This window comes from Anoplopoma fimbria, chromosome 9 (assembly GCF_027596085.1).
Source record: "Anoplopoma fimbria isolate UVic2021 breed Golden Eagle Sablefish chromosome 9, Afim_UVic_2022, whole genome shotgun sequence".
In the NCBI taxonomy this organism is placed as follows: Eukaryota; Metazoa; Chordata; class Actinopteri; order Perciformes; family Anoplopomatidae; genus Anoplopoma; species Anoplopoma fimbria.
Window position 1 is genome coordinate 5,138,180 of NC_072457.1, and position 125,248 is coordinate 5,263,427.

At 38.9% G+C, this 125,248-nt stretch overlaps 7 protein-coding genes and 2 pseudogenes across 8 annotated transcripts; 7 read left to right on the plus strand and 2 right to left on the minus strand.

The window, feature by feature from the left end:
* The first annotated feature begins 2,215 nt into the window (after positions 1-2,215).
* Positions 2,216-9,780, plus strand: LOC129095589 (G protein-coupled receptor 137Ba-like). The gene is made up of 7 exons (XM_054604093.1): positions 2,216-2,617; positions 5,861-5,910; positions 6,024-6,246; positions 6,464-6,613; positions 7,320-7,448; positions 8,739-8,860; positions 9,666-9,780. Exons 1-7 carry the CDS (start codon positions 2,216-2,218, stop codon positions 9,778-9,780), a joined length of 1,191 nt encoding a protein of 396 aa, XP_054460068.1.
* A 6,007-nt stretch (positions 9,781-15,787) lies between these two features.
* ero1b (endoplasmic reticulum oxidoreductase 1 beta) lies at positions 15,788-38,402 on the minus strand. Of its 2 annotated transcripts, none has more exons than XM_054604084.1 (16): positions 37,932-38,402; positions 33,728-33,847; positions 28,841-28,924; positions 28,262-28,303; positions 24,897-24,979; positions 23,619-23,692; positions 23,201-23,321; positions 22,498-22,544; positions 21,966-21,977; positions 21,834-21,860; positions 21,136-21,228; positions 19,726-19,972; positions 18,580-18,649; positions 18,349-18,435; positions 17,571-17,704; positions 15,788-16,759 (listed from the first exon to the last, which is right to left on the minus strand). In XM_054604084.1, exons 1-16 carry the CDS (start codon positions 38,103-38,105, stop codon positions 16,699-16,701), a joined length of 1,476 nt encoding a protein of 491 aa, XP_054460059.1. In that variant the 5' UTR covers positions 38,106-38,402; the 3' UTR covers positions 15,788-16,698. The 2 variants fall into 2 exon arrangements, with proteins under 2 accessions (XP_054460059.1, XP_054460060.1); XM_054604085.1 differs by lacking the exon at positions 37,932-38,402 and adding an exon at positions 36,669-36,786.
* Positions 38,403-40,433: 2,031 nt separating this feature from the next.
* LOC129095580 (E3 ubiquitin-protein ligase TRIM21-like) lies at positions 40,434-43,257 on the plus strand. The gene is made up of 2 exons (XM_054604082.1): positions 40,434-40,535; positions 40,762-43,257. Exon 2 carries the CDS (start codon positions 40,771-40,773, stop codon positions 42,409-42,411), a length of 1,641 nt encoding a protein of 546 aa, XP_054460057.1. The 5' UTR covers positions 40,434-40,535; positions 40,762-40,770; the 3' UTR covers positions 42,412-43,257.
* A 298-nt stretch (positions 43,258-43,555) lies between these two features.
* Positions 43,556-46,241, plus strand: LOC129095577 (E3 ubiquitin-protein ligase TRIM21-like). Its single transcript, XM_054604076.1, has 2 exons — positions 43,556-43,803; positions 44,034-46,241. The coding sequence occupies exons 1-2, from the start codon at positions 43,737-43,739 to the stop codon at positions 45,677-45,679; spliced, it is 1,713 nt and encodes a 570-aa protein (XP_054460051.1). The 5' UTR covers positions 43,556-43,736; the 3' UTR covers positions 45,680-46,241.
* A 1,540-nt stretch (positions 46,242-47,781) lies between these two features.
* LOC129095579 (E3 ubiquitin-protein ligase TRIM21-like) lies at positions 47,782-50,637 on the plus strand. The gene is made up of 2 exons (XM_054604081.1): positions 47,782-47,911; positions 48,142-50,637. The coding sequence occupies exon 2, from the start codon at positions 48,144-48,146 to the stop codon at positions 49,788-49,790; it is 1,647 nt and encodes a 548-aa protein (XP_054460056.1). The 5' UTR covers positions 47,782-47,911; positions 48,142-48,143; the 3' UTR covers positions 49,791-50,637.
* A 187-nt stretch (positions 50,638-50,824) lies between these two features.
* LOC129095581 (E3 ubiquitin-protein ligase TRIM21-like) lies at positions 50,825-53,711 on the plus strand (annotated as a pseudogene).
* Positions 53,712-54,512: 801 nt separating this feature from the next.
* On the plus strand, positions 54,513-69,785 carry LOC129095596 (GTP-binding protein 2-like). The gene is given in 14 exon segments (XM_054604101.1): positions 54,513-54,824; positions 54,826-54,850; positions 56,489-56,515; positions 57,633-57,817; positions 59,260-59,371; positions 59,842-60,039; positions 60,792-60,966; positions 62,693-62,945; positions 64,411-64,546; positions 64,815-64,873; positions 65,055-65,071; positions 65,074-65,225; positions 65,982-66,146; positions 67,080-69,785. Coding segments are annotated over 14 exon segments (1,857 nt in total). The 5' UTR covers positions 54,513-54,666; the 3' UTR covers positions 67,275-69,785.
* Positions 69,786-71,569: 1,784 nt separating this feature from the next.
* On the minus strand, positions 71,570-98,073 carry LOC129095570 (apoptosis-stimulating of p53 protein 2-like; annotated as a pseudogene).
* A 3,401-nt stretch (positions 98,074-101,474) lies between these two features.
* Positions 101,475-107,735, plus strand: rrp36 (ribosomal RNA processing 36). The gene is made up of 8 exons (XM_054604094.1): positions 101,475-101,559; positions 103,178-103,605; positions 104,759-104,891; positions 104,985-105,051; positions 105,158-105,262; positions 105,429-105,506; positions 105,634-105,751; positions 106,631-107,735. The coding sequence occupies exons 2-8, from the start codon at positions 103,194-103,196 to the stop codon at positions 106,780-106,782; spliced, it is 1,065 nt and encodes a 354-aa protein (XP_054460069.1). The 5' UTR covers positions 101,475-101,559; positions 103,178-103,193; the 3' UTR covers positions 106,783-107,735.
* The last annotated feature ends 17,513 nt before the right edge of the window (positions 107,736-125,248 follow it).

A 125,248-nucleotide genomic window follows, 5' to 3' on the forward strand; every position in this document is an offset into this window, starting at 1 on the left:
AGGTACCAATATATCAACTTAAAGAATACGGTCCTAAAATAAAAGTATTATCAGCTTCAATCAGCTAGACATGGCAACTAGACATGGTTTTTATATATAAGTACCAAAAGGTTGGAATTTAATCTTTAACAATATCTTGTATTTTATAAACTTATATATATATATATATAGAGAGAGAGAGAGAGAGAGAGAGAGTATTGTATATTATTTTACAAATATTCTGTATGAGTATGAATTGAGACAAGTGAAATCTATGAAAACGATTTTTACTATTTAGTTTAAATGGATGTCATTTCTAAGCATTAAAGTAAAAAAAAAAATAGAAGCAGAGCGTTAGATAATAATGGAAAGTGTATCTCTGTCGTCAGCACGTTGACACGAGCGGCACAGCATCCTCTATTATCTAACAACCTGTTATGTAACAGCAGAGAAGAAGAACTGCAGAGAGGAGAGGAGGAGGAGGAGGAGGAGGAGGAGCAGCTCTATATTTGGGTTGGACTGATATCAGGGTTGATACAGTCCGTTCATTCATACTCCAGTCTGACCGGATGTAAAATGATGGTACATCCATATTTACTACAGAACTGGTTTATATTGCACTGGTTGTCTGTATGAATGAAAATGAAATGCTAAGATCAAAAACTTGTTTTAGATGCAAATCTTTAGAAAAACACATATTACATATATATTTTTACTATTAGGAGATTGTGGGGCTAATTTTTAAATGTACAGACATCTCTGAAGCTCTAATAAATAAATTGTACTGGTTATTCCGCTCACACAAGGTGGAAGTGTTTAATAATATAATACTGATCATTTCTGCAATTCATGGGGCTGAGCAGCAATTCAGCATTTTTGACAGGGACAATATACATTTTTGACTTGATATTTCAGCATTTTTGACAGGTTTATTTAGTATTTTGACAGGAACATTTCAGCATTTTGACAAGTATATTTAGGATTTATTATTTGATATTTCAGCATTTTTGACAGGGACATTTGGCATTTTGACAGAAATATTTCTGCATTTTTAGCAAGTATATTTGGGATTTTTTTATTTGATATTTCAGCATTTTTGACAGGGACAATATGCATTTTTGACTTGATATTTCAGCATTTTTGACAGGTTTATTTAGTATTTTGACAGGAACATTTCAGCATTTTTGACAAGTATATTTGGGATTTTCTATTTGACATTTCAGCATTTTTAACAGGGATTTTTTTGTTGAGGATAATTTTGCATTTTTATCAAGGATATTTTAAATTTTTTTGCAGAAACATTTTCCATTTTAAAGATAAGAGATAAAATAAGATAATCCTTTATTAGTCCCGCAGCGGGGACATTTTGCAGGATTGCAGCAGCAGAGAGGATAGTGCAAACAAGAGACACAGTAAAAAAAAAACAAGACTATTATAAATAAGTAAATAAGTAATAACACAGTAAAGGATAAAGTTAAAAAAGTTAAAAATCCACAATAACTAAAATATTATATATACAGACATAATTGTAGTATTGTACAGAGTATTGCACATCTTTTTATATTGCCCAGATTTATATAGTCGTTTTTTAACAGGGACATTTTTAGCATTTTGACAGGGACATTTAGCATACATTTAGGTAATTTGAATGGTATTGTGATCAGAGGATTCAATTATGACAATTATTATAATTATGTTTCTTTTCTGCCACAAAACACATTCATCCACATCCACCAGTATCTGTCTGATATTGGCCACGAGGAGCCAGTATCAGTCGGAGCCGGCTGTGTGATGCTGCTGTGACACAGTGTGTGTGCGTGTGTGGTGGGCGGGACCACGGATCACACTTCACCTCTCTCTCCTTCCAGATCCATCTCTCCACCTTCCTCTCCTCTCTGCAGCATCCCTCCTCCTGCTCAGCCAATCCCCTGCTGGGGAGTGTGATCACGTGACCCACAGCCACCAATAGCTCTCCACCAGGCACCGGCAAAAAGAGGGGCGGTGTCCCCTCTCCTCCTCCTCCTCCTTCTCCTCCTCCTCCTCCTCTTCGCTGTGAATCAGACGGTGAGTCTGGAGGAAAGTGGATGGATGTGAAGGATCCGTCTAACGAGCCGAGACACGTTTCTTCTTCTTCTTCTTCTTCTCCTCCTCCTCCTCCTCCTCCCGGAGCTCTTAGGCTGCTGCTCACTCTTTAACCTCCTCTCCCTCCCTCCCACTCCTGGGGAACACAGGGGGGATGAATGGGGAGGCGATGGAGGGGAACCCGGCACCGGAGCAGCAGCATGCCGGTAACACCACCCACCTCCCTCCTCCTCCCACCATCACGCCGGCCATCCCTCCCTACGTGAAGCTGGGTCTGACCATCGCCTACACCATCTTCTACTCGCTGCTCTTCGCCTTCGTCTACGCCCAGCTCTGGCTGGTGCTGCGGTACCGGCACAAGCGCTTCAGCTACCAGACGGCCTTCCTGTTCCTGTGTCTGCTGTGGGCCGCCCTGCGAGCCCTCCTCTTCTCCTTCTACTTCAGGGACTGTGTGACCGCCAACGCACTCGGCCCGTTCGCCTTCTGGCTGCTCTACTGCTTCCCCGTCTGCCTGCAGTTCTTCACGCTCAGCCTCATGAACCTCTACTGTGCACAGGTGATGGGGGGAGGGGGCACTGGTAACTGGTTCTGGTTCTGGTGGAGGAGACACTGGTGAAACTCTCCCTGCTGCAGTGATGTAGAAGTGTACCTTCAGGGTGTGTCGGTACGCTGTGACATCACGGCTGGGTGTGGTTACACCTCTGACCACACCCATGAGTGATGCAGCGGCCGAGACACTTTCAACCAGCAGGGGGCAGTGAAACACAGTCTTTCTATCTGGCGATAACTCGTACAGTTACAGCCGCTTGTAGTGATCACGTCTGTCCGAGTGGAATTGATCACTAGTGATTATTTGAATTCTTCCAATTCTTGGGCCTTTTTACTCACCAAAGGCCTTGCTTTGGGTGAAGCTTAGCCAGTTTTTAGCCGGATTTGTTTAATTGCAGCACAGGTGGTGCTTGCAGACGAACGACCCCTTTGACCCTCTTTGTCAAAGGAGTGTTCCTTTCTGTGACCGGACGTTTTCAATCCATTTGACGAGGGCGGCCTCAACGACAGATGATTTCCCTGTGTGCATTCGTTTTTCATTGAGATAAATTATCTAACAATTTCAAGGTGCAAGCAGCACCAGCCTCAGGTAGCCGGCAGGGTGGCAAACGGATGACAGCGAGGCAATGTATTGAGCTAGTAAAGTAAAAAGACAAAGAAAAATGAAGTAACATTAGCCTATGGTAGTTTAAAAAAAATATTGTTCCATAGGTTGTCATTTTTAAAAAGACCCAAAATGAACACTTTAAGCCGTCTACAAATGAATTCCACTGTAATCCTAGTTTAGATCCTAAAGTCTCCAGTGGTACCAAATAAATCAGGTTGAGATTTGGGGAAATGTTTCTACAATAATTCACAAGACCAGCACCAGTCGTCCCAGCCTGGTTCCAAACCTTTGATTTGTTCATCTATTTAAACGTGCTGTTGAGCTCATTTCTATATCAACCAGTCAGAGTTTGGTAGGTGGGATTAAGAATGGAGACAGCTAAGTAGCTACATCCAAAAGGCAACAGAAAAAAAGGCCACAAAAAAGAGACAAGCTCGAATGAGATGGAAGCAGTTTTGAGTTTGAACATAGAAATGTTTATTGCTAGCGTAAATGCTACTGTGACGAAGGATGACCTCTAAATACAGGTTGGGAAGATTTAAAAGAAGATTTAAAAGAAGATTTAAAAGAAGAGTTCACAGAATTTGTGAAACAGGAAATGAAAAACTTGTACTCTCAGGATTTATACAGTGAGAACTTCAGATCAACTTGTTGGTTACAATCATTCTTTGTTCTTACGTCTTCAAAAAGTTCTTTGTTTGGGTCGCTGATGGTGGTCTCGTAAGAAGCTTGTTACAAAGAAATACACACTCACATTTCTAAGTGTGGAGATACTCAAGATTTACTTGACGGATGCTTGTGCATGTTTTTTTTCTTTGTGCAGACGTCCCAAAAATGTTGACTCACTTGAAGATTGTCTGGACAAACAAATTTTTCTTAAGTGATCTTCATTTAGCAGACGATTTTCACATACACACATCAAGAGTCATTTGGAGATCAGTGCTCGGCTCAAGGACACTTCTACTAGTGGACAAGAGGAGCTGGAAATCAAAACCACCAACCCGAAAACTGAGCTTCCTTGAGTCTTTGAGCCAATTTGAGGGGTTTTGGTTGAATGGCAACTAACATAAGAAGCTGCAACGTCAACCATCCAGAATCCTCTAACATTGGTCTGAGTGCAGTTTTGTCGTGGTGATCCGTTTAACATCTTCCTCTCTCCTCTTCATCCATTCATCCAACAGCAGCTGGCGGTTTCAGAAATAGACCAGAAAATAAAGACATAATAGAAATGAGCCACTTTAGCAGCAGCTTAACAACACTCGTTCCTGAAGAGCTGAGATGACGCAGGTTATTCTTTTCAACCAAACACGACGGTGTCTCGTTTCTTAAATGAGGGCAGAGAGGAGGGACTAATCGATGAAATGAGCTGCAGACTGATGGCTCTTAAACAAAGTGGTGGAGGAAGTATTCAGATATTTTTACTACGGTACAAGTACTAATATAACACTTAGGAAATACTCCAATACAAGTTAAAGTCCTGCATTGAAAATGTTACTTGAGTAAAAGTATCTAAGTTTAATCAGGAAAATGTACTTGTATAACATTAAATCATTAGATTATTATTAATCATACATAAATGTAAAAGCAGGATTTTAGTGTTGTAGTCGAGGTTATGCTCATTTAAACTATTAACTAATGATTATTTATATTATGGATTCATCTGCTGATTATTTTCTCCATTAATCAATTGATGGTTTGGTTACTAAAAATAGTGAAAATAGTAATAAATGTTTAGTCCAACCAACAGTCCAAATATCCACATTATTACTTATATATTAACATTATTAGCTATATACAATAAAGAAAAGCAGCAAATCTTGACATTTGTGAAGCTGGAACCATGAAAAGTTTTTACATGAAAAACGACTTTAGGAACATTATTGGCAGAAATTAGAAAATAAATATTCATCATTTTGTTTTCATTTGTATATAATCACATGAAACTAAGAATTGTTGAGTTTTGGTTAACTTAGAATAAGTCCTACCTTTCTACACAGGAAGCAATCCGCAATGTTTCTACAGTAGCCCAGGACGGACAAACTAAACAATGGCTCCAGAGAGGCCCATTCTCATTTTTACGTTACTTGAAGACCACCGTAGTTCTCTGATGAGCTTGAAAATGGAGAGGTCTATCTCAGCCAGCCAGAAATAGATCAAAAGAACAAAATAAAAGCCCTCTTCAGCAGATATGTCATGGTTAATGTGTGGGACAGTCCTGGCCTGTTATCATCCTAATGGTTGATTAAAAAAAAAAAAAGCTACAATTACATTTCTTTCCCCTTCATTGATCCAGTCTGCCAAGCAATGACTTACGTTTTCACCTCATCAGCGTTATCATAAGTCGACACAGAAACAGCATTGTGTCATAAAATATGTCGATTTAATAGTTGTTACGTCTGTAAACCGATTTAAAACTGACTACTTCTACTTTGCATGGACGTGGCTTGGTAGGTATGTAGGAAGGTGGTGTCCTCATTGTAAGCCCCGCCTTCAGAGCTGTAATTGGCTGATTGTTTCTCAAACCAAAAGTGCCGTCAAGTGGCCAAACGCCAGATCTGAATTACTGAACAAACCATGTGGGTGAAGATTCAGACGTCTGCAGCTCTAAGTGTCTAATCAGTGTTTTATTTGTCCCCCGTACAGGTTTACTTTAAGGCCAAGTCCAAGTACACACCTTCACTGCTCAAGTACAGGTAAGCAACTCTTTCTGACTGAATAAATCAAGTCTCTTTAAATAAACTTCCAACATGCATTCATAAATGAGATGGAACATGTTTAAGCTCCGCCTCCATGTCCCCCCCCCCAGACTTCCTCTGTACCTGGTCTTCTTGGGCGTCAGTCTCCTCTTCCTGGTGGTGAATCTGGTCTGTGCCCTGCTGGTGAAAATGACCGCCGCCGACGTGAAGACCATCGTCCTGGTGAGGGTCACCATCAACGACAGCCTGTTCGTCCTCTGCGCCGTCTCGCTGTCCGTCTGCCTCTACAAGGTCGCCAAGATGTCGCTGGCCAACATCTACCTGGAGTCAAAGGTACAAAGTCGCAGGTTTCCTTGGAGGCGAAACATCCCTTACTTAAGGTCCACCTACTAACTTCCCTGAACTTTCAACCCCATCTCATGGTCTTTATCAGCACCACATGGAATCCATTAGAGATTGTCCCTGATCCAGGATATTCCAGGTTTTCGAGGAGGGAATTAAATAATATAATTAAAGGGAATAATAATGAGTGATACCTGTGTGTGTTCAGGGGACGTCGGTGTGTCAGGTGACTCTGATTGGCATCATGGTGGTGTTGCTGTACGCATCGCGCGCCTGTTACAACCTGGTGGTGCTCGCCCTCACCAACATCGAGACCATCAACTCCTTCGACTACGACTGGTACAACGTCTCAGACCAGGTGAGGGTCTCTCTCCGACGGCCCACAGGTGGTTTGACAGAATTTTAATCAGCGTCCTGGTTTAATACAGAAGTCTGGAGTTTAAAGAGCTTTTTGCACATGACCTGTGAAGAAGTATTCAGATAATTTACTGCAGTAAGAGTACTGATACCACACTGTAAAAAAAAGTCCTGCATCAGAAATTTACTTAAAAGTATCTAAGTTTTATCAGTAAAATGAAATCAAAATATCAAAGTAGAAGTACACATTGTGCAGTAAAATTTCAGCGTATTACTATTATATATGATGTCTCTGGATTAATATTACTGCTGCATTAATGTGTATGTTGTATTTTACTGCTGTAGATATGTTTAACTCCTTTATATCCTGTTGGCGAGTTTAATCTACATCAATGCATATAATATCCTATGAAAGTTTATTTAACTTAAGAAGTAGGGGAGTTTTCCCAACACATAAAGGAACATTTGATTTATCACAAACATTCAACATCAACACATCTGGAGATACGAGTTTCACTGGACAGGAAGGGAATAAAAACTGTAATATATAAAGTAACCAAAGCTGTCAGACAAATGTAGTGAAGTAAAAAGGACAACATTTACCTCTGAGATGTAGTAGAGTAGAAGTATAAAGTAGCATAAAATGGAAATACTCAAGGGAAGTACAAATACCTCAATTCACAGTACTGTACTTGGTGTCTCTCCAGGCGGACTTGCGGTCGTCGATGGGAGACGCCGGTTACATCGTGTTCGGGGTGATTCTGTTCGTCTGGGAGCTGCTGCCCACCTCGCTGGTCGTCTTCTTCTTCAGGGTCCGCCGGCCGCCTCAGGAAAGGGTCAGTCCTCCTGGTTGGGTCAGGTGACCTCTGCAACTTACACCTGGTTGTTTTTTTAAGTTGTAGCTAACTCTAGGGATGAAAAAATTGTCAGTGTGGTCCAGAGTGAAATATCTCAGCAAATATTGGATGGATTGTACTTAAATTTTTCAGACATGTTGATTCACAGACTTTTCCAATTTTTATCTAGCGCCATCATCAGGTCAACAACTGAATTTGTCAAATACTTTGGTTTATGACCAAATACCTGCAGAACTTGACATTCCAATAAGCCTCAGTTAATACCAAATACAACATATTAGCATGCTAGCACGCTACATTTAGATAGTGAACATGTTAAACACAATAGGCTACGTGCTAAATGTTAGCATGTTGACATTATCAGTACAGCCTTTAGAGCTGCTAGCATGACTCTAGACTCTAAAAAAAATTAGAGGAGAGCTTTTCACCACTTTTCAGTAGAGAGCTGCAGGGACAACGTACTTTTTTAGGCTAACCCCGTAAGTTAGCAACGCACTGGTTCCTTGGACAAAAAAGCCAATTGGATTTTTCCATAGATGTTGCATTATTGCAGAAAATAAATTCTGTGGCAAACAAACGTTTTTTGATACTTAGACATTTTGTTCAACAATGTAATCTTCACAAATGATTTGATTTTTTAAGCGTTCAGTAGAAGTAAGAAGCTAACCCAAGACTATTATCATGGTTGAATAAGCACGAGTTTACACAATGAGGCTTGAAAGGCGGACTAGTCTGCAGGATAATGTTTCGTAGCCCGATTTAGCCACTTGCTAGCAACATACAGCCTTTTTTAAGACAAGTTCAAATTCAAAGTTCGCGAGAGGGGTATCTACTGACGTTTTTTATAAAATACCATAAGCTTGTGTTAACCACAGACCTTATTTCAAGCATCTAACCAAAAACACATTCATTAACCCATTGACTTTGAGACGAAGAAACAGGAAGTGCAAAATTGTTAACTCATTTCTGGGTTTTAGGATTCATTACTGCAGCATATATAAAGTTATGTCCTTTAAACAGATTCACCAGCTATGAAATAAAATGAGATTTTAGTTACTTCAACAATCACATTTTCAACATGTCAGTAATGACTGACTTTGCCCATATTGTCTACATGCACAATGAGTTATCTGGCCACCTAAAAGGTCACTTACATCTGATTAAATCCTTCAATCTGAGATTTTTGAGGTTTTCACTGCTGATGTCAGATGATGGATTTGATCAGAAGATCCTCCTGTGTGTGTTAACTTTGAGTCTTTGTTTCCACAGAGCACTGTTGGGATACCGAACCACGTTCTCTCCTCCAGAGGATACTTCTTTGACAACCCTCGACGGTACGACAGCGACGACGACCTGGCGTGGAGCATTCCTCCCCAGAATGCATCAGCGAGGTACGAACTCCATCACTGGTGTCACCAATGACCCTTTTGCATTTGGTATTTCCGGATAAATATAGATAAAGCAGCTATAATAATTTCCCATTCCACTGTGGGACTTTTGATTATAATCTCTTACTAACCAACAGGAAGCAATTTCATAATATCTTGATATATAAGAAAATCATTAAGTATTAATACCATAGTGTAGAAATACTGTGTTACAAGTAAAAGCCCTGCATTCAAAAGTCTAGGCATCGGAATAAACAAAAAGTACCAAAATTAAAAGTACTCATTATGCATACTGGCCCATTTCAGAATAAAATATGAATGGATTATTGATTATTATTTATTATTAGCTCAATTTAATTATGTTACATACTGCTGGGTAGTTTAATATATATTATAATTCATCAGAATTTATTAGATGATTATATTAATATTAATCTGAATCTGCAGAGTATCTTTAAGCTTTAAAAAAATTGCAGTAAAGTAAAAAGTCCTTATTTAGGTAGAAGTATAAAGTAGCAAAAAATAGAAATACTCAAGTAATGCGACAGTAATTACAAATTGTATATGTACTTACTTTCAAACGTTGCAGATAATATTTTAAAGGTTGGTTTCAGGCAACACATATTAAAACATACATTATAATGCTGATAATAATAACTATACTACTATTACTGTTAATAATAATAATAATAAAATTAATAATAATATTAATACTACTACTACTACTAATAATAATAATACTAACAATAATATTATTAATAATGCATTAATAAACCAGCTGACTGACAGTGTTTCATCTCTCTGACAGTCTTTCCTCCGACTGCTACGACTGGAGCAGCCGTCACAGCAGCTTTACGGTTCACACCAACAGCGACGAGCAGCGCCTGACCGCCACCGCCGGAGAGCTCCACCCTTACCCATAATCCCCCTCTTCACTGTACAGCATCACTCTGCACTTTGACACCGATCAGTTATTGTGTTTCTTATCACTCACTGATGTAGAAGTTTGTAGACTCACGTGTAGAAACTTTAGATGAAATACCAGAATGTTCTGCAGGGTTCCCACATGGAGTCGTGTTCAGGTCATTCACTAGATATTAATTCACTTTAGTCTTTAGGTTTATCCTCTGGGGACCTTGAATGCACACCGTTTTTTTGCCAATCCATCAGGTAGATGCATAAATCTTTAACTGGATAAACCTGCGCCACCAGCAGGTCAGTGGATCATCAAAAGTCTGTGAAATGTATCCTCTGGGGAACATGAATAAATTAAACACATAGATTGTGCCAATCTATCAGGTAGATGTAGGAATCTTTAATTGGATAAGTGAAAATTTTGGCCTGCTGGTGTCAGAAGATCTTCAAAGTATTTAGGTTTATCCTCTGGGGAACATGAATGCACACCGTTTTTCTGCCAAGCCATCAGGGAGATGCATAAATCTTTAACTGGATAAACATGCGCCACCAGCAGGTCAGAGGGTCATCAAAAGTCTTGAGGAATTATCCTCTGGCGAACATGAATAAATTAAACACATAGATTGTGCCAATCCATCGTGTAGATGTAATTGGATAAGTGGAAATTTTGACCTGCTGGTGTCAGAAGATCATCAAAGTCCTTAGGTCTATCCTGTGGCGACAAATGAAAGCACACCATTTTGAGACAATCCATCAGGTAGATGTAGGAATCTTTAATTGGATAAGTCAAAACTTTGACCCGCGGTAGTCAGAAGATCATCAAAGTCTTTAGGGTCTATCCTCTGGGGAAAATGAATGTCTAGACAGAATTTAATCACAATCAAACCAAAGCTGTGAAAACCATTTAATGAATTGATATGTTGAAAACCAGAGAGGGACACCATGTTTGATCACGAGTGACCCAGACTTGTTTAACTCTGTGTAGGAGCCCTGTTTCAGAGAGAATCCATGTTTTATAGACCCACAGTATGTAGACGATGTTGTGATGAATGTTTTAGAGAATGTTTCTTGATTATTTTGGGGAGTTTTTCAAGGATTATTTAAATAGTAGAATAAATCTGCTAAAATTCTTCATTTTGCTGGAAATAATTATCCTCACTCAAACAAAGACTCCAGATGTTAAAGTGATTGTTAAGATTTCTCACAGCTGTTTGATCAGTTATACGAGACAAGAAAGCAGAGACTGGAGAGATTATCTGACAGGTTAATAAAGGTTAATTTAGTCTATTTTTTTAATAGTAAACTCTAGTTTGGTAACAGCTTGTATGTTATGAGTTTTATCAAACATGGAGGCCGATAGACAAATAGTTTAATTTCCTGTCCTGAATAATCCTTGAAAAACTCCTTGAGTCATTTTGAGAGGTTCTTGACTGTAAAGTAACACTAAATACATCATAACACACACAGACACATTCACTGTGTGTTGATTCAACATAATCAATATCCTGTAAATATCAATAACCAGACAACTGAACACCTCTGTGTTGTTTTGATGTTCACCTCAAAAGATCCGCGTATTAACAAATTATTTAACGGTGGGTTTGAAACCAACACAACTGTCAAATCATTCAAATCTGAGGAAATAATGAGGAAAAAACTGATTTTAAAACGTTAATATGTGCTTTCTTTTGCAGTGTTCACATTTCTGTTACAATGTTCAGGAAAAAAAAAGGTCTATATTTCTAAGAGACGCAGGTTTTGTAAGTTATTTGTACAGAGTCGCACTGAGATAAAGTGTTTTGTTGTTGAGCTTTTTTGTGTTTGTGGTTTGTGTGTTTGTGACGTGACGACACGAAAACACTTAATTAAAGTTTGTCATTACAACAAACAGGCGTTCATTTCATTATTTCTTGATTTTTTGTTTTTTCAATGAGTTCAATACGTTTGCTTATGACCAAATACCTGCAGGACTGACGACACTCCCATCAGCCTCACCTGTATTATGCGTTTACTGCTGAATTCAAAACGTTAGCATGCTTACATGCTAAATTAAAATGGTGATTATGGTAAACATTATACGTGCTAAGCTTTAGCATGTTAGCATTGTCATTGTGAGTGCATTAGCATTTATTAAAGCCTCACAGAGAGGCTAGCATAGCTGTCTAAATTCTTTGGACACATGAAGAGGAAATCTGTTATTTTTCAACCTGTAGTTTTCCATGTATCGTATCTAACTGACTAGCAGGGACAACAATTTTTTGAAATCGGTCCAGTATTGAGGGAGAGCGCAGGACAAAGCTGGCACTGTCATTTACGTCCACTAAAAGTTTCTTCTCATTAAAAATATTTTTCAACATCATGGCTGAATATTTAGATGATTACAACAATGTGGAGGAGGGTCTTTGAATTTGATGGCTGCCCATATTTATTTGAGCTAGATTATACAGATATTTATATTCCCATTAATATTTATGCGTGATCTGGGACAAAATAACAAACAGATTATTTCTCTCTAGAGTCTTTTCCTTAATGTTTTCAGAAAACAATTAAAAAGAAGCCATTTTAGTCAATTATTTTAGCCTCAATACTGGACAATTTCTAAAATTGTTCTCCCCATTAGTCACTCAGACCCAAAAACATGTTAAAAATAGCGTTGAAAAATACTGAAGGTACCCTTTAAAAAAGTGCCCTTTGGAGTTTTCTTGAGAAAAAAGTTTATGTTTACATTCAGAAGATTTTCATTCTCATTAAACATTTGTAAAAATGATTTTTCTTGCTTTATTTACTAGTGTTTACTAGCGTGCATTCTCCTTTTTTTGGCTCGTTATAACCAACTATCCATCAGTGGACGAGTCAAACCAATGAATGGCAACTTAAAGATACAAAAACTATTCTAAATGAAGTGAAAGAATAAAAAGCGTAAAGAAAATACTGTTACAGTATATTTTGAGTAATTTACTGGATTAGTCGGAAACCTGCTCAAGATTATAAAACAAATTCCAAACAAGAGTTCAGTGATGTCCAGAAATATTTTATTCTTCTTCTTGTCAAATAAATATACTCAACAGGTACACACATAAACATGGTGCAACTATATATATATATATATGTTCATAGAGATCTGAAAGCAATAGAAAGAAAACACTTTAACCTGTGCTGCCTCTTACAAACTGTACAGATATAAACTAAATTCGGATTCAAACATGACGAGTGTGAAGATTGGAAGCAGGTTTCTTATATATTTTTCTTTTTTTGTGTTTTTCCAAAAATCGCGACTTAGTTTTAAGGCTGACGAGTGGACTGTACAGGACGTCCAGCTGCTGGAGGGCATGCAAGGCTCAGAGGAAAGCATGCACACATCTCACTCACTCACTCACTCAAAACACACTTTATGCATCATTTCTGTCTCACATTCACATAAACAAACCAAAAAAAATAGACTTAATTAACTTATTATAACTGATAACAAATGGAAGCAAAAAAAAAAAGAGGCTGTTATCATTTAAATATTTATAAGCAACTGAATACCTAGTTGTGAAATATTATAATAATAATAATAACTTTTAAAACTAAATCTGACTTAATATGTTTTAAATTAAGTCGTTTGAATTTCCAGTGTATTTTCTGAAATTTTGAAAAGAAAAGAGGTTGCTTCCATCCAGGCATTTAATTTAAACAGCATTAATTCCTCCTATCAACAAAAAAAAAAAAAAAAAAGCCTGCAAAGTTTGGCATTAAAGCATCGGGGGAAGGCCAAGAAGATTTCATTTTACTTTTAAATTTAAATAATATATTTATTTGAATAATATTTTTCTTATCCTTTTACATGTTCTAAACTATTAAATTACAAGTGATGCATCAGCCACACTCTCATTTATACTGACCAAAAAAAAAAAAAAAAAAAAAAAAAAAACTTCCAACATATCTTATCATAACATCACGTCTCCAAACTATGGAGGAGATTTAAAGAATCAATAAAAGGAAAAGATAAACACTCTCTGGTCATCACAAATAAACAAAGATACATACAAAAAAATGGAGGCAACTTAAAACTCTTTGGTCCACTTCTCACTTTTACTGCTGAGCAAAACAAAACTATTCAGACTGGAATCATGAATAAATCTGTAAAATCGCCTCATAAACCAGTTTGTCCACCTTCTGAAACCAAAACGACAGACGCGCTCTGTTTCCTTTGCTTGTTTGACGTTGCTCATTGATTGCAATCGTTTCAAATCCTGTGGGTTTTTTTAAGGTATTACTCTCTCAGGATGAAACGCCTTGCTAAAGTGTATGTCTGGTGATATTCTACATTTTTCTTGTTGTCAACAATTCCCAATTAAAGATCAAAAACATCAATGAATGTATCTACTAGCAAGTATTGTGTGTGTGCGTGTGTGTGTGTGTGTGTGATTCAATCCCATAAATACACCGTCCTGCTGCCACAAATACTCACTAGAGCACCAAATGTGGATTAATCCGCCGCTGAAAATAGTCCCTAACAAATGCACCACTTCCTCCTACAGTGACCAGCTGTTTTAGGAAAAATGAAACTATATATTTGGGTTTTTTTAAGATTTACTTCTTCCGTAGGAACCAATGGGCTCAGAGCAGAGAGCCACAGACAGGAAGTGAGAAAGTACGGAGAGACGCACATCAGCACTTTGTTGGTTTGAGTCTGTAAATAATCGGGTCAGTTAACAGCATGAAAATCTGTAACAACACCAGAGAATGTTTCTAGTAGTTCTGATCGCAGTCAGCCCTGGACATAGAAGTCCTAAACGCTCCTGAAACATTTGTGATCAGCCGGCATGATCCATTAAAAAAAACCAATCCTCTCGTCCCTGTGCCTTCATTTCCCTTATGAGGAGATGTTAAATTAAACACTCAAGCAATAATTCATCTCAAGAGAATCTTATAACTCCTACTTCTCCTACTTAAATAAATCTGTCTCGACTATAGGTGTGCTTTAAGACAACACGGCTGAAGCAACAAAGTAAAAAAGCGTAAAGAAAACTAGGCAGCAACTAAACAAAAAAGTTAAAAGTAAGCAAAAGAGCAAAAACCTGCTACTGTATCAAGGTTAACTATGGGATCAAGTCATAGTCCATTATCTAATAGCTGCAACTGTTGATGATCTACACACACACACAAACACACTCACACTGTGAACTGTTTGTCTGAAAATGGATATTGTCTTCATGCTTCATCTCTTTCTATGAGACAAGAACAATCAGAAGTATCGCATAGCTTCTTATACGTTTTATTAAATCTGTTACAGAAACTCTTCACAGGTGAGCTACTTTATTTAAAGTCTCGGTGTTTGAACCAGTTATAACTTATTATAGCAGAAAGCTGACGTCACATTTCGGCGCTCTTTGCACTCACACAGACTTGTTATCGTCCACTAGCCACGGAGGCAGATGGATCTGCAACTGATCGGCCATTTTTTGGTGTATTAACAGTCGGCTAGATGCATTAAACCAGAGGAGAAACTCCAGAGGATCACATGACACCACGTGGATTCAGTCCATATGCACATCTTTGTCATATTTCCTTAAGAATGTGGAAAATCAAAAGGTGAAAAAAGAATATCATCATATTTTAAATTAAAAAAGTATTGATTGATTTTGTCATTTGCCCAAAAAATCCAGTATCTGAGCAGCATTGGTTTTATATTTTTTGACATTTTTAACAAGTTGGGAAAACTCTAGACAAACGCATACTAAGCTGAAGTTAGTTTGATAATCACACGCGTTTTAACCGTCTTCATTGAGTTGAAGTTAGTTTAAGGTTGGATGTTGCTGCTGGACTGAATCTACTTAAATCAACTCGTCACTGAAATCCACAAAAGAAATCCTGTGTCAAAAATCCACCAACAAGTGGCTATTGGACTCACACACACACACACACACACACACACACACACACACACACACACACACACACACACACACACACACACACACACACACACACACACACACACACACACACACACACACACACACACTTCTAGCGAGCTGACATAATTTAGGCCTGAGATGGTTAACATGAGCAGATTGGTCCATTTCCTCAGGCTTTGAGCAACAAACGTATCTATAAACAACAACAGGAGGCGGTGAGAGAGGAGAGGAAAAGGAAAAAAAAACAAAACAAATAAATACAAAAAAAAAAAAAAAAAAACAGGATAGGCAGCAGCGTCCAGACGGTTCAGACGCACGTTTATCTAGAAGAACCGTCCCGACTGAGTCCTTCCTCAGGTCAACGTCCTCACGCAAGAGCCGTAAAGGTCTGACTCAGGTTCACGTGACTGTAAAATCCAACAGGATGTGATGTCAGCAGAGGGCGGCGGGGTCAGCCAGACAGAGAAACGCCTGCTTCAAATCAAACTCAGACACTTCCTGTTGGACACAGTTTACTTTTCGTCCCGGAGGTCGGCTGGTCACCGTTTGGTCTGTGACATCACTTTTCATTCAGGTTTTGTCGAAGGTCACAAAAAAAAAAAAAAAAAAAAACACCTGCTGATTTTAAAAAGGTCAACCTCTCAAAATAGAACCAAAAATATCGAAATGAAAAAAGGTTTTGTACACTGGCCGACAAGTTTTACAGCAGAGAAGAGAGAGAGAAAAAAAAGACGTCGGGTTTAGTTTTCAGAACCTGGAGACTTCTCCGACGTAGGCAAGAGGAGGCAGAGGAGTTAACATTCATAATCTACCGGAGGAGGAAGAGGAGGAGGAGGAAGTACAGAGAGAGATTAATGGGAGAAGAGAGTGTGTTTGTGGGAGGGGAGGGGGGGATTGTTGGGTTCACTGCTGATCCTGCTGTCCGTGAAAAAGGCCTTTCTTTTGGGAGACGATTAGACTATTGCAGTTCTCTGTGGGGGGGGGGGCGCCGCCTACTGGTCAGGTGAGACGTGTCACCTGCTGTTACCTGTTGTCCTTCAGCAGCAGGCGGAAATGGTGGAGCTGATGTATACTGGTGGACAACCTGAGAGAGGGAGACGGAGGGAGAAAGTGGTAAGAACGGTGGCTGGACAGTAGGGGGCGCCACCGGCCAAAGAGCTGAACTCAGAATCAGCAGAGTTTTATTATTTTCCCTTAGAAGAGATAGTTCAGAAGTTTGGAGAAAGACAGGAGTACCGTGACGGGGAAGGCAACAAAGCGTATTTTTGAATTGCTTTTTTTTTTTTTTTGTGCCGTCAGACATCCCTTTCTGATGCAAACTGAAGCCGTTATCTTATGCTCTCTTCAAAGCCACAAAGACAAAAACAGGTATTCTACCTCGCTGAACACCAGGAGTTGCTTATCCACTGCTGCTTCGATTGCTTAGTTAGTTTGAGTTATTGTGCGGCTTTGGTGGAACTGAACTAACCCTTTAAAACACCACACAAGTCACACAATAACACAAACTAACAGATAGAAGTACCTATAGACCTGCAAATTCTGTGTTCTCCGAGCTAAAATGACTGTTCTTGTCAATGGAGTCTTGTGTCTTGTGTCTTTGAAGAGAGAAAAGATAACCGCTGCAGGACCCCGTCTGAAAGAGCTGTATGACCGCAACGTAAAGTGCTGAAAATATTCCATATTAGATATTCTAAATATAGCGTACACTTGAAGTGATATTGATTTTTTTTAGGTGTCTAGAATTCGTCCAGAGCAGTACAATGCTTTGCTCGTACGCCTGTCTGTTTCTCCAAACTTGGGCTGTGCCAACCGTCATCTGCAGTATGGGTAAGTCCACTTCTACACATCCAGACTGTCCCTTTAAATGTCTGACTCATATATAAAGACTCCTGTACCTGCAGAAGCCGTTCAGTAAGGCCACGATCTCCTGTCGGGTCAGCTGGAAACCTTTAGAGGGGCTGTGCTCGGGAAGATTCTGGATCTCCTTCTCGGAGAAGAGGATCTTCAGAGCTGTACCGAGACCCTGAGTCTGCACACAACACGGGGGAAGGAAAGCTGTAAGAAAGCTCCGCTGGTTCTTTACTATTTTTACTGCGTACAGCAAGAAAACACGATTATGAGGTCACAACTATACAATATAAAGATAATTTCACAGTTTTAGAGCATTAAACAATCTAAATGTGTCCCAGTTTATTTCAGGTTGTAGTGCATGTGAATGACATCAGCTGACAGGTAGTAGACATGGACCCAAGCTGTTGCCTAGCAACGCAATTCCACTGAAACACTCTAAAAAAGGAGCGTTTCAGGTATATTTTGTTTTTGTAAACATGTTCTAGTAGAAACTCTGAATACAAGTAACCTATAAATGAGCATGGTTTGTCTCCTTTGTCTTTTGTCACAAAAAAAACTCATTTTTAAGAGTCTTAGTTCAAAACTGATCATAGTTTGAGATGTGAGAGTTGATTCAGAGATCTGGAACCGGTTCTCTCTCTCTCTCCGTTTTCTCTGTCTGACCCAGATGTAGTTGCTGTTTTGTTCACATCCGTTTCGTAAAAGTGATTCATATTCGATTGATGTTTTTAGAAATAATTCAACGTATTTCAGCTGTGAAAAGCAAAACACACATCAGTGAGCGTAAACACACAGAGCAGAGACACAGTGACGTGCGCTCACCTGCAGTTTCCCCCACAGACGACATTTACTGCAGCCGACGCAGTCCATGATCCTGGAGATGTTTTTGAAATGGAGGCGGAATTCCTCCTGAAGGATGAAAGAGAGCAGACAAGCATGTTAACGGTAACCGGCTCTGTTGGAAACCACAGAGACGAACCATGTTGGGTATCAAATACAGAAAAAAAGCACTTTGTCTCTCTCCGTGTTGGATGGTGAGATTTTTGGATTCACCTTTAATATTTTGGCTTCGATTTTTTGCCCGGCGAACATGGACTTCTCATCAAAGTGCATTGGGAAAGTTCTGGAAGACAAAAGGAGCCGTTAGTCTCATTATAACTACTGAACTTACAAATGACCAGAGGTTGAAGAAGTATCTAGATCTTTTACCAAAGTAAAAGTAGAAATACCACAGTGTAGAAATACTCTGTTACAAGTTACAGACTTGCAATCAGAATCTCACTAAAGAACACTCGTATTCGCATAAAATGACACTTAAAGTTCCAAAAGTAAAAGCACTTTTAATGCAGAATGGTTTCAGAACAATATATATAATTTTTTTGGATTGTAATTATTGCTGTATTAATGTGGTCATCACTTTAATAATGTAGCTGGTGAAGGTGGAGCTCATTCTATTACTTAATATTACTACAGTTAGCATGTTATGCTCATATTTAGCATGTTAGCATGCTAACTGTAGGCATTTTAAAAAGAGCTACAATCGTTCTCATTATCAATTAATCTGACATTTATTTTCAATATCAAGTGATTGATTGTTTGATCTATAACAGAGTCATAAAGAAGTGAAAATGTCCTTCAAATGTTCTTGAATATTTGTTTGCCAAATTTACAATAATTGCATCTGACTAACAGTCCTATGATTATGAAAGGCTGAGAAATATTTGCTTCTGAGGAGATGGAGCCAGTGAAACAATTACTTTAATTATAACAATTTTATAAATTGGTGGGGTTGTGCTGCTTCAGGTAAATCTGCAGGTTAACAATAGAATGAGTAATCAACCAGGAATGTACACTTGTGTGCTTGCATCTGATTGGACAGCGCAGCAAAAGTAAAACCAGTTTCTACTTCCTGTTGGACAAAACTATGTCCTTTTCGGTGCAAATAAAAAAGCAATAAAGTGCTAATAAATAACTGTCTGAACACAGCTTTAAAGATTTTTAACGTGATGGTGGCACCTTGCATGGTAGCCTGTCATCAGTGTGTGAATGGGTGAATGATATGTAATATACTACTGATTGTAAGTCGCTTTGGATAAAAGCGTCTGCTAAATGACTGTGTGTGAGATGTTGTTGAGATCTTGATTTGTCTGCAGATGTTGTTAAATACCAACCGGACTAAATTGTACTTCCCCCTCTTACCTGATCTCATTGAAGACCTGCAGAAGCAGTTCCTTGGTGGCTGAGTCTTCCTTCCTGTTTCCGGTGTACAGGTTAATGAACGCTCGTTCGAAGTACGGAGCCACCTTGTAGAGCGCCCGCAGCTCGATGAGGTACAGGAAGTAGAGGTTCTTCAGCCGCCGCGTGCCCTCGCCCTTCGTCACTGCAGTGTCGAATCTCTGCCGGAACTCCTGAGCGTTTGGACCCCAAACCGACCGGCCCCAACCCTCTGAGGGATCAAACAACAATAAAAACAGTTCAAATCATTTTGTTTTGGTGATTTCTTCATTTTTTTTTTACCAACTCTGCAACCCAGAGACAAAAGTATAAAACATGTTAAACTGTAAACAATATAATTTCAATGTAAATGTTGGTCATTTTCTACTTTAAAATCAAAACTCTTCAGCAGTTCCTTTCTGACAACATCATCTTTATCTCAGCACTCTGGAACTTTTGAGTTGCGTGAATCACTTTGTCAGATTTGCTATTTAAAGTAGCAAGAGACAAGCTTATTTTTTGCTTTAACTTATCATTAAGAAGTAAATATTGATCGCACAATGCAAGGGTTTTAGAATTATGTCACCATTGGCATTTAATTGGTGTGATCTTCCGGGAAAATGAAGGCTCAATCGACGGCAAAAAGCCCTGGAAAACACAATGCAGAGTGTCCTGTGCGGTGTTGCCAACTCTATTCCAAAGATTATAGCCAGCACCAGCTCCAAAAGTCACCAGATGACAGCATACACTATTTTGCATATTGTTGACAACATTTTGCATTATTTTGTATAAGGTTTAATGGTTGTGTCTCTGAGCAGCATTGGGAAAGAATAACATCATGATATATTTGACTATATTTCTTGCTTTTCCCCTGATGGTCTGAATAAGTCGCTATCATTGTCGCTGGTAGAAAGCTCTGAGGTAAACGAAAACAGCGGGTCAAACAACAATAAAACCACTTGGAAACACTATTGAAAGTCTTTTAATAAATATATTATATAATCATTATTTGCTGCTTCTTGAAGGTTACCAGGTGTTGTTTAGCCCTTTTGACAAAGTTAAAGCATCCTGAAAATGAGTGATGCCGACGCGTTTGGCTTCTTTTGTTCAATGAAAAAAGAATAAAGTAGAAAAGTTTATATTTTTCTCAAAGTAAGGTATTGATTTGGTGTCTGTGCTGAAAGTGAGGTATCGTATCAACAAGAGAATCAAACAATAACGGTAAAAAAAACCAGGTAATCGATATATATAGTCTGGTGCAGCCTGTAGTTGTAATGAAACCTCAGTGTAACCTTGTCCTATGTTTGATAGACTTGAAGCTGAATGAGCTTTTTGAAGTCAATGGTAAACAAATCAACAAAAAAAAAAAACTGTTCCGAGATCAGACTGACGTACCGTCCAGCAGGTACTCGGCACACAGGTGGATGTTGATGCTGCTGTGGAGTCCGGAGATGAGCCGGTAGAAAACTCTCTTCTCCAAACACAAACCTGAAGACGCAGAGAGAAAGAAGTAAAGAGGACATGTTTTACAAATGAACAAAAAAAAAACACATTTAATCATTTGCTCCAGTGATCATTTACTCATGCATATGGTTTATTTTTTGTCCATATGTTGAGAAAACAAAAGTGAAATTTCATTTTAAATTCATTTGCACACGATGATTGCGTGAGTGAAAGCTCTCCGTGTGCAAGCTTTTTGACCTCTTTGTACCCGACAAACTCTGATAATCTTTCAGCGGAAATCAGAGAGGAGATAAGAGAAGCTTGAGGTGGAGACGACAGGAAACGCGACTGAGATCTTTCATCAGACGCGTTTGAGCTCAAGATGTCGTTTCAGTTACACGAGAGGAAACGATGATGGCGAGAGAATGAAATGCACGGAGACGAACGAAATCCAGAAAATGAAAACGTAAAAAATGGCCTCGACCTGTCACAATCTTACGTCACAACAAAAGATGCGACGTTTTGCTTTTCTAGGTCAAGAGCTGCCAGGAAGTATAAAGTTGTTTGTGAACTTGAAGGTAACGGATATGTCAAAGAATGTTTCCTTTGAGAAGAAAAAAAAAAAGATAGAAACATGAGGAGGCACTCACCTTCAAGCCATGTGTAGAAACCCTCGCCTGCAACATGAGCGACATAAAGAGAGAATCATCAATCGTTCTTTTTTTTTTTTTACACTTCAACTAAAAATACATTCAAGTGAAGACAGTGAAGTTTTTACTCACCATCGTCGTCTCCTGAACACAGAAAGAGAAACACAGAGAGAACAAATCCGTGTTAGATCTGTTCTATTAACGAACACAAACGCCTCTTTAATGTTGCAAACACAAACACGTATACACACATTCAGTAAAATATGCAAAGAAATACATAAATACATAAACAGAAAAGAGTGTTAATGAGAAGTCTTAGCTGCAGTTGTCGTTAGTGATTCTACAGAAAATAAATCTAAATCTACTTTTAGCAGTCAGCAATAAAACGGGTGATAGAAGGATATTTAAAAATTCATAGCCATCAGGGAAACAACATATACTTTTTGAATACCTTCCTTTGTTGTTTCAATAAAATATAGTTTAAAATTACAATTAAAAAAGGAACACAGATTATGAATTTAACCAGACATTAAATATCAGTTCTAAGAGCTTTAATTTGAAGTATTGTCTTGATTATAAAATAGATTTTTGACTGCTTTTCAAATCACATTAGGTTTGTAGAAACTTCAGCTGATGAAACAGTTATTGATTATTTATGACTCACCTCTGCTCGGAGCCAGAGGGTTCAGAGGTCGGTACACTGATCTGGGCCTGTCGACAAAAATAAATAAATAAATATTTTCTTTTTTAGTAATGATCAATGATCATCTCAGGTTCTTAGAAAATAAAAAGCAGACGGAGTAGAAGTCACTGTTCCTACATTTCCGAGACGTCAGTAATCTCTTAACACAAAGAGTAAAAATCTGTATTGCATCAGACTCTAAAAACACAATAACAAAAGACTTTTCTCAGTAACCAACATTCAGAATTTTCCAAAACTTTATTGTCCTTCCAGGGAAATCTGTTTTGCAGTCAGGATTCACTTACAGACATCAAAAACACATCAACACAATAAAATAAAGAGCTAAAGCAGGGAAATGGAAATTCATACCAACAAAGAATAGATTTAGATTCCCAAAACAACCAATATTACAAAAGGTAAAAAATGATTTTAGACGGCAGGAACTTTTGATAAGGACTGATAACATTTTAAGGAATCTTAAAGAGTCTAAATGATTCTGAAAATTACAAATCTTAGAAGAAAGAAAATCGGAAACGGCAGGTCAGAGTTTTAAAATATCGGAAATGGCCAAGAAAATTGCAATCGGTGTTTTTGGTGTGTGTGTGTGTGTCTCTGTGAGTGTGTGTGTGTGTGTGTGTGTGTGTGTGTGTGTGTGTGTGTGTGTGTGTGTGTGTGTGTCACTCACTTGAAGCAGTTTTCCTCGTAGATGCTATTCCAGACCCTCCAGGCTGAAGGACCCTTGTATCCAGTGAATCTCTCCGGATTCAGCAGCAGATCCACGTACTCAGAATCTGGAGAGGTTTCATCTAAAACACACACACACACACACACACACACACACGCAAAAAACAGACTTTAAATGGGCCGAAGGCTTGTTGTGGTGTGTAAACTTTTCTCAGTGTCTCTAGTTCCACCAACAAACATCCTGGTAATTTAAAATGTGACGCTTGAGGTAAGGTCAAGAGGTCATTATCATGTAATAGTACGCGATAAGGAAATTTCATGGCTATCTGCCCGTTAGTTTTTGATATTTCAGTGTATGTGTTGCAATGGTGGTTAGTTAGGTCAAAGGTCAGTGAGAGACGGACGGAGTGAATCCTCACCGTCCAGCTCACAGAAGTGGTCCTGAGCATCGTCGTGTCTCGCCCAGTCAGCGAACGCCTGTTTACTCTGGTTACTGAAACAGGAAGTAATATGAACTTTATTGAACACAGAGGGAAAAAACAGTGGCAAAGCAGCAGGAAATTAATAGATATAGATAAGATAACGATAAATAAACAAACGTGTTGAAATCAAAATCAAAAATCTTTAAACACGTGTTAGAAAATGTAAGTTTAAAACTGCCACTTTGGGCTTTCTTTGCGTGATATCTTCTGGCTGTTTATGTTTCCATGTACTTGTCTACACTTGTTTTGTAATCACATTACTGCAAAAATAAAACTGGAAAAAAGGATTTCTAATAACTTGATTTCAGACTTCGATCTATTTCAAGGTTAGGTTAAATTAAACTTCAGGGATCCGCAGCCTGATCCAATAACATTTCTTTTTATAATCAACACTTGTTTTTATTTTATTGGTTTATTTGGTAGGGAAAGTGCACATTAATAAAACATTTCTGTAAATGCTCCAGAGTTAGTCAAGAGGCTATTTTTCATCTGTAGTCCCTCGACAGATGTTTCAAAGTCACCCTAAAAACAATATATATAATATATAAAAAATTATGCATTATTTACCCTTTACAAAAGGTTACAAATATAATCAAAACTTGAAATTATGAAGCCACTTGCAAATGACAAGATAGTACAAAATGTAAAACATACTTTTATTTTTACCTCTTTACTTAAGATTTCATTAAACTTATTTTTGTTTCTCTTTTACAAAATGTACCAAAACACTGGCAGCGAGGAAGATCTTGGGTAAATAATAATGAGAGAATAAATATGAAACATAATTTACATAATACCCTTAAACTAAAGGGAAATATGCTTTGAACTGACATCAAACTCTGTCAAAGATTCACAGATTGGTGAAATACTCTTCCTGGTTTGTTCACCCGGAGGTTATTTTTAGACTTTCGAGTCGAGCAGCTTTTTTTTAATATGAAGAATGTTATCTTTTGTGGTGTCAGCACAAACTTCAGATTCTCAAACTCATTTTGTTTCAACTTATGATAACCTCCTCCGTGTTTCCCGCGACAGTGGAGCGGTGAAGGTCGGTCTGCTGGGAAACTACCAGACGCTGGTGAATGTTTGACCTGCTCACTATCAGCTGCTGAAGCTACTTTGCATCTTTCAGTAAACGAGCTGCTGCTGCAGCTGACACAGTGAAATGAGACTTCAGCCTGCGAGATAAAGCAGACAGGATGAGGTCTGTGGTGTCACCTTAAGGTGTTGTTGATGGCGCCCAGCTCTTGGGCCTGTTCACACTCGGTCACGTCCGACTCCGTGTTGGCTTCATGGGAGTACTGGAGACGGGAAGAAGAGAGTCTGTTAGTGAGAGGAACATTATCTAATGCTAATAATGCTAATAATAATAATCAGGTTCAGAGATAGACTTGTTTTTTCTGTATATTTAGGTTCCTGAAATAAATAATAGGCTGATAGTAAAGCACTTTTTAAACGCATGTATTAAAGCTGCAACTAATAAATTATTTTCATTATCGCTTAAACGTTGGATTTTTAAAATGAAAAACAACAGTGAAAAATGGTAAAAAGCTGTTTAAATGTTTTGTTTTGTCAGTCCAAAACCCAAAAGACATTTAGTTAAACATGGTTTTTAACTAATTTGAGAGCTATTTTTGCATTTTTCACGATTATTAGATTATAAAAATAGTTAGTGATTCGTTATTTTATTTTTTTTGTCTGATGATTAGTGTCTAATAAACACAACCCTGTCTTTTCCTGCTATGGACATCCATGCATGTTGTAGCACTCAACGCACGTCGTCGACTGTTTGATGGAGTGTTTGCATAACGACGTATTTTATTGTGCAGCCAGCGTTCGGCGTTCGGTTTATGGCAGCTGTTGGAAAAGTTATCGTGCTGTGATTTTCCTTAAGACCAACATTAAAGGCTGTGGGTTCATAATCATTATGGGCTGAAGCCTCGTTCTGGTCTGATTAACACGGTAATGCAAACACTTGCCTGTACATCTTATATTGTTTCGGAGAACAATAAAAACTTAATGTCACAGGTTTAATGAACTGAAATGTATTGACGGTATATTTTTGCATTCGTGTATGCACGTGCATGTTTTCTGCACATCCGTGTAATTGTTTTACTGTAATGACTAGCTGTTTTCTCGAAACAAAGAAAAACAAACAAGACGTCCCCTTTGCAAAAATAGTTCAAGAAACAGTTTATCATTTTAGGAAATACGGTTATTTGCTTTCTTGCAGAAAGTGAGAAGAGAGGATCGAAACCACTCTCATATCCGTCTGTTCCACATGAAGCTACCGCTAACTGCTACTTAAAGTATGCTAACATTAGCCACCAGTCATACCAGACCAAGTAAAGCACACAATAGGTTTGTTTCTCTGCTTTATGAACTCAACCTTCCATCTGTGAGGACAGATTGTTTTGTTTCTTCCTGCGTGTCGGAGCAAAAGCGGTCATACCAGAATTTTTGAAAATGAGGAAATATCTGATAAGCTGACAGGTGTAATCTCTGCCTGTCATCACCGATTGGTCGCACATGCATGTGAGCCTCGACACAAATGTTTATTCAGTGTGTGTTGAGAAAAGGTGAAGCACAGAGGGAGCAGGAGAAGGAGAAGTAGTTTGTGTGAGGTTAAAACTAAAAGATATGTTACGGTTATTAACAGTAAAAACAGAAAAACATACATAGAGTATACGTGGCCTGTTGTGAATACAAGAGGTTAAACTGGCCTGCCATTAGAGTCCCACCCTGAACTATGTTCCCATTCCGGCCACAGACTCATTTCAGTCTGTACCAAAAAAAAAGGAAAAATCACTGTGGGTCAACACTCAGCCCTATGCTTAACCTCACTTTAAGAAAGTCTTTGTTCTTAGAGTCATAATCTGGAAAAAGACTTGTGAGTGAAGAAGTGGATTATGCTGCAGTACTAGTTTAACATGTTCCTATGTGCCATTTGATATTTTTCCAATCTTAAAATACTTTGAAATCCACTAAAAAAAACAAAAAAACACTGTGAATCAAAGCTGACTGAAGCTTCTGTCAGTAAAAGCACACAGGCCAAGTGTTAAATATAGATTTCAGGTGACGTATCACCGAAAGCCTCACGCTTTAGTACGTGATTAACGAGTTCCAGATGGGTCGGTCAGAACTCCCGTAGACGTTCCCTTACAAACTGCTGAGGTGGCACATAGTCGTGTTTCCTTTAATCCTTCCCACTGACTCTCTTTAACAGTTCCCCCCCCCTGACGGTCAGTGGAACACATTCGACCTTGAGTGAGACGTGTGCATATGTCCAAACACACCTCTGGGTCATCACAAGACAAACACCAGGCTGAGAGCCAAGAGCTGGCAAACACTCCAGTCCTCAGTCGCTACGTGGAAACTATCCAAGCAGATAAGTTGAGTGCGAAAGGGGAGTAAAGTGTGTGTGTGTGTGTGTGTGTGTGTGTGTGTGTGTGTGTGTGTGTGTGTGTGTGTGTGTGTGTGTGTGTTGTTTTTTGCCGAATCAGCTAATGAGACAGAAAGTGCTAAAGGCCATTAAACAGGTTAGAAGGATTTTGTTTTCCAGAGATGAACAGGTATGAAGTCTGTTTTGTTAAAGGCAAAGGATACATATGGTTTTGTTCTACACTGTATTTTAAAACCATCAATGAGTGTATCAACTAACAAGTATTGTGTGTGTATCAAAGCCTGATATATATATATATCTTCTTCCTCTGAGGGATAAAGCTCCATTGTTTTCAAAAAACTATTAAAAAACACAACAATGAGCCTCACTGGGTAACAGTTCCTTCTTCTTCATCATGAACACACTGTGGTTTATTTTGACTCAGTCACACACACACTCACACTCACACTCACTCACACTCACTCACACTCACACTCACACTCACTCACACACTCACACTCACTCACACTCACACAATGTCCTGCTGCCACAAATACTCACTAGAGCACCAAATGTGGATTAATCCGCCGCTGAAAATAGTCCCCCAACAAATGCCCCACTTCCTCCTGTTTGTTTGATAAAAACTACAGTGACCAGCTGCTTTCAGGGAACGATTTAACCGTATTTTTCTTTGAATGAAACGATAGATTTGTTTTGTTTTTTTAAAGATGACACGTCTTCAGTAGGAACCAATGGGCTTGGAGCTGAGAGCCACAGACAGGAAGTGAAAGTATTGAGGGACGACCTTGAGGGACGATTCTTTTGATAGAATGGGTTGACTAAAATAAAATACATAGAATAACCGCAGAAAGAGAGCTGCTATGAACATTTTATGGTATGATATTGAGTATCAAGCAATAATACTTTGTTGGTACAGAGTATCAAAGACTGCACTGAAAGTAATCCAGAATATCGGGTCACATTCATTATCCCGTTGACTTTATGATAACCAGTTGTGTATTAAGATTTATATTTACATTGATTATCATCTAAAGGTCAATCAAACTGTGGCAGTATTAAATAACTGCCTAGAAATAAAGAAGGGGGAACCAAACACAAGGGATTGTGGGTATTTGGTGATGCCTGGATTGATAGTCAGTATTCATCAGTATTCAGTAACATTCATCTTCTGCGTTCTCACCTTGTTGTAGTTCCCAGACTTGATGCCCACCGGGATCTTACTCTGTGAAACACAACAGAGACCAACGAACAAACAACATGAGACTGTTTGATCTATATAGCTAAATAAATAAAGCTTAAATAATCCATATGAAGATGGTATAAAAGATCATTTTAAAAGCTTTTTTAAAAGTCATACATTTTGTTTAGCGAAAGAAATTCACTATTAATAAACAAATATAAAAGTACAGTCTAAGGGTAAACTTGCTTTTACGTAACGTGTCTGGTCATTGTCTTCATCCATTCATACTCTAGCTTCTTGCTTAAAAATATTGCTCTATAAATAAACTATTATTATTAATAAAAAACACCACTGAAGTATTTTAATCAGCATACAGATGTTAAAGCTATACTCTTACCATATATAGCTTTCTTACGGGTTATTTGTCATATGAGGCATCTTTGGAGTATCCAGAAAAGTGCCATGTAAATAACATGCACTATATCATTGATGTGTGTGTGTGTGTGTGTGTGTGTGTGTGTGTGTGTGTGTGTGTGTGTGTGTGTGTGTGTGTGTGTGTGTGTGTGTGTGACCTCTGACCTCTGGACAGGGCTCCACATGGCAGTCTTTGATGGCACAATGTCCGTCGTCGGGCCAAAAGGGACACGGTCGCTTCAAGTTCACCTTCGAGAAGAGAAGATTATGTTATTACGTTTCATCTTTGTTGGGGCCACCTCATTATTAATAAAAGTAGTATTGGCGGCTGTGGCACGTGAGGTAGAGCGCTTGTCCCGTAACCACAAGGTTGGTGGTTCAAACCCCTCTACCGGCAACATTTCAGCAAGACACCTAACCCCAAGTTTCCCCGTGCTTCATTGCAGACCACTGCTCCTCCGGGATTTAAATGCAGAGAAATAATTTCCCCATTGTGGGACTAATAAAGGCTTAATTATTATTATTATTATTATTTTAAGCTTTCTCTAGTGGGATTGCAAAACTCATTTATTTCCTGTACTTAAGTACAAATTTCAGGTACTTGTAGTTTACTGGAGTATTTCCATTTGATGCTACTTTAGACTTCTACTTCACTATCTTTATTGGACAGCTTCAATTTATTTAGAAATTAAGATTTTTGATAACAAAACTTACGAGTTGATGAAACATGATGTTTTGTTGTTAATTTAAAATACCCAACTGTTCATAAAAGAACAGCTGAAACAATAAGTCGATGACAGATAATAATTTTGATTACTGTTTAGTTATCTTTCATGTAAAAACATTTAATGGTTCCAGCTTCACAAATGCACAGATTTGCTGCATTTCCTTTTTAATTATTGCAATAATTTTTATGTATTTTGAATAATTTGGTGTTTGGACTGTTGTTTGACAAATTTCACTATTTAAAAATTGTTTACAAACCAACAAAACAATCAATCAAATAATCGATTAAATGATCAGCAGATCAATCCTGATGAAAAAAATCATTATAATACATACTGATGTGAAATTTTCAATGCAGAACTTGTAACAGAGTATTTTTAAAGTACTTTTATTTCGCAAAGTTCTTAATACTTCCTCCACCATTGCACGGGAGACAGTGCCATAAACATCACACAAAAACAAAATGAAAGTAATGGCTCAGCATGAAGAACAATAATAATAATAATAATAATAATAATAATAATAATAATAACTGAAACGTGTTGTTTCTGCTGCCTATCGCTGTCGTTTCGTCACATTATGAGGGTTATAAATCATAAAATTAACAAATCAGACGTGGTGAGGATGAAGTTACTTCTGATCCACCGCCTGGTCTCTAAACTGGGAGACAGTTATGAAGATTCATCTTCACACTCATCTAAACACAACTTGCATAATAAACTCGGTGTAAACAAACTAAAACAATTAATTGAAAGTTAATCCAGCCACTGCTGATTTCAACTGTCTCTACAAATTTACACAAATTTAATTAAAACAACAACAACAACAACAAAATAGAACAGACATCCTGGCTGCAGCCTGTTTAACATGCAGGTGTTTGTACTGTTGTACTGTTCTCATGGAAGATGAAACACCACTCAGCCTCATAGCTCACGTTTGAAAGAGTCTTTTTTTTCTTCTTGTTGTATATAAACATCTGCATCGCCTCACTTTTTTCTGACAGGTCGGTCAGCTGTTTTGTCCTGCAGAGATCAAGAACTATTGATTTATTTTGATGTCGTTTTACATTCTATCCTGAAAAAATAATTGTGACAACAGCGGATTTTGTCTTTGCATTTCTTTTTTTTTTAACCAATAATCTGCTTGAGATGCATTTTTGTAAGCAGTTAGATGCAAATACATTTGAAAGCCGGTGAATGGTAAACTATTGAACTTTAAAATGTCAATCACTATTGCAATTGTGGTAAAAACTTTTTTGCAACTTATAGGCATTAAAGGAACCGCACTTAGCTGGTTTAAGTCGTATTTATCAGACCGATCTCAGTTTGTATATGTAAACAATGAAAGCTCGATGAAAACCAGGGTTAGTCACGGAGTTCCACAGGGGTCTGTTCTTGGACCTATTTTATTTACCTTATATATGCTTCCCTTGGGGAATATTATCAGAAAACACTCAGTAAACTTTCATTGTTATGCAGATGATACCCAGTTATATCTATCAATTAAGCCAGACGAAACTAACCAGTTCTCTAAACTTCAAGCATGTCTTACGGACATAAAAACCTGGATGACCTGCAACTTCCTGATATTAAACTCAAAAACTGAAGTTATTCTACTAGGCCCAGATCACCTTCGAATTCAATTATCTAACGATATAGTTTCTCTAGATGGCATTGCTCTGGCATCCAGCACTACCGTTAAGAACCTTGGAGTTATCTTTGATCAGGATCTGTCTTTTAACTCTTATATAAAACAGATCTCAAGGACAGCCTTTTTTCATTTACGTAACATTGCGAAAATCAGGCAAATCCTGTCTCAAAGCGATGCAGAAAAACTAGTTCATGCATTTGTTACCTCTAGACTAGATTACTGTAACTCCTTATTATCAGGCTGCTCTAATAGGTCTATTAGATCTTTACAGTTGATCCAGAATGCTGCAGCACGTGTTCTAACAAAAACTAAGAAAAGAGATCATATTACTCCAGTATTAGCTTCTCTGCACTGGCTCCCTGTTAAATCAAGAATAGAATTTAAAATTATTTTACTTACCTACAAAGCTCTAACTGGTCAGGCACCGTCTTATCTTAAGGAACTTATAGTTCCATATTACCCAACTAGAGAGCTGCGTTCAATCAATGCAGGGTTACTTGTGGTTCCTAGAGTATATAAAAGTAGGATGGGAGCCAGAGCCTTCAGTTATCAGGCTCCTCTTCTGTGGAACCAGGTTCCAGTTTCAGTCCGGGGGCAGACACACTCACCACTTTTAAGAGCAGGCTTAAGACCTTCCTTTTTGATAGCGCTTATAGTTAGGGCTGGTTCAGGTTCGCCTTGGTCCAGCCCCTAGATATGCTGCTATATGCCTAGACAGCCGGAGGACTACCTAGGATACACTGAGCTCCTCTCTCCTCTTCTCTCACTCCCTCTTTATGTATTAATCTCCTATTTATGCACATTACTGATTTTGCTTCTTCCCCGGAGTTCTTGTGCTTTCTCGCCTCGCAGGTTCCCAGGAATCAGGGTTATATTTGGACTGTCATCGTGCCACCTACTGAGGCCCTGCTGACACCCACTACTACTACCACTATCATTATTAGTCACATTACTATTATTATTGCCTGTACTATTACGCTTATTGACTTGCTTGTACCCTGGAGTCTTTGTGCTTTCTCGCTTCGCAGGCTTCTATAAATCGTGGCTGTACCTGGACCGTGGACGTGCATCCTGCTACGGCCCTGCTGACACCGACTGCTACCACCATTATTATTATTATTAGTCACATTACTATTACTATTACCTGTACCATTAAGCATTTTAGCTTTACTTCCACCCTGAAGCCCTTTTGCTTTCTCGCTCTGCAGGTTTCCATGAATCGTTGTGGTACCTGGACCGTAGTCGTGCCTCCTGCTGTGAGCCGACTGACACCCACTGCTACTTCGATTATTATTATTAGTCACATTACTATCCCTATTTTCATGGCTATAATTCTACTGTAATAATTGCTGCTGTTATTATAAGTAGTCTTATTATATGAATCATTTATGTCATATACATTGAATGTGTTATGCTGCTCATTCTGTACACATGACATCTATTGCATTCTGTCCATCCTGGGAGAAGGATCCCTCCTCTGTCGTTCTCCCATAGGTTTCTTCCTTTTTTCTCCCTGTTAAAGGGTTTTTTTAGGGGAGTTTTTCCTGTGCCGATGTGAGGGAAGGACAGAGGATGTCGCATGTGTACAGATTGTAAAGCCCTCTGAGGCTAATTTGTGATTCTGGGCTATACAAAATACATTTTTATTTTTAACCAATAATCTGCTTGAGATGCATTTTTGTAAGCAGTTAGACGCAAATACATTTGAAAGCCGGTGAATGGTAAACTATTGAACTTTAAAATGTCAATCACTATTGCAATTGTGGTAAAAACTTTTTTGCAACTTTAAGGAAAACATTTTGAAACATTTTCTGAACTTCCCGACTTCTACCTAACTAAATGTTTTATCAGCACAACAAAAAACTTTCTCTTGCAGTATCTGTTCATGAACTACTGTTGAAAGTATTTCACAATATTTCATAAACACATTGGTCATCCTTCCTGTTTTGTAACAGCCTCGTAAAAAGAAGCTAAATGTGACTAAAAAGTAAAAAACGCTTGTGATTTCTCCAGGTGTTCATACACACAGAGCACAAAGCATTTAGACATACAGGTTTTTTTGGTTTGTTTCAGAATGGCATGAACCTGAACATCAGGGAACGGCCTCTACTTGTCATTCTTCCTACCTGACTAATCACGCTGTGTCAGTCAAACTGAAGGAGAGAAGAATGTTCAACCAAGAGGTCATGTTACTGTAAATGAAATGTTTTTGAAGAAAAACTGACAGAGAAATACAATAATATAACAGATTTTCTCAAGTTTGTATGTCATCCAGAAGTTATTTTTCTTCTTCTTGCGACGAAAAGTTGACTGCAGTTTAGAGGAAACAACAAGCGTGGCTCAGTAAACACTTCTGCTCAGAGATATCAAATAAAAAAGGAACAGAATGCAAATGAGTTGCTTGTAGGGAGCCAAAGTCCCTTACAGCAAACAAAAACAAACAATAAATAACTACAATATTAAGTGTTCGCTTTGGAAATGGTGTTGTAAAAAACATATTTCCCCGAGAATTTGATCATTTCTGACATTGTAAAATCAGATTTTCTGCCCCTTTCATCGTATAAAGTGCTGTACAGTTTTTCTATACTCGTAAAACACTGCACTTTGACGGTTTTTTTGTATTCGTGAGTGCAACAGTGGGTTGTATGGTATTTACAGTGAAGCTGCAGCTCTCACCCTGTAGTATCTGAAGTAGTCTTTCTCTGTGAGCTTCTTGATTCGAGGGTAAAGCTTGAAGTTGTTGAAGACGTCGATGCTTTCCACGTCACAGAAGCAGTCGTCCAGGACCCCCGTCAGCTGAAAGCAGAGCGGAGACAAACTGGGGTTTTACATACTGCAATAACCCAATCTACATGTATATGCTTAGCCAGTAACAGTTTTAATAAGTGGTAACATTTTCCCAGAACATTGTCATCTGCCTCACGAGTATTTTCTGCAACTGTTTCACTGTCTAACTCACTAATTTATCTCAATGAATCAACTCCAAATAGAAATCTGAAATCCACTGACAGTTCAAATTAAATACATGAAGCAGGTACATATACTGTAACAGTCATTTAATAAATATTATTTTTTTTGGAAGCATAGCAGTCAATTTAATTTATTTTTTGTGTATTTAATTACATATAATAATAATAATAATAATAATAATAATAATAATAATAATAATAATAATAATAGCTATTAGATATAAAGTAGCGAAACCAGAGACGGTGTAGCTTGAACTCTAAATCACACATGTATAATGATAAAGTTTTATCATTATACATTAAGAAGAAATCATCTGTTTTATTGATACTCAATGTGCAGAGTTAGGATTAAGTTGAAGAAGTCAATACTGTGCATCTTTTATAATGTTGGATTTTTTAACTCTCATCTCTAAACGGCAAAAAACATTCGCTTCAATGTTGAATTGTGTTCCGCTTCTCTCTGTTTCTTAATGTTCTGAACTGAATATCTTTGGGTTTTGGACTGTTGCTCGGGACAAGACAAGATGTGGAGACGACACATCTGCAAAATTGTGACATTTTCTATGTAAAGCAACAGTTTGATTGATTGAAAAAAGATTCAGCAGATTAATCAATAATGAAAACATTAGTTATTTGAAGCCCTAATTAGGATACCATTATTATTATTTAATTCCTCACCACTTTTATGGTGCAGAACATCATTTTCTACATTACATTGTTGCGGCAATGATCTGAAGTACTCAATAAATATAAAAACAAAAATGAGTCATATCTGTCGTAGAAATATGACTTTTGGCATTGATATAAGAAAAGCAAGAAAATAAAATATTGAAACAGGTTTTCAAAATTGCTTCCAACTAGAAACGTATACAGTATTTTAAGCTCACCTACAATATGTATTGTCATTTTATTTACAATTAATTGTATTTATTTTTTCTATCTGTTTTTAAAGTTCATATTTGCTGCATCTGCCTTTGGGATGTTGTTTTTTTAGTGTATTCTATATTTTGATTGGTTTTGTTTTAGGAAGCGATGGATTGTGCTATTTAAATAAAGTTTGATTAATATCATCATCACTTCTCCTTCTACATGTTGATTGGCAACACACTAACAGCTCCACCTGCTTCACCGCTGAGGCACCACTTCCACCTTTCCACAGCAGGAGGCCGGCACGCAGACAATAAAACGGCTGCCGACCTGCACCTCCATACATAATACATCCACCACGGCTGTTACCTGAACCCACACATACAAAATGCATGCCTCCATCCGACAAACACGGACGGTGCACCTTCAGCTGCAGTCGATTTTAAACCCGAGACAAATGTGTTTGACCTGAGGAGCAACCGCACAACCAGAGGGAGAGCCCTAATGAGTTCAGTAAACAGAGGACGGCATTAAAAGGCGGGGGGTGTTAACACCACCCGGTTGTGGTGAGGAGGCTTTGGATTGGCTTATAAATGAACTGTGTTTCTACATGTTGTCTTATTCCTCTGTACACACCTGAGGCTTACTTATTGTATAATCTACAATAAGTGTTGTGCATCACACTGTACTCAGGTAAATCAGGATGTAAATTATGATTATTTTCTTGGAAAAACAGATTTTTTTGGTCTTTAAAATGTCAGAAAATAAACAATGTATATAATAAGTTGCAAATTTGTTTTTTAAGGACTCATTTTACTCTTTTTTATTATTTTTTTTCTGTGCTGTCTGAGCAACAGTCCAAAACACAAAGATATTCAGCTTACCGTCAAAGACGACCACCTAATATTCACTTTTGAGAAACTTGAATTTAAGAATTTGGGCTTTTGCAAAAAAAAAAAAAAAAAAAAAAAAAAAAAGAGACTTGTCTGATTAACCGACTAATTGTTTTAGCTCTAAAGTAAATACGTTAAAACAAAATACAACACAGTACTTCATGTGCTACTGAGTAGTAATTCAAAGTCCATTCATTATGTTACGTGTCTCTTTTGGCTTGTTTTATGAAGCAACAGATGCGCTGTGTAAAATTACCAACGACGATGTCAGAGTTTCATCATGTGCTCACCCAGTTGCTAAGGTGAGTAAACGTCATATTACTGATCATTTTTAATGGAAATCCATGTTCACCAATTAATTGCTAACAGCTGGTCAACTTGAAAGGCAAAAATTAGAAATTGGTGAACAGGCAAATATTCAAATAAATTATGAAGTTTCCAATAACCATCAAAAAAGGAATGATTGTTGAGTTGGGTTTAAATTGAGCGTTTCAGTCAAAGACTTTCATCAACAGCTGGTGCCAACCTCCGTCTGTTCAAACAACAACCAAGGAAATTCTCAGAAAAAGTCTAGACCTGTCGCATAAAGCACTTCCTTTTTTTACGCCTTAAATAAGCTTCTTTTTTCAATAAACAAACCCAAAGTTAAATTATCGGACAGCATTTAATATTAGACTAACATATGACTGAGCATATGGAGCCAGATTTTGGTACTTTGCTAAAACATGAAAAATACTGATACGATCTCATCTTTTACTTACTTACTTACTTAAACTTATGTTACTTTTTTTCTGGTATTGAGTCAGAACCGTGTTACCTTCTGCCCTCCGACATTCAGAAACAGCTGGAAAGTACAGTAAAGTACAAAACACATCACATGAACCGAACCTCTGAGTGCAGCTGTCCACCGAGAACCACAAAGGGCAGGAAGAGGCAAATCCCTCTCAGCATCTCTACTTCTGTTTTCTGTCTTTTAACTTCACATTTAAACTTCCCCCTCAGTGAACTTGGTGTCCAGATGTCACAGCAGCAGCAGCAGCTCTGTGTGCTCTGAGCTGTCATTTCAGACCTCCAGCCCCTCAACGCCCAGTCCTGGGGGCCACGCCTCCAAACAACCAGCTGTTAAACATTAACCCCGCCCCTTCTCCGCCAGCGCCTCCAAGTTTGTAGTCCTCTTCCCGGGCTGAGGCCGTTGGGCGCGATTGTTTGGTGTAGCGCAAAAAACTACAACTCCCACAGTAGAGCGAGAGGCGGGAGCTCTGGCACAGCCAATCACGTTACACCACGCTGTTCTACTCGGTAATGGGAATAACAGCAAAAATAATAATCTGTGTCTCACTTAAAGACGTTTAATTTACAATATTTAAACTTATTTTTATTTTTAATCGGCGTCACCATTTTTTAATTTTTTACCGAAAAGCTTCGATTTGGCAAAATATTCATACGAAGAACCGGAAGTTAGTTATCGACCGTAAAAAAAAAAAAAAATAAAAAAATAATAATAAAAAAATACATTTCGTTTCCTTCATAAATATGAAAGGCTAAACGTATATCTTATTACCGACAGATTATTTAAATATAGCATTAACGCGACTTTCAAAACAGACACACACACACTGTGACGTCATTTTAAGGCGACAGTAGAAAATGCGGAAGTTAGTTATCGACATTAAAAAAAAAAAAAAAAAATACATTTCGTTTCCTTCATAAATATGAAAGGCTAAACGTATATCTTATTACCGACAGATTATTAAAATATAGTATTAATGTGACTTTCAAAACAGACACTGACGTCACGCCCACCCTGTGACGTCACTTTAAGGCGACAGCAGAAAATGCGGAAGTTAGTTATCGACATTAAAAAAATTAAAAAAATAATACATGTAGTTTCCTTCATAAATATGAAAGGCTAAACGTAAATCTCATAACTGACAGATTATTTAAATATAGCATTAACGCGACTTTCAAAACAGACACTGACGTCACGCCCACACTGTGACGTCATTTTAAGGCGACAGTAGAAAATGCTAGAAGATTTCCTAGAATGGCAGCAGTTGTTGTTTAAAAGCTTTAACATGCAATTATAAACCCACGTAACGACATATTTATGACTGTTAAGGGTTCCACAAGCACTCGGTCGGTGATACTGACATGGCAGAAGCAGCTCTGGTCCTGGTCCTGGTCCCGGTCCTGGTCCCGGGTCGGATCCTCGCTGTGCTGCGTTTCGGGTTTCGCGTTGTTTTGCTGAAACCAACCGAGGACAAAGTTCCCGAAGAACCAGGCCAACAGCAGAACACCGAGCGCTCGTAAAGCCACTTTCCACATCACTCACTGTGCTGGCGATGGATGCAAATAATAATAAAAAATAATAACAAGTAAAAAAGAATCAGTGCGGACTTCCTGTTGTGTGGCGGAGTTAGCTTCAGGCTAGCCGGAGTTAGCATCCGCGTTGACCGTAAAAACTACAACCGGAGTGTGTCGGTGATCTGAGCGGCCCCGGTGTCTGAAGGCCCCTCACACGGACACGTAGACCTCTATCTGCCCCTCTCAGAACCAGGTCGTTGATTCAGGACGGCACATAACTGGATAAGTTTGTGTTCAGCAGCGTCTCCGCCGTTAGCATCAAGTTAGCCACCAAAACAAAAGCACGTCCTGCTTCCGGGGTTGGTTTTCAAAATAAAATATTATTATATTCCTTTATTGATCCCCATGGAGGAAATTCAAGTGTTGCAGCAGCTCAACTACACAGACACAGACAATAAATACACATACTATACAACTACACAGACAATAAATACACATACTATACAACTACACAGACAATAAATACACATACTATACAACTACACAGACACAGACAATAAATACACATACTATACAACTACACAGACAATAAATACACATACTATACAACTACACAGACACAGACAATAAATACACATACTATACAACTACACAGACAATAAATACACATACTATACAACTACACAGACAATAAATACACATACTATACAACTACACAGACAATAAATACACATACTATACAACTACACAGACACAGACAATAAATACACATACTATACAACAAAATAAAGATAGAACAGGAATAAAAATGTACAGTATATCCACATGGTGGGGGGGGATAAATGTGTGCTGGTTAAGAAACTTCAGTTCAAATACAGCTTAAGGTCTACCAAAAACATTCCACGTTCATGACATTCTTTTCTTACTGTTTACAAATTAAATTAAATATTTTTATATAGGTTATGTATATACTGCCTAATTTCTTTATATTTATTAATATTAATAATGTTTATTAATGTACAAATATTAATACATATAAAAAAATAAGGCAGTATATACATAATATACATAGCCTATATAAAATATGAAAAAAGGTATGACTTTTCCGCTTAACAATTTACGTGCAAAACATTTAAACCTTTACCTGCTTTCTTATAAAACTACCCGGTAGTGTATAAAGTACCTGAAATGGGCTAAACATGAAATTTATGTTTTTTTTATATTTTATTTTATTTTATATATACATTTTTTATATATGTATTAATATTTGTACATACAATAAAATAAAAAATAAAATAGAACTATAAGACAGCAATGTACAGTATATCTACATGTGTGCAATGTGTGCAGTGTGCAATATTCCACATGAGTGTGTGATGCTAGCTAGCATATTACATTACATTACATTACAGTCATTTAGCAGACGCTTTTATCCAAAGCGACTTACAATAAGTGTAAGAAACATATGACATTATAGAAACGTATTATTTTTCCGCTTAACAATTTACGTGCAAAACATTTAAACCTTTACCTGCTTTATTATAAAACTACCCGGTAGTGTATAAAGTACCTTAAATGGGCTAAACATTAAATTGAAATTGATGGATTTTTTATATTTTATATAGGCTATGTATATAATGCCTCATTTTTTATATATGTATTAATATTTGTACATACAATAAAATTAAAAATAAAATAGAACTATAAGACAGCAATGTACAGTATATCTACATGTGTGCAATGTGTGCAATATTCCACACGAGTGTGTGATGCTAGCTAGCATATTATGGAAACATATGACTTTTCCGCTTAACAATTTACGTGCAAAACATTTAAACCTTTACCTGCTTTATTATAAAACTACCCGGTAGTGTATAAAGTACCTTAAATGGGCTAAACATGAAATTGAAATTTATGTTTTAAAAATATTTCTTAGCCTGGGAACACATACTTGGCTAAGAAAGCTGATTCTTATTATCAGATAATAATCTTTGGATACAGCACTAACTGTTATTATAAAGCTCATTAATGTACTGCTGAAGCGTTTTATTTTGAAACTGGAATGTTCTTCTCTGAGATGAGTCAGATGTGATTCCCTCCTGTAACAGCTCCATTCAGAGGGAGTCCAGTTTAAGCTTCCTATTCTGATTTAGCAACAACTATATGTGAGAAGAAAAATAATAATAAAGCAAGTAAAACGTATCCCTAGAGGTTAAACTCTTCTTGTGAAAAATGTCAGTAACTATAATGTTGTCTAACCCTGAAGGAGGAAACACAACCTCCCAAACAGAGCTGCTGTAAGAGGCGGTGCTTCAACGTCACACTCCATAAATGAAACTTAATGTTTGTCAGAGCAACAGCAGAGCTTCAGTCGAGACTAGTGTCTGTGTGTCTGTCTAAAGAAATAAACTGAGTTTGTCAGGTCTTTCTCAACAACTGACCCAAATACTGGTGAGTGCAGCTGATAGTATTTACTGTGTTCAATAACTAGTTTTAACACAAAACTTGCAGTTCTAATCAAACAGGAAGCTTCACTCTTTTAATGTCATACAGACACTGGTCAAATGAACATACCTTTTTATATATTGCAGTTATTGTTTTTTAAAATCTTTTTATACAAATAAAAAATGACATGTGTAACAAAACCTTTTAATCATACTTTGACTTTTGTTCTCAGTCTGTCGATATGTCTGCTGTCAGCTGTTTGCTATCTGAAGATCAGTTTCGATGCTCCATTTGTCTGGATGTGTTCACCGATCCAGTCAGCACACCATGTGGACACAACTTCTGCAAAAAATGCATCACTGAACACTGGAATACTTGTCACAAGTGCCAGTGTCCCTTGTGTAATGAGGCTTTTACCACAAGACCCTATTTGAAGGTCAACACTTTGTTCTCTGAGATGGTTTTTCAGTTCAGACAGTCAGCTCAACAGAAAGCCAGCGGCTCAGGCCAACAGGTTGCAAAACCAGGAGAAGTTCCCTGTGACGTCTGCACTGGAACCAAACTGAAGGCCCTGAAGTCCTGCCTGGTGTGTCTGGTCTCCTACTGTGAGACTCACCTGGAGCCTCATCTGACAGCTTCAGGTCTGAAGAAACATCAGCTGATCGACCCACAGGGGAATCTGGAAGACAGGATGTGTACGAAGCACGATAAACCTCTGGAGCTGTTCTGCAAGACCGACCAGACATGTGTCTGCACACACTGTCCTGCTTTGGACCACAAAATGCATGAGTTTGTTCCTCTGAAAGAAGAATTTGAAGAAAAGAAGGCAGAGTTGGGGAAGACAGAGGCTGAAATTCAGCAGATGATCCAGAGGAGACAACTGAAGATTCAGGTGTTTAAACAGACAGTGAAGCGTATTAAGGAAAATGCCCACATGGAGGTAGCAGAAAGTGTCCGGGCCTTCACTTCTCTGAAGAAGTCCGTCGATAAAGGCCTGAACGAGCTCATCAAAACGATAGAAGAGGAGCAGAAAACGACACAGAAACAGGCCGAAGCTTTCATCAGAGAGCTGGAACACGAAATCTCTGAGCTGAAGAGGAGGAGCGCTGAGGTGGAGCTGGTCTCACTCTCCAAAGACCACGTTCACCTCCTTCAAAGCTTCCCGTACCTGAATGCTGCTCCACCCACCAAGGACTGGACAGACGTCGTGGTCCATCCACCGTCATATGAGGGGACCGTGGTGAAGGCTTTGCATCAGCTGGAGAAGAAACTCAGTGAAGAGATGAAGAAGCTGTTCGCTGAGGCTGAGCTGAAGAGGGTCCAGAAGTATGCGGTGGATGTGACTCTTGATCCTGATACAGCTAATCCTAAACTCATCCTGTCTGATGATGGGAAACACGTGAAACATGGTGATGTGAAGAAGAATCTCCCAGACAACCCAGAGAGATTTTCTCATTATAATTTTGTTTTAGGAAAGCAGAGTGTCTCCTCAGGCAGATTTTACTTTGAGGTTCAGGTTAAAGGGAAGCCTAAATGGAATTTAGGTGTAGCCAGTAAGTCGGTCCACAGGAAGGGCTTAATCACAATGACACCTGAATACGGTTACTGGTCCATATGGTTGAGAAATGGAAATGAGTACAAAGCTTTTGCTTGCCCATCACTCCGTCTCTTTCTGAAGTCTCGGCCTCAGAAGGTGGGGGTGTTTGTGGATTACGAGGAGGGTCTGGTCTCCTTTTTTGACGTAGATACTGCAGCTCTTATCTACTCCTTCACTGGCTGCGCCTTCACTGAGAAACTCTTCCCATTTCTCAGTCCCTGTAGGAACGACGACGGTCAGAACACCGCCCCTCTGATCATCTGTCCTGTCAATCAAACTGTCTGATCCTTTTTAAAGATCGGCAATTTATTGAACAATGAAGCGTTGCCAGTGAAACATGCACATATTGAATCAATCTTTCCATTTTATCCCCACAAAGTAAATATATACCAGACAAAGTTTTCATACTAAAATACGGACACTACAATCAATACTAGGATGTTGTTAAATTAGAGACATAAGAACTGAACAAGCAATGACAGTTGGACGAAAATGTATTGTCATATATGGTATTAAATCTACATATTCAGAGGTAAACTTGTTTTAATTTGGATGTGATTGGACATTACTTGCGACTTTCGTGTTTTTCTGTAACTCAGTTTGTCATAAGAAGTGAGAACATGAATTAAAATGTTCAATTTTCTTTATTGTAATGCTTTTTAAATAGAAATGTATATATTTGTTTACTGGTATCTGTTAAACTCAACAATGTACTGATGAATAATATTGCTTTTAGAATGTAAATTAATGGGCGTTTGAATATAATTGTACTGATTTACATTTATTTTATTTTGCATTTCTTTAGCTTTTTTTTCTTTCATTATTTTATTTTAAATGTTTTAAATAAAGCACTTTGGGTGGCTGCTCAGCCTGTGTTTGAAGACTATAATTACCAGATTACGTTGGTTTTTAAAGGTTTCCTAACAAGTCAATGACAGATTGTTTTATACAAGTTACTAAGTTAATAAGTCCAGCACTGAGTCCTCAACCTCATTCCTTAAAGACAGAAAAGGTTGATATATGTCAATGAATAAAACAGATGCTGTAAAGTAAATGATGAAATGTTTTGTAATGATTGAAATTACTCTGCTGTAAAGTATCACTTCATTAAAATCCTGTGCAGAAGAAGAATCTGTTGAAGTTTTTTTTTACAACTGGATCTTGTCAATAAAATCTCCAGTTTTACAGGTTTGGTGTGTTTCCCTCCTGTGATCAGTAGATATCAGCACAGCACAAATCAGAGGGAGGAGGGTTTGTAAAGGCTTGGACAGAATGCACACTATTCAACTTCCTTGTCTGATTTAGCAACTCATATAAACAGGAGAGAAGTAAGTATTACATGAGAAGATTAGAAAATGACAGGACAAACACTGAGCTGAACTATGGACGGACAGTAAGATGGTTGAGGAGCTGCAGAGGACTGAGAAGTGACTGTTGTTTCCTGCTGGCTCAAAAATATGTTTATACATGTAGGACTGACTTCTGACGGAGGAAACACCACCTCCCAAACAGAGCTGCTGTAAGAGGCGGTGCTTCAACGTCACATTACTGAAGTGAAACTTAATGTTTGTCAGAGCGACAGCAGAGCTGCAGTGGAGACGAGTCTCTGTATGTTTGTCTACAGAAATATTACACTTTATTCTTCAGGACTTTTCTCAACAACTGACCCAAATACTGGTGAGTGAAACTGATAATATTTACTGTGTTTCAATAACTAGCATTAACACAAAACTCACAGCTCTACTTAAACATGAAGTTAAACGCTTTTCATTTCATCATGACTCTGGTCAGATGGACTAAAGTGAAAATGAAGTCAATAAGTTAAGTCAAATGAAACTAAAAATGATATAGTTAATGATGTACTTAAATCGTTTTTAGTCACATTTTCACTTTTGTTCTGTGTGTAGATATGTCTGCTGCCAGCAATCTGTTGTCTGAAGATCAGTTTCTGTGCTCCATCTGTCTGGATGTGTTCACTGATCCAGTCACCATACCATGTGGACACAACTTCTGCAAAAACTGCATCACTGAACACTGGAAAACTAGTGACAGATGCCTGTGTCCCTTGTGTAAAGAGGTTTTCAACACAAGACCGGTTTTGAGGGTCAACACTTTCATCTCTGAGATGGTTGTTCAGTTCAGACAGTCAGCTCAACAGAAAACCAGCAGCTCAGAGCAACAGGTTGCAAAACCAGGAGAAGTTCCCTGTGACGTCTGCACTGGAACCAAACTGAAGGCCCTGAAGTCCTGCCTGGTGTGTCTGGTCTCCTACTGTGAGACTCACCTGGAGCCTCATCTGACAATGACAGGCCTGAAGAGACATCAGCTGATCGACCCTGTGGAGAACCTTGAAGCCAGGATGTGTACGAAGCACGATAAACCTCTGGAGCTGTTCTGTAAGACCGACCAGACATGTGTCTGCATGCTCTGCAGTGTTTTAGACCACAAGATGCACGAGTTTGTTCCTCTGAAAGAAGAATATGAAGGAAAGAAGGTCGAGCTGGAGAAGACAGAGGCTGAAATTCAGCAGATGATAATGAAGAGACGACTGAAGATTCAGGAGATCAAACACTCAGTCGACCTCAGTGAGGAAGATGCAGACAGAGAGAAAGCAGAAGGTGTTCAGGTCTTCACTGCTCTGAAGGAGTCTGTTGAGAGAAGACTGAATGAACTCATCAAAACGATAGAAGAGAAGCAGAAAACGACAAAGAAACAGGCTGAAGACGTCATCAGAGAGCTGGAACAGGAAATCTCTGATCTGATGAAGAGAAGCACTGAGGTGGAGAAGCTCTCCCTCTCTGAAGACCACCTCCACCTTCTCCAAAGCTTCTCATCCTTAAACATCCACCATCCATCACCCACCAAGGACTGGACAAAGGTCAGTGTTCCTCCAGCATCATATGAGGGGAATGTGGTGAAAGCTGTGGTTCATCTGGAGGAGTCACTCAGTGAAGAGATGAAGAAGCTGGTTGAAGCTGAGCTGAAGAGGGTCCAGAAGTACGCAGTGGATGTGACTCTTGATCCTGATACAGCTCATCCTGAACTCATCCTGTCTGATGATGGGAAACAAGTGCATCATGGTGATGTGAAGAAGAAACTCCCAAACAACCCAGAGAGATTTTCTGATTGTAATTGTGTTTTAGGAAAGCAGAGTTTCTCTTCTGGCAGATTTTACTTTGAGATTGAAGTCAAAGGAAAGACTGAGTGGGATTTAGGAGTGGTCAGAGAGTCGATCAACAGGAAGGGAGACATCACACTGAGCCCTGAAGATGGTTACTGGGCTATATGGTTGAGAAATGGAAATGAGTATGAAGCTCTTGATGACCGCTCAGTTCTTCTCTCCCTGAAGTCTCGGCCTCAGAAGGTGGGGGTGTTTGTGGATTACGAGGAGGGTCTGGTCTCCTTTTATGACGTAGATGCTGCAGCTCTTATCTACTCCTTCACTGACTGCTCCTTCACTGAGAAACTCTTCCCTTACTTCTGCCCCTCTCTTTATTATGGTGGTAAAAACTCTGCACCTCTGATCATCTGTCCTGTCAGTCAAACTGCCTGATCATTTTTAATGATCGGCAATTCATTGAATAATGAATAGTGCCACCTAAAAATACATATATTGAATAAATCTTTCCATAATTTGTCCACAAAGTGAATATAATCCAGACATGAAGACTAAACAAAAAATTGACAGGTGGATGAGCATGTATTTTCATTCATGTTAACAAATGTACATCTTTAGTGGTAATGTGTAGTGTAAACTTCTTTTCATCTGGATGTGATTTGTAATTTCGTCATCTTTTGCGTCATTCTGCCACTCAGTCTGTCATATAAAGTGAGAACATTAACTGGTAGAGTTCACTGTTAAAAATGTGGATTTTTTTATGGTAATGTTTCTTAAAGAGAAATATAAATGTGTTAACTGGTATCTGTTAAACTCAACAATGTACTGATGAATAATATTGCTTTTAGAATGTAAATAACTGGGCTTTTCTATATCATTGTACTGATTTACATTGATGTTATTTAGCATTTCCTTGTTTTCTTTTAAAAAGTTAAAGGGAAGCCTAAATGGAATTTAGGTGTTGCCAGTAAGTCGGTCCACAGGAAGGGCTTAATCACAATGACACCTGAATACGGTTACTGGTCCATATGGTTGAGAAATGGAAGTGAGTACAAAGCTTTTGCTTGTCCATCACTCCGTCTCTTTCTGAAGTCTCGGCCTCAGAAGGTGGGGGTGTTTGTGGATTATGAGGAGGGTCTGGTCTCCTTTTTTGACGTAGATACTGCAGCTCTTATCTACTCCTTCACTGGCTGCGCCTTCACTGAGAAACTCTTCCCATACTTCTGCCCCTGTAGGAACGACGACGGTCAGAACACCGCCCCTCTGATCATCTGTCCTGTCAATCAAACCGTCTGATCCTTTTTAAAGATCGGCAATTTATTGAACAATGAATAGTGCCAGTGAAAATAACATATTGAATAAATCTTTCCATTTTATCCCCACAAAGTAAATATAATCCAGACAAAGTTTTCATACTAAAATAAACTAAATCAATACTAGGATGTTGTTAAATTAGAGACATAAGAACTGAACAAGCAATGACAGTTGGAACAAATGTACATATTTAAATCTAATATTCAGAGGTAAACTTGTTTTAATCTGGATGTGATTGGACATTACTTCTTCATCTTTTGCGTCATTCTGCCAACTCAGTTTGTCATATAAAGTGAGAACATGAATTAAAATGTTAAAAATGTTTTTTTATTGTAATGCTTTTTAAATAGAAATGTATAGATTTGTTTACTGGTATCTGTTAAACTCAACAATGTACTGATGAATAATATTGCTTTTAGAATGTAAATAACTGGGCTTTTCTATATCATTGTACTGATTTACATTTCTTTTATTTAGCATTTCTTTAGCTTTTTTTTCTTTCATTATTTTATTTTAAATGTTTCAAATAAAGCACTTTGGGTGGCTGTTCAGCCTGTGTTTGAATACTATAATTACCAGATTACGTTGGTTTTTAAAGGTTTCCTAACAAGTCAATGAATGATTGTTTTATACAAGCAACTTAGTCCAACACTGAGTCCTCAACCTCATTCTAAAAGACAGAAAAGGTTGATATATGTCAATGACTAAAACAGATGCTGTAAAGTAAATGAAAACCTGTTTTGTAATGATTGAAATTACTCTGCTGTAAAGTATCACTTCATTAAAATCCTGTGCAGAAGAAGAATCTGTTGAAGTTTTTTTTTTTACAACTGGATCTTGTCAATAAAATCTCCAGTTTTACAGGTTTGGTGTGTTTCCCTCCTGTGATCAGTAGATGTCAGCACAGCACAAATCAGAGGGAGGAGGGTTTGTAAAGGCTTGGACAGAATGCACACTATTCAACTTCCTTGTCTGATTTAGCAACTCATATAAACAGGAGAGAAGTAAGTATTACATGAGAAGATTAGAAAATGACAGGACAAACACTGAGCTGAACTATGGACGGACAGTAAGATGGTTGAGGAGCTGCAGAGGACTGAGAAGTGACTGTTGTTTCCTGCTGGCTCAAAAATATGTTTATACATGTAGGACTGACTTCTGACGGAGGAAACACCACCTCCCAAACAGAGCTGCTGTAAGAGGCGGTGCTTCAACGTCACATTACTGAAGTGAAACTTAATGTTTGTCAGAGCGACAGCAGAGCTGCAGTGGAGACGAATCTCTGTATGTTTGTCTAAAGAAATATTACACTTTGTTCTTCAGGACTTTTCTCAATAACTGACAAAAATACTGGTGAGTGAAACTGATAATATTTACTGTGTTTCAATAACTAGCATTAACACAAAACTCACAGCTCTACTTAAACATGAAGTTAAACGCTTTTAATTTCATCATGACTCTGGTCAGATGGACTAAAGTGAAAATGAAGTCAATAAGTTAAGTCAAATGAAACTAAAAACCTTATAGTTAATGATGTACTTAAATCGTTTTTAGTCACATTTCCACTTTTGTTCTGTGTGTAGATATGTCTGCTGCCAGCAATCTGTTGTCTGAAGATCAGTTTCTGTGCTCCATCTGTCTGGATGTGTTCACTGATCCAGTCACCATACCATGTGGACACAACTTCTGCAAAAACTGTATCACTGAACACTGGAATACTAGTGACAGATGCCTGTGTCCCTTGTGTAAAGAGGTTTTCAACACAAGACCGGTTTTGAGGGTCAACACTTTGTTCTCTGAGATGGTTGTTCAGTTCAGACAGTCAGCTCAACAGAAAGCCAGCAGCTCAGACCAACAGGTTGCAAAACCAGGAGAAGTTCCCTGTGACGTCTGCACTGGAACCAAACTGAAGGCCCTGAAGTCCTGCCTGGTGTGTCTGGTCTCCTACTGTGAGACTCACCTGGAGCCTCATCTGACAATGACAGGCCTGAAGAGACATCAGCTGATCGACCCTGTGGAGAACCTGGAAGACAGGATGTGTACGAAGCACGATAAACCTCTGGAGCTGTTCTGTAAGACCGACCAGACATGTGTCTGCATGCTCTGCAGTGTTTTAGACCACAAGATGCACGAGTTTGTTCCTCTGAAAGAAGAATATGAAGGAAAGAAGGTCGAGCTGGAGAAGACAGAGGCTGAAATTCAGCAGATGATAATGAAGAGACGACTGAAGATTCAGGAGATCAAACACTCAGTCGACCTCAGTGAGGAAGATGCAGACAGAGAGAAAGCAGAAGGTGTTCAGGTCTTCACTGCTCTGAAGGAGTCTGTTGAGAGAAGACTGAATGAACTCATCAAAACGATAGAAGAGAAGCAGAAAACGACAAAGAAACAGGCTGAAGACGTCATCAGAGAGCTGGAACAGGAAATCTCTGATCTGATGAAGAGAAGCACTGAGGTGGAGAAGCTCTCCCTCTCTGAAGACCACCTCCACCTTCTCCAAAGCTTCCCGTCCCTAAACTTCCACCATCCATCACCCACCAAGGACTGGACAAAGGTCAGTGTTCCTCCAGCATCATATGAGGGGAATGTGGTGAAAGCTGTGGTTCAGCTGGAGGAGACACTCAGTGAAGAGATGAAGAAGCTGGTTGTTGAAGCTGAGCTGAAGAGGGTCCAGAAGTATGCAGTGGATGTGACTCTTGATCCTGATACAGCTCATCCTAAACTCATCCTGTCTGATGATGGGAAACAAGTGCATCATGGTGATGTGAAGAAGAAACTCCCAAACAACCCAGAGAGATTTTCTGATTGTAATTGTGTTTTAGGAAAGCAGAGTTTCTCTTCTGGCAGATTTTACTTTGAGATTGAAGTCAAAGGAAAGACTGAGTGGGATTTAGGAGTGGCCAGAGAGTCGATCAACAGGAAGGGACAAATCACACTGAGCCCTGAAGATGGTTACTGGGCTATATGGTTGAGAAATGGAAATGAGTATGAAGCTCTTGATGACCCTTCAGTTCTTCTCTCCCTGAAGTCTCGGCCTCAGAAGGTGGGGGTGTTTGTGGATTATGAGGAGGGTCTGGTCTCCTTTTATGACGTAGATGCTGCAGCTCTTATCTACTCCTTCACTGACTGCTCCTTCACTGAGAAACTCTTCCCATACTTCTGTCCTTGTTATAATGATGGTGGTAAAAACTCTGCACCTCTGATCATCTGTCCTGTCAATCAAACTGCCTGATCCTTTTTAATGATCGGCAATTCATTGAACAATGAATAGTGCCACCTAAAAATAAATATATTGAATAAATCTTTCCATATTATGTCCACAAAGTGAATATAATCCAGACATGAAGACTAAACAAAAAATTGACAGGTGGATGAACATGTATTTTCATTCATGTTAACAAATGTACATCTTTAGTGGTAATGTGTAGTGTAAACTTCTTTTCATCTGGATGTGATTTGTAATTTCGTCATCTTTTGCGTCATTCTGCCACTCAGTCTGTCATATAAAGTGAGAACATTAACTGGTAGAGTTCACTGTTAAAAATGTGGATTTTTTATGGTAATGTTTCTTAAAGAGAAATATAAATGTGTTAACTGGTATCTGTTAAACTCAACAATGTACTGATGAATAATATTGCTTTTAGAATGTAAATAACTGGGCTTTTCTATATCATTGTACTGATTTACATTTATTTTATTTTGCATTTCTTTGGCTTTTTTTCTTTCATTATTTTATTTTAAATGTTTTAAATAAAGCACTTTGGGTGGCTGTTCAGCCTGTGTTTGAATACTATAATTACCAGATTACGTTGGTTTTTAAAGGTTTCCTTACAAGTCAATGACAGATTGTTTTATACAAGTTACTAAATTAATAAGTCCAACACTGAGTCCTCAACCTCATTCTTAAAGACAGAAAAGGTTGATATATGTCAATGACTAAAACAGATGCTGTAAAGTAAATGAAAACATGTTTTGTAATGAATGAAATTACTCTGCTGTAAAGTATCACTTCATTAAAATCCTGTGCAGAAGAAGAATCTGTTGAAGTTTTTTTTTTACAACTGGATCTTGTCAATAAAATCTCCAGTTTTACAGGTTTGGTGTGTTTCCCTCCTGTGATCAGTAGATGTCAGCACAGCACACATCAGAGGGAGGAGGGTTTGTAAAGGCTTGGACAGAATGCACACTATTCAACTTCCTTGTCTGATTTAGCAACTCATATAAACAGGAGAGAAGTAAGTATTACATGAGAAGATTAGAAAATGACAGGACAAACACTGAGCTGAACTATGGACGGACAGTAAGATGGTTGAGGAGCTGCAGAGGACTGAGAAGTGACTGTTGTTTCCTGCTGGCTCAAAAATATGTTTATACATGTAGGACTGACTTCTGACGGAGGAAACACCACCTCCCAAACAGAGCTGCTGTAAGAGGCGGTGCTTCAACGTCACATTACTGAAGTGAAACTTAATGTTTGTCAGAGCGACAGCAGAGCTGCAGTGGAGACGAATCTCTGTATGTTTGTCTAAAGAAATATTACACTTTGTTCTTCAGGACTTTTCTCAACAACTGACCTAAATACTGGTGAGTGAAGCTGATAATATTTACTGTGTTTCAATAACTAGCATTAACACAAAACTCACAGCTCTACTTAAACATGAAGTTAAACGCTTTTAATTTCATCATGACTCTGGTCAGATGGACTAAAGTGAAAATGAAGTCAATAAGTTAAGTCAAATGAAACTAAAAACCTTATAGTTAATGATGTACTTAAATCGTTTTTAGTCACATTTTCACTCTTGTTCTGTGTGTAGATATGTCTGCTGCCAGCAATCTGTTGTCTGAAGATCAGTTTCTGTGCTCCATCTGTCTGGATGTGTTCACTGATCCAGTCACCATACCATGTGGACACAACTTCTGCAAAAACTGCATCACTGAACACTGGAAAACTAGTGACAGATGCCAGTGTCCCTTGTGTAAAGAGGTTTTCAACACAAGACCGGTTTTGAGGGTCAACACTTTGTTCTCTGAGATGGTTGTTCAGTTCAGACAGTCAGCTCAACAGAAAACCAGCAGCTCAGACCAACAGGTTGCAAAACCAGGAGAAGTTCCCTGTGACGTCTGCACTGGAACCAAACTGAAGGCCCTGAAGTCCTGCCTGGTGTGTCTGGTCTCCTACTGTGAGACTCACCTGGAGCCTCATCTGACAATGACAGGCCTGAAGAGACATCAGCTGATCGACCCTGTGGAGAACCTGGAAGACAGGATGTGTACGAAGCACGATAAACCTCTGGAGCTGTTCTGTAAGACCGACCAGACATGTGTCTGCATGCTCTGCAGTGTTTTAGACCACAAGATGCACGAGTTTGTTCCTCTGAAAGAAGAATATGAAGGAAAAAAGGCCGAGCTGGAGAAGACAGAGGCTGAAATTCAGCAGATGATAATGAAGAGACGACTGAAGATTGAGGAGATCAAACACTCAGTCGACCTCAGTGAGGAAGATGCAGACAGAGAGAAAGCAGAAGGTGTTCAGGTCTTCACTGCTCTGAAGGAGTCTGTTGAGAGAAGACTGAATGAACTCATCAAAACGATAGAAGAGAAGCAGAAAACGACAAAGAAACAGGCTGAAGACGTCATCAGAGAGCTGGAACAGGAAATCTCTGATCTGATGAAGAGAAGCACTGAGGTGGAGAAGCTCTCCCTCTATGAAGACCACCTCCACCTTCTCCAAAGCTTCCATCCTTAAACATCCACCATCCATCACCCACCAAGGACTGGACAAAGGTCAGTGTTCCTCCAGCATCATATGAGGGGAATGTGGTGAAAGCTGTGGTTCATCTGGAGGAGACACTCAGTGAAGAGATGAAGAAGCTGCTTGAAGCTGAGCTGAAGAGGGTCCAGAAGTATGCAGTGGATGTGACTCTTGATCCTGATACAGCTCATCCTCAACTCATCCTGTCTGATGATGGGAAACAAGTGCATCATGGTGATGTGAAGAAGAAACTCCCAAACAACCCAGAGAGATTTTCTCATTGTGTTTGTGTTTTAGGAAAGCAGAGTTTCTCTTCTGGCAGATTTTACTTTGAGATTGAAGTCAAAGGAAAGACTGATGGTCTTTAGGAGTGGCCAGAGAGTCGATCAACAGGAAGGGAGACATCACACTGAGCCCTGAAGATGGTTACTGGACTATATGGTTGAGAAATGGAAATGAGTACAAAGCTCTTGCTGGCCCTTCAGTTCTTCTCTCCCTGAAGTCTCGGCCTCAGAAGGTGGGGGTGTTTGTGGATTATGAGGAGGGTCTGGTCTCCTTTTTTGACGTAGATGCTGCAGCTCTTATCTACTCCTTCACTGACTGCTCCTTCATGAGAAACTCTTTCCATTCTTCAGTCCCTGTAAGAATGATGATGGTAAAAACTCTGCCCCTCTGATCATCTGTCCTGTCAATCAGACTGAGTAGACTGATGACATTTAAAGGAAAATGAATCATTGTCATATACAATTTAAACCTGTTGTCTGCAGAATGTGATTATATAATTGGTTGATCTGATGGATCTGTCTACCAAATGATTTTCCCACACTCCTGATTCATTAGCTCATTTAACCATGTCAGCACACCTGTGGTTCCAACATGACAAACTCCTCTGAGAGGAAACGCTTACAAGAAACAGACTTAATTTAAATACTCTGCTTTTCTACACAGCTGATTATAGTATGATATTTAACCAAATGTGTTTGGCTTTTGGGTTTTTATAAATCATAATGGAAATTTCACTTTTTTTTCATACCAAAAGATGAATCTATTATGAAAACAATTGTTAGATGCCGGCATTAGAACTGTAATTAAGTTGAATACATATTTTTAGCTGTTGGTGGGACCAAGAATGCTTATGTCTTATATTTCAAATTTCTCTGTGTAATGTCAATTTTTACTTCTGGGTTATAGTATTTTTCCAGAGCAAACAAATCTCAGCCACTGTTATACTTTTACTTTGAAATGTAAGCCCTTTTTCTTTCTTTTTTTTGAAAAGCTGCTGCTTTTCTTGTTTGTATTTCTCAATGATAAGACATGAAAAGATTATCTTATCTTATCTTATCTTAAAAAAAGTAAATCATTGTGGCACAATAACAGAAATAAAGTCAATATTTTTTGGGACCAAGAATGCTTATGTCTTATATTTCTAATTTCTCTGTGTAATGTCACATTTTTTTTACTTCAGGGTTATAGTATTTTTCCAGAGCAAACAAATCTCAGCCACTGTTATACTTTTACTTTAAAATATAATCCCTTTTCCTTTTTTTTTGGGGGGGGGAAAGCTGCTGCTTTTATTGTTTGTATTTCTCAATGATAAGACATGAAAGGATTATCTTATTTTATCTTAAAAAAAAGAAAATTATTGTGGCACAATAACAGAAATAAGGTCAATAATTGTTGGGACCAAGAATGCTATATATATATATATATATATATGGATATATATATATATATATATATATAGCAAATATATATATATATATATATATTTACTTTAGAGAGAGAGAGAGAGAGAGAGAGAGAGAGAGATAGTTAGTAGTTCATGGTTTCTTGATGCAGTTTGAAGAAGAATTACTAGATTATTTTATATTTCTAATTTCTCTGTGTAATGTCAAATTTTTAAACTTCAGGGTTATAGTATTTTTCCAGAGGAAACAAATCTCAGCCACTGTTATACTTATTATTATTATTATTATTATTATTATTATTATTATTATTATTATTATTATTATTATTATTATTATTATTATTATTATTATTTTTACTTTGAAATATAATCCCTTTTTTTTTCTTTTCTTTTTAATCTTCCGGTGAATTTATTTTGAAACTCGCAAACAGGAAGCCGTGACGTAGTGAAGGAGCGCCGACTTGACCACGTGGGTGATGCTGAGGAGAGAGCATCCTCCGCGGCGGCTCCTCACGCAGGCAGGCCGTGCGTTCAGGTGGATGTGATGTTAGAAAGAGGAGCTGTATCTCTATTACCATCATTATTACTATTAATATTACTAATATTATTAGTACTAGAGGTGAGGTTCTCCCGGTGATCTCTACTTCCGGGTTCGTCCTGAGCTCAGCCATGGTGGATTTGCCCCGCAGTGGTGCAGCGTCGCCCGGCCACAGCAGACACGGACAGGGCTCCGGGAACAACGGGAAGAAAACGTCGAAAAAGAGCCGAACGAGGAGAGGCAAACGAGGCAGGAAGAGGCGGAACAAGAAGAACAACAGGAACAACAAAACCCCCCACCGTATTTCCCCCGGAGGTATCTACGGGTCCTACATCCGGGGGATTAACAGATAGCTCCTGGTGCTGCAGCAAAACCTAGTTAGCTCCATGCAAAAACAATGACACATTTATTCTGCACCACATCAATATGTGAATAAATACATGTGTTTTGCATGGTTTGGAAATAATGTAAATGTTAATATTATTATTATTATTATTATTATTATTATTATTATATTCCTTTATTGATCCCCATGGGGGAAATTCAAGTGTTGCAGCAGCTCAACTAACACAGACAATAAATACACAGACACAGACAATAAATACACATACTATACAACTACTATACAACTACAACTACACAGACAATAAATACACATACTATACAACTACACAGACACAGACAATAGGAGCCCCTATACACATCTGCACAGACACAGACTGCACTCACATATCTGACAATTATACATAAATGTGTCTGTATGGTTGATATGCAAAGTTATGTATATTGAGTAAATGTATTTTCAGACATAATAAAGACCAATCAATAATTCGGCAATTGTTTCAACAACAAGAGGCAGTGTTTGCTTTGCTGTTTTTTAGATTTCAACTTTCATAACAGTGTTAAAGCCTCTGCTGACTGGAATAACTCCAGAATACATTACATTACATTATAAGATATAAGATAAGATAAGAATAAAATAAGATAATCCTTTATTATGTCCCGCAGCGGGGACATTTACAGGATTACAGCAGCAAAGGTTATAGTGCAAACAAGAGACAGAGTAAAAAGAAAAACAAGATTAAAAAAAACAAGTATTATAAATAAGCAGTAAAAACAGTAAAGAATCCACAATAACTGAAATATTATATGTACAGACAGAAAAACTACTATAACTATAATTGCACAGTGTATTGTATTGTATTGAATGATAGAGGAAGCAGTTGTGATGAACAGATATTCAGGGAATTTAACTGTGTGCAAAAAAGACGAGAGCATCATTACGATATAGGTAAAGGTCCAAGTCAAGCTTTATATTTTAATACATTTTAACAAACTTTATATTGCTTGTATAGTTAATGAAATTAGGGCAAGAAGCGGGCGAAAGTGAATTTTACTGCACACACAGGGGGTGTTTGTAGAGAAATCTGTTCCTTTTTTTTAATCACTTACTATAATATAAATGCTATGGTATAATATAATAGTAATAACTGCTATTGTGTTATTACAGTTGTAAATATAGTTCGCCTAAGGGTCCTTAAAGATTTTTTCTAATACAGAGCAGGCCTCACTTTGATTTTCAGGTGTGAAAAAAAAGGGGGTAATTGTTTAACTCAGCAAAAACATACCTCTCAGTCCGCTTTCCAGTTCATCCCAGAGGTGTTGGGTGGGGTTTAAGGTCAGGTCTCTGAAACAGGAAAGACACAAACACAAGCTGTTGGCCCAAAGCTGGAGAAAACACTTTTGTCTAAAATATCATTATGTGCTGCAGCATTTAGATTTCTCTCCATTAGAACAGAGGGGCAAAAACTGGAAAGACGGAATTGGACAAAAAGTACCAAAATAGCATTTGGATATGTTGGCCATACAGTTTATACAATAGTTAGTTCAGTCGTTTTGACATGAATCTGTCGTTAAGTGTCCTAAAGTGTTTTATTTCTCCTCTGTTTGCAGGCTGAAGAAGGAAACATTGAGTACAAGGTAACTACCTCTTCATTTCCTGTTGTGTTTTAGCATAATGCAAGTTCTTCATAGCAAAATATGATCTGCAGAACATGCTGAATGTACTTTTGTATACTGTTCTAATTTCCTTTTTTTTTTCTAAATCTTGAGGTGGGTTTTTATTGGACATGATACTTAGGATTAAAGCAGGCCTGGGCTGTTAAAGCAGGGCATTTCAGTTTCCTCAAAAAAGACCTTCAAAGATATGGAAAACCACTGAATTCTATTTTCAAACGTCTTTATTTCCCCCCCGGACTGCCTTTGGAAGTAACATTTGTTATCAAATGTTTGTGCATGAGATTTGTTTTGTAATAAAAACTGTCTTGAAAATCCCCAGTGCCCCGTTCAAGACTTCTTACCTTGATTCATAGGGGGACCTTAACTTAATTAGTTATTTTTAAAATGGCTCAAATCCATTAATTTATCCATTTTCTTCTGCTTATCCGGGTCCTGATTCACTTTTGATGATACATTATACTATTCGAAATATTCTTATATTGTTATGATTGACTTCAAAATAATAATGTTAGGCCTTTTTAAGCAAAAATGCCAAACATTGATGATTTTCTTTGTCATACATGATGGTAAATTGAATATTTTGGGGTTTTGGACTGTCATATATACAATATATAATATATAAATACAAGTCATCTGAAGACGGTACTATAACAAGCCTTTTTCACTATTTTCTGACATGATAAAGACAAAAACAACAACAAAAACAATAGATTTATGTTGAAAATAATGAGCAGTAATATAAGTAGTTGTTAGTTTCTGAAGCCTTTATTGGTATATACTGCTGGGAATTACTGACAAAATATTAAATATATGTCAATAAATGAATGCACATTGTAAACAATCCCCACTGGTTTTCATTGATATCTTTTGTGCTTTGGCCAATGTGACCATAAAATATTTAATTCTGTGTGGTATTAAAATATATCTTTAAAGGTCTTGACTTTAACTCTGTGAATCCTACATCGCCACCACAAGTGGTCTAATTTGACTTTAAACACAATATTAATATTCTATTAGTTTATTGCACTTATTCTATTCGTATCATATCTCTCTCTCTCTCTCTCTGATGTCGCCGTAGTTGAAGCTGGTTAACCCCACGCAGTATCGCTTCGAGCATCTGGCCACGCAGCTGAAGTGGCGTCTGCAGGAAGGCCGCGGTGAAGCCGTCTACCAGATCGGAGTGGAGGACAACGGCCTGCTGGTCGGACTGACGGAGGCCGACATGAGGGCCTCACTGAAGACCTTAAAGAGGATGGCAGAGAAGTAGGTCACCTGGTTTGAGACGCTCTATCACCACCGTTAGATGAAAACAACACCTTTGAAATATACATTTTTAAAGTATATATAAGTTTTCGGCAAGCTCTTAACATTGGAGATTTTTATATTCTTATCCTAAACTTTTATCTTGTGGGGCTAGTTCATGTTTCGTCTCTTTTAACTGGATGAAATCATCGTTAATCACTCGTTAAAGCCTTCATGAACACCTGTTCCTGCAAAGGTGTGTGTGTTGGTGAGATTTGATCATTAGCATAATCTATGACCCCCTAAAAGTGCCATAAAAGACCGTCTCTCTCTTAGACTCTGCTTCTGGGAAGTTTCATTCACAAAAAATGTTACCAAAGAGTAATATTTATATTCCTGTTAATGATTTGTAATCAGAGCAGAGCTGCACTGTGACAGACATGAATAGGGAATGTTATCACATGAAGATAAATGCCAAAAAGCGAAGTGGACCCTGATTAATAGAGAGTTGGTCATGTGACAGTCACAGATACAGTACCAGTCAAAAGTTTGGACACACCTTCTCATTCAACTACTTTGAAGAATCTAAAATATAAAACATATTCTGGTTTGTTGAGCATTTGTTTGTTTACCACATAATTCCATATGTGTTCCTTCATAGTTTGGATGTCTTCAATATTAATCTACAATGTAGAAAGAAATAAAAATAAAGAAAAACCATTGAATGAGAAGGTGTGTCCAAACTTTTGACTGGTACTGTATGTTAGACAGGAAGTTATTCCAGTTTACAACAGCTGATGTCACACTGTCAGGTGTTACAACAGAGAGACCTGCAGAAGGAATTTAACCTCAGTTACTGTAATGTTCAAGATGCTGTGCAGAAATATGCCCCAAAAAAAATAAATATATATATACATTTTACATAAAATTTGTCTAAGTTGTATATTTCATTTAAGTTGTATCGATAAATAATACAAGACAGAGTCAAACCCTCCCCTGTGATGCATTCAATAATAATAATAATAATGGGAATAATAATTACAGTAATAATACTAATAATACTAATAATAATACATTTATGGTTCCCTCCCCACTTTTTGTAAACAAGCTTAGTAATAGTGTTAGAGTTTCCTTTTTAGTTTAGAGGGTATGAATTTAGAAAAAAACATATTCTCATTATTATCTACCCAAGATCTTCCTCGTTGCTGGTGTTTTGGAAAAAAAGAAAAAATATAAGTTTAATAAAATGTTAAGTAAAGACGTCAAAACGAAATCCCAAAGTATGGTTTACATTTTGATCTGTGGAAATATAATGTCAATTATATTTTAAAAAGGATAAAACAGCAGAAATTTCAGGTTTCAAGTCACTGCAAGTCGATTTTTCATAATGCACTGATCTAAAATTGATGGTCTGCTTTGGACAGAGCTGTTAACTGAATTTGTCTGATCGGGTTTTTCTTCAGAGTCGGTGCCGACATCACTCTCCTCCGAGAGAGGGAGGTGGACTACGACTTGGACAGGAACACACGCAAAATCGCAGAAGTCCTGGTTCGAAAAGTTCCCGATGATCAGCAGGTGAGAGTCTCCAGGTGCTGCTTGGTTTGAATCTCTGGGTGAGTTGAACTAAACGCCAGATGAGAGCGTTCTCTCCTCTCATTGGTTAGATGTGTCTGGGACCAGAGTGAGAAAGTAAACAAAGGAACTCGTCTCTGTCAACGTCAGACATCCCATCATTCTCCAGACAGCTGCTAGCAACAATTTATCATCCGCATCCCAGAATGCAAAGCTATGTACAGACTACGGGAGCCATTTAGCTCAAACGCGCCTTGTAGTTTGAAACCGTAGCAACCGAGACCACTTCCTCTTACGTGTCTTGATTCAACAGGACTAAACAATACAGTTTTAAAAAAAGGCCCTAAGACATAAAACATGACCACGACGCACCTCACCTCAAATGTACGCCGACCACAGGAAGCCGCAGAGTTTAAAGTAGAGACTATGATCCCTCTCCTCCGCCATACTTTTTTTTTTTTGGACTGGGACAGTTCCTGGACCTGCGGGTGGCGGTTCTGGGGAACGTGGACTCGGGGAAGTCGACCCTGCTGGGCGTCCTGACGCAGGGCGAGCTGGACAACGGGCGAGGCCGAGCGAGGCTCAACCTCTTCAGACATCTGCACGAGATCCAGACGGGACGAACCTCCAGCATCAGCTTCGAGATCCTCGGCTTCAACAGCAAAGGAGAGGTGAGCACACGGATGGCAGAGAGAGAGAGAGAGAGAGAGGACAGCCGTATATATATATATATATCTATATATATATATGTCAGCTTTTACATATACTGTATATATATATAGATATATAGAGAGAGAGAGAGAGAGAGAGAGAGAGGGGGATGTCAGCTTTTACACACACACACACACACACACACACACACACATATATATATATATATATATATATATATATATAGTATAGAGTTATATATAGTTAGTAATTCATGGTTTCTTGATGCAGTGTATATGTATATATATATACATACATATATATATACATATATATACATATATATATATACATATATATATATATATACAAACATACATACATACATATATATATATATATATAAAAACACACACACATATATATCCAAATATATAATTACCAGATTTATTTTAATTTTTAATATGTTTTATTTCAAAATATCTCACAACAAACAGTTAAATTATTTAATTTGTACTCAAATAATAAGATTTTTATCAAGTGCTTTAGGTCCCAAACAGGAAGCCTAACAACACTACAAAATATTATAAACACCTGTACAATTAAATACTATTCCGTCCAGTAAATACTTCCTTTGTGAATCCATTTAATATTAAGTATCTGCTGATAATCCAGTCAATAGTCCAACGGTGTCACTACATTTAAATAATTCAGATTTCCAATATTTGGGAGTTTTATAAAAGTCTAATAACAACACACGGTTCTGTTGCAGGTTGTGAACTACAGCGAGTCTCGGACAGCCGAGGAGATCTGCGAGAGCTCCTCCAAGATGATCACCTTCATCGATCTGGCCGGACACCACAAGTACCTGAAGACGACCATCTTCGGCCTCACCAGCTACTGCCCCGACTTCGCCATGCTGGTGGTGAGCGCCAACACGGGCATCGGTGAGCTGCAGCCGCACGACTCAGACAGGAAGCAACGATATCAGAAAAGTCCTATCTGTGTGTGTGATGACGTGAGATGATGGGCAATTTGTAATCTTCTGTCCCGCTATGTCAGTATAAAGTAGACTCTGTGACACGGTTCATTTTTATCTGAAAATGAAGTTGTCACATTTATGCCAAAAAATCCTGTTCAGTATCAATTAATCTAACAATAATTTCTCGATTAATTCAAGTTTTTTCTATGAAAAAAAAACAAAAAACAGATCACATTTTCTCAGAACAGAAGGGGACAATTTATCAGTTATTAAAATAGTTGCAATTCATTTTTCTGTGAATCACCTAATCAGTTATTGGACTTATTGCTTCAGCCCTAATCATTCCTGATTTGATCTGCAGCATCTCCCACAAACGTCTAAAACAGAAGAACATCAGTGTTTATTGATGTTTGACAGTTTTATATTTTTTTCTAGGTATTCTATTTCTTTTTTTTGTTGTTTTTAAACTATTTTTCTACATAATTTCTTCATGAATAATTCAAAACAACACTGTAAAGTCACCACTAGAGGGCAGAAGTGATCAATGTTAATATGACATTAGACTCAGAGAGTCAGAGCTGGTTTATTATAAGAACTCAAGGTTTTGTTTATGTAGCGACATCAGAAAGTTCCGTTGTATTCTGGATTTAAGTTTTCAATATTTTTAAAAATTTTAAAAGCTTTATTCTCATTTTGTTTTTCAAACCAAAATAACATTATGTAGTTAATTCTTATCCTACATACAAACTTCATAGGAAGTAGATAATAATATTAACACTTGAGCAATTAAGGCCACAACTCATATTGACCATTAATCACACTTTATCAGTCCAAAATGTCTTACTTTGTCAAATCAACAGTCCAAAACCCAAAGATACTCAGTTTAATATTAAATGTAACAAAGAAAAGCAGAACATCCTCACATTTGAAAAGTTAAACCTGCCTCATTGTTTGCGTAATAAAAAAAAATGTAACAGAAAAATATCGATTATCAAAATAGTTTTAAATTATTTTCCGTCGATCAAGTACCACCTGATTGTTGCAGCTTTAATCTTTAATATAGGAAAATATTGAATAAAAAAAATCTCTTAGAAGGTTTAAAAAAGTCTCAAATTAAATAAACAAAAGTTTAAATAGTTTTCTTTTGGTTGCTGAAAACAGTTATGTTAGTTGTTAAATGTTTCTGTATATGATGACACACTTATGTTAGCTACAGCAGCTAGTAAAACTTAACAATTAAATTAAGATTTTAGTAAAAACCCATTAAGTTCATGTATTATAAAAGTAGAAATTATAGTTATAAACTGCTAGGAAGTACTGATAAATATGTGGTATCATAATAAATAACTCTAGGTCATGTCATCCATACTGGTTTTCCATTATGCTCTGATACTTTTCCAGTTTGGCAACGAAACAGGTATTAAAATACATTCTAAGTGGTATTAAAAAGGTCTTAAAAGTATTAAGCTAAGTTAAGTGAGGGGAAGAAATATTTAGTTGCATTTATATTTAGATCGATGATTATTTTATATTTAGAGTGAAAAGGAGATTAGAATACAAAAACACTATTTTTTTAAGAAGTAATAAAACTGTAAACAAAACAAAATAGTAGAAAGGCTGTTACTGTGTGATTCTCTCCTGGTTCCTGCCAGATGGTTTCTGGGTAATGAAGTATTTTATTTTGATGTCAGCATGCTCACAGTGTTCCCGCTCTCCTCCGTCCAGCCGGCACGACCGGGAGCACCTGGGCCTGGCCATGGCGCTGAAAGTTCCCATCTTCATCGTGGTCAGTAAAGTGGACCTTTGCTCCCGCGGCACCGTGGAGAGAACCGTCCGTCAGCTGGAGCGACTCCTGAAGCAGCCGGGCTGCAACAAAGTACCGATGGAGGTGTCCAACCCGGACGACGCCGTGACGGCCGCTCAGCAGTTCACCCAGTCTGCATGGTGGGTACAAGTACTACCAATACTACTACTACTACTACTACTAATACTACTACTACTACTACTACTACTACTACTACTACTACTACTACTACTACTACTACTACTACTACTACTACTGCTACTACTACTACTACTACTACTACTGCTACTAATACTACTACTACTACTGCAGTTCACCCAGTCTGCATGGTGGGTACAAGTACTACCAGTACTACTACTGCTACTACTAATACTACTACTACTACTACTACTACTACTACTACTACTACTACTACTACTAATACTGCAGCAGTTCACCCAGTCTGCATGGTGGGTACAAGTACTACTAATACTACTACTAATACTACTACTAATACTACTACTACTACTACTACTACTACTACTACTACTACTACTGCAGCAGTTCACCCAGTCTGCATGGTGGGTACAAGTACTACTACTACTACTACTACTACTACTACTACTACTACTACTACAGTTACTAGTCTGCATGGTACTACTACTACTACTACTACTACTACTACTACTACTACTACTACTACTACTAATACTACTACTACTACTACTGCTACTAATACTACTACTACTACTACTGCTACTAATACTACTACTACTACTACTACTACTGCTACTGCAGCAGTTCACCAGTCTGCATACTACAAGTACTACTACTACTACTACTACTACTACTACTACTACTACTACTACTACTAATACTACTGCAGCAGTTCACTCAGTCTGCATGGTGGGTACAAATACTACTAATACTACTGCTACTGCAGTTCACAAATACAGTACAAATACTACTGATACATATATGCTTTATTTAAAAAGTAACCAGCAAATAATATTGTCAACTAAATATGGTGCAGTAAAAAGTATAATATTCCCCTCTGAGATGTAGTAGAGTTGAGGTATAAAGTAGCATAAAATGAGAATAGTCATTTAAAGATTGTCAAGTATCACAGAATTGTACTTACGTATAGTACTTAGTCTGTGTTTGACTTCTCTGTCCATGATGTGGGTCGAAAGCCTGAGGAGGAATGGAAGTTGTCGTCTGATGTTAAAGGTCTTTAGCTCTACAGAACATGACTCTGACAGAGTTCAGACTTTAGTGCACCACCTGTGATAAACGTAGAAGCAGCTGCACCGCCCTGCTGTCGTAGTCTGGTCAGCCCGCTGGAGGGTGAAGCCCTGCTGCTGCAGCGCTGAGTCAGGTGAACCGGATCAGATGGAAACACAGGTCAGCTGCTGCAGGTGGAGGCAGACGCAGCACACCGGTGTCACACATCAGCTGGTTTCCATGTTAACTGGAGACTCTGACGTTGTGAATGCAGAGACTCAGAAAGAGAGGCTTAAACCACCGTTTGTTTTTATTCTATTGTGTGTGTGTGTGTGTGTGTGTGTGTGTGTGTGTGTGTGTGTGTGTGTGTGTGTGTGTGTGTGTGTGTGTGTGTGTGTGCAGCATCACGCCCATCTTCACCCTGTCCAGTGTGTCTGGAGAGAGTCTGGACCTCCTGAAGGTTTTCTTGAACATCCTCCCTCCACTGAGCAACAGCAAGGAGCAGGAGGAGCTGATGCAGCAGCTCACCGAGTTCCAGGTACACACACACACACACACACATACACACACACACACACAACAGGCACACACGCACACACACACACACACAGTGATCTAGTGGTGTTAGAAGTAAATATACGGAGAAAAATACATGTCAAATACCAAAGCAGGTTTGTAAAAGTGTAACTTTTACAAAACATGAAAAGATATTCAAACATGAAAGATATTGATCGGTGTGTGTGTGTGTGTGTGTGTGTGTGTGTGTGTGTGTGTGTGTGTGTGTGTGTGTGTGTGTGTGTTTGCAGGTGGATGAGATCTACTCTGTTCCTGATGTTGGGACTGTGGTGGGAGGAACTCTGTACAGGTGAGAAAAAAAAAAAGTCTGAAAAGTATTTTATAGTTTTAAATTCTGTTTTTGGCCCAGACAAGTTATGTTGCAGTATTTGGACCGACCGTGTGTGTGTGTGTGTGTGTGTGTGTGTGTGTGTGTGTGTGTGTGTGTGTGTGTGTGTGTGTGTGTGTGTGTGTGTGTGTGTGTGTTTCAGCGGAGTGTGTCGGGAGGGCGGCGGCTGGTGGTCGGTCCGACAGATGAGGGTCGCTTCCTGCGTCTGAAGGTCGGCAGCATCCAGAGGAACCGCTCGGCCTGCAGGGTGCTGAGGGCCGGACAGGCCGCCACGCTGGCTCTGGGCAGCTTCGACCGCTCGCTGCTGCGCAAGGTCAGAGGTCACGTGACTTGTCCTGGTCCTGATTTAGCGCCTGTCAAAGTTATAAAGAATGAATCCGTCGTCTCGTTTTTTGGTTTGAATTTATTTTGTTATGTCACGTTTATGTTATTTATTCTGCAGGTTTTTGGTCATAAACCAAAGTGAAATGTTGACCTGATGATGGCGCTAAACGGAAACACCGAGAATCACCAAAGTTTATGACAGTCCATCCAATAGTTGTTGAGATTTTTCAGTCTGAACCAAAGTGATGAACTAACCGCGCTAGCAGTAATCGTGACGTAAAATTAGCATCACGATGTTTACATGGTAGCGTTTACATTGACTTTCCATACAATTTGCTTTCTAACAAGATCAATGTAACAACATGCTAAATTTAAACTCAAAGCAAAGCTGAGTCATAGATGTCCTTAAAGGGCCACCGTACCGAGAATAAACCGGTTTGATTTAAAGAAGAAGGTGACCTTCAGGACAAACTGGACAGTTGTTTTTTTTATCTCACTGGTTCTAAAGATCGGAGACTTTCTTTGCATTTTTCATCCATCAAACTTTTGTATTTTCTGGTGTAAATAAAAACTTTAGACTTTTAGTTTTGTTGTTGTGACAAGAAAGATACGAAACCTCTTTTCAAAAACTGCTGCGTCACTTTGTTCTGACCAAACAAACGACACTGCAGGTTTCTGAGTGAAGTGAAGCCTCAAAAAAACCAGCTGACGTCAGCGCTCCATGACAGCGATGTGTGTTTTTCAGGGAATGGTGATGGTCAGTCCCAAGATGAACCCGACCATCTGCTGTCAGTTTGAGGCCGCCATCGTCCTGCTCTTCCACGCCAAGACCTTCCGCCGGGGGTCACAGGTCACCGTGCACGTTGGCAACGTCAGGCAGACGGCCACCGCGGAGTGCCTTCACGGGAAGGTCGGTGTGAGGATGGATTTCTCTCTCTCTCCTCTCTCTCCCTGTCTCACTTTCACTGTCTCCCTCTCTCTCCCCTCTCTCTCCTTTCACTCTCTCCCTGTCTCACTTTCACTGTCTCTCTCTCTCTCTCTCTCTCCTCACTCTCTCTGTCTCTGTGTCTCACCCTTCACTGTCTCTCTCTCTCTGTCTCTCTCTCTCCTCTCCCTGTCTCACTTTCTCTGTCTCTCTCTCTCCCCTCTGTCTCACTTTCTCTCTCTCTCTGTCTCTCTCCCTCTCTGTCTCTCTCCCTCTCTCTCTCCTCTCTCTCTCTCTCCTCTCTCTGTCTCACTTTCACTGTCTCTCTCTCTCTCTGTCTCTCTCTCCCTCTCTCTCTCTCTCTCTCCCTCTCCCTGTCTCACTTTCACTGTCTCTCTCTCCTCTCCCTCTCTCTCTCTCCTCTCTCTCTCTCTGTCTCTCTCCCTGTCTCACTTTCACTGTCTCTCTCTCTCTCTCTCCCTCTCTCCCTGTCTCACTTTCTCTGTCTCTCTCTCCCCTCTCTCCCTCTCTCTCACTGTCACTGTCTCTCTCTCTCTCTCTTTCCCCCTCTCCCTGTCTCACTTTCACTGTGTCTCTCTCTCTCTCTCTCTCTTTTTCCCTCTCTCCCTGTCTCACTTTCACTGTCTCTCTCTCTCTCTCTCTCCCTCTCTCCCTGTCTCACTTTCTCTGTCTCTCTCTCTCTCTCTCTCTCTCTCCCTCTCTCTCCCCCTCTCTCTCTCTCACTCTCTCTCTCTCTCTCTGTCTCTTGTCTCCCCCTCTTCTCTCTCTCACTTCTCACTGTGTCTCTCTCTTTCCCCCTCTCCCTGTCTCACTTTCACTGTCTCTCTCTCTCTGTCTCTCTCTCACTTTCCCTCTCTCCCTGTCTAACTTTCTCTCTCTCTCTCCCCTCTGCTGCAGGACGAGCTGCGTACGGGCGAGAGAGCCGTGGTTCGCTTCCGCTTCATCAAACACCCGGAGTACCTGCGACTGGGCGCCAAGCTGCTCTTCAGGGAGGGCGTCACCAAAGGCATCGGCCACGTCACCCGCCTGCTGCCGGCCTCCCAGAACCACGACCAGAACCAGAACCAGGACCAGAACCTGCAGGAGCACTAAGGACCTCCATGTCGACAGATGTCGAGCTCCGTGAGAACTTTCCCCTGGTTAGACGTCATCGATGCATCCGCCTGGCTCTCACGCCACACGCCAGCGTTTTAATCCTCCCGTCCTGGATCTGTGCTTCTGTCCTGCTGAGCTGTCACAGAGTCCCTCATCATCCTCATCATCCTCATCTTCATCATCATTATCTTCCTCCCAGCAGACGTTCATGTCTTGAGTTAAAGCCGGCTGACCTCAGTGGACCTTAAGCCGGACGATTAATCTGATGTTGTGCCTCAGTTTGAGTTAAGAGGCTCCTTTTTTTCTCCGTCAACTGTCATGAGAAGACGGCGGGATTATTTTTTTTTTCGGGTGTGGATTTGAGGATGAATGTTTTTAAAAGAGATGTAACACTGGATCTCTGCTGCACAGGAAGGACTGAACTCTACGTTCAACCTGCAAAACACACAACCCAACATCTCCACACGCTCAGACCAAATGTGAAATCTGAAGAGGGGGATTATTTCCAGAAGTAGATTGGATTTTCTTTTCGGCAGAGTGAGGTGTCTTCTCATCAAACATCTCGCATGTTTTTCAGCCCATAAACTTCAAAACGTAAATGTATTATATCTGCGTTTTCCTCGGAGCTCGGTGGGCGTCAGGGGTCAGTTTGTTTGGACAAACACGACAAATGTGCTCTTCAAGCAGCATCAAGTTAATGTAGCAGTAGATAACACAGTTAATGTGTACAGCGATTAATCTGTTTAATACTATTTAGCTTAATTAATTAATCATTTGGTCTTCTGAATATCAGAAAATAGTGAAAAATGCCAAAGCTGACGTCTTCAAACCCCAAAATATTCACCTTACAATCGTCTAAAACAGAGCAAAGCAGCACATTGAAACATTGGACAATTTATAACAATAGACTGGATTGTAGTTTTTGAATGATAATTGATATAGGATTAGATTATCATAGTTTTTGTCAAGTGACAAATTTTGAAAGCATATTCGCTGACAGTTTTGTTTATATTTTGGATGAAAACATGCGGCTTTTGAGTCAGATTTTAGCCGACGTCCCTTAAACGTATTTTACCAGATAAAAGAACATTTGTGCGCTTAAATAAACTTAAGGGCATGCATTTAAAAATGTGTAGATTAGTTTGTGGAATCAAAATAAAGTCCCATATTTTTGTCATTTTCACTTGAATGTAAGTTGACAAATTTAAATCTGTCTTCACAGCGCTAGAAGCTGAAATCTGAGCCCAAAATGGAGGACGTCACACCCTCCAGTTTAAGATAAAGCTGCTGTGTTTGAGTATAAACCTCTCCGAAAAAACAAAAAGTTATACAAATAATACAAATACATCTCTTCAGTAAACTGTGAACTTTTTGTCTGGATAGCGAACATGCTAGCTGACTTGCTAACCGCCAGTTGGGGATTGCTCTCCTTTGGCTAGCTCACTAATTAGCCCGTTAGCTCTTCAGCTAGGTCAGCTCATGAACTAGCCTGTGGGCATTTCTGTGTGTAATTTAATCATTTAAAACGTACAGAGGACGAACAAAATGACTCCTGACATCCACACGGCTCCAAACATTCCTCAGACTGATGTGATTTGACAGGATTTAAATCCGGCAATCTGAAAAAACCTGCTCATTCTGTTATGCTCCGTTCTTTTTGCACTTTATTCACTTTCTATCATTATGACGAATCCCTTCTGTCCAGTCAACGTGGCTCTGGAGCGCCAACAGACTCCCCACAATAGAAACATGTTGACTTTTCCCTGTTTTTTTTTCCCCCTTTCTCCCAATTCAGCCTGATATATTAATAAACAGCCTACAATAAATAATAAACCACAGTTTTAGAGGTTGACGCATTGATGCAAATACTGGATGAATCTGAAGCTGAACATTGTTCCTTTACAGCCTTACGTTGCCGTCCGTTCAGCTCTTAAGCTCGAGCTGCTTCTTGAAGTGATGAAGCCTCTACATTCAATATCTGCATTTACAAATGACGGACACTGAAATATCTGCGTTTGTTTCCGATTATCCGTTCATGTTTAGAAAGGTTCGATGTTCCAGGCAGCTTGTTGCAGCTAAACATAACCTGCATGCTCTTTGACCGGCAGATAAAACAACAAAAAAAACCCAACTCTTAATATTCTCATTTAAAGTATGAAGTTATATATCAAGTGTTTATTATTTGATTTTTCTCTGAGGTTCTGTGCAATTGTAAACCTTAAATATCGAATGTACTTTCCATGGATTCCTGTGTAGCGTTTGAAACTGCTTACTGTTCAAATGGAGTTCTCTGCACTTTGTGTTCTGGTTCTGCATGCGTGTCGATGTCAGAGAGCAGCGTGTCGATCTGCGTCGGCCGGTTCTGCAGAGCGACGAGGACGAGGAACGCTGAGGTGAAAGGTCAAGGTGTGAGACGACTGACACAAACAGCTGAACGTTTAAACATTAAAGAGTGGATTTCCCCGACTGTCCCTCCAACTGAAAAAAATAAACTGTGTAACAACATGACTGAATTGTTATTGACTGTTATTTATAAATATAAAAATGGAACATTGAGGACAGAAGGTGTGAATTGATTTTTTTTATTTTTTTTTATTTTGAAAAATCGTCCTGTTCTCCGTCTTCGCCAGAGACAGACATGAAGAAATCAGTTTTCACATCAGGGTGTCCAGAACAGAGAGAGGTCCAGGATGTAGTTAGCGTAGCTTAGCTTAGCACAAAGACAGGATGCAGGTGGAAACTGTTAGCCTGGCTAAATCAAAAATGAATAAATAATAAAAGAACCAAGGGCATCCTTGATTTGAGCTGATCAAGCATTATTTTGGAAAAAGTAATAATCTACCGGTCCGGTATTTTAGAAAAAAACGCTGAGTTTACACATTTTCAGGAGTTTGTAATTTAAGTACACAAAAAAAAACGGATGAATTATTTAAAATTGTAATTTTCACTATATCATATCTGTTGATATAGATTTTTTATTTTTTTTCAGGATTAACAAACAAAGAAAAACTGCTTCTGATTTGACTTTTTCTTTTAAAAACTGACACAAACTGTGTTGTAGCAGAACTCTTGTAAATAAACTTTTATAACAACAATTAAAAAAAATAATTCATTCTCTTAAACAAGTTCTTCTCCTGAACACGTAGTGCTGTTTGTGTTCTGGGAACATTAATGACATAAATAACTAACTAACCTTAACAAACGGCAGCATGTTTACATGAGTCCAGCCCATCTGAGGCTCTGAGCTGGATTTGATCAAATCTGCAGAAGTGCACAACAAAAACTGGCTACAATTTATTAACAAAAAAGAAAATTGATTACCTGGTGAAACATAATCTGCACTACAGAGCCCTGAAGAAATAAAAGGTTGTTTTTTTCCCCCCCTGCCTGCCAAATTTATCATCCTGATTACAGAAGTCACAAACTTCTGTAATCACAAACACAATGTTGTTCGCACAACTTACTTCCTTGTTTGAAAAAGATTATATCTCGTTCCCTTAAGTCACTAACTTGTATGACCAAAACATTTTTTTTGTTCTCATGAATCACTAATTTGATCACTAACTTGTTTGCTCAAATTACAATCTTGTTCTCTCAGGTCCAAAACTCCTTGTTCTCACAAAAAAAGGAGAAAAATAAATGTTTGTTGGGTCTTTGGGCTCTGTACAACATCAATACCTAATCAAGAAAATAAAAATGACTGGTAGAACTCCATATTTGGTTAAAAAAACTTCCTCAATGTGTGTTATAATTCCAGTATTTGCTACATTTGGCGACACTAGTGGAAGCTGTAACAAAACCAAGTGACTGTACCTTTAAATATTTCAATAATGACAAAACCAACAAACCTTTGGGACAGTTGTTGCATGTCGTCAACCCTCTTTTTATCTCCATGTTTGCTGTTTTTATGTCAACTGTTGCTATTCAATAAAATAAAATAAAATCTTAAAAAAAGGAAGAAAAAAACATGAACCCAAAAGGATTTTCACATTTAGTTTTTTAGGGCTCAGGACAGCTCTGTCGGAGGCTCTCGAGGGAAAAAAACAAATCACAGAAATATGAGTCACTGGCAAAAGTCAAATATCAGTTTATGAATTTGGGTAAACTGATAATCTGTTCGTTTGCAGATGAACTTTTGTTTCTTCTTCTGTCCCTCCGGAAACGTCATTATGACATTCTTTGTGCTGAGGTTGAAAAAAACAAACAGGTCCAACAGCAGTTCAGAAAAAATATCAGTCTTTTTTTTTTTTTTTTTTTAACAACAACCTCAAGTCCAGAGGTTTAAACTCCTTCCCTCATGACATCCTGGTCTCTTGAAGGATTCGTCAGTCGGCGGTTTAAGCCAGACTCCTCTGTCGCGGTTTGATCCTCAGATAGAGCTGCGGAAATAAAAGAGAAAAGGAATTTCTCATTAAAAACACCATCAAGATAACGTTTAAATAATGAAACTTCTTACGTAAGACTGTCGAGTAAATGGATTCTCAGAACTGCTTTGAAACCTGATTAAAACAGATGAGATTTAGGGAGAAACAGACGGCAGGGTCGACGGTTCAATTCCCTGTGGAGCTCAATTTAGAGAGCAGGAAATCAAACGGCCTCTCCCTTTTTAACACAGACTGTCACAGACTAGTTTAACATTTAAGAGTACAGTCCCAAAGTTTCCGTCTCATTTCCTAGAAAGAAAGTGAACTGTTTCTAAAAGTAGAAAATGTAATATTTACAGGGAAAATGGAGAAAGGGTTCAATTGATGCACATCCAATTAGTCCCTTTTAATTGATAGTGAAACCTTTTACCAATACATACAATTCAACACATATTAAGAATAAACTTTCAAACTAATTCATATTTAAAGGGCTTGAGGTTAAGTAGATCTATCCATTTTTACCGTAATTATAATTTCTGCTGCACGTAAATTTCTATGAAAATAATAAAAATTAAACTCTACGTATCTTTCTTAGAACATTGTCTCAAATTTTCCTATAATTATCAATCAATCGATCAAGTTTTATTTATAAAAAAATTGTTCACACGAATCAAATAGAATCCATAACAAATGAGACATAAATGTAAATGAGTAGGTTAAGACGCTTATGGAAGCCAAATGAAGTTAAGTAAATAAAATAAAAAATAAAAATACAACACTGAATACATATATCGAGGTAAAACAGTAAATACGTTAAATTTGAGCAAAATAAAGAGAGAAATATGTGTGAATACTAAAACCATAGAATAAAAAAACACATAAGAAAGTGTATAAAATCAGAATTAATATTAACAAATAATATTAATAAAAAAAATAATCATATACAAAACACTACAAAAAAGTCAGACTGAATAAATAGATTTTTAGTTTCTGTTTAAAAAGATTAAATCATTTCAGCTTCTCTAAATATTTGTCTTTTGCTGGTTTAAATGCTGCTGTGAACAGACGGGCCTTTTTACTTTTTATTTGTCCCGTCTCTATCTCTTAGAGGAAAAACTGGACGTGGTCGGCTCACCCCCAGCAGGTTGCGGGGGATGTAGCCCTCGCTGTCGCCACATCTGGCCCACCACCAGTCCGTCTCCACCTCGTCCTCGCGCCGCAGCACCGTCATGCAGTCGCCCTCGCTGAAGCCGAGCTCGTCCTCGCTCTGGGGCTCGTAGTCCCACAGGGCGTAGACCACGCCGCGGTTCATCACGCCCATCTTCTCCTGAACGCCTGCCGGGAGAGAGAGAGAGAGAGAGAGAGAGAGACATTTAGAACTAACAGCTGTTATTAAGGGTAATAATTCTGTCAGACCAGAATTCTAACGGCTCATGAAACCTCCTTAATGACCCTGAAACACTATCAGGGACCCGAGGAACTTCTGAATCTACGCCCCCCTCAGGACTCCTCAATAAACCCTGAAATATTTACTTAGAAAAGCTACTTAGAACTTATGAGAGCTCCTTAAGGAACCCTTAAACCTCCTCAAAACTATCGCTGGACAATGAAACACCCTCAGAGACCCCTCAGATTCTATGTGGATCCCTGTAAAGTCAATGGGATCACTGGGACCTTGTCACTGGTCCCTGTAGGATCTTCTGTTTTTCTTCAAAATCATCCCAAAATCCACACAAAGGCCCCATGAAACCTTCTTGAACCCCACAGACCCGTAGAACTTCCTCAATGACTCTGTAACCCACTGAAATCTTCCAAAAGTCCTCTTCTTATCTCATAGAATAGAAGGAACATCATTTTTCTTCTTGAACATAGTAAAAAAAAAAAAATCTGTAACATTTAACGACATTAAAACTTCTCCAAAACCTTCTTGGAACCCCCAAAAAGCCAGTGAAACCTCTTCATAAAACTCATCTTTAAGTGACAATCCTGAAGTTTGTTATGTAAATAAATGTCTGTTAAGTCATTATCTATCACCAAATGAGGTAACACAATGGTCATGGAGCCCATGGGCCACTGATCAGAGTATTATTTTTATATTTGAAGGATTCTGACCTGTCTGTGGCGAAATTCTCAAAAAAAATGCTTCATTACAGTTTTTCTTCATTGTATACACACGAAAATATGTATTATGCTCACAATTCTGACTGCACTCCAGACTGCTAAATGCAAAGCACAATCCCATTGTTTCCCCATCAAATAGATAATTCTAAACCGCAATCAAAAAACACTAATATGGACCTTTCATCTGTCTTTGTACGTTCCTACCACATCTACTGGCATCAAAACAGGAAGTGGTTACAGTCCGCCTCTTGATGGATTTGATTGGCTGCCGGGGCAAAGAGTGACAGTGAGGAGCAGTTTATACCCCTTGAACCCCTTTAAGGTCTTCTAAAATTCACTTTAGAGCCAACATACTTCTTCTGGAGCCTCCTCGTGGTCTCCCTGAACTACAAAATCCCCTCAGAGGATCCAGACCAAAACCCCATCGGCCTCCTTGGAGACTTCTGGAGTTCTGTTTTCTGTTACCATGTTAAATAACCGTTCTGAAGACAACGTGTTGTGTTCAGGCTCACCGTAGAGGAACTGGGAGCACTGGGCGTAACCCTCCTCCATCTCCTCACACTTGTCGGCGGCCGTCTGCAGGTCGCTGTAGGTGGTGGCGAACACCGCCGCCCCCGACTCCACCAGGAACTTACACACCTGAACATTGTTGCAGGAGGCGGCGCAGTGGAGGGGAGTCCTGGAGACGAGGAGAGACGGAGGGAGAAAAGGTTCAAACCACAGACGTCTGAATCATCTCCAACATCTCAATCAAAACAAGCCGGCCAATCACAGCGTAGTATGAAGTATAAACATTGAGGATGTCATCTTCTTACAAAGCCAACTAACAATCTACATCATTGTGAAATAGTAACAGACAAATGGCCATCAAGTTCTGGTTTAAACTCACCAGCCGTCGCTGTCGGCGGCGTTGGCGTTGACCCCGAACTGAACCAGAAACTTGACGATCTCCGTGTGGCCGGCGCAGACGGCGTTGTGCAGCGCCGTGATGCCCTCGTCGTTCGGCAAGCTGGGGTCGTCCACCTGCAGGACGGACGCGTTATTATGAATTTATCATGTAATCTGGAGCAAAGATGCTGGTTTCAAACATTTCAATCCAACATTCAAAAGCTTTTAAAATGATTATTTTCAAGCTCAAAACTTTTGAAATCTTCCTTAAAGTCACATTAATCTAAATTAAAAAGTTAATACTTAAATTTCAATAAACATTATTGGAAATGTTATATTCAAACTTCCCCGAAAAAAACCAACCTGCGACTAAATTAAGAAAACATTTAAATACAGAATTATAACACACCAAACAAAAACACTTCATACCTACATCCACTGTTCATAAATATAATGATGAGTGACAAAATCTAAAATTTATCGAACAAATCACACTTTCTGTGTTTTGAGGAGATCTGCAAGATTCCCTGAGTCGTGTCAAACTGTCTCGCTGGTGGACCAGCAGATTGAGACCAGACGGCGGTGTGACTCACGTCGTAGATGACCCTCTGGACGAGGTCGTACTCGCCCTCCAGGGACGAGTCCAGCAGCAGGGCCAGAGGGTTGAACTTGACCCGCATGCTGTGGTCGATCCGCTCCGAGTCGGCTTTACGGAGGATCGACCTCTTACCCTGAGAGAGGAAATAGTTCTTTAATCATTTGGGGGAAGTGACCCTTTAATGAGCAAAGAATCAATCAGAAGCTTTGTATTCTTGTCCCCTGTTAACTCACCGGGGGCACCGTCACCTGTCCCGTGACCTCCGGCGGCTGCAGGTTGGAGGAGTCATCTCCCTGATCCGCCTCCCCAGAGGTGGGGTAAGGTGGAGGCGGGTAGGGGGGGAACTCGTCGGCAAAGTAGTCCAGGTGGACCGAGGCGGACGGACAGACCTCCTCCTCTTCCTTGTCCTCCAGAGGGGGGGCAGGGAGCGGCAGGAGGCGGGGTCAGGGATGGGTGCACGGGGGGCAGAGGGGCGGAGTCAGACTGTCCTCCGGGCTCTCAGCGAGCGGCTGGCTGTCATCGACTCTGTACAAAACATCTGCCCCGCCCATCCCGTCCTCATGAGGCTGGATGTACGTCCCCGACGGGCCCATCGTCTCCATGGGGATGGTTTCCATGGCAGCCAGAGTGGTTTTCTGGTAGAGCAGCTTCTGGATGTTGGGACCTGCCGGGCCCTCGGGCTCCGTGATGGAGCTGCGTTTCTTCAGGGGCCGCGGGGCGTGGTGCAGCCGGCGGCGCAGGGCCTCCAGGTCGGCGTCGCTGGGGTTCCTGTGAGGGTTGGACACGAAGGGGAGGAGCTTGGTGGGGCTCAGAGGTCGCGGGGGCCACGCTCGGTCGTCTCTGCCCCGACGCCTTCGGCATTACCCCGGCAACTGTTGTCAGGCTCGCTTCCGTCGGTAACACAAGACCCAGAGTTCATGACGTCTGAGGGGACAGTCTGTGGCCCCCGCTAGCTGGGAGAACTGGTTTCCCATAAACTGTGAGGAGGGAGAGACAGTCAGTCACTTCAAAATACCCAAACTATCCCTTTAAACAGGCCCTATTATGCTATTCTCCAGGTGCATATTTTTATCTCCAGTTACAGTTACAACATGTTTACATGCGTTAATGCTCATAATCCTCCTTGTTTTTCTCATCCTGGCTGTCCTGCAGCACCTCTTCTCAACCTCTCTCTGAAACGCTCCGTTGTAGCGCTTGCTCCTCCCTCCATTAAGCAAAGTCTGCTCTGATTGGTCAGCTAGCCCGCTCTGTTGTGATTGGTCACATTGGTTTCACATTTAAAAAAACTCTTCCTCCAGAGCTTCAGCTCCGTCTCTCTCTTTTGTTGTTTGAAGGCCAAACTAGCCGGAAGGAGTTTTACGTCACTTCCGTAACATTGTGACCTCATAAAGTTACAGAGGTGAAGGAGAGAATTCAATGGAGCCGTTTCAGGAGCTCAGGAGCTTCTGAGGGGGAGGGTAACTCCTTTTAGGCGTGGACTTCAGGTTTTACACTCTACAGACCTTTTACATGTACAAAAATATATATAACACACTAAAGGAGAGGGGAAAAGTGGAAAAGCATAATAGGGCCACTTTAAGAGATAAAGAAGAAACGTTATCCTGATCAAACCCTAAATCATTTTGGCAAAACTTTACACACCCCAAAAAGAAAAAATATTATTTGTAAAAAAATAAATAAATATACATTCCAATAAATACTACCAAGACTATTAATACTAGTAGTATCAGTAGCTGGCTGTGATGGAGAATCACCTCGGGGCTGGCTGCGGGGCAGCGTCCCCTGGCCCCCCGGCTGGTAGCCCTTCCCCTGCTGGGTGTACATGGAGTAGATGGATGAAGCCGCCACAGTCTGAGGCTTCTGCAGCACAGGGGGGCCTCCGAGAGCTCGGGGGTGTACGGTCGTACGGCGGCGGCCGGCGGACTCTCCTGCTTGTTGGGCAGAGGGAGGGTGTGGCTGTGGCTGGAGAGGACTCCCGGGGCCCTGAGGTGGCCCCCGACCGGGCGCACCTTACCGGGGAAGGTCCCGGTGCTGTAGGGGGACTTGGAGAAGGTCGGCGGGCCGGATGAGGAGAACGGTTTGGGTTTACTGGGAACTGGAGGAGGCGCCGCATTCATCTTGGGAAGACCTTTACCAGAAGCCTAAAGGGGCAAAATACAGAGTTAACACAGGAATAAATAAGATTTTACTATATTATATATTAATAAAAGGTAGCAATCAAATATTTTTTATTAACATGACCTGCTGAAATGGATACACAGTTGCACTGGTCATCATAGTGAGAAGTTAAAAGGGAGCTGCTGGTTTACTATACTCCAACTCAATGCTACTATTTCTTTTAATTCCTCCACATAAATAAACATGTATTAGTAAGAAATAGAAGTGAGTTACCTGATTGTCCCTGAGCAGGTTGTCAGTGATGTGATTGGTCCGTGAGGGGACAGGGGGCGGGATGTCAGACCCAGAGAGGGCCTTCTGATCTGTGAGGGTCTTTCCGTCTATAAAAGGGATAAGAAGGGACATCATCATCATCAGCACCATCGTCTTCTATTCTGTAGCATTTCTAAACAGTTTTAAATCTCCCAGACAGGAAGACAATCCTCAAATCAGGAGCGTCCTTGACAGTGAGACTTTTTAAAACAGTCGCTTTTTTGCGTTATGTTGTGTAGAAATCGTGCTCTAACCGACCTGAGTTGTGGCTGCTGAGGCTGGACATGCGAGGCAGGGTGGAGGCGTGGCTGTAACCTCCACCGGACTCAGCAAACGAGCTGCTCCAGTCAGAGAGTTTGTTCATTTTTGATGTGGCGAAACCTATAAAGAGAAGAGAACCTGGTATCCAAACACTGAAGGTACACATCTGACATCAAACATTCAGTTTAAGATCAAATAAATAACTTTTTATAGTAAATATCCTCCTTTTCACTTCAGGTTCCGTACCTGAGGCGGGTTTGACCGGTCTGGGAGGGGGCTTCAGGGACGAGTCGGGCATGGGTAGCGTGGCGGTGCCGTCCGGGTACGCCGGCTTCACCAGGACCTCCTGTCGAGCCGGCAGCGGAGGCCCCTGAGAGCTTAAAGTGGAGGACGACTGGATGTACGGCCCCACCGCCGCCACTCTGGAGCCCACGCCGTGCTGAGGGGCCGATCCGTCTGAAGCCACCTGGAGGGAAAGATTTGATGTTTGACAGCTGTTCAGTTAAAATGTCTGCAGAGTTTCTGTCAAATCAAAAGTAGTAATAAGATAAAATAAGATAATCCAAATGAAACTTGACGGTGGAGGTAGAAAGCTGTGGTGTAATGTAAATTTGAAGATTTGCTGATTTTTTTATCTTTTTTTTATTTTAAATGGTAATAATTGTAATGTAATAATCATAATGTTGAGATTTGGACTGTTGGTCGGGCAAATCAAACATTTTGAAGGGGTCACTTTGGGCTTTTGGGAATTGTGACGGCATATCTCACTATTTTCACTATTTTATGCACCAAACAATCAATTGATTAATGGAATAACTAATCAGCAGATTAATTCATAATGAAAATAATCATTAGTTATTAGTTCAAAATTAGATATAATAAGCGAATGATATAATATTAGATTACTGTAAATTCTGTTTGCACTGTTAGCTTCTATCTGTTGGCTCAGATGACGCCATGTTGAGAGCCATGAGGAGGCAATCCCTCAATCATACATATGCTCTGAATTTGGAATTTTTGGAATTTTAAGTAACAGATCTGAATACTTCTTCAACCACTAATAGAACATTTGCTCAACACAATGGTTACTTGAAGGAAGCTAATTAGCAATCAAGGCTTATCCTGATTCTTAGCTCATTACAGGTTGCTCCAGTTTAAAGGATCAATAGAACCTAGAATATTTTTGCTGATTTAATTTCTTTTGGGTTTTTTTCACTCACCGGCAGGTTCTCTTTCTGCTGCAGGGCTGCCTTCTTCTTCCAGAGTCGCTGGCGGAGCTCGGCCAGCCGCCGGTCCATCGACACCACCTCCAGGTTCCTCTTGTTCAGGCTGTCTCTCTGCTGCTGCAGCCTGCCGCTCTGATCCTGGTTCAGCTTGTTCCTCAACTGCCAAGTCAGGGATGGAGAGCAGTGGGGAAAAAAACAGATATGAAGGAAGCTAATATTGCAAAGTCTACATTAGCTGGTTAGCGTAGCCTTCCCGCTAGGTTCAAACTAGCTACAATGGCTTGTCGCTGTCTGAAATTCCAACATCATGAACAGTCAGACAGTGAAGTTATGTTTGGAAAATATCTTTGGGACTGTTGGTCGGACAAAACAAGACATTTGAAGACGTCACTGTGGCTCTGAGGAGTCTTTTTTATACTACTTTATGACATTTAATAACAAAACGATTAATCAGTTAATTGAGAAAAATCATTGGCAAATGAATCAATATTGAAAATAATCTTTAGTTTCAGCCCTAATGCAGCTCAGTGTGTTTTTTTTACTGATGCTTTAACCAGGAGAGCTTCACGTTGATCCGGGTGCCAAACAACCAGAAGCCACGATGAAGTCTCACCTGCAGCTCTTTATAAAGGCGGTCCAGCTCAGCTGTGGAGCAGGTGTTGTGGTGATGAGCGTAATGAGGAGGAGGAACAGGAGGAAGAGGAGCCTCCAGTCTGCTGCTCCTCAGCTCCTCCAGCTGGTCGCTCAGCTCCTCCACCCTCGTCACGGCGACCAGCAGCTCCCTCTGCTTCTGCTGGAACAGACCGGTCATCTGCTCGATCTCCTCCACTGAAACCACAAACACAGGAGCCTCAGATGAAAAAGTGTGTATATATATAGATATATATATATATATCTGTGGCCATAATGTACGTGTATTCAAAACCGGACTTTTCTTTTTAGATAGCTCATACGGTGCAGTTATCTGGATATTTGTTCTGATGTCGTTGAGATTTCACACCAAAACCTTCTCTGTGGCGAATGTCAATCCCATTCACGCTACAATGTGTTAACGCCATTTTCCTCACAAGTCAATCCAGTGGAATACAAAGTCAACTTCTGTTAACATGACTTCTATTTCCACGATCCTCCCTCAAAGGCATCAGCAATAAGGAAGGACTTTGCAAACACACACAAATGTCATGCAAACAAGCTCAAAAGCTTTAATAAATATGAGTCAATGTGTCCTAAATTCTTCTAACTGCTCTAAGAAAACTCTGACTGCATTGAAGTGAATGGGAAACCTCTCTACTCCCCTTTGGAAATACAAAGTTATAATAATAGACTATAGTAATTTTGTCACAGTATGCTGACGATGGGATGCTCATCTTTGAAAACTTTGCAACATAAAAAAATCATGCAAACTTTATAAAATCTGTTCACACCGACCTAGCTTGCTGTTGCTGAGGCGTTTCTCCTCCACCTGGCCCCTGAGGGCCCGGACCCGTCGCAGTTTGGCCTCCTGGTTGTGTGCGTTCTCTCTGAGCTGCTGCAGTCGCTCCTGTTCAGACGTCTCCTGCTGCTGCTGCTGCTGCTGCCGCTGATCCTGCAGCTTCAGGTAGCACAGCCGCTGCTCCTGCAACACACAGCAAACACATTCAGTTAATAAGTCTGTATGAGCTTAATGCATGACGAGGTGCGGCCAGCAGAGAGGAAGCTTTGTACAAAGTGTCTGCTGACAACGCCTAAAGATGGAAGTGTTTATAACTGTTGAGAGATGAGATGATGAATTGTACAAATGTAAATATGAGCTTTAGACAGTCTGTTCTTGAAGACATTCACAATGTTGCATTCAGTTGTTCACATGAACAGCGACAGAAGTAGTTAAAAAAAGAAGAAAAGAGGAAAACTTAAAGTTTAAAGCCCTTCTTTACAAATCTCTGTGTAAAGTGGACGTGTGTAACCATTTTTGGTGACGCTGTTTCTTTTCTGTATAAATGTTTATTTCCCTGTATATTTAGATTCCTGACACACTGACAATAAAAACACTGTGCAATAATAGTTAAAATAGTTTTTTGGTGCTGTCTGTAAAATTATATTTCAGTTGTTGTGTTTTTAAGTACTGTTTTTGTTGCAAATTATTTATAATACTTGTTTATTTTTTGGATTTTTTTATTTTTATCTTGCCTTTCTTTGCTATGTCTCTTGAGCAGCACTATCCTCTATGCTGCTGTAAAGGCCAGCAGTGTGCTGGGGTGTTTCCCCAAGCTGTCATCCCTGATGACTAATAAAGGATTATCTTATCTTATCTTATCTTATTCAGTTGTTCACATGAACAGCGACAGAAGTAGTTAAAAAAAGGAAAAAGAAAGGAGGAAAACTTAAATTTAAATTTCAGTTATTGTTTTTCTTTTTTTACAAATCACTGTGTAAAGTTTATTTTTGATTTGGAGTGTTATTTTTATCTTGTCTTCTTTACTATGTCTGTTTTTTTATGCTGTATAAATGTTTATTTCCCTGTATATTTAGATTCCTGGGATAAATAATAGGATATTTGTAAAGCAACTTTCAGCCTTCTTGTTAATGCGAGCATAGCAATTTCACATTGATTTGTGTCTAATCAACACAATGCTGTCTATTCCTGCTCTGTCTCTGTACGTATGATGTCGTATTTGCATTGCGACGTGATCTCTAAATCTTTTACTGTGGAGCATTCATTATTGCCGTAAAATTAAGCCGATGGGAAGTGACAAAAAGTTCAGTGCAGAGGCTCTAAAACATTTAAAAATAACATATGGTTTGTTGTCCAAGACCAAATATTCTCTGGATAAATTTAAATATATTGATTGTATATTTTTACAGTATAGTTCTCCAGTTATTTCTTTTATCTAAATGTGGTCATTCACATAAATAAAAACACACTCAAACAAAGCTTTATTTCAAGGGCCAGTAAGGATTTGAATATCACCAGCCAATCACCACACAGCCCTCAGATGCAGTGAAAAGAAGCAGATTTTGAAATGAAAAAGTTATGTGGAAGACAACCCCGCACTAGGAACTGTTGATGCATTTCATTGTTATTCATTATGGCAGGCAGCGATGGTTACCTACAGTTAATTGGTAATTTAGGCAATTTAATCTGGCAATTTGCTGCTGCTCATGCTATAAAACAGTAGTTAATACTTTGCTGGCAGAAACAGCAGAAATCAGTAGTAGCTGAAATTGAAGATTTTTGTGTATTTGTATGAATGTATTATTATGGGTAGTGATAGTAGCAATATTTGCAGTAATAGTGATAGCAGTATCAGTGCTAGCAGTAGAGTGTTGGGTGTTTGGTACCTTGGAGGCCAGCAGCTGCTGCTGTGCATTAATCTGCTGCTGCTGTCTGGTTGCCAGATCCTGCAGGTCGCTCAGTGTCACGTCCAGACGAGGAGCCGAGACCTGCAACACACACACACACACACACACACACACACACACACACACACACACACACACACACACACACACACACACACACACACACACACACACACACACACACACACACACACACACAGTCAGAGTTCACCTTCAAATTGACATGAACAAACTTTCAGAGATGCAAACAGTGCATCCTTCACACCAAAGCAAACAAAGACACTAAGAGGCTCTCGTGAGCCGAATGCCAACAGTAGGTCAAACGCTAACTGCTGGATTAAGTTTGTCTTCTGATGGAGCTAGGCTAACAGTTTCCCCTTGTTTCCAGTCTTTGTGCTAAGCTAGGCTAAACACGTCCCAGTACTGGACGCACAGAAGCTTGTCTTCTCATGTGACTCTGAGTGAAAGTGTCTCACCCCATTCTCCAGACTTCTCTCCACAGAAGCTTTCACCTGGTTCCTCTTCATCATCTGCTCTCCAGCTCTGGATCCACCTGGTTATGAAAACAAAATTAGCGTTGATGCTAATTTAACATTGCTCTAAGGATTGTTCAGATAGAAAGTTTGTCATAAACATTTGAAAGGCTTGCGGTGAAATTTGGCAAAGACATCAATCTTTAAATCTGGCGCCACCAACAGGTCAACATTCAAGTCCAATGTTTTTGGTTTATGACCAAATACCTGCAGAACTAATGACATTACCTTCAACTTGTGTTGAAAACAACTTTGGTTATCATAATTTGGCTGATGACATACATTTATACCTGTCCTCGTAAACCATCACAGACATCGATATCCCACAACTTTTCAAAAAGCTCAACAAGGACAAAACAAATCATTGGTTATTGGTGCGTAAAATCTGTGGCCAGATATACTTTCACATTCAGCGTTGCTTTCTGGAAAAAAAACCCACAGGTCAGAAATCTGGTCGTTGTGCTTGATTCTGACATTCATTTCCAGAGTACCAAATGTTGATAAATTCCCCGCTGAAAATAGTCCCTGTTTGTTTGATTAAAACTACAATGAACAGCTGTTTTAAAAAATGACTACTTTTAAACTCTTAATTTACATTCTTAGTAAAAACCAGTGGGCTTGGAGCTGAGAGCCACAGACAGGAAGTCAGAAATGATTCAGAGACTGACTAACATGTTGTTGGTTTTGAGGCTGCACATGGGATTTGTTAACTATGAGAAAAATATAAAAGAACATGAGCCTCATCCTCTGATGTAATGTGGGTTTTTTTTCTGCAGTGGTTTCAAAGTATTTAGAGATCAGGTCTTTGTGAACATCCAGGTTAACAATGACCTGATGGAGGAAACTGTCCGACTGGTAATCCGCCCAGGGAAACCTCAGAGGGGATTTTCTTTGTTTTTTGGGACAGAAATAAAAAATAAATCACAATCCATAGAAAGAATAAACTCAGCAGCTGCACACTCCACTCCCTCGAGTCATAAGCTGATTACAGTTTGTCATCTACTGTAGTGACACACTGAGCCTCCTCTGTTACTGTACAGACAATCCTGTTCATCTGCACCATGTACTCACAGAAGCTCCAGATGCACCAAAAAAAACCCAACTGGATTACTGTGAATACTCAACTGTAGGAAGTCGTTTGATTTAAGTATTAATACTCAGTGTTCTCAGTGATCTGCCTCTTATTTACAACGTGTGTTGCCTCTGCACTGTTTGTAAGTTTGTAAGTTTGTTCTATTTCTCCACATGATGACTCCTCTCTTGACAAGCACTTTTACTACTAATTAAGATTACTTTGCACTTTGCTACAATTTATGCTGAATAAAATGTCAAGAGAAGCTGAGCAAAGTGTTTTCTACCAAATCTCTGCAGATACAGAGTGATGAAAGTACGAGATGGAATCACATTTTAAGTGTTTTTATAGGTTGTGCCTTCAATAAATGTCCTTTTTTTGTTAGATTAGGAGCTGAGAGAGAGTACCGTCACCTATTGAACATAAGATAAGATGAATAAAGGACAGAAATAAGTACATAAACGTAAAGAAAGGTAAAATAAATAAATAATTGAAAGCTTTCAAAAATACAAAGAAGTAAAACAATAAACTATAAAACTTGCACTAATACATCTCTCTACAGCTGAGATCAAACTGCTCAACACTGAGTCAGAGGAGGGGATCACAGTCAGGAAGTGACTTGCTGTGACTCGGCAGACTCCGTGTTTGACCTCGACCAATCACAGCTGGTCGTTTATCACGTCGTCTACGTCTCGATGTGTTCTTGAAGGAGCTGCCAGGTCTCTGCTCCACCCGACAGCACCAGCAACATCATTCTTCTTTTTCTACCATTGCCTGACTCACTCTAGTTCCGGGGCAGATTGAGGTGTGAAAGGACTTCACAAGAAATGAGCGTCACTGCGAGCTGCACTGTTAATGTACATGTTTGTATGCACTGCTGTTGAAAAGTACGTAATCAGCCTTTTTTTTTTTATTGTTGTCTTTCTTCTTTCCTTCAATAATAAATATTTAACAGAGATTCAAAAAAAGCACCAAAAGACACCAAATGTATTATTTACATTTGAAGTTTTGGCCCCAAAAAGAAGAATAAATAAATGATTCAAACTTCCATTTAGTCCATGTCCCCACAGTTTTGCGATTCCTGTTGGAATTGGGATTTTTAATTTGTTTTCCAGTCCAGAAAAGAGTAAGTGATCTTAATTGTACCACAATGATGCAACTGAGCTCTAAACATTGAGTCTTTTTTCCTCTGAAGTCCATAGTTTGCTCAAATTTTGATTTTTGATTTTTGCAATGAAGTATTGCATTTGTTTCTTTCCTTAAGTTTTATTCTTCACAGTGCTTTCTCCCTGTTTCTGGACATCCCAGTGCCAGTTCACTAAGGTCTTTATCTCTGTGAACTACCCACTGTCGTCCTGTGGAGGATGTAGACAGAGATGCATCACCTCATGGACACACATGGAGTCACCAGCTGCCTCTGAGAATCACACCCCCACCCCAAATCCTCCCTCCCTCCACACAGGAGATCTGCCCAACCAGAGGGAAGCCCTCGTGCAGCGACAGGACCATGATCCCTCACTGGCTTCCCGCATAGAAACACATGGCATCCCGCTGCGCTGTGGTGAGGCAGGTGTTTTTCTTACCCGACTCTCTTCCTGGAGCTCTCTGGTGACGTAGGAGGTAACGAACCTCCCCTCTCTGCTGCCCCCATCGCTGCAACACCTCCAACATCCGCTCCCCTTCTCCAATGACATGTTCTGATTGGTTAAAAAAACGAAACATAGACTGTTTATGTTCAGGAAAATCAGATGAGAAAAAGTTTGCCTAAACATGTATGGACACTACATATATTTATGCATGTTTTTAAGAGGAAACTCACCTGAGCCTCTCCAAATCTCGGCCAGGTAGCAGTCGGCCTCTCCGGGCTCCTTGCAGAGCTCCACCACATCTCTGCACAGCGTCTCCGGCGTGATGGGAACCTCGCTGAAGTGCTGGTCGTTGTTGCTGAGGTACACGGTGAGGAACATCTACGAACACAGAGCGGACACAACAGAAAAAAATGAGGATTTCATTTTTCCCTTAAAAAGAAAATATCATGTGAAAGTCTGTTGGAGCATTTACACAACTAAGAATACTGAGATCATGATTGTATTTTATAGGTCCATTCAAATGATTATTTTTTCATTTTTATTTCTTTGTATCTTGGATTCACTTCTGTGGAAGTTCGATAATGAAAATGTAAATGTTTCACCTGTAAAAGTAGAAGTGGAGAAGTCACTTCCTGTCAACACTAATAAACAATAACTGTCATTCTCACGCCCAGAGACGCCCAGATGGAGCAGTATTTTCTATTTCTCTTTAACCAGAAAGAGCATCCGAACCAGGAAATAAAGAAAATACAATTTAGGAAACAAAATGGTGATGGCAACATATAAATAAATCACTGGTTTCCTGTGCCTTTAAAACACTGGCATGTCCTTTAACAGATTGTGTTGATAGATAAACCAGTATGAGATGTGACACACTCAACCTGCCTTCTTCACCTTTACTGCTTCCTGTGCTATTTAGGACTATAATAGATATTTGTGGACATAACTCCCATGATGCACTGGGCCATCTGTTACTCCAGCAGGGTATCTGCTGTCGGGCCCGGAGCCAGATCGCCTCCAACAGGCCGCCAACCGGCACGGAGGCAGCGTTTCAAGCTTCTATTTATGCTTGGTGGGTGGTGCTGAGAAACTGTTTGCTCAAAGGCTCGTAGGAAGACTTTAAGCCTCATGTACATGTTTCTCTGTGGAGGATTTCAACATTCAACCTGCCAGCCCTGAGCTGGATTCATCCCTCGTCTCCGTTCCACTTGGTCTGACGTGAAAAATGAGAAACCTTCTTTGACCTTTTCTGAAACTGACTGCGGCATCATTAACATGCAGATGTTGTCGGCCGTCACTGAGGTTGGAATGAAGCTCATTTATAAAAGCTCTGTTTGGGTCGGACTGGAGTAAAAACACATTATCAGGGACTCCCGATACATGGATAAATAATAATTATTATTACCTTTATAGCACATTTCATACAGACTATATAGCTCAAAGTGCTGTACATTTAAAAATAAATAAAAACAGAAAAACCTTCCTTTTAAAGATAAAATATATAAAAGTAGTAGGAAGAAAGCATGCATTTTGCCTTTACATTTTAATTGTAATTTAAATAATGTCAACAGATGAATAAAAACTGGATCACATTTTACATTTAAAGTTAAAAATAAAAATAAAAATAAAAATAAAAATAAAAATAAAAATAAAAATAAATACACGAACAAGGGGATAACAGATGAAAAGCCTTCCTGACATGATGAACCAAACACTGGTGTTCTACATGTCCTTCATTGTTTCTAAAGATGTGAAAGTGACGCTCTGTATTTATTTGTGCATTCAGCTCCTTCTGTTCTCAATCTGTCTTTGAGCTGCTTCCATCTACAAGCCTAAAAAAAAAATCAGCTTTCTTTACACCACAATGAAGGCATGATCAATACTGTCAGAAAAGCAAGTATCTATAGCTTGGGGAAAACAATCTGAGTGAGGAAAACAACCAAAATGAAAGTGCAATGAATGACATATTTCCCAGTGAAACGGATATTTGAGGAGTGAACGGTAACAAGAGGAATTTAAATCAAATATTTCACAGTTGATCGGACTGCCAAATAGTGGGCGGGCTTTGAATGCAGCACGATACAGATCTCCAGAGGACTGTGGCTTCAGACACAACTCCCTTGTATGCTAAAGCACACGTCCTATTTGGTTGTACAGGAAGAAAAGATGATTTGATTTTGATATAGAAAAATGCCAAAGAAAAAGCGTTTTTTCTGTTATTTTCATCTTGACGTTCAAAGTCAAACAAGAGTCTCTGAGCTCTGTGAGGTTTATAAGAAGTGGACGTAGTCGTCGTGGCATAACCCATCGGTTTGTGGACTGCTGTTTTGAAGCCTCGAGTTCTGCATTTTGGCCGTTGCCATCTTGTCTTTTTGCAACCAGTGAACGAAAATGACCATATTTGGACTGCATAGGAGGGACGTAGAGACGTATACGGTTCTGGTAGTCGTAGCAACCTGTCAATCACCACTTCCCTTTTCAGAACCTGAGGTTGCTGCCTGTTTGAGCTAAATGCTAACGTCAACGATTCTAACATGCTAGTGTTTAGCACGTAATATGTGTATCATGTTCACCCACTTCGTTTTGCGTGTTGGCATGCTAAAATTTGTTATTAGCAGTAAAATCAATAGTTGCAGGTATTTGGTCATTAACACATAAAGTATCAGACACATTGAAATGTTGACATGAATGAATATCATCTGGGGATCATGAATGTCTGTACAAGATTATTGGATTTCATGTCCATCCAATATGTGTTGAGATATGACCAAAGTCTCTAGAATGGCTTAAGTGGATGCATGTCGAGTGTCTGAAAGCAGGATGAATTGGAGCTGATTTGCTGTATTGAGGATGTTTTTTTCTCACTTGGAGGCAGCAGATAAAGTGTGAACCTGGCAGAGAGAAAGAGGGATTGAGTACACAGAGTCGCCATCCAAGAGCTTAAATGGCGAGCTGATTCCAGCTAAAACGCTAAATTATTGGCTTTTTAAATCCTAATTACTGTCAGAGAGGATATTTTTTAAGGTGATATTCACTTCGTCGGATCTGTCACTACTCAAACTAAAAGGTTACCAGACAGCCACAGTGGACTCTGAGCTGTTTAACTGGAGCAAATGGAAATGAAATGCCACATTAAAAGAGGGCATCATTTAACACTGTGGTCCGTTAACTGGTCTGCAGAGGTGGCTCATGGGAGATTTCTCCTGCTAAAGCATCAGCTGAAGTAACTTAACCGATGTCATCGTCAACAGAAAAACTCAGTGATCAAGAAATCTTCATTAATCTTCATTAAAAACAATAAACTCAACAGTCTCAGTGACGGAGATAAATTAGTCGTCCAGCCGGCCTGCTGTCCTACATGCAGCTCTGATTTAGAAAACTGGAGCACCGCTATTTTCCTTAAGGTTCCTGCAGATGAAGTGGGTCACTGTCAGTCAGTCACCGGAACCGAGGTCGACCAGGAAACGCAGCAGCCAATCAGAGGAGCCGTGAGAGGAGATTCTGTCTGTCCCTGAGGACGAATACAGGGACGGGGAGTGAGACCTCCTGTCGTCAGTGAGGCTCAGAACCTCAAAGCGTCCCGAGAACAGACTGAAGGTGTCTGAGCTACAAAATAAAATGTGTTTATATTGTAATTAAAAAGAAGGAACAAGGTCGTATTTGTCTATTTTGACCTTTCGAACTGATCTTTTCTCAGTGTTTAGATAAAGTTGAGATGACAGGTCACAGGTCAAACCAGACATGTTAAAAGTTTCTCAAAACATCCCGAGTGAACACTTATGATCATATTTCACCGTCCTCAATTCTGATTTAAACTAAAACCGCTGTAGTCAATGTGGCGACCGTCTTTGGAAGGTGTTCGTTGTGACTTTATTCACAAAAAAACAACAATGTGCCAACATAAAATGTCACATTGAATATCTGATCTGAGGCGTTATCATACAGGAACATTTAGCGACAGTGTGCTGCTCACAGCGTTAACGTTAGCATGCTAAACATTGGTATGTAAAGCTACTAACGGGAGCATAGCATGTTATGCTAACATTAGCATGATAACACGCAGAGGTGGAAGTAGAATTGAGATCCTTTACTTTAGTAAAAGTACTAGTTCCACACTGAAAGTACTCCACTACAAGTAAAAGCCCTGCATTCAAAATCTTACTTAAGTAAAACTATGTTAGTATTATCAGTAAAAAGTACTTAAAGTATGATAGGTATAATACTAATTGTGCAGTAATGTGTTCCCTGTCTATATATGTATATATGATGTTTCTGGATTAATATTACTGCTGCATTAATCTGTGTGTTGCATTTCACTGCTGTAGATGTTTTAAACTCGTTTATTTATTGTTAGCTAGTTTAATCTACATTGATGCATCGTATTCTATAATATAATCATATGTTTGGAGCGTCGCTGTCCTGTGAGATCCACGTATCTCTAAAAAGAAAAACAGCCTGTTTTCAGCTTTGTGACGATGCATTTTCCAGCTGATCCAAGAGGATTATTTATTTTAAGAAGTAGGAGAATTTTCTCAACACATAAAGGAACAATTCATCCTTCAGTTTATCACAAACATTAAACATCAACACATCTGGAGATACGAGGTTTTCACTGGACAGGAAGGGGGATGAAAAAATGTATCTAAAGCTGTCAGACAAATGTATTTGAGTAAAAACTACAATATTTCCCTCTGAGATGTAGTTATGTAGAAGTATAACAGTATCTGAGTAAATGTTTTGAACACCATAATCTTATAGACATAGTTGGCATATTAGGAGAGGTGGAATGTAACTAACACTTCAACAATTGATATGTTTATCAAATAAAGATGTTGATTTAAGAGTTTTTTTAATTATAAGTATTTATGACTTTCAGCTACTTGTAAATCCGTGTTAATATGCTTGTTGACATTTTTCTGACAAAACTTTTCATGGATGCAGCTACCTAGCTCTCTAATCCGGCTTACATAGTGACCCTTTAAGATTCTCTTATCTGAAATATATACAGAGTCATTTCCATAAACACCCAGAACAGGTGACACTGAAAGCTAACAAACAGGAAGCTGTGATAAAAGTCATTAAACAGCATGTCTGACGGTGGCCCAGTACACCCGTCTGTCTGTCTGTCTGTCTGTCTGTCTGTCTGTCTGTCTGTCAGTTTGAGTTCTCATTAAACTCCTGAGGCTGCAGCTCTTAATCCAGCCAGGAATTAGCGCAGCATCACGCAGCTTAATTCCACCACAACAACCCTCTGCTGTGAGGGAGGAAATTAATGAACCATCCTCTGTCTGAAACACGTCAACAGCTTCTTTAAAGCCTAAACAACGAGGAGCCTCGGTTATCTATACCAAGACATCTAACAAGGAACAGACAAACACGGGTCAGCACAAAACTGCTTTTTCAGGGTGACATTTTTAATTAACATTCATTGTATTATTATCATTTCTTTTTGGGGCATTCTCTGAAACCATTGGGCTGGTTTGAGGAGTATTTTTCTTACAGTTTGGGGTTTTAATCACACTTTTGTCAAACATTGGTTTCTTTTGTCATGGAATAAAGAATTTTGTAGAGAAATACGTTTTGTTTATTTGACATTCTTCAAAGTAGGATGTAAAAAAACAAACTGTATTGTTATTAAATACTAGTATTGAAACATGTAGATCGATATCCAGCCCTACCACCAAACTAAAATGTATATAATAAACAAAATATAGCACTAATTTAATTTTAGATTTAACCCTAACCCTAACAAAGCTACAGATTGATCAATTATTATGTCCTCTCTTATGTTCATAAGGAAAATTGACAATGTTATTAAGATCCGTAACGATGACATGAGGATTTTTTTTTATCATAACATCAGTATCAATCACATTACGTCACTTCACCTAGCAATGTTTGTCTCCAAATGCTCTTTTTTTATTTATTTTTGTTATTTAATGATCTTATATACCTCTGATTATTTATTTGGTTTACTTTTTCTATGTATCTGTACTATTTATATCCTTGTGCTGCAGCAACAACAACTGAAATTCTCCTCTAAAGGTTTATCTGATCTTAACTTAATCATTTTGTTGAACTGTATTAAAGACATATATTTACGTAATTTGATCTAAAACATTATCAGACTTAAAAGAAGATATTTTGGGGGAGTAAACAGGCAACAAATCAAACAAAGTTGCATCAGAACTGATTTGGCTGAAAATATAAACTGCCTTCTTATTAAAGTGAATGATTAAAGTTTTCATTCATTCCTGCTGAGTCTGCTTCTATTTTTTTCTCGAGGAAAATCGTGACGGCAGCTGGTGCTCCGCATAGTCACATCCCAAATGTTTTGTAGGCGGCGTGGATGGCTGGAGCCATATGGCCGACAGGGTCACGTGACGCACCAATATTGGATTAACGAGACACACACACACACGCACACACGCACCCCAAACCCCGCCTGCTGTTCATGACTCTACACCAGTCAACAACATCAAAAAAAGGACGCTTCCACTGAACTATTGCTTTATTCTCAGAAACTGTTCTCTGATTGACATTAAATATGGATATTGGCATTCCTCACACATTTTTCAGAATCACTAATTAGCCAGTAATTAATTGTCATGCTTGTCACTGCGTGTTATGGCCAAACTCTCCGAGGTTCACCAACAGTTCACTGATTAAATCAATTAACCAATCCACCGACAGTCAGCTTCCCCGCTGCCTTTTGTCTAATGAGACGCCTCTAAACCCCACCAGACAAAGTCACGTCATCATTACCAAATCACACCGACGTGCTCAATGTTGGCGTGACACAAACAGATTAAAGCTGCATTCAAAGCGTGTCGGCAGAAATGGGATAAACAGGAAAACCCCTACATCATCATTCTGACTTTGGAGCATTCACACTAATTAATCCAATTTGATGACACTCTGGCAGCCTTGCAACCACATAAATTGAAGTTTTTCCATTGTGCTCACATACCGAGTAGTTTGTTAATTAAATCCAACACAAACCCAGCCTTTTTTTAAAAAAAAATAGCCAAGCAACCGTCAACAGTTAAAGCAATTTTTTAAATTCACTCAACCCAGATTTTAGAGGCTGTCAGCCGGCAAAACTTCTACGGTACCATTGATGAAGTGCTGGTACCAGAAGTGTTGCTCCCATTAGTCCCTTGGAGAATAGGGGTCCAAAATACAGAAGTTAAACTTTAATAATATGTGTATCCTTTGAATTGTGTACAACTAACAATACATTTATGAATTATTTAGCTTGTTGAGTCTAACGCTGGGTCAAAACTACCTGTTCCTACATCGTAAAATGAACCCAGTATTACATCTGTGCTACATTGACTCACAGAGGGTACTTTTTTTAAACGCAGTAACATATTAGCATGAAGACAAAACAACAATCTGTCCCTGTTTACTTGCTTTGCTTTTCTTAAAGGTCAGCCATATTGACATGGGACAAATAGAGCAGAAGAGCGACTGTGAGGGATTTAAGGTTTTGGAAATCTATTGATCTTTGCTTTGACTGTGTTTCTCCATAGCAACACGGACCAAAGTTGCAGTTGCCCCAAGAGAGAACAAGGTGTTTTGTGAACCAACAACAACACGAGTACAAGAAAAGCAAAACTCCTGTCACGCTCATCGGAGGCCATAACGCCTTTTCATCTCATTGGGAATTCATACGAGTGAAAGATCTTGTCGTGTGAACCACGCAGCGATCTGACAATTCTGAAGGTCTTGAGCTTGGCTTTGGGGCGTGGAAGCACCTTGTGATGCCCCACCAGTGGTCAGGATAAAGGAACAGAAAACTGCTCTGTTCTAGCGAGCCACTAAAGCCTCTCGAGCACGACAAACACCCCAAAATAAAATATCAGATATTGTTGTTGGCTTCGAGTCATGAGCGTCATAATCAGGCCGATATTGATAATGATCATGAAGGTTCCCTATTATAGTTCCTTATCGTATGAGGAATACCGACAAAAAACTCTTCCCACATGACCTTGAACAGCGTGTGTGTGTGTGTGTGTGTGTGTGTGTGTGTGTGTGTGTTTCTGGTCACTGTGGCAACAGTTACCAAGCAGCAAGTCGAGCTCCGCTGAGCCCTGCCTGCAAGAAGAGGACGTAGTGTGTAAAGATGAGGGTGTGCTGCGTTGTAAAAGAAGCACGTATGAAACATTTAGGGATGATTTTACTAACGTAGTCACCCACAAAAGACAGACTGAGAGATGTGCACCAAATTCACCGTCACTTTTAGACAAATTTGAGGTGGGAAGAATTGTTTTTTTTTTCTTCTATTGTCAGAGCTACAGCAGTCTGAATGTCAGTCATTGTGTGGCTGTTACACACTACTGTCTGAATAACAATAAGGTTTCTGGAAAGAGAAGTTCTATTTCCTCAAAACAGATCTTCCTCCTCCATCGCATCATGTTCCTCATTTATCCTTTAGCATGCAACGCAAAAGATAACTGATCATACGTGCATCTGAAAACAACACGTTTAAAGTGTCCTCTGGCACTTTCATTCATATTTTTAAGATTATTAAAAGACATTTAGGCCTCATTGGACTGATCTAAGGCTGCTGCAACGAGGGGATCCCAATAATTCCGATCAAACGAACCCATTTTGGAGTAAAATTTTATGGTTTTAATATATATTTGTGTGACCAAATCTAACAGGACGTTTAAGCTGGAGTGCCGTACTTTAACATATAAATGAACGTCTGTTACATTCCCGTGCCAAACGAGTTCACACGATGCGCATTAAGCATATCGCCTCCGGGGAAAGCTCTCCCTGCATTTCTCATTATTATGCCTTGCGTACAAATACCCATACCACCAAACTATTTAGTTTGCTAGAAATAAATTGTATGTCCAAATACATAGAATGTCAAATGCAGTATGGCAAAAATACTAAGATGTCCCACTGCATCCGGTCGCATTTTGAGAGTACACAAGCCTTCCAGCATGCTTATCTGGCTAGTCTGAACCCACAATCCTCTGAGGAAGTAGTATCTCCCTGAGGAAAGAACACTGCCTGCAACAGTGCCTACTTTGTGAAGGCAGCTACAGTATGTTCTAATAGTAGAAAGAAATAGTGGATGCTCTAGATAAGAACTGTGTGTTTTTTATTCTATTGTTTTTGCGTGCAGGTTTTTTCCGACCGGTCTTATATGTTAAGTTACGCAGATGATGCCATCACATGTAGGTTGTGATGAGTTACAGCCGCAAGAACCTGCACACGCGTACTTCTAAAAACTGGATTTGACCTTCAAGGACCAACCTTCATCTTTTTAAGATCATGGAGGGCTTTGCAAAGTGTTTGTAAAGTCTTGATTCTCTTTTTTTTTAATACAAATCCCTGAATTGGACTTCTTGTTTTATTGTTGAATGAGGTCTGCTTCACCCCCCCTGGAGCGTTGATTCCCTGTGCTCTGCCCTCCGTGACCGGGGTTAGAGCTTAAAGGATAAATCGGAGGAGATTCTATATTTCTAGTCAACTAATCTCATGTTCAGACCCAAAACCAACTGTGAATATATCTGCTAACAAGTACTCCTCCGAGCCATAGAGCTCCATTGTAACACATCAGTGAGCTGTTTCTCAGGGTGATATGTTCCTTCATCACCACGAACACACACATATATTGGTGTTTATTTTGACTCAATCACACACACACACACACACACCGTCCTGCTGCCACAAAAAAACCCACCAGAGCACCAAATGTGGATTAATCCACCGCTGAAAATAGTCCCCAACAAATGTACTATTTCCTCCTGTTTGTTTGATACAAACTACATCAGCTGTTTGAGGAAATTACAGAGACTTTTATCAAAATTGAACTATATATATTTGTGTTTTTAATGAGTCTTCAGTATGAACCAATATACAATAACACCGGCCTTAACCTGTTATTCAAGTCAATGTTCAGTTATGTTCAGGAGTTGTAGAGATGACTAATCGAGGTGGAAGTTGGGCTAAAGTTATCAGAAGAAGGCACACCAGAAAAAAAACAAGGAACTGACTTTTTTAACGCAACATGAATGAATCAAAGACTTTACTTCATGACAAACATTTGACGCTTTGACTGTAGTTCTTACAGAGCAAGCAAGTTGTTTCTTGTAGGACGGTATACAGGTGAGCACCAGGCTACAATTAATTACACAACTTCTGCTCTTTAGGGGACATATTATGGTCACTTTCAGGCGGGGGGGGAGAGACGAAAAGCCAAAATGTCAAACTAATAAAAAAAGTTGAATGGAAGATAAAGCAGCACTGCAGTGTGGATGAAAAGGTCAACGTTTTTTTTTACCCGTTCTAAACCTGCGGAATACCTCCGTACAGAATGAAGACATAATGGCACTATGGCGGTGTGATATTAATAGTGAAGAGCTGATCTCAGAGCATCTGGTTGTGACATTTGTTAGTGTGACGGTGAGCTTTCAGTTAGGTCTCAAACACAAAACTAAAAACTGTTTCCCTTCTCAGATCTGCATCTGTTGTCACCTGAGATCACTCTGATGGTATTGATCCAGGAAGTCATGTTTATCCTCCGTTTAACTTCATATTGGATAAGACCATCAGACGAGTTCTACTTCATAAATGACCAGTGTGATTACATTTCAAAATGTTACACAGGTGATTTATCTTTCTGTCTGTTGACTAATCGATAAATCTTCTCATTGTTGGGGGTTTTAACTCTTTAAAGTGCCTCCATCAGACCGACTGATGTAGACACCTGAACACTGCTTCTTATAAAGGGCCATACCTGTGTTTTTATGTTTTCTCTTATTAATTAAAGCAGGTAAAGTTCGGCAACATGTTGACTGTGATGGTTCTTCCTGGAAGAAAAAAAAAAAAGTATTTTCTTTGCTTTCATTAGGTTGTATTTGTTACTTAAACAGTTAAATTAGTTTGTTGGTTGTGTCACATTGTAAATACAAAAAATATATATATTTCTATATTAACAATCAGTTTGGGACTCCGGGAAGATGAATATTCTCTTCTGTTTCCTGTTTTGGCGTCAAGAGAACTAGTCGATGTTTTGTAGGATGATTTTGTAAACTTTCTTTTCATTTTTAACCATGCTAATGCAACACATTTGGTAATTGTGGCTACCTTGTATGATATTTGAATCCCTTATAATGGCCATAAAGCTGAGTTAAGGCAACAGTATTATTATTAAGGCATGGTATCTTATCAATATGAGTAGTAAGAGCAGTAGTATTAATATGCTGGGAGACTTCTACAAGAGGGCCATCTTGTTGATTATATCAGAAGTCACAATCATTTTACATTTATGTTCCAACTAACTGAGTAAAATGTTTTTTTCAGGGTTTGTCAGAAACAAAACTCTGTGAAAATTGGTGCATAAACAATAGATATAAATATAATACTGAGGTCATGATGAAATACCCAAATGCTTAATTCGGTGTGACCATACTTTAATTTTCCATGATCTATTTCTTCAGTTAGACTGATGTCCAACAATATTTTTCTGTCAATTTTAAATAAAAAAAATGGTCTAAATGCTGTTTCAGAGACCGGTAGGAAAGAACCAATCATTAATACCTTTGTTTATTTGTCCTAAAAGTCCAGAACACAGAGTCTTAAAAAACTGGAATCAACCTATAAAATAACCACCATGTATATTATTCTACCAACATTGTAGATTGTAGACTAAATTCTTCAAATTTTTCCAAAAAAACTGAATTTTGTCACATTACAATTATGTGAAGACAATGTAAATGATTATACAAAAGTATCCCTAAAGCTCTGTTATATGAGTTCAGTTCATTCAGATATTAAACCCCTTAAATCCACATCAGAGAACCACTCTATACAGGATTATATCAACATATGTCACCCATCTAATGCACTGCTTTCCTTAACATTTCACCTTAACATTAAGGTTAAGAATAAGGGGGTTTTTAATCATGCAGAATGAGAGGATTCTGTTTTAATAAATAACCAGCAGGTTCCTGACCCTGCATGGTGGTGATGAGGGTGGAGCCAGCTTATATGGAGACAGTAACAGATGGAGACCTTATGAATAAAACAGAATGAGGTGTTTTACACTCACCGGCATCATGTTGGCAGTTATCCGCTCTGTCGCACCCAGACTGCAGCCGAAACCATTAAAGCATCCTCCTCCTTCCTCCTCCACCTCCTCCTCCACCTCCTCCTCCTCCTCTGCGGTCCGAGTGTCTCCTCTGTCTTCATTCACATCATTTTTTCATTTTTTCATTTATGCATCAGCTCCTCCTCGACCTGTTGCAGGGAACCTTTGATTCTCTGTGTCTGCAGGTCTGATCCCCCAGAATAAAGAGAATAAAAATTAATTAAGGATTTCTGCAGAAATGCATGAAATGTGAGAAAAACACCTCCTGGATAATAAAACTGTTGTTTGTGATGATGGAGGTGGAAAAAAAAAACACACAAAGGTGGAGCAGCTTTGGTAATCCTGCTCCACGTCCGGGATCCGTCTGACTGGGAGCGTGTTTGGATCAAAACCATTCAATCAGCGCAGACCGGCACCGGCCGGGGCTCCGCTGGAGAACGACGCTCCTGGGAGCAGTTTTCACAATAAAAGCCCGGTGTTTGTTAGATTACAGTAGCCTGGTTCCAGATCTTTGAATCAAAAATGAATACTGACAATTATGAAACCATAGATAATGATGTAATAAAGAAATTTAATAAATAGATATACAATATATAAATGTAAAATAGAGAAATTATAGATCTGTTAAATTAAATTAGTAATTACTTAAAGGCAGTAGTGGAGGAAGTAATCAGATCTTTGGATTTAATACATAAAATTTAAAACCATAGATATTGATGTAATACAAAAATAATAAAGAGATACTATAAAATGTAAAATAGAGAAATTATAAATCTATTAAATTAAATTAATAATTACTTAAAGGCAGTAGTGGGAGGAAGTAATCAGATCTTTGAATCAAAATGAATACATAAAATAATAAAACCATAGATAATGATGTAATAATTTTTTTAATAAAGAGATACACAATATATAAATGTAAAATAGATCAATGATTGATTTAAAATTTAAATTAATAATTACTATAAGGCAGTAGTGGAGGAAGTAATCAGATCTTTGAATCAAAATTAATACATTAAATAATAAAACAATAGATAATGATCTAATAAAAAATAATAATAAATATATACATATTACATATTAAATATATACAAAAATTTAAGAAAAATTAAGAATAGTCCTTTTCCATTATATGGACACAAAATAATTGAATGACACCCTAATTTGTGTAAAAAGGCTATTAATTCAAATATGCATCAAGTAAAATGTTTTATGTGAAAACAAGTGCATTATTTCAAGAAAAGGCAGGCATTCAGAAACATATCTTGTCTGAAAATATGTTGTTGTTTGCAACTTGAGAAATATCAAGTTTTCCCTGCTTTTATTTTGAAGGGCTTGTTGTCCATATTCCGGATCTGATGTGATACATTGACGGAACTCGTCGGGATCTCCTGGCAACGGGAATAAACTCCTCCTCCTTTCTCCTGTTTAGTGTGTGAAAAATAAAATCCTACAAATTCGCCATAATTTATTTTTTGATAATCCTAACATATAAAGTACATCCGGCCATCTTGTATTATTATTAATTAATTAAACTGAATAGTGTAAGACAGCTCAGTTCTACACCTCGTTGCTAGGCAACAGCTGGGCCGCATGTTTACTTCCTGTCAGCAGATTTCATTCATATTCCCTGCACTGTAACAAATTGGGAAACTTTGAGATTTTTACCTTTACAACTGTGGAATTGTCCATAGGGGCTGAATATTATATATTTTAAATATATTTTAAATATATTTTAAATATATGTAATATATTTTTTTTTGAGAAATAATTTAAATATTTAAATTTATTTATATATTTATATATATTTTAACAACTCCCTCCATGTGGTGGAATATAAGTACATTCAATTACTGCACTTAAGTACATATTTGGAGATACTTGTGCTTTACTTGAGCATTTCCATTTTTTTGCTACTTTATACTTTTCCACTTCATTTAATAATAATAATAATAATAATAACTTTATTTATATAGCACCTTTTAAAAACAAGGTTTACAAAGTGCAGCAAAACAGTGCAAAAGATGAAACATTAAAAACAATCGTTAGGATAAAACTAAACTAAGAAACAAAATGAAATAACAAGTGACAATCAAATAAACGAACAAAATAAATAAAATCAAGTGAAATAGGTAAACATAAAATAGTAAACGAATATCAGATAAAATAGCAAAACCAAATAAAACGAAACTTTAAAACGAAGACATCACATAAAAGCCATTCTGTAAAAATGTGTTTTAAGAAGTGATTTAAAATAGATTACTGATTCTTGTATTTTTTTTACTCCACTACATTCATTTTGCATCATTAGTTACTTTGCAGATGCAGATGCAATAATATAAATGTAAATCATCTCATGATGATGTATGACCCTGTATGACCCGCTCACTGGTCAAAAGCCTTTACATGTTGCCAATAGAGACGTGTCTTACATCTTTCAGCGTAGGTCCAACCCTTGACATTTAGCAACCAGCAAACAGAACTTTTGGATTCGCATGAATACATTTTAATCACAAATTAGTTTTACTTGCAATAAAACATTCATTGCAGTGTGTTTTTATTGAACTGTGGAAGGTTGTTTGATTACATAATAAAGACTCAGTAGTGACACAGAGTCCTTTGGGATGGACCCGAGGTGTGGACATTGGGATTGGACACTACAACAACTCATCAGTACTAACAGATGCCTCCAGGTGCATTTTTCTCACCAAAACATTGGTAATTATGTCTGCAAGACATCTTAACAGAGGTTATTATTTTTTTTATTATCTCTGTAATTCAATTTTGATGTAATTATTTTTTAATGAGTCAACACCCTGGAGTTGAAAGAAATGAAATCCTAGATGTACAGTACCAATCAAAAGTTTGGACACACTTTCTCATTCAACTACTTTGAAGAATCTAAAATATAAAACATATTCTGGTTTGTTGTAGAAAAAAATAAAAATAAAAATAAAGAAAACAGAAGGTGTGTCCAAACTTCTCATTCAACTACTTTGAAGAATCTAAAATATAAAACATATTCTGGTTTGTTGAGCATTTGTTTGTTTACCACATAATTCCATATGTGTTCCTTCATAGTTTAGATGTCTTCAATATTAATCTACAATGTAGAAAAAAAATATAAAAAATAAAATAAAGAAAAACCATTGAATGAGAAGGTGTGTCCAAACTTTTGACTGGTACTGTATCTCTAAATTAATTAATATTTCATATAACACATATGAAATATTGTTATTTTCTAGGAAATTTTGAACTCAGTAGTGACAATTGAGAATACAGGAAGATAGGACATAAAAACACATTCACCCTTGGATAAAGGTGATGAATATACGTTTATTTTAGATGATTATAAAGAAAAATGTAAGCAGTTTAAGTTTAAATCAAATAGTTCATTAATGCAGTGATATCTGTGTCCGACCAGCAGAGGGCAGCACCACAAAATAAAGTTACTATATTTATTGCCTACAAAATAAAAGGGTAAGAAAATGTCTAGGGTAAAAAGAATAACTAACTGAAAGCAGGACACTCATAAACCAGATAATATATCGGTGTTAATGATATATCTGGATAAAATGACCCACATTTTCTCCTAAAAGTAGTCCAAAACGGTCGAACAATCTAGTTAAACGTTTATTTTGAAACCGGAAGTGCTCTGTTTATCTTCCTGGAGTGGAACTTGCAGCCGACATGCGCACACGTGGTTAACAGAGAGCAGCGAAACAGGACTTAAATAACTAGATAACCAGGTAAATAACGTGTTGTTATCTCACCCACTGTGGACAGGCCTGAAGCTGCTTGTCATTAATGTGGACTCATGTTTTTATTTGCTTCTGGTTACTTTACGTTACGTTTTCTGGACTCAAAACTGAATTCTGCCGTTTAAAAGTGATTTATTTTCAGTGAATGTGACAATATAACGCGTAATCTGGATGGTATACGCTTCCTAATAATCTAGTTGTTGATTTGTAATATCAATTAGTGACAGAGAAATAAAAAAAGTCCCAAAAAAGTCAACTTTCTGCGAGTAAACAACGTCAGAGAGACCAGGCTGACTAAACAATATCTGAAAGAAACTGCGTCATCACTGGGAATAACTTACCCTGAATCCAAGTGTAACTCTTCTCGATACACTGACATATCTTAACTGGTACAGTGTCCTGTTTTTACATCTGAAAATCAGATAGGAAGTCAGAAAAGTTTTTTCTATGGAGTCCTTGCTCTAAGATGGACCTCCAGTTATTGTGATAAACTTAATAAATATACAAGAAGAGTTAGATAATAGTTAAACAGTACCAGTCACAAGTTTGGACACACCTTCTCATTCAATGGTTTTTCTTTATTTTTACCCTAGACATTTTCTTACCCTTTTATTTTGTAGGCAATAAATATAGTAACTTTATTTTGTGGTGCTGCCCTCTGCTGGTCAGGCACAGATATCACTGCATTAATGAACTATTTGATTTAAACTTAAACTGCTTATATTTTTCTTTACAATCATCTAAGATAAACGTATATTCATCACCTTTATCCAAGGGTGAATGTGTTTTTATGTCCTATCTTCCTGTATTCTCAATTGTCACTACTGAGTTCAAAATGTCCTAGAAAATAACAATATTTCATATGTGTTATATGAAATATTAATTAATTTAGAGATACAGTACCAGTCAAAGGTTTGGACACACCTTCTCATTCAATGGTTTTTCTATATTTTTATTTTTTTCTACATTGTAGATTAATATTGAAGACATCCAAACTATGAAGGAACACATGTGGAATTATGTGGTAAACAAACAAATGCTCAACAAACCAGAATATGTTTTATATTTTACATTCTTCAAAGTAGTTGAATGAGAAGGTGTGTCCAAACTTTTGACTGGTACTGTAGAAATTAATAAAAATAATCATCAATAATAAAATTAAATATTTAAGGCATCATTTATAATTGTATGTTTACATACCTTACAGGCAAGATTAGGTTGAACATGGTGATGAGTTTGTTAGAATCTACCTGACTTAACACCTAACTAAACTTACTTATACATGAATTCCCCTCAACTAATGCTGAGAAACTCACCTGCCAACATTAACCCTTTACATCAGTGAAAGTACGACCACCGCACTGTGAGAATACTCAGCTACAAGTAAAAGTCCTGTGTTCAAAACCTTACCTAAGTAAAAGTTTCTTAAGTGTTATCAGAAGAGTTTTCACTGGACAGGGAGGGGATGAAAAACTGTAGTATGTAAAGTAACTAAAGCTGTCAGACAAATGTAGTTCAGTAATAACTAAAAAAAGTATAAACTAGCATTAAATGGAAATACTTTCTTTTCCAAACTACCATTAATTCTGCTGTCTGCATCTTCCAGAACCACAGAAACCGCGATGAAGGGGAAAGAGAAGCAGCGGCCGGAGACGAAACTCTCAAAAGAGAAGAAGAACATGGCGGCGAGCAGCAGCGATGATGAAGACTCGGACGTGGAGAGGAACTACGCTCTGCTCACTAAAAGAGGAGGAGGAGGAGGAGGAGGAGCCGAGGAGGGAGAGCCGCACCATGGAGGAGAGGAAGACTTCAGTGATGAGGAGGAAGAGGGGTCTGATGGAGGTACTGAAGAGGAAGGAGGAGAGGAGGGATCAGAGGTCGGTGAGGAAGCTTCCGATGGTGGTGAAGAAGAGAAGGATGAAGAGGAGGAGGAGGACGAAGACAGTGAAGCCTCTGAGGAAGACGTTGATGAAGATCCAGAGGAAGAAGCCGGCGGGAGCAGTGAGATCAACACGGCAGAGGACATTAAGAAAGGTGAGTTTGTCTGCAGAATATCCCTCAGAGAACTGAAAGCACCTCGAGGAGGAAACATCAGTCCACTGTGTGACTGTTTTAATAATCTGGGTTGTTTCTATCAGAAGAAACAACTTCTCTCACTTTGTCTCAGGGCTAAAAAACAACTTTTAACAGTCGTTGTCAGGTTTGCAAACAGGCATCGTCTTTCTGTTGCCAAAACTGGAAACATTGCAGCCATTTTTAGTCATGTGAGAATGCAGGTAAACCCTGTAACATGCAGATTTGGCTGATTCCAAACGGCAATATTTAAATATGCAACAAATGTTTTCAACAATATGTGTTTTTTGGGTGCACGTTTGCTACATTTTGTTGTTCGCTGTCCCCATTTTCTATTTATTTATTACGTTAAAAAGAGATTGTCACTGATGGCAACCTAGGGTTGAGAGTTGGTTGCCAGTTAACCATTAGCCCAGATTCTCTGAGTATATTCATTTTATTTTTACATAACTCTTATTAAGCCAGGATAATCCCACTGAGAGACCTCAGAACAGATTATAATTGTGTCCATTCGTCCATTCTTGTGAAGTCATTATCTCAGCAAAGCGTTTCGGGAATTTATTTCAAATTTGGTACAAACGTCCACTTGGACTCGAGAATGAACCGATTTTAGAATTTGGTGGTCCAAGGTCAAAGTAACCTCACAAAACATGTTTTTGGGTCACAACTCAATAATCTATAGGCTAATTATGACCATTTCAGACAAACGTTTAAAAAGGACAAAATGATAGTGACGACATTCTGGACTTACCTGAATGTTAACCTTCACGTGTCCCAGATCTTCCAAAGAAAAAATCCACATATTTCATCTGATGTGACAGCATGAGTTTGTATAAACTGCTGACGGTGTATCAGTGAGATTGGAAAGGTCAATATCTTCTGGAGCAGAATGTATTGTCTGTGGGAGCTTTTATCACACTGTTGAACCTTTTCTTTTTATCACATTATTGATTGGTATCAAGTGGAAATGATTGTGTCTTTCTAGTCCACATCTCCATTTATCCCACTGAGGATTCTGCCACACCAGCGCTGCTGTTTGCTTGACGTCCAGAGACGGTGACACAGATTTCTCTCGGTAAAACGTTAAACTCTCTCTGCTCTCTGACCCGTCCAGAACTTTCCACCATGTCCTTCGAGGACATCATGGAGCTGCAGAACAAAGTGGGAACCAAAGTTTACAACGAGGTGGCGTACGGCAGCAACAAGACTCAAGGGACCAGCAAAAAGAAACGGCTGAACAAGAACAGGTGAACAGCCCCAGCCTGTAACAGCAGGCAGCCGCCCCGTCTGCATTTACCCCTTGTTGGTTTTCTAGAGCGCGTTTGTGTTCTTATTTTCAGGCCGATGGAGATTTCAGCCAAGAGACGGGCTCCGTTCCTCCGTCAGGTCGTCTCCGTCAAGAAACCAGTGAGTGAAGGAAATCTACAGATTTCACCGAGTCCGCGTTCTCATAAATGTTCCTTTTTAATTCATTCATTATTCCGTCTCCTGTGTTGTTGCTTTTTAACTCTAGACGTTGAGAGATCCTCGCTTTGACGACCTGTCTGGAGAATACAAACCTGAGATTTTTGAGAAGACGTTTAAATTCATCAACGACATCAAACAGAAAGAGAGAGAGGTGAGAGAGCTTATGATCGCACCGATGTCTGCTTCAGTAACCGCACAGCTGGTTTAAACCTGATTTAAGAAGAGAGAACATCTGTGTCCCGCAAACTGTTGAGACGCTGCTTTTAATGTCTGCAAGTTGGACTGAAAATAAACAATATTGTGTCGTTTGTCTGCAGATCATCCAGAAGAAGCTGAAGAAGACGAAGAAGAACATCCAGAAGAAGGAGGAACTTCAGTTCCTTCTGAAGAGGATGGTGAGTCGGAGTGTTGCCTCAAATACAACCCACTGACCCACTGACTGCTAGTTAAGACCTCCTGAATCCACCTCCACTATCTACTATACCGTATTAAATGTCTGAACCGTGACTTCTCTCTCTGCAGGATAACCAGGAGCGAGCGAGGAAGAGCCGAGAGGAGCAGAGAGAGAGAGAGCTGCAGTTCAAGAGGGAGCAGAGAGAGCGAGCCAATCAGGGCGCACGGCCGTTCTTCCTCAAGAACTGTAAGAACCAGTTTACGCTAAATGTTCTCTTCATTCTCAGCACTAAAGAGCTGGAATAAGGAGTTTTTGTTTGTATTGAAGAATTGTATTTTAAATTTTCATTTCAGTTAGAATCAATAAGTCGATTCGTTAAATTTGATAATATTTAATCAATGTTTTGAGTAGTTTTTACACAAAAACATTCTCTGTAACATTATAAACTGAATATATTTGGGTTTTGGACTGTTGGTCAAACAAGAAAAGACTAAAAACATCTGCTTGAGATCTGAGAAATTAAGTTTTCATATACTAAAAGAATAATACAAAATGTAAAAAAGTTGAATCAGTAATGAGATTAATTAAGTTGCAGCCTTACATTTTAATATACAAACAATATTGTAATAAAAAGAATTACAGATGGGGTAAAAAATCTTATAACATTTGATGCTTTTAAAAAAATAGAATTATGTGTTTTAATATCCTGCCATTCATGTTAGTACAAGTCATAGTGGGTTACAAGTACACAGATGCAGTTGATACTTCAATATAAAATTTGTGATTCTGGGCTATACAAAATAAACTGAATTGAAAAAAAACAATGGAGGCAGAAAGACAAAATGGTTAAATATATAAATATCAAAACAAGCAAAAAGAAAATTTTGTGAAATTTTAAAAGACTAAAAGTAAAGAGGATAGAAATAACAATAAAAAGCAAAAAATGGATAAAGAGTTGGAAGTAAATCTAGAATATCTTAGGTACTCTGCCTTCTGAAACAGTTATTAAAATGACCCCAATGGACTCTATTCAACTTTGACATCATTGAATTTCTTTGAGCATAAAAAGTGTCAGATTTGCAGATGCTGAATTTGGTTGAACTCTTCTTTGTTGTTCCTCCTCAGCTGATAAGAAGAAGCTGCAGCTGGCCGAGAAATACCAGGAGCTTAAGAAGAGCGGCAAGCTGGAGAACTTCCTGAGCAAGAAGAGGAAGAGGAACGCTGGAAAGGACCGCAGGAAGCTGCCCAGACAGCTGCAGAACACGAACTTCCAGTGACACAAAAACACCTGAAGAAGAAGAAGAAGAAGAAGAAGAAGAAGAAGCTGGTCGGAAATAAAAAAAAAAAAGACTGTAGCGATCCGTCTCAGCCTGCTGGTGGCGCTGTGGTCTGTTTGTTCATGATGTTGGATGAAGGACTGAGAACATCTCTTGAGTCACAGTCACATTTATTTAACTGTCGAAGTTAAATTATCTTTTATTGTAAAATATCTCCGGTGCATTCAGTGATGCTCGGACATCTGAACATTCAGATTTTTACAGCATCTTAAGTCTATTCGTCATTGAGAACAGACACTTTTTGTGGGACTTTGAACCGCATTTCACTGTCTTTTGTGGGTGAGTGTTGTTTGCTCAGTTGTCATGGAAATGGCGTAACAGTAACGTGTGGAATCTGGGTTGTTTCTGCAAACAAATACTGAAATTGGTAGTTAGAAAAGTCCATGAACGCACCATCAGTGATATTTTTTTCGGTCTCTGCTGTGAATCGCAGCTTAAATAAAATAACCATCTGTTGCCTGGAAAAAAGACACCGATGGTTGTTTTCCTGCAGATAAGTTATGGTCTGTTTGTACAGTGAGAAAGTAGACTTTTTTTAATCAATTTGTTCAATTTATGTATTTTTTTCCAACAGAATTTCCAAGTTAGATCTTCAGTTGAGTGTCAGGTAGGCAGTGGAGTCACAGCTGTACAGATGTCATGACATCACTGGAAACATCTGCTTGACCTCAGAAATTCTGATTCATGTTGACTCTTTTTTTTCTTGAAATAAAACAATATTTGTTGCATTTCTTTTGCGTTTGTGCTTAAAAAAGTAACATAAAATCATTATCATTCATTTTAAAAGAGATGGAAAATATTGACATTTGATTTTGACCCTAAAAGCCTGTTTGAAAAATATATAAAAATGTAACAATGACTTTCTTAACTCATTGAAAACAAGCTTAGCTGTGATGCACAATCAAATGAAACTTGCATAACATGTGAAACGTAATGTAATACAGCTCATACTGAGGGATATTTCTTAAATTGAATGTTTCTTTTCTATTTAATTCTTATTTCCCTGTCTGTACAGGGTGCAGATGGAGGAGACCGTTAATAAACATGCGTAAACCAGGACACGGTGCATCAGAACACCCCCTCGTTGAATAAATCCGCCTGTAGCTCAGACACAGAGGAGTTTATTATCCGTGTCCAGAGGAATGAATCGTGCTCTCAGTGTGAGACGTCTTAAAATCCTGGAGGAGCTGTTCAGTGTGCAAATGTCACTTTATTAATGCGGTGAGTCAGAACAGAGGAGTGTGTGTGTTATGTGTTGAACACCCAGCAATAATGCAGATCTGAACAGAGGTCAGCGAGTCTTTGAGGCTCTGTAGGGTCGTACGGTGGAGTGTGGGTCAAAGACCAGCGGGGGGGGCTACCGGACAGAAGACTCTGCTCAGTCTAAAGGTCATGAACTAGTTGTTGGTGCTCAGACTTCTGGTTTCACCTGTCCCAAAAGCTTGATTTTTATTTTATTTTTTTTTTTACGGTCAGATGTCTAAGAGAACAACTTTATACTTTTAATTGTTTTTTTATGCATGTTGGTTGTAGAAAGTCTGTACAATGGTTCAACCAGACTGACAATGGAAAAGGCAGAAAGAGACCAAGTTCAATAAGAAGAGAAGAAATCAACATATTTCTGGTAAAATAAACTGGAAGCCAAGATAAAAAAATATGTGCAGACTTGACACTGAACAGGTTCCTGTTTCAGTGTCAAGTGCTTCACAATAACGCCTATAACCTGTATTATTATTATTATTATTATTATCAGGTGTGTTGCATCAAGAAAAGCTCTTCTTCAAACTCCACAACAGAAATAGAAGGTTAGTCTCGGCTTAGCTGTTGTGATATCATCTGAACATACGATGGACCGACAAATCACCAGAGTTAACTACCATGATACTCTGTTCAGGCAGACATAGTACTCGAGTACTACACACTGAATACTGGATAAGTGAAGTATTTTGGACAACATCAAAAAAAATATATAATCACATCAATAACTTTTCTCCTCTTGTGATGAAACATAAAGAGGAACCTGTACAAACTGTTAGTTATATGCAAACGTTAACATCTAATCAGCTTGTGACAGGAGTCTTTCTCACATTAAGGTGAGCTAACGAGTGAAAACAGTCAGTATTATTCTCCGTGGCTGTTTACTTGAACAAATAAGTAACTTTATCTGCTGCATGGATATTTTAATTTCAAGACATTATAAAGCGCCGGTGATGGAAGAAGTATTCAGTCTGAAGTTAAAGTACTAATACAGAACTGTGAAAGTAGTAAGTAAAAGTCCTGCTTTCAAATCCTTATTTAGGTAAAAGTATGAGCGAATTATTAGCGAATATACTTCAAGTATGAAATGTAAATGTGCTCTTTGTGCAGTAAAATGTTCCCTGTTAGTGTTTTACTATTGTATATGATGTTTCTGGATTGATATTACTGCGGCATGAATGTATATGTTGTATTTTATTGCTGTAGACTAATTCATATCCTGTCGGGTAGTTTAATCTACATCAATGCATCATATTCTATAAAATCATCATATGTTTTTTAGTGTCACTGTCCTGTGAGAACCTCGTATCACTTAAAAGTCAACTTTTCATGAGCTTAGACTAAAAGCTCTGTTTTCAGCTTTGTGACAAAGCATATCCAGATGATCCAAGAGGCTTTTTAAAAAGGTGCAATGTGTAATGCCGAGCCAACTGCTCCAAACAGATAGGAGTCAGCATTTCACATCTATTACTGGGTCCAAACCAGGTGAAGCCAATGCGTAAGTGTCTTAAAACATGCATTCTCCCTACTGACCATCAGGGGGCGACTCCTCTGGTTGTATAGAAGTCTATGAGAAAATGACTCTACTTCTCTCTTGATTTATTCCCTCAGTAAACATTGTAAACATGAGTTTATGGTCTCAATCTCTAGTTTCAAGTCTTCTTCAATACAGCATGATGTTCATTTAGTAAATTATGCTCCATTTAGAGTCAAATAGACCATAAAGCAGGGTATGCTTTACACGGCATCTCTACGTCACTCATTCACATTCCAAATATGGTAACTTCCGTTGATTGGCTGCAAAAACAACAAAAAAAAAAAAAGCATGGCGAGTAGTAGTTACCAGGGACTGAGCGGCCCCTATACGCTCTAATAGTTTGTTTACTGGATTAAATCCAAAGTGGCGGAAGCGAGGAAATGACCCGCACCGTCGTCTCGTCCTCCAAGAGGCCAGGATTTCCCCCCCGCTCCCCCCAGTCGGCCCTCTGCAGCTCCAGGGAACAGCACAGCATGCTGGGTAGCGCTTCATCGTAGCGCTTCAACTAAAAAGCGCTCAGAGTCCTTTTTTATGTTTCTATGCCAACAATACCTTGACAACATATCACCATAGCCCCATTACATTGTAGACTAGCACCACTCTGTGGCACAAATATATAAGTTTGTTGCCCAAGTGACGATTCTCTCCGACCAATCGGTGGTCTGCAGTGTTTTAACTCCGACTTTAAGGCCCTGTTTACTCTTATTTTTATTTTTTAACACTGTCCACTTGCAATCACATCATTTAGACGCATTAATGCCAGCTGTGTGTTATTCAAAGTTTAATTATGCCTATGATAGGCCTGTAGTGCTCAGACACAGGAAAAAGCCACATCATTGCAGTAAAACAAGTAAACCGACAGAAATAGAAAAGCAGCCTTTTAAAACAAAAGAAGTTAACAGAGTGAAGTTGTGGTCGAGGGTTGTTACTGTCGTTACAGCCGTTATGAGCAGAAACAACCAGACCATAAATGACAACAATAGAAATGTCTTTAACACTGTATGAAGTATCAGCAGGCTGAACAGTCGGATTATGGGGGAGAACGCGATTCATGCTTTTGCTGAACTGCTGAGGGTTTGGTGAAAGCTGTTGTTGGGTAGTGCAACAAAAACCACATCATCAAAAATAACTAAAAACATGAATGATGTCTTTCACTGATGTGACTGGCTGTAGATGCTGGCGTGTTGTCAGTGATACAAAGCCACAGTAAAGAACTCCAAGTCCACATTGGTTTATCCAACTGATCTGGAAACAGCCCACACGGTTTTCTAGTGTAGACACACTGCGAGCAACTGGAAATGTAGGTTTCTAGATTTTTCAAATGTTTAAAATGACAGCTTCCATTGTTTTCTAACAACTATTTTCAGCTCTTGCTCTTTATATTACATTTCAACTGCTTTCAGTGATTCTGAAACTGCTTCTATGGCGTTTATTTTAACCGACACCCCAAATACTTTCAATTCTTTAACTTCAATTGACACTTCAGATCCGTTCAATGCTTCAACTTGAGGTGGGCTGTAACTCCCACACAATATACAGTTATTGAGACTGCTGTAGTGTACGCCACTTTAAAAGGACATTGTGTTGTCATGATACGCTTTTTAATACTTTTCAAACGCGTTTTCATTTAATGCCACGTTGTTAACTTGAAACTGTCGCAGTCCGAGAGTACTTTGGTTTATAATAATAATAATAATAATAATAATAATAATAACTTTATTTATATTGCACCTTTTAAAAACAAGGTTTACAAAGTGCTTCGACAGACAAGTCGGCAAAACAGTGCAATAGAAGAAACATTAAGAACAATCGTTAGGATAAAACTAAACTAAGAAACAAAGTGACAATCAAATAAACGAACAAAATAAATAAAATAAATAAAATAAAAAATAAAATAAATAAAATAAATAAAATAAATAAAATAAATAAAATAGGTAAGATATAGTAAACGAATATAAGATAAAATACTAAGACCAAATGAAAATGAAACATTAAAACGACGATACACATAAAAGCCATTCTGTAAAAATGTGTTTTAAGAAGTGATTTAAAATGTTTAAAATGTTTATGTTGTGGAAACGCTGTGAACACTCCCCCAAGTTAGCACATGCAGGTTTGATGATATTCCAACTCAAGTGACCATAACTCTGAATAATGTCACTGCTATAAGTGTTTGGCGATGTCATACCAGACAGATCATCAGTGAAAATGTCCTGGAAAAGTCCAGTAAAATGATCTCTGGAAAAGAGTGTGAGCCCTGGGAGCCAAAACAACAAAAGTACGGAAAAAGCTTCACAAAAGTCACTGATGTAACTTCAAAATAAATCAGCAAGACTTTTGGTTACACACAGGACACAAACACGGGTCTGCTGGGTGAAAGTCCTGCATCTGTTTGACCCATCCACCTACCCACCATCAGAAGTCTCTCTAGCTTTTTATATATTTTGTCGCCTGCTCTTCCTCACTTGTTCTAAGGTTCCTTCAGCTCTGCTGCGTTTGTTAGTTGCACATAGAGAGTGTGCACTATATCTTTCTCTTTCTCACCATGAGGCCCCGGCTGTCTTTAAAAGTCAATTAGCGGTGTATAACGAGAACACAGAGCCTTAAACTTTTCCTCCACGCTGACTGAATCCCCCTTTTCTCTGCTCTCTGACAGGTGGCATCCATCCCATCAGCTCGCCTCACAATCCCCTCTGTCTAACAATATAGGACAAGGTGGGGGCCCCACATATGGGAGGGGCAGGGGGGGGAAATAATACAGGGCCTTAAATTCATGAGCTAATACAACCCATTCAACACCAAAACACCCCCCAACCCGTCCATCACCCTCCAACTTCTTCTTTTGTGTTACTGATGTAATAAAAGTTATAGAAGACTTTTTAGTGTTGCTGATTGTGGAGGGGTTGTGTGTGTGTGTGTGTGTGTGTGTGTGTGTGTGTGTGTGTGTGTGTGTGTGTGTGTGTGTGTGTGTGTGTGTGTGTGTGTGTGTGTGTTCTGTGTGTGTTCTATGGGGAGCCTCTTATATAATTTGATTGATTTAAGGTTTCTGATTTGCACAGAGAAAATTATAAAATCAAATAATTAAAGCAAACATTATTACATTTTCCATCATACAGGTTAAAAATACAAATAAAAGCAATAAAACAAAACAAAGGTCTTATTTAAGGACTACTCAACAGGTTTTTCACTTTCATTTTTTTGTCCCACACTTTTAAACTTTAGTTCATGAGTGTTTTATCTATAAAAATACAATTACTATTGATTTTGAAATTTGCATTATTTAAAAAACTAAATTAATATATTTTAAAATTTTTGTATATCTGCCACAATGAAAAGTAAAATGAAGACTTCACACAAAAAACATTAAGTGTACTCCAAAATATACCACCATGATCACATTGAAGATAAATATTGAGTATTTATTTTCAAACTGGCATACACAAATTGAAAATGAGACAATCTAATTTAAATTTTTTGCACTCCATATGTAACAAGCTAGGGCTGGGCAGTATGGCCTACAATTGATATCTCGGCATGATTTTGAAGCATGGACGGTAAAGTTTATATCACGGTGTATTTGTTTTTCCTTATATTTCAATATAAATGCCATTGGTATGTAAACTGCATGGCATAATTTCAAACATACTGAAGTCAATTTTAAACCATCTTTTTACTTTGTTATTGTGATCAATAGTGGATATTTGCTGAAATACGCATTTCAATAGGAAATACGAATTGGAAATAAATGATTGTATCTTTACTTCAATACTTGCTTTGGTTAAAAAACATTTAATCTTGGCATTAGGAGGTTAAATTATATATAATAAGCTGCTTGGACCTAGAGTTAAAAAGTAAAACAGATCACAATTCCCTCTCTCATATCTAGTTTATATTACTTCGAAAGCATTTTCATTTTTCAAGTTTCTCACCAAAAAAATCCATTTTACAAGATCAGATTTGAACACGTCATGTTAGATTTATAAGTTACCTTCCAAATACTCATTTTTACTCAGTAGAGCTTGAACGCACCATGCAAGTCAATGCAAACTTCTTAAAAAGGTGAAACATCTTCTGGAGATGAAGAAGTTTAAACATCTGAACTCGGCACTAATAGTGAAGCAAGTAAGTTCAGCGGCAAAACCTGAATCCTTAAAATCACTCGGCATCTTTCAACAAGAGCCGATAATGTTATCTTAAGAGGCTGCAAGATTGAAATATGGTAAATGTTATTCTGAACCTTTTAAAATACTGTAGTGAAAATGTTTTCCCAGACTCATGACAAGTTCCCTGAAACATGAAAACATCTTTGGACCCAGACACGAACTGTCTCTCAGGTCGACATGTTTTTCTGCTCACAAAGGATGGATTTTTATCATTGGGCGGAGTTCAGAATGAAAGTTATCATTGTTCTTGACTTGAAGTGGCCATCGACAGACGGTGTGTGCCTCCTCCTCCTCCTCCTCCTCCTCCTCCTCCTCCTCCTCCTCCTCCTCCTCCTCCTCCTCCTCAGGTGAACACGCCCTCCACGGTTTTCATTCTCCCTTCTCTTCGGTTTTCAAGCGTAACGGATGCCTCGCCAGGTCCGAACCCCAAACCTCCGCTCTCTTTCCAATCCACGGCCGCTCTAGTCGTCCATTGTTCCCACGGAGACCCTGGGCGTCATGAATAGCCAATAAAAAGCCCATCGGCCTCCTGAAGAAAAGGTGCTCGGGGAAGCCGCGATGGCCTCCATACAGCCCTCGGCGTGCAAACCATCTGTTCGCTCGGCCCCCTGCTCGCCGCGTGAAAGGGATAATTGAGTGTTATAGAGAGCGGAGAATAGATCCCTCTGCTACTGATTTGTATTCTTTAGAAAGAGCCAGGGGTTTCACACCACATCTGCCCCCTCAGCTCCATTCAGCCTCATTCACCGTCCCATCAATTAGCACACTCAATTAAGCCCTCATAATCCTTTTAAACGACACACAAGGGGCTCCATCCAACGCCACGCCCCGCCACGGAGAAGTGGCAACAAATGAGACTTTAGTGACTGTTTTCTTTGGGAAGAGGGAGGGGAAACAATGCCGACTGATGGCAGTGTGAGTCCTTCAACACTTCATAAGAAGAGTTGATGGTTGAAAAGCTGAGTGCCGCTGCAGCTGGCTGCAAGCCGCTGAAGGGAGGCGGCGGCGGCGGCGGCGGCTGCTGCTGGCAGCGTGAACGAGCTCCCCGCTCTATTTGTCGGCCATTGTTCACCAGATTATGAGCTGCCTTTTCACTGCGATGTGACAATTAAGTAGAGGAGGGTTGAATAGAGAGGCAGTCAGTCAGGCACATGCAGGCCGGAGGAGGTCTGTGTGCGGAGGAACTGTGGAAAAAAAGGACTGAATGCCGACGGTGTCGACCCTGTCGCTGAGGATGAAGAGCTGCTGGTTTAATCCCCATTAGTGTCGCGTGAGCCACGACTGATATGAATACAGCAGGTTTAATCTGAGACTCAGCACCGATACACTGTAAAAAATATTTTATTCAAATTGATTGAACTTAAAGCAGCTATAATTGGTATTTTGTGGGACTCCAGATAAAGATCAGCTGAATCTACAGCTCACTGTTTATCGTTCTGCTTCACGCTCATCGCTCTCATAGCGTCATTTTTCACAGAATTTCACAGAAACACGACTCCTACTGAACGATCACGTTTTCCTCTGTAACTGCTGAATGCGGTAGTAAGCAACTGTCTGCTGACAAATTCAAAATATCAACTGAAAGTGTGAAAGTATGTTAATGTTGTGTTAAGAACCTTCTGCTGAAATCAAGCGGACAAAAATGCTTCATCAGGAATCTTATTAGACTTAAACTTGAAAGAAATGCTGTGAGACTCACCAGCTGTTCTTATCAAGGGCTCATCCAGGATTTGAACCCAGAACCCTCTCACACCCAAAGTGAGAATCATACCAAGCCAAGACGATATTTTATGTTATGCAACTTATTTTAGTTTATTCTATACTCTCTCTTACTCTCTTACTTTAACTTCAATTGTGCAGAAAACCCTTTAATCAACCCAAATCTCAAAAGGGGATGGGTAATATTTTAAAAAGCTGAAGAAAAAAGTCGATCATCAGGTCCATGAAGTAGCTGTTCTGGAGTTTTCGATCATATCGCATGACCTTTGTCAGTGGATGGAGTTTGCTCTGATGTCAAAGAATTGTAGATTTTAAAATGTTCAAGTTCATTCACCACAAGTAGCACACAATCAAACAAACTGTAAATAAAAGAACAAAGTGTGATGCATAAAACTGAATCAAAGTTGAGGTGGAGTTCTCCTGAATTCGTCTCAAATAGTCCTCCGGGGACTCTCACGGGCCTATGGGAATTCTCAGGGGCCCCAGAATAACCAGTACTGGTTTAATGCCACTCCCTGGAGGTTTGGATACATCTCTGTCAGGCTGAATTTATTTTAGGAATAAGTTTATATGTTGATGCAAAAAGCTTGCATGTGGAATATTTGTATTTGATGAAACGATGAAGCAGAAGACGATGAAGACGAATAAAAAAGAAAGATGTACTCGATGTGCTGTTGTTTTGGTTTTGGTTCATAATGATAAGGCCATATTTTCTTTCTCAAATGAGAGTGTCTAAAATAAACCCAAAAAGCCTAACACCCAGATACACACACACACACTGAGCCTTGGGAAAACACTGTAACACATCGTATTAAAGCACTATAATTGTTTTTATGGATTGCTCCTTGTAGCCATAATTGTTCACGACTCCATAAACGAGAGAGAAGCGGTCCAGATGGTTCATTAGAGCGCTGGAGCCTTGTTTGAGCGCCTCGCTTTCCCAAACGCGACGTGTTAAACAAGGAGAGAATCAGTTAAAGACTTCACTGAGAAAAGTGTTGGAATAAAAAACACATGCAGCTGAGAGAGAGGTTTTTTTTCCAGCAGTCACAGGGAATGTGAACAGAGACAGCTCAGATAGCCAGCAGATTTAAACCCAAGTGAGCTAACCACCATTTGGTTTAACTAACAGAACTGGAGTGATCAGGTAGAAGAATAAAAACAAAGATGGCTGATTAATCTCAAAGAACTTGGGCTCATCAGGGATCGAAACATGTGATCTCTCGCACCCCAAGCTTGAATCGTACCCCGAAACCAAAAGCCACAAGACACCTCTTCTCTGTCTCACATACTGGCACCAAACACCGCCCCATTCATACGGAAGGGGCTTCCTTCCAAAGCGTCTCACAGCACAGTGAGTGGATGTTTAGCCTGACGGGCCGCTGTGGGAATGAACCTCCTTCCCTCTGGCTGCGTTGGTGCCTCGCTCTAACCACCGAGAGACCACAGCCATGTTATTGTGGGATTCAAACCACGGCAGGACGTCAACATAGACGAGACGCAGTTCATCTCTTTTCGCCTCCTAATCAGCATCAACACTTTGCTTTCCAGAACCTAACACCTTCCTTCACTTTTAACAGCAGTGCACACACTCTGCAGCTCTGTGTAAACTGGGTGTGTCAGTATTACATGGAAGTGACTTTTCCTGCAGTTTGGCAGCAGCGAGTGCAAAAGACATTACTGGACATTTACAGAGTCATGGGAAACCCCTTGTCTCCATCCAGTCGTCATAAATTTTGTTCTTTATATGCATCTGGAGCCGAAATTCTGAGTGAAACTGCTGATAAAGTCTCCCAGAGACTCAGCCTCGTTTTCAACTCCTCGCAGCTTAGAAGAATAACTGTGACGTGTTTACAGGCACAACAATTACGAAAAAACTAGCCTCAGAAAGAGGTTACTACGTCACCTTCTAGCACTACGGATTTGAAGGGTTGTGCAGATTAACTTTGCTGTGATTGTTCAGGACTTAAAGTTAAAGTTCATTCAAATCAGAAACAAACCAGGAAGAGACTCAGAAGCTTATTCAAGTTAAAGAAAAAGGTAAAGAGTCAAACGTTTCAGGTGAAACTGAGCAGAAGGTTCAGCCCTGAAGCTCATTTTCCCTCCTCTGAACCAAAAAAAAGACATGATGCTTCTCGACAAGCGAAATCATCCAGCAAATCTGACTTCCTCCCTCTGAGGAGTGCAGCTGTTGAAACTGTTGAGACAGCAGCAAAACATATTTTCCTGAGGGAAGATTGACACAAGCTTAATTAGCTTTTATTTGGCAAATAAGAGATTTCTTTCACAACAACTGAACTGTGGTGCAAAATAGCAGAGGTTCCATATCGGATAACTTTGACAAAAGTACGTTTAAATTCCTCTTGATTTTCATTGTAAAATTCTCTAATTCTACTATAAAGAATAATAACCTTTTTCTAATCCGTCTCAGGTTCCCGGTCGACATTAACAGTGCGACTCCCAGATGTACCTGATGAACTGTGATGCAGCAGCCAGTCTGTCTGTTAAAGGTCACGCAGACTCTCAGCCCTAACTAAATATTTTCCTCACTGCGTCTTTTTAAGTGAGCAAGCAGCTTGTTTTTGATGTGTTTTTGATGTAAAGAAGGTCACACAGCAACAAAGGAAACCTGCAGGCCTGTACCTGTACTGTACAGTATTTGTAACACAAGTGTCTGACACTCCCTTATAGGGGACAAAGCATGACTCCATGGAAAGGGCAAAAATAAAAACTACAAAGTGCTTCAGGAATGAGTCCTAAATGAGCACCTCCGATTCCCTCGTCTCAAAGTCAATGGGTTTTTAGTTAGAAGACTAAAGTAAGGTATGTGGTTAGCACAAGCTTAAGACATTTTTACATTTTGCTGTACGACATAAAATAGGTCACTAAATATCCCTCTTGTGAATTAAAAAACAAGATAACAAATGGCTGAAAGGACTACATAGGTTGACGGGGAAATGAAACACGTCTGCCTTTCCAGTCTTAGTGGAGTTTGTTTATAGTCTAAAATGATTTTTGTACTTCAGGCGATTGCATTTACGCCTCAAAATTATAATATAAAAATTTGTAATAATATTTATTACAAATGTTTTAAGTATCACTAACATTTGTTTGTCACAAAATTTATTTTCTGCTATAATCCAATAATCCATTGGCTTCTTCTTGAGGAAACCAGGGTGATGCAACCTTCGGGGTTGGCCTGCAGCACTCTATTATACAGGAACATAACCAATCTAATACATCATACATTCAGTTAAATATGAAGCATAAATCCCATAACTCCTTCAAAAGGAAACAATTATTATAGAAACTGCTATGTAGTAAAAGAAAATACATAGAAAAAGTAGAAAACAAATCACATATTACCCGCCCAAAAGGGTTTTAAACAACAAAATCAAACAAACTAGCAATGGGCCAGAATCTGATTTAACATCCACACCGGGAAAATCAACAAACAGAAGAGAATATTAAAAACATACTCATTAAAATCTGCAAATCACCCTTTGTTTTTGTTCCAATCATATAAATTCAAGCCCTTGTTTGTAGGTATGTAGATTAAAGAAAATTAAAATCAAAACGAATGACCAGACGATTCCTGTGGCTGTACGTTTTCATTTGTTCAAACACACTGAGATACATTTGGACCCCCAAGCTGCTTTTTATATTCCTGTATGAGGAGTTTTGTGTGTGAAGCTGCACCTGACAGACCAAAAGTATGTAAACCGCGATAGTCCAGGCAAAAACAAAGGACCTATAGAATACCAAACAAACTAACGTGACGCAGAAGGCCGAGCTGAACGCCCTGATAAGACAGAGCAGTGGGAGACTGTGGTCTACAGACTCATTAACGGCCTTTATGAGTCCAGGAGAAGGGTTTTTTTCTTTCCTCCTGACTCAGTCGTCTGCTGCTGCGTTCCCATGTCACGCTTTAAATAAAAACCACCCTCCTCTTCTTCTTATCTTGAGTCGAGGTGAGAGTGAGTCAGAGCAGAAGCGAACGTCTGACACTGCTGTTACGGTTTGTGATACAGTCTGCAGGTTTCCTCCCAGGACACCATGTTACAGTCTGTTTACGATCAGCAACGTGAACAGAGTTCTATCACAGAGTTCTATCACAGAGTTCTACTTATTCTCCACATCAGTAGCTCCTAAAACTATTTTTGTCATGAAGCTGGAAAAAGTTAGTTTTTCTATCGTTTCCAAGTGCATTAGATTCATTAAATGTTTGTTCCAATCCACATCCCTCCCCCCACACACACACATTTCCAGCCTGCAATGCCTCAACACCGCCCAAACCAGGCCTGCCTGCCTAGCAATGCAATCAAGTTTCTTAAAATACTGCTGAAACAGATTCCTTAGAAAAAAAGTTTTAACACAAAACTCACCTACAAATCACAGAATCAGTCTTAATGTTTCCAGTCAGACAGATCCAATGCATACATATGATTTAAGAATATATATCTTTCAAATACTAGAACATTTTGACCACTTTTTGCAACTTTACATTTGGTTGTAACCCTCTATTTGTCTGATTGACTTATAAACATTTAAAGGTTAAATCTGTTTGCTCTGCAGCACAAAATGACCATAAAGACTTTGAAATAACTCCACCAGCTGCTGAGACTCTAAAACTTTTCTTCCAGCCCGCAGTTTCAACAGAAAAGATTTAAAATCTGTGCATGTTGTTGGTGCAGAAACATGTTGACAGCTGACGCAGGAGTTTGTCTTCCAGCTGCCACTTGCTTCCACTTGTCAGTCATTCACACCTCTGTATCTGAACCGTGATAACCACGACACACCAGGCACCAAACCACTACACTGTGTGTCAGCATAGGGAGCACGATACTGGAAATAAACAGACTTGTTTTTTTACTTTTTCAATATATATATATATTGCAATACGAGCAAATACAGGATTATTCCCCTTACATTTTGTAGGCTACTTTAAAAGTTGAATGCATTTATCTGAAATGCAAAATTAAAACGCTCTAGTCAACAATTTAATCGTCGATATGAATGCAAATGACATTTCTCACACCTCTAACCACTATTCCACTATAGCAAACTCAGCTCAAATACTTAAGTAGACTCTTAACCCCATAGGTAGGCACATACACACAAACTCACATGCACCAAAACAAGAAAAGTTGCATGCCTGGGCATTACTCGGGTGCAATCATCAGAACAAAAACACATAAAGTCCAACTCACAGTTCAGCCTCAGTTCTTGTGAAACTGTTGGTGGTCCAAAAGATGAAAACCAGGCGGAAGCGGAAGTCCTCTTCAGCGACATCGACGGTCATTTCCGGTCAGCAATGGCGCTACCCGACCTTGTAGCATCTGAACGGCCCAACGGGTGGCTTCACCTACGACCAATTAGAACAGGTGTCACTGCTGACTGATACCTGCAATAACCAATCAAACAAAAGAGCTGAAACTAAAGGCACAATCTGTTTTTTTTATTTAGTTTACCCCACTTTTTTCCTTTAATATGTTTATTTTAAATACTTATTCAACCATTTACATCCCACCTTGTTTATGACGAATTGACTTTAATCTCTTCTTTCTATATTAAACTAAATTATTTTCAGTTCAATTGCCTCGCTGAATCATTTTCATCCAACTTAATTCGGGAATATCTTGTTTTAATGCCCTATTTTTCCACAGGAGCTATGTAGACATCCCAAAAAATCCATTTGTGCATTTGCTTTCCGAGTAAAGTAATGTCCGTTGGACATCGTTGACTTTTGGTGGTCTTAATATTTTTGCTTGTCTGTTGTAAGGTTATAATATTCGCAGTGGGAGCGAGAGTAAGGGTTCAAATCCTGCTTGAGCCACTGAGCTACAGTTTGTGAGTCTCAAAGCAGTCCTTTAAAGTTTGATGAAACGGTTACTAACAAAGTATAAGTCTGAGAATCCTCAAGGATCAAGAACAACTCTTTAATGAGGTCCTTGTTAAAAACAACCTACTAATACAGTCTGGCAGAGCTTCACATCCTGTGAAATATCAAAGAAGCTGATTTAGTATGTACTAGAATGAAGCAAAGGACTGTGACAATGCTTGGAAAACCCTAAAATGACTTAATAGCAGGGTCTTTTTTATATAATCTTTGCACGATTCTTTTTGGGGTTGTACAAACATGGTTGAATGCACTTGTTGTAAGTTGACTTGGAGTCTTCCAAAATTTTCTCCACACCTCTATAACAATGCCATGCAACAGAGACAGTTATTATTTACTGAATGCAGTAAAAAAAATATATGAGAACCAGAGGAATAATCGGCTTGGTTGGAACATATTTCCACTCATTAAACAAACCGAATGAAGTGATCAGGTTACAGGCCTGTGGGCTGACCAGAGCTTATTAATAATTGACCAGCGTCCTCTGATGGACTTCCATCACATCACAGCTGTCCTTTAACGTTGAGAGATCAATAACCAGCTCGCCTGCTGCTTTTTTCTCAAAGCCTCACTGGGAGTGCTGCTCTGAGGCTCTTCATTAAGATCAAGTGATGCCAGCTGCCCGCTTCACTATCTGTGGTGTCTAGATTAGCTATTGATAAATGAATTGACCTTTACACCTTCTCCAGTGGTCTATTTTTTTGTTGCTCTCTATTTATATTGGTATTTATTTTATTGTACCGTTCTTTGCATATTTAGTATTTGGATATGTATTTAGTTATATTCTGTTTTTTCTCTTTTAGTCACAGGGAGGTGAGGGCTGGGTGAGATAAGGGTCATATTACTACAGACACATAATATTTTGGGACTTTTGGAAATTTTTCTGTACTGTCTGCTGACAACCCAATACAAGGGTTTTTATTTTAGGTTTTTTTTAACTGGTACCAGCTGACTCGGGTGATTTGGAGCCACACTGCAGACTGCAACTTGATGTTTCATTATATAATTATTACAAAATACAACGAGAGACCTGCTGGATGTTTATGATGTGCCGTGTAGTCCCATTATATTGGAGAGAAGGCAGGAATCTCTTCAGCCGATATCTCCGCTACCAACAATATGCAACTCAAACCAAAAACAATCTATATTGATGAATAGAACTACAGGTAAGAGGAAGAATAAGTATCTTTGATTTTGGAGTGAACTGTCCTTTTAGGCCCTAAAGAAATGGCGTCCTCAAACCCCGATTGGCCAAGAAGGGAAATGTGCCAAGCTGCTCTGAATTTTTAATTGGGAGTCCCTTCACAGGTGATCTGAATAACTCTCCACTCAACTCAGGAGAATTGTGACATTCAGCAAAAAAAATTGGGAAAAAATGGAAATGATTGAACAAATGCAATATTTCCTCATTTTTGCATGATAAAAACTACAGTGACCAGCTGGTTGGCAAAATCACTGAGCCTTTTTGACAACATGAAACTTTTTATTTGTAAAGTGTTTTTAATAAAGAGTTACGTCTTCAGAAGGAACCAATGGGCTTTGAGCTGAGAGCCACAGACAGGAAGTCAGACAGTATTTAGAGATGGACTATAACATGTGTTGTGTGTTTGGCTCTGCACATGAGATTTGCTGACAAATAAAAAATTATACTCAGCCTTATCCTTTTAATTACATCCTGCTTCAGGACATACTGCTTCTTTTGGGACTCAAACCTGTGACTCTTTGGTAACAGAGCAGACGAAGTGTGCAACCTTCAGGGCCTTCCTGTCAACAGCTCAGACGAGAGGAAAAACTTTAAAATAATCCAAAACTTCAATTTCCTCTTCAGCAAAAAAAAAAATCTTCCAGCTCTGACATCATCACCTCTCCAGTTCTTGTTTTAGAGGTCGCCATGGAAACCGCCGTTGTATCCAACACCAGATATACTCCCAGTTTTTTCTCAATTATTAAACACACACACACACACACATACAAAGTGTCATGAAATACTACAGGCAATACCCTGGACCTCGTCCTCCTCTCTGTGAACTCTGGGAATCACCCAAAACTCACCCTTTCCTCACTTAGTAATCTTTACTCTGGTAAACCTCAGTGCTCTTTCCTCGACCTCCCTGGTTCACCAACACTAATGCTCTCAGTCTGAAGGCCCTGAGGTGAGAGAGCTTTGGTTAAATCTCATAATGGCTCACAGATTTGTCGAGGTTCCTCTGACAGGAAGACAGAAAAAAACTCAAATACAGAGTGGGTGAATCTTTTTTTGCCTTGATAGCAGCAGATCCTAAGGTCCAGTGACTGTTTCCTCAACTAAGCGCTGATTACATTTATGGGAAATGTGTTGTGAGTCCAAGAATCTTTGGTTTTACAAGAAATTTGTTCTTTTTCGCTTGCTGGACTTTTGACCTCTTCAGAGTTCTCCATAAAACTAGACCAGAGCGAGACAACAAGATCGCCGTATCAGAGCTACAAATTCACGTTATTAGTTTAACTAATTATGAGTTCTTCAAATCAAAATAAACTTCATATCACTTTCAGGAAAAACTGTAATCTTAGACATGCTAGTTTTTAAATGGTGTCCCAGGTCCAGACATGTGTTTTTGTACAGGGCAGGACTGAAACATTTAATTTGTAATGCTACGTTGCCGTTAGCATTTAGCTCAAAGCTGTTAGCGTGGCTGCTGCCTCTTGTTGCATCATGTGGAGGAGGAGGAGGAGAACTTTCCATTGGTTTTCCCGTGAGGTATCTGCAGCGATCAAACAGCCTTTAAAAGCAGCGGAGCTTTGTAATTACATCGCTGGTTGTTCTGGCAGCTCTTTGAAGCCCTCGGTTCGGTCTGCTCCTTATTGTTCTCCCCAGGGCATCATGGGAGGACCGTAAACTTCAGCTGCACAGTTTTTATGGGTGTTTGCTCAGAAATGACACAGTGATCCGGGCCGGAGAAGGAGACGAGGCAGACAGTGTGAGTTACCTGAGGTTCAATATTATAAATATGGAACATTTCGTCTTTTTAAAGGTCACCTCAGAGTTCTTTTTGTGGTTCCGAGCTTTGACCATGTAAGCAGATATTTATCTTTTGGGTCAGATGAAGAGCAACTGCTGTGGATTCAGCAACGCAAGGTTCTCTTTTGTGTTTTTCTTTAAAAGGCTCCTTGGGTCCTCTATACCAACAAGCCAGGACAAGAACATCTGTATGACAAATAACAGTTACACATTCAGGTCATCAGTTTAACTGAACTTCAGTAGTGTGAGAAGATTTTGTAGCTTTTCTAGAGTCTGTTAGTTACTGTGAAATAAAGATATATTGATTTACCAAAATTAGTATGTTGCATTTGAACCTCACAAACCATCACATATCAAGGACTCCTCCAGGAAATGAACTCAGGACTCTGTTTCTGTCCAAACCTGACCCAAGCCAGAACCACAGCAGCAGTTTTTTACATATCCACCAGAAAAAAACTAAAGATAAAACATATAAACATATAGGCTTTACTAAAAATTATATTTTAAGCTAAAGTCAACTTAAGTTTTTCTACAGTAACAGGCATTTGTGACACAATCTGACAAGGGCCTTCTCCTTAATTTCCCACGTGTGTGCCTCCCTTTGCGTTGGCCGTGGCAAGCGTGACAGCAAATAGAATTGAATAGCAGTGAAAATTATGTTTTTGAAATGCTAAACTGCATCAAGTCGTATTATACTATCTACTACAAAGCCTGTCTGTAACCAGTACCATTAAACCGACAAAGTAATCATTACTTCTCTTCAGAAAATGTTCTTTACTAACACATCATTTGATGTTTCTCAAGGATGTGTCGGTTTTAACAAAGATCTTATT

Coding starts and splice junctions, on each gene's coding strand:
- rrp36 (XM_054604094.1), top strand. CDS start 103,194: ATGAAGGGGAAAGAGAAGCAGCGGCCGGAGACGAAACTCTCAAAAGAG. Junction 103,606..104,758: donor GGCAGAGGACATTAAGAAAG/GTGAGTTTGTCT, acceptor TGACCCGTCCAG/AACTTTCCACCATGTCCTTC. Junction 105,752..106,630: donor GCCGTTCTTCCTCAAGAACT/GTAAGAACCAGT, acceptor GTTCCTCCTCAG/CTGATAAGAAGAAGCTGCAG.
- LOC129095579 (XM_054604081.1), top strand. CDS start 48,144: ATGTCTGCTGCCAGCAATCTGTTGTCTGAAGATCAGTTTCTGTGCTCC.
- ero1b (XM_054604084.1), bottom strand. CDS start 38,105: ATGTGGAAAGTGGCTTTACGAGCGCTCGGTGTTCTGCTGTTGGCCTGG. Junction 28,304..28,840: donor ATGTGGAGCCCTGTCCAGAG/GTCAGAGGTCAC, acceptor TGTGTTTCACAG/AGTAAGATCCCGGTGGGCAT. Junction 21,229..21,833: donor TTTCTACACATGGCTTGAAG/GTGAGTGCCTCC, acceptor CTGCGTCTTCAG/GTTTGTGTTTGGAGAAGAGA.
- LOC129095580 (XM_054604082.1), top strand. CDS start 40,771: ATGTCTGCTGTCAGCTGTTTGCTATCTGAAGATCAGTTTCGATGCTCC.
- LOC129095577 (XM_054604076.1), top strand. CDS start 43,737: ATGTTTGTCTACAGAAATATTACACTTTATTCTTCAGGACTTTTCTCA. Junction 43,804..44,033: donor AACAACTGACCCAAATACTG/GTGAGTGAAACT, acceptor TTCTGTGTGTAG/ATATGTCTGCTGCCAGCAAT.
- LOC129095589 (XM_054604093.1), top strand. CDS start 2,216: ATGAATGGGGAGGCGATGGAGGGGAACCCGGCACCGGAGCAGCAGCAT. Junction 6,247..6,463: donor ACATCTACCTGGAGTCAAAG/GTACAAAGTCGC, acceptor GTGTGTGTTCAG/GGGACGTCGGTGTGTCAGGT. Junction 8,861..9,665: donor CCCCAGAATGCATCAGCGAG/GTACGAACTCCA, acceptor TCTCTCTGACAG/TCTTTCCTCCGACTGCTACG.